The 121,896-nt window shown below is 43.6% G+C and overlaps 4 protein-coding genes across 11 annotated transcripts in view; 2 read left to right on the top strand and 2 right to left on the bottom strand.

Moving 5' to 3' along the window:
* Nucleotides 1-439: 439 nt before the first annotated feature.
* pcsk4 (proprotein convertase subtilisin/kexin type 4) lies at nt 440-26,505 on the bottom strand. 5 transcript variants are annotated; one of them, XM_033046482.1, is made up of 16 exons: nt 25,848-26,365; nt 23,283-23,387; nt 18,210-18,302; nt 15,392-15,520; nt 15,056-15,132; nt 13,225-13,310; nt 11,942-12,114; nt 11,099-11,311; nt 8,968-9,068; nt 7,373-7,476; nt 6,318-6,435; nt 4,631-4,810; nt 3,897-4,021; nt 2,447-2,566; nt 1,751-1,812; nt 884-1,011 (listed from the first exon to the last, which is right to left on the bottom strand). In XM_033046482.1, the coding sequence occupies exons 1-15, from the start codon at nt 26,055-26,057 to the stop codon at nt 1,793-1,795; spliced, it is 1,854 nt and encodes a 617-aa protein (XP_032902373.1). In that variant the 5' UTR covers nt 26,058-26,365; the 3' UTR covers nt 884-1,011; nt 1,751-1,792. The 5 variants fall into 5 exon arrangements, with proteins under 5 accessions (XP_032902369.1, XP_032902372.1, XP_032902370.1 ...); XM_033046478.1 differs by lacking the exon at nt 1,751-1,812 and having other exon boundaries at nt 440-1,011; nt 25,848-26,371; XM_033046481.1 differs by lacking the exons at nt 1,751-1,812; nt 11,099-11,311 and having other exon boundaries at nt 440-1,011; nt 25,848-26,505.
* A 3,468-nt stretch (nt 26,506-29,973) lies between these two features.
* reep6 (receptor accessory protein 6) lies at nt 29,974-64,801 on the top strand. 3 transcript variants are annotated; one of them, XM_033046483.1, is made up of 8 exons: nt 29,974-30,402; nt 30,438-30,619; nt 44,906-44,999; nt 48,484-48,622; nt 50,108-50,276; nt 55,561-55,634; nt 61,085-61,142; nt 62,719-64,801. In XM_033046483.1, the coding sequence occupies exons 2-7, from the start codon at nt 30,505-30,507 to the stop codon at nt 61,103-61,105; spliced, it is 612 nt and encodes a 203-aa protein (XP_032902374.1). In that variant the 5' UTR covers nt 29,974-30,402; nt 30,438-30,504; the 3' UTR covers nt 61,106-61,142; nt 62,719-64,801. The 3 variants fall into 3 exon arrangements, with proteins under 3 accessions (XP_032902374.1, XP_032902377.1, XP_032902376.1); XM_033046486.1 differs by lacking the exons at nt 55,561-55,634; nt 61,085-61,142 and having other exon boundaries at nt 29,980-30,619; nt 62,722-64,801; XM_033046485.1 differs by lacking the exons at nt 55,561-55,634; nt 61,085-61,142 and having other exon boundaries at nt 29,994-30,619.
* Nucleotides 64,802-86,367: 21,566 nt separating this feature from the next.
* c29h19orf25 (chromosome 29 C19orf25 homolog) lies at nt 86,368-93,849 on the top strand. The gene is given in 3 exon segments (XM_033046477.1): nt 86,368-86,490; nt 90,297-90,453; nt 93,122-93,849. Coding segments are annotated over 2 exon segments (330 nt in total). The 5' UTR covers nt 86,368-86,490; nt 90,297-90,317; the 3' UTR covers nt 93,316-93,849.
* Nucleotides 93,850-115,467: 21,618 nt separating this feature from the next.
* Nucleotides 115,468-121,896, bottom strand: part of apc2 (APC regulator of WNT signaling pathway 2) — a 199,270-nt gene continuing 192,841 nt past the window's right edge. For both annotated transcript variants that reach the window (XM_033046474.1, XM_033046475.1), the window contains one exon: nt 115,468-121,896. This exon is cut by the window's right edge and continues 265 nt beyond it. In XM_033046474.1, coding sequence (XP_032902365.1) covers nt 116,377-121,896 — 5,520 coding nt within the window. In that variant the 3' untranslated portion in view covers nt 115,468-116,376.

The raw sequence follows: 121,896 nt of genomic DNA, 5'->3' as shown, positions 1-121,896 counted from the left end.
CACTCCCCTCTTCCCTGTGCTTCACCACTTCCATTTATTCCTTTCCACCTATATTTTTGCTTCTGGCTTCACAATTTGCACATTTCCTATCCTTTTATCTTTTCATCTCTGGCCTTTGTCCAAACATCTGCTCATCAAAACCTCCCCTCACCTATATTCAACCTATTACTTGACAGGCTTTGACCTCCCATTCCTCTCTTGCAGCTTTTTCACACCCCCAACACAATCAGTATGAAGAAGAGTCCCGACCCGAAACGTCACGTATGTTCTCCAATAACACTGCCCGACCCGCTAAGTTACTCCAGCACTGTGCCTTCTTATAAGATGTTCTCATTTGCATTAGAAACTGTATTTGAACCAAAGTCATTTTTGAAAAGTATATATTCTTCTGGATGAATTGTCAGTCAACTCATTCTGCAATTCAATAAGGACTACTGAATCTGCATGTTAAATAGATTTATTTTTAATAAGTTTATTGTTGATCCAAATGTGTAAGAAAATAAGTAGATTCTGTCTCGCTGCTTCCAGTTCCCTCATCTGTAGTGTCACGATGTACCTGTAATTGCGTTGCTTCTGTGGCTCCAGTTGCCGAAGCGGTTACAATGAAAGCTTGCCCAATATTCAAACGGCATATAAGCCATGACAATGACATTACGCAACACATCACAGCAACTGGTGCTCCGATGAGGATTGCAAGTACCACAGCAATTTTATAAAGTCCATGTTTTTGGTCTTCCCGTTCATTCATATTGGAACGACTTGGGTAAATTGGAGGTGAACAAGAATGCTGATTTTCATCATAATTAGAAAATGACGGACATGTCACACAGTCATTTTGAGAACTGCCATTGCAAGAGTAGCAAGACGAATGGCAAGGGTCACAGGCCAATACTGCCAAAGTTTTGTGAACACCATTTACTGTTTTATTTAAGGTCCTTGCAACACTGTAATAGTGTGGAGGGCAGTAACTGAGGCAATGGCGTCCAAAAATAACAAAAGCACCACGACATTCTGAAAAAAAGAAAGCAAAGGGGAGGTTAAAAAATCGATTGTATTTTCAGATGTCTGCAAATATATTTTTTAATGATAGCAGAAATTTATGATTTACTTGAAGAAACGATGTCATATCCAGATATTAATCAGAAGCACCCACCACAATCTGCAAGCTAATAGTCAAATCCAATGATGTTTTAGGCTGGGAATATTTAAATAGTTCCATTTTCAATCTTGTAATGACAGCTCAATGCTGTCAATACAAATCTTTTTATTTACCTGCCATTCCCATACTTTGCACATGCCTTATCGCTATTAATGTGCTCATAATTCATGCCAGGACTATGGATTGAAAAGCAGAAGGGCATGTGTTATTTAATTAAACTGCCAGTTCTGCATGCAATTATCAGGCCTATTCAACAATGCAGAGTCCTCACTGCTCATACTGTATCTATAATCCAAAACATTCTACTTGATGTAAAATAAAAACGTCAGAAAGATATTTAACTATTCTCTATCGAATCACAAAAACATGTTTTAATGCATAATCATGAGAAGAATTTGGATATCAAGTATATAAAAAATATCCCATTATTTTAGTTCAACTTCAGATTGCATCAAGATGAAGCCACTGCTTCTTCCCATGTAACAGTTCAACTTAATGAAAATCAAATGTTTAATTTAATGTCATTATCCATTGGGTTGGGATAGTTCCATTTAATCCAGACAGCACAATACTTTTGCTGGGAACACTCACCCGGGAGGGATGCAGCTGGATGAAGTGGAAATAGTGTCATGATCAAGCTCTTGACTTCCTTTCTATCGAGGTAATCAAAGGACACAAGTGGTCTGAGACTATTGAAAGGCTGGTATATAAAAATGGTACTAATCTAGTTTAGTTCATGCTTCTAACCAGTTTCAGTGATGCGAGAAGGCCATTCAAACATACAAAAGCAGTGTGCCATTCATTTTACAAATTTTGCATGGAATTATGTGTTTGAGATTTATTATGTTTTACTGCTTCCTTATTGCTTACAAAAGCAAACACATTACACAGTTCGCTTTGGTCTTATTTTACCAAGGATTAATTTATCATTTGAAAGATGGGATAAATTTAATGTGCTGGGATGCAAAAGTTCCATGAATCAATTCTTGAGGGGATTAATTGTTGAAGCCACGTGTTATGTTATAACATGATTAGGGGCAGTAAAACTTAATTCCTGATTACAAAAATGGATAATTACAGAAAGTACATGTGCCAATCATCTAATTTACAAAATGGTCCTAGGAATGTGAATCGGCTGTACAACAAAGATTGAAAAGCATCTCTAATATGCTAGCTACTTATTATTATAACGATAATATAACTGTGCCAATAAATGTTCAGAAGAGCTAATATCAACTGTTACATTTCTAGAACATTATCGGGTTCCTCAAACATTATTGTGCATACCTTGACAGAGTCCATCTTCATTCCATTTCCCACAGTCATTGATTACTGTGTCTTTCATACGTCTTGCCATCATGTCTTCCTCAGTACCATACAATTGCATCTTAAAGTAGGACAAAACTCCTGCAGAAGATACATTTTGAAATAATTGCATTACAATTATTTTGCACTTACGTGTGAGAAATAATCTGACAATGGCTTAGCCTGCCTTGGGACAATTGCAACAGGTACTGCCAAAACTATGCTATGTATTTTAATGGCACGCAAATAGATACAAGGTCTGTCATTTTTGGCATAAAATTAATATATCTAATAGTATCAACTTTAAATAATGGGTCCAGATCCCCTTTAATTTGGAAATATTTTAGAATCATAAAAATGTACTGAAATGGGAACCTCAGCCCACCGATTCCACACCAACCAAACACCTATTTACACTAATCAGACATTAATCCCTCTTTTATAATTTTCCGCTGATCTCAATTCCTCCTGATACTACCACTCACCTGCACACCAGTAGCAATTTGCAGATGCCAATTAAGCTGCTCATCTACATGTCTTTGGGATGTGGTGGAGAGGGGAGGAGTGAGAACCGGAGCACCCAGGAGAAACCTACATGGTCACAGGGATAATGTGCAAACTCTGGACACCAGTGGTCGGCTTCAGACCTGGGCCCATGGCATTGCGAGTCGGCAGTTCCACTAGCTGATGCATTAAGCTAGTAAGTGGAAGTAGTACCTTTATAAACCCAGGGATTTAACAACATCTCATCTCCTCACTGGAATCATATAAAGTTCAATAGTAATTTTAAAAATCTTGAAATATGTGGTCATCTCACCTAATGTTGCACAGGATGGTATATACTAAAGATAGAAACTATGCGACATTTGCCTCCTGAGTTTCAGGGGACAGTAACAACGTGCTTCAGCCAGTCTGACAGGAGTTTTACATTTGTCTTCCATCCAAATTGGCAGGAAAATACAAACTCCACCTTGGAATCAAATATCTATGCCAATGTTCTACTGGGAACAGTGTTAATTGGAAACATTAAAAAGAGTTCCTAAGCACCAATGGCATCATTCATAAACTCCAGTAAATTGTGTCTGGGACAATCCTACCAGAAAAACTAAGATCCATTTCTTTCACTTCATTTGTGGGAACATGTTACCTATTGTATTCACCAGAAATAAGCAATTGCACTGCAAACGATAAGCTGAAACCTACCTCCACACAAAAAAATTCCATAATATGACTTTTCATTTTCGAAATGCAGGCAATGCCTTTGAGATTAGGTACTCAGACTTACCTCTACAAAATTCTGCAATTGTTTGGAATTCAGTGCAAAAATAAGTCAATGCACTTGGTAAACAAAACAGTTTCCAGCCGTGTTGCAATATTCATGGAGCACAAGATCACTAAAATAATTGCATTAAAATATTATGTCAATTCATACCTGTGTTTCTGGAACTTCCTTTGTTTTCAATCTTAAGAGTCCAAACTCCTTTAGGGTCTTCATCCCAGCAGTGTATAGTCATGAAGGTCCAGTCTCTGTAACCACGGGGTGATGCATCATGTGGTCTTAAGAGAAAAACAAATCAATCTGGGTAAACATATGCCCGTCTCACTTGTGCTCCAATTCAGTAGCTTTGAACATTAGTCTCAGCTTCTGCAGCAGGCCCAAGTTGGTAAAATATAGGCAACTATTCTTAAACTATGAATATTATTAAACAAAATACCACTGTAAAAGAGCTCCCTCACTTCTTGCTCTCTCTCCCCATGTTTACTGCTTAATAAGCACACTAATGGACATCAGAAAGTTAGACCCATGATCAACCAGGCATTTGAAGTTTTATTCCCAACGCCACATTGCATTCAAGGTTAGGAACTGAATAACCGTTTCATGCTTTGAATCCATCTATTCCCAACAGTAAAATAGAGGAAAAATTGAAGCATGGGGACTTTAAAATAATCTTCTTCGGCTACACACTGTATAATATCATACCTATAATATCATATCATACCTATAACTCTGAACAGTATTGTGGATAAGCTACGCCTCAAGAAAACTTGATGAAGAGGGCCAAGGTTAGTTAATAATTACAAGCAGCAAAATTAGTGATGAGAGATGAGGTAGTTTGTTCTGGTCAAATGTGGACTTTCAAATCATAACTACTTAGACCTACATACCTTACATCAACAAGGTTGGAACACGTTCCACTAGGACTAATAAGATAAATTCTCAGATCACCTCGTCGAGTGTAACTCAGTGACATTCGAGCTTCCACGTGTTCAAGAGATCGAATATAATTTTTTGTTCCAGAACATGCATTGATGTGCTTCTTGATAACAAGCTTGTCAGAAATCACTCTGAGTGGTGAAAGGAAAGAGGATTACTTTTTTTATTGAAGAAAAAAAAAATACGGGTGGTGTAAAGAATTAATCAAACCAATGACCAACAAAAGGAGAAAGCTGGTTATGCTTATTTTCAGGAATATTCCGGAATATTGCTGTTTTGTCACATTGTTCAGAAGCAGCATAGTGATCAAAGTAGTTACCTAGATCAGAAATGGGAAAACTATATTAAAGTAGTATGTGTGCTACATACAAGAAAAATACAAAAATGCAGAATATATGCATACTCGCACTACATTAACTATCCATTCACCATTAAGAGATGGAGGCAAATTCTTAACACAAAAAAAATATTTTGGAATAAGGAGAACCTTGCCATTCCTGGAAATCACAGATGTACTGATTATGTACTCGTAGATCCAAAGCGACTTTCATTAGATACAAATGGAACTGGTAAAATCTTATGGTTATTGGAAGAAAATACACTGATTAGAATATTTGCTAAATAGAACACATTTTTTTTTCATTGATTTGAGTTGTGTATACATTATATAAAATAACAGATGGCTGAGAATGTGTTACAGACAGCAATAACAAGATTACAGACAGTACAAGACTGAAGCATTATTAAAGACACTAAGCTAAAGCTAATTTAGTGGTTCATAAGGCCAAGTAAATACCACAGCAGCAGTGTACCAGCCTGTACCTAAAATAATAAGCCTTTGTTCTTTGCTGTTTAAATCAATTTCTTATAATTAAATATTACTCAGAGTTCAAGATGAAAGCTTCAGATGGTTCAAAAAAATTCAGAGACAAAATATCCAAATAATGAAGCAAACATTTTTTCAAACATATTACTAACAATTCAATATCTTGCACATGATCCATGGATTCCGAGACGGTGTTAGTTTTAAAACACACTCCCAGCCAGCTGCAGTTTCATTTGATGTATACAAAATTATTCTCTTCCCCCCCCCCCACCACCATAAAGCAGTTTTTAACTGATCATTCAATTGTTGTTTGCAAGGTGACCTGGAATGATTGGAGTATCTACACAATATGAATCGCAGTTCAAGAGTGTCATTGCGTAGAATGCTTCAAAAGGTATAAAGCACAAAAGTGCCATATGAACACACGTTTTTTTTCCCCCCCCTTTCATAATATTATTCAGATTTTATTTATACTAATTTAACAATATTGTATGGCCACCAATATTTCTGTTGCATGTCTATTATCAGTATAGATTTAAACTTCTGGATTTAATCGCTCTCAAGAATAGCCTCTACTACTTATTTGATGTGCTATATGGTTTGTTCCATTGTGTGAGGTAGATGCATGCCTAGCATAGGACAAATGTTGTTAGTCATTTGTCATTTTATTCTTCCAAATGGCAGTTTAGTTTCCAAATTCTGGGCAGTAATATAAAGAACTAAATAATGGAGTAAAATGTTGCAAGACATTCAGAGCCATCTGTAATTCTATACTATACAACAACAATTCCAATCTCATTTAGCATGCTTACTGGGGGGATTTAATAATCTCTATGGAGCATTCCCTCTGTGGATGAACAGTCAACCATTTTGTTGCTAAATCCACCAGACGTCCAGCATCTAGTAGTCCATATCCATAATGGTGGCTCACTGAAAACAATTAATCATAATTCAAATTATCAGGCATTGTTTCATGGTCCAAGATCAAGTCATGTGATTGTATTCACAGATTTTAAAAATCATAAATGTTTTCCAATACTCAAAAGGTCCAATGTATTGTATTATAATAATCTTTTTCAATAGATCACATTTACATATTGAAAAGAAAATCAAGGATCATAATTTCTTGGATAAATATCTATTAGTTGCAGTAATTTTAAATCACAAAAACTAAGGCAAATCCAATCTCCAATTATCTTGAAATTGAACATTTTGGTCATTCTTAACAACCACAAACCACCTTGCTCTTAATCCTGATGATATATTGTTTCATGCCCAAACATAACGCAGAGTTACTTCCATAGATAACCTGCAGCCACAGATGTGGAAACATATGCTGATAATCCTAATAGTTACCAATTAGAAGGATCATTTTTATTACATTCTTTATGGGGTTTTTGCTTTGAATAGATCATATCCATAGCACAGCAGCCCAAACAACCACCTCCCTACCAATGTCAATTTCTATCATTACTAACTCCAGCTAATACCAAAAATACACACTTCTTTATGATGGTTGCCATGCTTGGTATTTTACCAGATAGACATTTAGGTGTTCTAAATTGTATGCTCGATCACAACACTCAAAAGAAACTTAATTGCTTTTGGATATCCAAATTCAAAAATGAAAATCACTTTAATCCAGCAATTTTAACATCGAAGCAATTAGTTTTAAAATATTGTAGGAAGCTTCCCAGTTAGTATGAAACAAAACAGAGCATGTTTTGCAAAAATGTTATTTGGATAAATAAAATGTGAACATTCATTAATGTTAATTAATTTTTTTAATCTATTTTTTTTTAAATGTTCTTCGGTTTGTTTCATACACTTAACAAGGATATACACAACTTAAACTACTCTTTCTTACCTTTACGCCCCACTCCATTTTTGGCCCAGTCGTCCGCTTTCAAATTAAGAGGTTTAGATGCTCTCACTACAAGGTGCTGCATATCACGCCAAGTCAGTGCAGGACTACAAATAAAAACAGAATCTTTAAGCTATTGAATTCTAATATTTTAGTATAAATTTTCATTTATTTAGCTCATTTGAGGACTTGGACAAGCAATACAAGTACATAATCTAAATTTCTAATCTAAAGTGATCCCAGATTTGCAACATTAACGATTTATTTTTCCACTGAATCTGCATGACTCGCCAAGCTGGAAATGCCCAGCTTTTTCCATTTAAGATTTCTATCATCTGCAGTTTTTTTTTAAATCTTCATCTTGAGGATGGACCTCCAGATTCAACACCATCTGCAAGACCTAGTCTTATTTGAATGGACAAACGATGGAAATATAATCAATCTTTGTGCAATGCCAGCACAGGCGTCATAAAGGTGGGCAGTGCCAAAGAAATCTTGCAGGACAATTTCAGTAGAGAGACCAGGACAGACACTGGAAATGGAAGCATGCTATCAACACCATTGAAACATCATACCTAGAAGTTCAACTTGGTTTCAAGTAATGAAGTCAACTGGAGATTGTGACTGGAAATGGAGAGGATATGAAAAATGATAATGGGGACTAGAAACTGAAAATGCTGGTTTACAAAAAGTAACACAAATGGCTAGAGTGACTCAGGAGGTCAGGCAGCATCTCTGGAGGACAAGGATAAGTGACGTTTCAGGTTTGAAGAAGGGACCCGACTTAAAACATTGCCTATCCATGACCTCCAGAGATGCTGCCCGAAAATGAAAAATAATTTGTGGCATGAATTAAAGATGATTTCTGTCCTCAAAGATCAATTGTAGGATATACAGCTCATTTAAATTGAGTGCCAAATAAAATATCAACATCATACATAACTTTACAGACCAGGTGGATCCTGTTCTTGTAATCAAAGATTTCAAGAAAGCTATGCTTGTATAAGAGAACAAAAAAAAAAATCATACAAAATAGTATCACAAGAGACGCAATTTAGAGAAGGAATTTATAAGCAATTTCAGAAAGCAGAGAGGTCCGAAAGATAAAATGGATGATCAGTGTAAATGGAATCAAGAAAACAGAAGTGAATAAAATGAGGCCAGATAATGATTGGTGACAACTTCTACAAAAGCAAAAGGTACAGATTCAGAAATCTGAAAGTCAGTTGAACTTTAATTGTGACAAAAGTTGTTTACAGCTTGAATGCGAGGAAACAGAGAATAAGAAATACAAATAGAATAGCTGGTAATGAAAAAGTGATTGTGGATTATCTTTCCTGTCCAAGGTAGTGGGATGGTTTTGGCACAGGAGTTAAAAGCCCTGATACGACACTGCTAATGGACAACCAACCCATTTGTCTGGCTGAATTTTTATTTAGAAGCCTCATCTCAATGAGTTGCTAATGCTGCGTATGTATTAAATAATAATTCCAATGAATCAAGTACTATCTCTTGTTCAATTAAGTGCTTATATCTATTTAAACAAGATAGTCAGCCTCATAAATATGCAAATTTATTTATAGAGTAAAATAAATTACTTTGCCTCCATAGCAAGAGCTATGATCCCAGCAGCAAGTGGTGCAGATGCTGACGTCCCAGTGTGCTTTTCAGTGCATCGTAACCGCAGATCTGTTGTAACCTGGGGCCAGAGAAATTTGGGGTGGGGGGGGGGGGGAGAGATATTTTTTTAAAGAGTGGAAGTGGGGACACGAGATTATAAACGACAAATCTAAACAAACAACAAATCTAAACATACTTGCCTTTTTCTGACATGTTCAGAGAAAACCATTGTTGAGGTTTCAGCACAAAATTTGGAGGTCAACTAAGAGGTTGGATATCAATGGATTCCACTGCCTGGCCCATGTGGTACTTCTTTTTTCCATTGAATGGTTGTGCAATTTAACTTTTTCTTAAAAGTTAGTGTTTTTAACAAAATCATTGATTTAAAAATCTGAACATAGGTCTTTTATACTGGTGAAGTAGCAGAAGATAATTGAGGTCCAGCTCAAGTCAGTTTGCATATCGGTCGTCCTTGCTGAAAGACCATGTCAGTATGGCATGCAGGACAACTGGGCTGGTACAATTTGGCCAAAATAGGCTAATTAGTTCAAAAATCTTCTTGCCGTTTACACTTCACCTAACTGAGGTCTCTACATCCAATCTACCAGGTACCTGGTTATAAAATTTTGACAAATAGAAAATGTTGTGGATATTCAGATCGGGGAGAGCTAACAGAGAGATGGATACATCTGATGTTTATTACCAATATCTGCAATATTCTGTTTTTAATTATAAATGCTATTGTATCATTTTTACATTGTATTTCCGCAGGTAAACAATAAGCATATTAGAGCAAGGTGCATTGTATTCTATGATTAATCTATGTACACCTGTCTTGAAAGAAAGATTTGTTTAAGAAGGAACTGAAGATGCTGGAAAATCAAAGGTAGACAAAAGTGCTGGAGAAACTCAGCACTCGCTGAGTTTCTCCAACACTTTTGTCTACCTTTGAAAGGAAGATTTTTCACTTTGAGTTAATCAATAGAAAGGGTAGGGATGGAGAGGGAAGAAAGCATAATCAAATAACTTACACTTATCCAAATATGTAGAAAGTATTTTATTGGAATGAATCACAGCATGTTTTGGGAACAGCTCCAACCAAGATGGCGAGAAATTAAAGAAAATTGTGGACGCAGCCCAGACCATCACAGACGCAACCCAGACCATCACAGACGCAACCCAGACGCAGCCCAGCCCAAACCAACCTCCCTTCCGTTGACTCCATTTACACCTCGCGCTGCCTCAGGAAGGCCAGCAACATAATCAAAGATGAGTCGCACCCTGGCCATTTCCTCTTCTCCCCTCTGGCAAGAGGTATGGAAGTATGAAAACAGATACCTCCAGATTCAAGGACAGTTTCTTCCCAACTGTTATCAGACAACTGAACCATCCTATCACCAACCAGAGAATGGTCCTGAGCTACCATCTACCACATTGAAGACCCTCGACTATGTTTAACCTGACTTTTCTGGAATTTATCTTCCACTACACGTTACTCCCTTTATCCTGTATTTGTACATGGTGGGTAGATTGATTGTTATCATATATAGTCTTTCTGCTAACAGGATAGCATGCAACACAAAAAGCTTTTCATGGTATACGTGACAATAAACTAAACTAAGTAAATTAGCTCCATTCTTAATAAAGAATGCACAGAAACACTGTATCTCAACTTCAGACCCAAGGTGAAAACGAAATGGCTACATTCTGCAAAAAATGCCAGATGTAAAGAATAAAAGTCTTCACACATCACCATGCTCTTGAACTAAGTGTAAAGTAGTTCATTTTAATCTATGGCAAAGGAAAAGTATAGAACTACAAAAACAAGTCAAAGAGCTGAACTTTTTTGGTGCATCTTCAACCTACTGAACCACCATCGTTCCCACCTTTCAGTAGTCACCGTCCATCTCAAAACATAAACTGCCTTCCTCAACCCTCGAATCCATTTTCCAGTTACAGTCTAATATTCCAAGACAGCTGGCTGCTGGCGTGGAATACTAGTACATATTCAAAGTGCTCATGATGTTAAGCTAATTTCCAGCCACTGTGACCACCTATGCCCCGAAACAACAAAAAAGCATTGGAGGAAAATGATTTTATCTTTCTTACGATCTGCTTTTCCATTCTGGTCCCGCTGCTGTAAGTGGTAGTTAGTGTTGAAGAACAGGCTTCGCTGTACCAAGGTATGTTCCCTTGTTCAGTTGTGCTGCCCACGGACAGTGTGTAGATACTGTTTGTATAGCCATCACAATTACAGTTATCATACTGGAAACCTCCATTTCCAGATGCCCAGACAAAGATGGAACCAAGACCACCTCGTCCCTAAGATTAAATAAATATACAAGTACAAATCGCCAGCTAATCAGTTTCAATTTGTATATGTTCAAATCATTTGTGCAAGCTCAAACATAACCTTATTGATACAGATTGCAAACATTGACAAAGATTAAATAAGGAAACTTGCATAGCTAGATGACTAAATCATTAAGGTAATTGTTAGGCCATTTTCCAAGGCACCTTTACAGTGCAGTTTAGAAACTAATTGCCAAATTAAATTTTCCTCTTCTCACCATCAATCATAAGACTATGCTTTAGTATTAAAAAAGAGAAAATTGCATTTGAAAAAACAATACCTAGCCAAGAGATACACAAAGGGATAGAAGTGGCAAAATTAACTTTTATCTTGTGCAACTGTTGTGTACAGAGTTCCATTTCACTCCATGATAAATGGGAGTGTGGATTATTGCAGCATGTGGGCAATCATACCATGTTCCTTCAATAATTAGATCAATTTGCACCGTTTCAAATGCTGAATCATCTGAGTTAGTCACCGTGACTAAACTGCTGCAGTACATGCACATTATTTGTCATTCATTGATTAACACATTTTCACGATGTATCCAACACGAATGATAATAAAATAATCAATTTTAGAAAATCTATTTAACTTACATTTGTAATGCCCTTAAGGAATGCCCGACTTGCTAACATTGCTGGACCTTCCACAGTCTGCCCATTGTCCTCTGGGCCCCAGCTAGCACTATAGATGTGAATATGTTGAGGGTTGAGGCTCAGAGAGCGAGCCTCCACTACATCTGTAATCTCTCCATCAAGCATCCTTACTCCTGCAGACACAAAACAAAGATAATGAGGTTTTGAGAAAGATATGGTAGAGTGATCATAAAATACGGAAATCTACACCGTGTAAAAGCTGTTCTGTCATTCCTAAATAACAAGAGCAATCTAAGTGTTAAGATAGCTATCGTTGTAATTGTAATACGAGAATAAAACAAAAAGACAAAGTTCAAGAAATATACTAAGTACACAGCATCTGCATGATACCAATAAAAAGATGGGGGATGGGTCAAGGTGGTTGGCAATAAGAAGGGACATAATCAAAATATTTCAGTAAGTAAATTTTCATAAAATGCAACCACACACAAAAGGTCTACATTTTATAAATTTGATTACCCCTCGACAAATCTTTCCCCTTTTTCAAGGTCAAGGTTTCAAGGTCAGTTTATTGTCACATGTACCAATTAAGGTACAGTGAAATTTGAGTTACCATGCAGCCATACTAAGTGAAAAGCAACAAGACACACAGCCAAATAAAATAAAAATTAACATAAACATTCACCGCAGCAGCTCCCCACATTCCTCACTGTGATGGAAGGTAATAAAGTCCAATCTTCTCCCTATTTATATGTTGGATGAAGATGTTGTTGGTAATTACCCAAATGTCACCAAACTGAGAACCAAGTCACATATGTACTAGAGTACAAAGAACTGCAAATGCTGGCTTACAAATAAAGACAAAGCGCTGGAGTAACTCAGCAGGTCAGGCAGCTCTCTGGAGAACATGGATGGTGACATTTCAGGTCCCAGCCTGAAACATTGCCTATCTGTCTTCTCCAGAGAAGACTGCCTGAACACCAAGTTACTCCAGCACTTTCGGTCTTTTTTTGTACTAGAGTGGGCAAGGGTGGGAGACTTCCAATCACAGATCAGACAGGTCTTAAAAAAAAAAATCATGACTGTCATTCACAAGACCAAAGCCAGATTTGTTTAATCACCAGAATTTAAAATCCCCCTCCGTCAAAAAATAGGATTCAAATTCTTGACTGTGGAATAATAATCCATCAACTTTATCATTATGTTATCATATAACCAGTTTTTCAGCATGAACACCAAAGCCAGTTTAAGTTACCATATTGTAACAAAAAATGAAATTTTACCACCAATTTTGGCATTGAATGCTACTCCAACTCCACAGATGTTATTTGCCACTGCAGCCACTTCCCCAGCACATCGTGTCCCGTGTCTGTAAACAGCATAGGATAATTACATGTTAGGACTTGAAATTATACCACCAACCTCATGAATATAAATTTGCAATCATCCTCCATCTGTAGCCGGACTGCTGTGACTCGTGTGACATGCTGGTCAAAACATTAAGTGGAAGGTGTGAGTGGGGTGGAGTTAATAACTAAAAAAAGTGACCCGCCAAATAACTTGAGAATCACTGCTGTGGAGTTGAGAGGTTATTCATTTACTCATGACAGCAAAAAGGATATTCCTTGAGCTAACATTTGGTAGAAATGCTTACCACCTCTTTAAAAAGCCTCACGTTTTGAACATTTTGAAATTGCATCTGGTTTGAATGAAGAATGCTATCTGAAGTAGGCAGATTATAACAGTATTTACCCACAAATTGATAACATAGAAACAGATAATAGGTGCAGGAGTAGGCCATTCGGCCCTTCAAGCCAGCACCGCCATTCAATATGATCATGGCTGATCATCCAAAATCAGTACTCCGTTCCGGCTTTCTCCCCTTATCCCTTGACTCCCTTTGCCCCAAGAACTAAATCTAACTCTCTCATGAACACATCCAGTGAATTGGCTTTCACTGCCTTCCGTGGCAGAGAATTCCACAGATTCGCAACTCTCTGGGTGTGGGATAACAAAAAAGAGATTGCGCGCGCCCCCCCCCCCGCCCCAAGAGTTGTTACAGCAGTAGGAACCCTCCCGTAATACTAAGCCCCACTTTAGAATTGTACGTGTGTATCCATTATGAATAATTCGGTCCTACTCATATGAAATCAATAAAACTTTTGAATATGTTTACACACCAAAAGGACATTGGACATTTTTGTACAAAATAATTTGTCTACTAATGCCATCTGCTGGCTGTTGCCTGCAAAGTCGTTTATGACAATAAACTGCAAAATTACAAATCAAGGCAGTGCTCAAGTGAGCATGCCCAAAGCAGTCAATGTTTCTCAATACAACACTAAAATAAACACTGTGAGCTATCTTCTACCATAAGCAGTAAAAATTAACTGCCACTTAAGTTTCCTCGTTGGATGTCAACTTAAAGATATGTCAAAAGTGACAGGTATAGATTATAAATATTGCCAAGGCCAATACAGCTACTAGGATCATATCGCAATACTAGAAATGGTGACATAGAGTGGTTCCTCTTTCCATGCTGACCTGTCTGTCCTCTACCGACTCATCAACAAATGTCTTTCATCACCACCCTTCTGTTGGTTCTACATTTCTCTCCCATCATCCTTTCTTATCAGACTTCATCAATTGCACCCTTTTGGCTTCTCCATTAACACCTCCAGCTTTGGTCATCATCTCCCCCGTTGTCCCCCCCCCCCCAATATCACTCAACCCCACTATCTGGATCCACCCATCACTTGCCAGCTCTTGCCCCATCCTTTTCCCTCACCTTTTTCTACCAGGTAGAAAGAGTGATGGAAGCGGAGTCATTAGAGGTATTTAAGAGGTCTCGATACAAGCACTTGAAATTGATTACGCATAGGCTACAGGCCAAGCACTGGATGATAGAATTAGTATAGATGAGTCCCAACCCTTCAGCTGTTTCCATGTTGCATTACTTTGCATCTAAATTGAGATATAATTGAATCTCTTTGCATTTATTAAATTTGAACAACCAAGCAACCATCATTACAAATATACCTAACTGAGCAGCTACTGGATAACGTGCATTTATTGCTTGTTCAGTTAAAAAGCAATCAAAGCAAAGAATCTCACCGATTTTCATCATTATAGTTGTATCTTGGTTGAGGATCTGGGTCATTATCATTTATATCAAAGCTTGCATCAGGATCCTGCAATCAAATAAAATTTGATTGAACAGAAGATAACAATTTTGCTATTACTAATGCTAAATGCTAAATGGGAAAACCATGTTGCCTTCATAGCCATCATAAATAAGCTTGATATGAACCACAAACAAAGTAAACATACCACCAGCAAAAGATTATGTCACACACAGTGAAAATTTTGATCACTGCTTTTACTCTGCTATTTAACTGAGGTTCCATTAACCACAGGTGAATATTCAGACGATTTCACAATTGATCTTACATAATTTGCAGCCAAATCTGGGTGGTTCTTCTCTATTCCATCATCCAGTATCGTGATGACAATCCCCTTGCCTGTATAACCACGCTTCCAGGCCGACAGAACATTCAGATCATTAGGTATTTCATTGTTCTAAATAAGACAGAACACAATTATTAACAATTTTGCAAAATCTACAAATAATACAAATCGAAGACCAATCAATTCACTGCTGTATATGTATAAGGTAATGTTGAACTATTCATCAGTTCAGTGTCACATGTGTTTAAAACCAACATCAATATGGTTCAAGAATTATTACCATCCAAATAAAAAATGGTGCTTTCATTTCAAGCAGGGCCATTATGTAGACATTTTTGGCAAAATCTAAAATATGGTGCTTTATTCTTATATTACAAGTTCAGTAGACTGCAGGACCACAAACAAGATTATATATTTTCCAACAGTCGTTGAATGAGAATGTAGTCACGGAGGATTATAGCCATTCTATACTGCCTTTTCTTAAAATCAGGAAGAGCTATCCAATGCAATCTTATTGAATTTACATATTCCTTATTTGCACTTTATTTCATAAAACAAATGTTCTAAGGGAGACCAAACATTGTAAAACTATCTATTTCGCTGCACACAAAAGGTTGGGGTAAAAAATCAATATACTGTATGCTTGCACACAATCCATGTGCCTATTCAAAAGTTTTGGCATAAAAAAAACTTGCCCTGTACATCTCAACTTAAAGCTATGCTCTCCAGAGTTGAATTTTTTATAATGGAAGGACCACATTCTCTTCCAAATGGGAGTTAACCCTATTCTGTTGAACTTTGATTTACTCTAATTAGCCAAAGCAATTTCATGGCCCCTTTTGATCACCCACGAGTTCTTTACTCCTTTCAGGCCCTGTCAGATTCCATCCTCTTAAACCTTGCATGTGCTTCTTTTTTCTTGACCAAATTTGCAATCTCTCTGGTCATCCAGATTTCCCTTACTTCGCCATCCTTGTCCCTCCTCCTTACTGGAACATGTCGGTTTTTGAACTTTGATCAACTGGCTTTTAAACGACTCAAACGTCATATGTGGACTTACACAATAACAACTGCTCTCATGTGTCTTCCCCAGTTCCTGCCTAATAATGTTGTAATTACGTTGGTAGAGTTACATTATGCATCAACAATGTACACAAGCACATAGCTCATACAAATTGTTTTGTAGTGAAAGAAATGGCTCCTCATTTGATTTTCCTAGCACATCGATCAACTGAGTACTCTGCCAAATAGTAGCACTTCCCATCTGGACAAAATGTTCTTGCAGCTTGATGTATGTTAGTGTTAAACTATGGAGTTCACCTCACTCAATTATCTGCTTGAAGGTAACAAACTAATAACAAACAAAAAGTTATAATGTGAACAAAGTTTGCAGTTACACCACAGGGAAAGAGTCCAATGGTATTTTAATACTTAGTGTCATTGTTGTAGGGGGAAAAAAAGACAAAGGGTTGATGGCAGGGTGGAACGGAAAAAAGGGTCTGAAGAATGCGAAATGTTCAGCATTTCTGTTCTGTTCATCTCTTATCGATCATGTAGAACTCAGAGTGTACCAAATCCAGACACTCGTACTTAAGTGCATGCTAACAAGAATTCAAGTACATCCAAAACAAAGTTTTCTGCTTCTGTTACATTGAATGACATTGTAGATATGTTACTGTAGCTTAGACATCCAGCCCATCAAGTTTTATACACATACATTTGGACTGTAATTGGGCCAGCAGTCTATCCCAGTCTTTTGATTAGTTTCTCAGTTTCCAAGATCCTAAAGAAAATTAGACACCAGAATGGATATACTGGCAGAGATTAAATGACATGTAGAAATTAGCCTTCGTATCAAGTGGTAATGTGCAGATTGAACTCTTGAAATAGGTTTCTATTGACAATAGTGAATAGAATTGCAGAACCTAGGTTCAATATGTATTAGTGTCCGTGTTTAGTACCTAAAATTATTTTCTACATATTAGGTATTTCAGTCTTTCCTTAGGAGTAAAAATAAAACACGATCCAGAGACTAAATTACTGTCAAATTGATTGGAATCGTTCCTTAAAATCTTTTCAATGCCAAATTTAATTTAGCCAAAATTGTATCATAAACTGCCGTTGCATATATTTGCTACTTAGAAACCATTCCGATGATAGCTGTTGCAAATTGAAAAAGCATCCCCATGCCAAAATTACCTTCATAAGTATTGCAATAATGTATTTGAATTTTTGAAACTATTTCTCACTCTTAGTCATGCATCTTCCAGCCTCGCATCCTTGCTGTCAGATGCAAAGCTAAAATAGAAAGAACTATATATATTAGTCTCATTATCCAAGAAGCTGAGCTGGGGAGGACGTTGCCTATGTTTATTGATGAAAATTTACGGTGCAAAAAATGTGTAAAAATTGGTGGAAAATACACATTTGGAGCTGGTGACCCAACACTACAGAAGGAAAATCACAACGAAACAAAAGAGCTCAATTCTGCGAACCACTGCCATCGTAGACATGTCATTCACCCAGGCACCAAAGATGAATTTGTGCAACCTTCTCTAGCCCCAATGTTCAACATCCCAGTGACAACTTTGTTTGGCTCCATTAATGCACTTACAACTCAAAATGTATTATAATTATTGGTGCCACAAAAATTAAATCACTTATATCAGGAAATTTCAAAAATTAAAAATAGATCATTTTATCTAAGTACGACTAATCTCAATGCACCAGTGACTGGGCCAAAAAAACCCAGAACATTTAAAACTGTGAATTACCTTTTTCCAAGAGTACCTAAACTTACCAAGTACCACTGCTTATGATATAACGGATCTGATGGAACGAAAAATGAGCGTTTCTGGCGTCTTTTCACAACTTGCTGTTGCAGCCACGTCACCTAAACGTACATTTAGGAAATGTTTTCCTGTCAGAGGCCGAGATACCCAAAACAGTTGAAAAGCAGAGCCATAACAATTTATGCTTAATTAATAGGTTGCTTTTCAATTTTTTTAAAAAAGTACATTTAATGAGTAGGAAGAAACTGCAGATGCTGGTTTGCACCGAAGATAGACAGAAAAACAGAGTAATTCAGCGGGTCAGGCAGCTCTCCAGAGATGCTCTCTGATCCGCTGAGTTACTCCAGTTTTTTGTGTTTACATTTAATGGGTGATGGCCAGAATTCATATTTACATTGTCTAACACAAAAACATGTCTATTGTCACTAGACACAAGTACGACAAGGTGGTACAATTAATATCTTTCTTGCAGCAACTTCACAAGCACAGAGAGTTAGACAACATTAAAAAAAAATTATATATAAGTTCACACAAATTTTGATAGATGGTAGAAAATTGCAAAATATACAAAACACAACAAATAGAAAAAAAATCTAGACCATGGTTCCAGTGCAAGGGATTAAATTATGCAAGTTTTATCGAAGTGCACATTTACAAAACATTTTTTTTTTAAACTGTATTTCATTTAAGAAGCAAACCAAACATTACAAAGGTTTCATAATATTTTATTCCCAGCCACCCTTTATCCTCCAGACACCACTTGCGTTGAACACGAGGACCTGATTGAGCCAAGGTTTCCTCCGATTAAACATTGCAAATATCAAAATCTTTTTTTTGTGTCTTTTTCCTTATAAATCAAGTGCAGCCACTAACCTAGGTTAAAATAGAACTGCCCACCATGCCATTGGAGCCACCTCCATCCACTGCTGCTAAAGCAGGGCTGCCAACTCTCACACTTTGAGCGTGAGACTCACGCCCTCACGCTCATCAGAAATTTCTCATGCTCAGAGGTGAGAAATTTTGTGATCAACTAAAATTTCAAAACTCGGATAAACTGCATGGTCCGCAGGTGTTGGAGAGCAGAGGCTGCGGGAGGGATGGGAGCAGAACCAGCGGCCGGAACAGATGCGGGGAGCCGGGACGGACGAGTGTTTGCCGGGGCCGGCGTGTCGCTCGCTGCAGCTCTGGCCAAGGGGCACTCCAGACAGTGCATGTCCGGGCGTCGGAGGCGCCGCTGCCGCGAGAGTCTCTGTGCCGAAGGGACAGACTCTCAAAGGGAGGTGGAGAGAGTGAGAGAGGGGAAGTAGACAGGGAGACAGGGGGGGAGAGGGGGGGGTGAGAGGAGAGAGAGGGGAGAGACAGGGGGGGATGGAATGGAGAGAGAGAAGAGGGAGGGAGGGGAGAGAGAGGGGAGAGTGAGGTGGGAGAGGGGGGGGGAAGTAAGAGAGGGGTGAGAGGGAAGAAAGATGGAAGAGAGAGGGGTGGAGAGGGTAGGAGAGAAGGGGAAAGAGAGAAGGGGAAAGAGAGAAGGGGAAAGAGAGAAGGGGAAAGAGAGAAGGGGAAAGAGAGAAGGGGAAAGAGAGAGGAAGGAAGGAAGAGAGAAGGGGGAAAGAGAGAGAAGGGGAAGAGAGAAGGGAAGAGAGAGAAGGGGAGAAGAAGAGAGAGAAGGGGAAAGAGGGAAGGGGAAAGAGAGAAGGGGAAGAGAGAAGGGGAAGAGAGAAGGGGAAAGAGAGAAGAGAGAAGGGGAAGAGAGAAGGGGAAAGAGAGAAGGGGAAAGAGAGAAGGGGAAAGAGAGAAGGGGAAAGAGAGAAGGGGAAAGAGAGAAGGGGAAAGAGAGAAGGGGAAAGAGAGAAGGGGAAAGAGAGAAGGGGAAAGAGAGAAGGGGAAAGAGAGAAGGGGAAAGAGAGAAGGGGAAAGAGAGAAATGGGGGGGCAAAGAAAAAGATAGACAGAGGAGAAAGAGAGGGGAGAGAGTGAAGTAAGAGGGAGAAATGGGGAAGAGAGGAGAGAGGGGGGAAGGTGGGGAAGAGAGGTGAGAGGAGAGACAGAGAGAGAGGGGAAAGAGAGAGGAGAGAGTGTGTGGAGAGGGAGAGATAGAGAGGGAGGGAGAAAGAAGTTGGGGGAAGCGAGGGGGAGAGAGAGGGGGGAGAGAGAAGAAAGAGGGGGAGAGAGAGAAGAAAGAGGGGGAGAGAGAGAAGAAAGAGGGGGAGAGAGAGAAGAAAGAGGGGGAGAGAGAGAAGAAAGAGGGGGAGAGAGAGAAGAAAGAGGGGGAGAGAGAGAAGAAAGAGGGGGAGAGAGAAGAAAGAGGGGGAGAGAGAGAAGAAAGAGGGGGAGAGAGAGAAGAAAGAGGGGGAGAGAGAGAAGAAAGAGTTAGGGGAAAGAGAGGGGAGAGAGAGGGAGAGGGGGGAGAGAGAAGAGAGGGAAGGGGAGAGAGTGAGAGGGGGAGACAGGGGAGAGAGAGAGGGGTGAGAGGAGAGACAGAGAGGGAGAGAGGAGATAGAGAGAGGGGAAAGAGAGGGGGAGAGAGAGAGAGGGGGGTTGAGAGGAGAGAGAGTGGAAGAGAGGGGGGGTGAGAGAGAGAGAGAGAGTCTCTGTGTCGAATTTGCCCAGGTGACTGGCATGGATCAGGCTGCGGCTCGGTGCATCCTGGAGGACAACCAGTGGCTGCTTGAAGTAAGTACCAAGCACTGGGTAGAAACGGTGGAAGGTAGTGGACTTCAAATGGGTGTGGTTGGAGAAAGCATCCTGCTTGCCTGCTAGATTTTCACTTACTGTAACTGCAGGAAAAATGTTCCCGATGTTGGGGGCGTTCAGAACCATGGGTCACAGTTTAAGAATAAAGGGGGGGGGGCAGTTAGGACTGAGATGAGGACAAACTTTCTTCACGTAGAGAGTTGTGAATCTGTGGAATTCTCTGCCACAGAAGGCAGTGCAGGCCAATTCACTAGATGTTTTCAAGAGAGAGTTACAGTTAGTTCTTGGGGCTAACGACATCAAGGGATATGGGGAAAAAACAGGAAAGAGGTACTGATTTTCGATGAATAGCCATGATCATATTGAATGGCAGTGCTGGCTCGAAGGGCCGAATGGCCTATTCCTGCACCTATTTTCTATGTTTCTATGCTTGAGTATATGGCAATAAAACTCAATCACTTGATTTTGAAGCATTCATGCATGGTGGAGGTATAATGTAGTCATAGAGTGATACAGTGTGAAAACAGGCCTTCGACACAACCTGCCCACATCCGCCACCTGCTTTTGGTCCATACCTCCAAACCTGTCCTATCCATGTATCAGTCTAACTTTTTCTTAAATGTTGGGATGGTCCCTGCCTCAACTACCTCCTCTGGCAGCTTGTTCCATACACCCATCACCCTTTGTGTGGATAAAGTTACCCCTTAAAAAGTTACCTCTTAAAAATACTTCATACAAAAAACATTGAAATCATACTTCTACAGTGCACTAAAACATGATTTTAATACATCAAATTTCAAAAAGTTCCTACCCTTCTTCCACACCCTCTCCCCACTCGGTTGCTCCACTCCCTCATCGGGTACCCCCAAGGCCAGTGGTCAGTGACCGCACAGCCTCCCGCCTTTCAAAAACGCTCCAATCCAATTTAAACCATATATATTGCATTCAAGTGTAAGTTATAAGACTCGCTACAGTATGCACCATATTGCACAATTTCAAGCTGAAAAATGCAAATGTTCCTTACCAATGGGAGGGGGCATGCCATGCCCTAGTTTAACTTCCCAAAATGCAACACCTCGCACTTATCAGTATTAAACTCCATTAGTTATCTCTCAGCCCACCTGCCTAGCTGATCAAGAGCCTGTTGTAATTTTTGATAACCATTTTCACTATATATAATACCACCCACTTTAGCATCATCTGCAAACTTACTAATTATGTCTTATATATTCTCACCCAAATTGTTGATATATACACAAACAATGGGCCCAGCACCAATCTTTGAGGCACACTATTCATCACAGGCCTCAAGTCCGTGAAACGCCCTTCCATCACTATCTTTGTTTCCTTCCATGAAGCTAATTCTGCATCCCGTTTGCTAGCTTTCCCTAGATCCCAATGCAATCTAACCTTCCAGAGCAGCCTACCATGCCGAACCGCATATCAAAGACTCTGCTAAGTCCACATAGACAACGTCTATAGTCTTGCCCACATCAACCTTTTTGGTTACCTCTTCAAAAAACTCGTATGATACGAACACCCATGTACAAAACCATGCTTACTTTCACTATTCAGCACATCTATCCAAATGCATTTACATCTTATCCCACAGAATATTTTCCACTAACTCACCTACCGCAAATGTTAGGTTCACTGGTCTATAGTTCCCAGGATTTTCCTTGCAGACCTTCTTAAATAGAGGCATAACATTAGCCACCGTTCAGTCATCCAGCACCTCACCTGCATCTAACAATGATTCATACATCTCAGCCAGGGCTCTCGCAATTACTTCCCTAAATGGTCTTATTATCTCAAAATTAAGCTCATGCAAAAGTCCCTTTCATTATTTTAAAGTGACTTTGCGAATGTTTGCCACATCTAAGCTACTCTGATGCAAAATAAAAATGTCATCCTCAGAACAAGATTAACAACTTTTCCCTCTGCTTTTCTGATACCTTGTCAATGTACTGCATTGCTAAGATTATGCTCTTTCATGTCTAGCCTCACGATCACCCCCCCACCGGCCAATGTTATCAGACTTTAGGCCTTAAGCATTGGAATCTCGCCAAACTTCTGTGATTAATATTAAAACTCAAAATCAGAATTTCTAATTATCCCTCAAAAGCATCTAGTTTTGATTGGTGCCAATTTATACTTTAATAAGCTATGAAACAGAGACTGGACATCATATGAATGCAAGCTGGACATTTACATGTGTTACTGCACTAAGTCCTGAATTCAGAAGCACCAGTATAAACATTTGATATACTTAAAGAAAGCTAAAACAAATTGTTGCAATTCAATTAATTATCTGTAATGTGGCAAGCCTAAAATTAAGGGCATTTTACATATCTACACACACACACACATACATCTCAGCCATTTTACCTTGGGCTCCATTTCCAGCCGCCTATGTCGCATTTGGTGTGGATTGATAGACCGCTTCCACACAGCTTTGTGCTTAAAATAGTAATAATCTTCATCTTCAAAAATCTTTTTAGAATACGGAGAAAAATAGAACAATTTTGAAATGGGTACTTCTGACATTTACTACCTGATCAAATTTTATCTTCCCATCACTGAACACGGTGAATGTTACAGAATTCCTCAAATTCCTGCAAAATTATCCTGGTCACTAGGGAAACAAAGCTAAATAATTTTGATGTAGTGATTTTTAATTTTTAAATGTAATATTGCCACATATCCATATGAAGGGTTAAAGGTTGCCAATGATAACGTATATATTTTGATATCAGAGTAAATCAAATAATCATAAATCCTAGTTTCACTAGGCACAATGCTTGGATGCATGAATAATTACAAAATTTGCTAAAACAGCACGTAGGCCACTTAGCACTGGAATTTCATCCAAAATAAATCACTTATTTGGAGACTGGCATCTAGTTCTAAATTCCTCATCCACAGAAATCATTCTTGTACCTCACCTGTTGAACCCTCTAAAATTGTTCTAAATCAATGATATAATACAATGAAGTTATTTTGCATGTTTCTAATCCATGTTCCCTTCCCCTTTGGTCTTGTCCAGCCTGCCTTAATGGCACTATACTACTTGTCTCAACTGGACCTTATGGTTGGAAGTTCTTCATTCTTATCACTATCTGGATAAATAACTTTCTCCCCTGGTGGCATTATTAGTGACTATCATGATGACCTGCAAAAAGATAGTGTAAATTTGAACATAGAACAGTGCAGTAAGTAGAGGGACCATTCTATCTACTTGTGATGCCATTTTCAGGAGCTATGGATTTGAACACCATGATCCCTCTGTAAATCAATGCTCCTAAGGGCCCTGCCATTTACTATATGCTTTCACCTTATATTTCACATCCCAAGTTCAACACCTTATTTGCATAGAATAAGAATCCACAAACAGCAATTTCAAGCCATTAATACTTTCTGATGCTTATAGTGAAGAAATGTGCACTGGATGCATCCTTAAACTCTCTCAGTGCACATCTAAATCTTTAGAACAGCACATGATTAATCTAACACTCCCAAATAACTGCTGAGCTATCAGCCAAGATAAGAATGCAAAAAAAAATAGGAATAGCCCATGCAGTCCATCATGCCTACTGCACCATTCAACCAGAACTCTTTTGAGCTTCTGTTCAACAGATTTTCCTGCCTTTTCTCGTCCCTTAATTCCTACGATCCAGAGATCTGCAACAATGACTGAATCCCCAAAGACCTCCAGAACAGAGAATTCCAAAGATTCACCACCTCACGAGTGAAGACATTTCTCACCAGTCCTGCTGCATGCAAATGGTTCACTTCCTACAATAATCACATTGGACACTATCCAGCTTTTAAATAACCACACTGCAAGATAGTTGGAGTGGACTGACAGGGAGCCCACGGATTGTCTTTCAAATGAGACACCACAGGGTCAGTATGCTCATCTATATTTTTGTAGATGATGGGGCATGGTGTCAGATGGTCGGCATCATTCCCGAGCCGGGCGGATAATTTTTGGAGTCCTGATCAACATGTGTCCCTGAATTAAAACAGATTATCAACCTAGTAGAAGCAAAGAACTGCAGATGCTGGTTTATACCAAAGATAGACACAAGTAACTCAGTAAGTCTGGAGTAACTCAGACTTCATCTGAAGAAGGGCCCCTACCCAAAACACCACCTATCCTTTTTCTCCAGAGACCCTGCCTGACCCTCTTGGTTACTCCAGCAGTTTGTGTCCATCTTCAGATTATCAGCCTGTCGGCAGGAGCTTGCTGCATGTAAATGGCTCACTTCCTACAATAATCACTCACGTTTTGAACATTTTCTTATTTAAAGCACATTGGAGATATTTTGAAAAACGGAATTTTCTTGAGAATCGCATCACCAGAAAATTTTGGAAACCAAGTTGCAGAGCTGTGGAGTATGGAAACTGGCCCTTCAGCACACGTTGTCCATGTCGACTGAGTTGGCAGACTGGGCTAATACTAATTGCCTGCATTTGGACCATCGTCCACTAAACCCTTCCTATCTATCTATATATATATATATATATATATATATCTACTATCCAAATATCAGTTGAAAATCCTAATTGCATTCACTTCTACAGCTTTCTCATTTCTATTTTATTCAATCTCTCCTCACATAACAGACCTGCCAAACCAAGAACCCTGCAAATTTATGCTGCACTCCACTGTAGAAAGGAGTTCAGATTGTACACCGTATAGTCTCATCAAAGACCAGATAAGGACTACTCTCCGAGTACAAGAGATGACCCTCAGGTCTCTCTTAAGTCTCCCCTTCTCACCTTAAGCTTATGCCCTCTAGTTTTAGAATCCTCTACCCTGGGGGAAATGTCTGCTCAACACTCAAATCTGAATGCAAGCATCAACATTAAAACTGAAGGATACTATTCGTTGTTAGAAGGAGTAGCCCGACTCGGGGCACAGCCAACTGGGCTGAAGGGGACCATTACCCGTCCGAGGTTGATGAAGCCGTGCCTGCGGGCGATGCTGCGCGCGTGCTCGGCGCCGCCAGGGACGCGCACGGCCCAGGTGTTGGTGTAGAGCGGGCGGGCGTCGGGGGCGCGCACGGCCCGGGTGCCGGCGAAGGTTTGGCGGGCGCCGGGGACGAGCAGCAGCAGCAGCAGTAGTAGTAGTAGGTGGAGGAGGCGGCGGCAGCACATGGCGGTGAGGGAGTTAGGAAGCCGGGCAGTGAGTTCCCTGCCGCTCGCTTCCCTCCCACATCATGTCACCTTCCGCCATGTGAGGTGAGGGGGGGGAGGGGAGGTGGCAGTCAATTGCCCGCCACACGTCAACACCCCCCGCACATTCCTCCAACCACCCAGGCACCGGGAACTCGGCCCGACGGTGCGCGCCTTGCCCTCTCCCTCTCTCGTTGATGTCAAGTGGATTGTTATCGTTTAATGGTGCAAAAGGAGGCGCTCAGGCCGCCCCCGCCCCGTCGGCCGCCGCCGAAGCAACGGTCGTCTCTCGAGCCCGCCGGTTGCCGGCCACTGACGTCACCGGCCGGCCTCGTCGGTGGTTGGCCGGGTTGACGTCATGCCCAGGTCGGGAACCCGGCGCTCACGTGACCTCGTCCAGGATGGTTCTCCCGAGTATCTTTGGTTCGCAGTTCTTCCCGAGTTACGTCATTACCAGGTGCGGTCCTAATAGACGCTTGGCAACAAGTGACGTCACATGGCCAGGTGCGTTCCTGATAGGCGGTTGGCAACGAATGACGTCACAACCAGGTGAGTTCTAGGGAGGCTTGGCAACAAGTGATGTCACAACCAGGTGAGTTCGAGGGAGGCTTGGCTACCAAGTGAAGGGTTTCGGCCCGAAATGTTGCCTTTTTCCTTCGCTCCATAGATGCTGCTGCACCCGCTGAGTTTCTCCAGCTTTTTTGTGTACCTTCGATGTAATTACTAAGTTCATTCCTAATAGACACTTGGCAACAAGTGATGTCACAGCCAGCTGCGTTCCTAATAGGTGCTTGGCAACATGCGATGTCACATGGAAGGTACGTTCCTGATAGGTGCTTGGCAACAAGTGATGTCACAACCAGGTGCTTTCTTGATAGGCACTTGACAACGTGATGTCACAACCAGGAGTGTTCCGGAGAGGCACTTGGCAACAAGTTATATCACACGGCAAGGTGCGTTAATGTTAGGCGCTTGGCAACAAGTGACGTCACAGCCAGGTGCATTCTTTATAGGAATTGGGCAACAAGAGATGTCAAGGCCAGCGATGCCCTTGCCATGGGTTGACATGGACAACGAGTGATGCAGTGAGAAACGGATCCTTCAGTCCATCCTCCGCCATTAAAGCACCCATCTGCTCTAATCCTATTTACGAGCACTTGGTCCATAGCCTTCTGTATCTATATGTGCACATATAACCACCCTGGACCTGAATGCAGATGGGTCGGTTAGTATGTGGAAGCAGAAACAATAGTGATTTTACAATGCTTTTCGATGGATGCAGGGAATGGAGATATTTTTTAGTTTTTAGAGATACAGTGCGGAAACAGGCCCTTCGGCCCACCGTGTCCACACCGACCAGCGATCCCCACACATTAACACTATACTACACATACACCAAGCCAATTAATCTACATACCTGTACGTTTTTGGAGTGTGGGAGGAAACCGAAGATCTTGGAGAAAACCCACACGGTCACGGGGAAAACATACAAACTTTGTACAGACAGCACCCATAGATGGAATCGAACCCGGGTCCCCGGCTCTGCAAGCGCTGTAAGGCAGCAACTGTATCGCTGCGCCACCCTGGCCACCCCTGCATGATATGGAGTACCTGCAGCAGAGATTACTTTAATTTGGCATCATATTCGGCACAGACATTGTTCTTTGTACACAGAGTATAGTTGGGGGCTGAGAGGGTTGAGAATTATTGTGGGGTATGTATTGTCATCTATCCTCACTGATTGTGCTCCTAAACCATAATTTCTTTCTCTGGAGGTGTTGCCACATACCCTTAAAGGGCCTGTCCCACTTGGTGATTTTTTTGGCGACTGCCGGCGTCATTGACTGAGGTATCAGGGTTGCTGAAAGATTTCGAACATTTCAAAATCCAGCGGCGACAAAAAAAATATTGCGACACTTGAGGAAACATCACGTGTCAATACGTCATCAAGCCGCGTCACGCCGCAACTTTTTCGGTGACCTGATAAGTCAATCAATGATGCCGGCAGTCGCTGAAAAAATCGCCAAGTGGTACAGGCCCATAACTCTATCTTATTTAGTCATTCCAGTTTTACATTTGAGTCTTTTTTGCACCATGCTACCAGTTTCTCATTCGCAGTTGCATTTATTGTTGTACTTAATATATTTACTCTGTGAACTTCACAAAAACAAGGACTTTCATTGTACCCTGTGAATATGTTAATAAACTAATCTGAATCTGAATCCTGGCTTGCTGAGTGTTTAGAGCTTCTTCTGTAAGTTTTTCTTACAGATTTCCAGGTTTTTTTAAATTTCCGTAGGAGTGGATGGTTTCTACTTCCAAATTTAAGCCACAGTGGTAAAGCTGCTGCCACACAGGGCCAGAGACCCTGGTTCGATCCCTAATACGGGTGCTGCCTGTGTGAGTTTTCTCCTGGTGCTCTGTTTTTCCTCCCACGATCCAAAGACGTGCAGGTTTGTAGGTTAATCTAAACTTCTAAACTGCGCCTAGTGCATAGGATGGGACAGCATATAACTAGTTTATGGGTGATCGTTAACTGGCGTGGACTCTGGACAACTCTATCTCTGAATTCTAAATACTGCCTGGACTTCATCCATCTCTGGTGTTATATTCCCCTTGTCATTAGGACTAGCCTTTGCTTTTATCCATCCTCAAAGAACTCCAGTGCTTTTGCCTGTACTGAAACTGTGAAAAGTTGAAATGGCTTGTCAGAGTAGATGCTGAGAAAATATTTCTTGCAATGAGGAACACCAGAATTAGGGGACGAATTTGAGACTTAATATGAGAAAGCTTCACTCCTTCAACATCTACAGTAAGATGCTGCAGATGTTGGACCACTGGTGGTAGCCAGTGCCATCTTATACGCTGCCATGTGCTGGAGCAGCAGGGCGAAGGCCGCGGACGCCAATAGGATTAACAAACTCGTCAAGAAGGCTGGCTCCGTCCTGGGGGCGGAGTTGGATTCATGGTAGGTGGTCTTGGAGAGGAGAATGCTCCTCAAACTGCTGAGCATCCTGGACAATACAGCTCACCCCCTCCACGACACACTGGTCAACCTCAGGTGTACCTTCAGCTACAGACTGGTTCTACCAAAATGCAGTGCAGAACGCCCCAGGAGATCCTTATTCCCTGCGGCTATCAAACTGTACAACACCCCCCCCCCCCCCCCCCCCCCCCCGTCGTGGAGTAGACTGACTCCCATCCCCCAATCTTTGCATATCCCCAATCCTTTCCACAGGACAGCAAAGAAAGTGGCACTAGCTACCACCGATTGGTAGAACAATTGCAGCATCTTACTGCAGACTTTGAAGGACCGAAGCCTTCTCCAAAGGTACAGACTCTGTCCCTTCATGTACAGGGCCTCAGCCTCCCTTGACCAGTCCAGTTTCCTGTCCAGGTATACTCCAAGGTATTTATACTCCCTGGTAAACTGCACATCCACACCGTTGATGGAAACCGGACAGGGGTGGTCGGACCGGGTTCCACTCCTCCTAAAGTCCACCACTAACTCCTTAGTCTTGTCGGTGTTGAGCTGCAGGTGATTCAGCCCACACCCCTCAACAAAGTTGTTGACTACACCTCTGTAATCAGCTTCCCTCCCACCCTCCCCTCACTGATGCAGCCCACAATTGCAGCACAATTTTGAATACTGTAATAGTATCTCCAGTTCAGTTTAATTTATTGTCACGTGTACTGAGGCACAGTGAAAAGCTTTTGTTGCGTGCTATCCAGTCAGCAGAAAGACAATACATGATTACAATCGAGCCATTTACAGCCATTTATAAATTCATGATAAGGGAATAGTGCAAGGTTTATAAGGAAACGTGAACAAGGAAAAATGAATTTTTAATTTAATTTTAATTTCAAGTTTTCGTGTACCTTGTGTGTTGGCTGACTAACTTCCCTCCGGGGACGAATAAAGCTCTATCGTATCGTGTAGCGTTTCTCTGCCTCAACTACCTGTTCTAGCAGCTCATTCCATACATCCAGTGCCCAGATAGAGTAAACAAAAATGAAATGACAGCATATAGTTCACAAAGCGTGAAATGATCCATCTCTCCGCGTCTGCACTATTCGGTCGCGACAAGGATAAATTCGCAAATAGAGGGGGGGGGGGAGGTGAGATAAGAGTAGTCGGAGCAATTGGGCAAATACCACGTCAATCAGAGAATGGGGGCGGAAGTAGCAAACGGATTGAACAGCGGTTTAAGTAGGATTGGAAGTAGAACTGGAGTCAGCAACTAGAGGATTAGGAGGCGCTTTGTCAACAGCGGCGCGGGCTGGGATTCTGCACTGTACGCTGCTTTCTTCCAGCGTAGAGCACAGGGTGCATTGAAATAAACTAGACCCTTAGAGCACAGGGTGCATTGAAATAAACTGGACCCTTAGAGCACAGGGTGCATTGAAATCAACGGGACCCATTGCAAAAATGCCATCCTTGCGACAGCGCTTTGAGAAGTTCCTGGACGAGAAGAACTTCTTAACCAACATGCTCGACAAGATTGAGAAGAAGACGGGCATGCGTAAATACCATCTGGCCGCAGGTGGGTAACAGATGCTCGCTCAGCCTCTTTTATTTTTGTTTATTGAAAGCAAACGCGTTTGCAATCCTGCAATTTGAGAACGTGTAGGAAGGAACAGCAGATGCGGGTTTGTGCCAAAGATACACGCAAAAAGTGCTGGAGTAACAGGCAGCATCTCTTGATAAAAAGGATAGGTGCGGTTTCGGATCGGAACCCTTCTTCAGACTTGAACATGTATTGTTTCAATTAAAACATGTCCTGGTGCAATGTTAGGGCATGTCTGTGTTCAGTAATAAATACTTCACGTCGGTCAGTTTCATGGTAATTCGCCTGTCGGGTCCACGTGAAAGTTTGATTTCAGTTTTAGACTTTTTTTAACTTGTAGTTTGCGTGTTTGATTAGTGAATCTACATGTTAATTTTAACTCAACTCGCCTACCACATTCACCAAGCACCCGGTGTTGGTGGTTTAAACCTCGGTTACAGCACACTGTCACTGAACAAATTTTGATCAGAATAAGGCATAAGTATTTTCAAGGGCGACAACATGTGAAATAATTATTACTTTTTTTTGAGGGGGGGGGGGGGGGGTATTGTTAACCAGCTTAAAGCAATTGGTTAAAGCGTAGACTGTTATTTATTAATAAAATGAAGGTGAAAGAACACGTTGACTGGTTTAGTTTTTCCAACTTAAACATACCCATTCGGTTAAAATTAAAAATGGCCTTTCCATTGGTCATGAAAATGACTTGATTAATTCTCGTCTGAAGATATACATGAAGTGCACTTTTGTGCGTGACCAAGAAAGGGATTGATGGAAAATGGAATTGGAAAAAGATAGTTCTATTAATGTCTAGACCAAACCCATATTTTATAAATAAATTCAATTTGGAGATTTCAGTGGAATGTGTGAACCAAAGTGTAATTGGATTACAAGTGAAACACAATGTGCTGGAGGAATTCAGCAGGTTATAGAGTGGTACAGACAGTGTTGGCTCTTCAGCCCAACTTGCCCACGCTGGCCAACATGTCCCAGCTACACTAGTCCCACCTGCCAGCATGTGGCCTATATCTCTCCAATCCTGTCCTATCCACGTACCTGTCTAACTGTTTTTTAAATGTTGGGATTGTACCTGCCTCGACTACCTCCTCTGGCAGCTTGTTCCATACACCCACCACCCTTTGTTTGAAAAAGATTACTCTTCAGATTGCTATTAAATGTTTTCTCCTTCACCTTTAACCTATGGTCCACGATTCATCTGTGCATCTACCCAATGTATTCCTCTCATGATCTTAAACATCTTTATAAGACCTCCCCCTCATCCTCCTGCACTCCAAGGAGTCCTAGCCTGCCCAACCTCTGCCTTTAGCTCCAACCCTCCAGTCCAGGCAACACCTTCATTAAAATGTTGGGCGTCATCTAAGGAGGGAATGGACAGATTACATTGGGGGTTGGTGGCCTTCTTCAAGAAGCTGCCTGACCTTTGCCCCCCTTAATTCCATGTGTGTGTATCTCTTTTTGTTTTTGAATAAGTCTCAATGCATCCCAGTCTGAAACATGGAGCATGGGAGGTGACATGGATCAGAGACTAATTGGCCTACTTTGTACAATGCTGTGACTTTTGAGACCATTATCAGGTTTGATTTAACACCTCGTGAATGCAATGGGATTTCTTTAAGAATAACATTATTATAAAAGTGTCTGCTTTGGCATTCAACTCAAATTCCTTCACTGTTTCACAAACTTGCTCAATCTAACTGGACCATTATATCTTCCATTTTCAACACTGACTGAAATGCCCAAGGTACAAACAAGGATCTACAGATGTTAGCTTATATATATTTTTCGAAAGACCTTGCTGGAGTAACCTGGCAGGTCAGGTGATATCTCTGGAGAAAATGGATAGGTGGCATTTTAGATTGGGAACCTTCCTTAGACTGTGCCAAATTTAAAAATCTTTCCTTTTCAAATCCAGAATCATCTTTGACTCCTAAGTAGCAAAATATTTATGCTGGTGCTCGAGTGTGTGACTTTTCAGTTTGAATGCAAAACAAGTATTTACCTTTTTGTATACTTTAACAAATGCATCAGTTCAACTCTCAGAAATTTGCAGGCCTTCTAGCATTATTTTCACATGTAATTTTGGGGAAGGCTCATTAGTTGATGTTGTCCAGCAAGTGGATCATTAAATTATTTTTTTTGTTGATCCATACTTGAAAGAGCATTTAATTTTGGAGCTGTATCTTACAAAGACGTGCGGGTTCGTAGGTTAATTGGCTTCTAAACATTGCCACTAGTGTGTAGGATGCAAAAGAGGATTAACATGGAATTAGTATGAATGGGAGATCGATGGTTGGTATAGACTCAGTGGGCTGAAGGGCCCGTTTCAACACTGCATCTCTAAACAAAATAACCAAATCAGAAATGAATAACAGTTTAGATATTCTGGGGGAAATTGCTTACCTTGATTCGCAAGAATCATCTACTGTGTTTCTTTTTGTATGAATTAAGAGACATGTATTTCAATGAAATCCATTAATATATGGGTTGCAGATCTATCTTGTGAGAAGAACCCAAATTTTCTTGATGTCTAAAAACTTTGATATATTTTTAACAATAGTTTTCACTAATTTGAATCTAAAGTTCCAATATATAATTCATAACGGGAAATTAAAACTTTAGCTTTCATGGTTGCTTGGCATATTTCTGGACACTGAATTGGCAGAATACTTGGTATATAACTTTTTATACTTGGTGTTTAACTTTTGTCCCTTGTGCATATATATCATTACAAAAAGTTGTATATCATGGTGTCATTGAATCAATCCTAAATTGTAACATTTTAATGTTGCCAGTCAACCTTCCAGAAATAGATGATTTAAGTCCTTTGAATACATGTTTCACTTCTCGTACAAATGAACTGTTTGCATTGTTACACAAGGCTAGGGGCGTTGTGTTCTAAGAGTTGGTAGTCTACCTAGCTTTTATTTCATAAGAATATTTTGTTCTTGGCAGTATTTGTGCCAGTGACGCAATTGGAGAACTGTCGCCTTAAGCCCCTGTCCCATGATGCGAGTTTACCCAAGAGCTTTCCCGAGGTTAAAAAAAATCAAACTCGTGGTACTTCACCACGACTATTTTTTTTTTATTCTTGGAAATTTTTCACACTGTTGAAAAAACTTCACGAGTTTCCGCGTTTCCCGAGTACCTGCCGTTAGCATTACGAGCCGCTACGAGACATCCACGAGCTCCGACGTACCCGCTACGTACATTCTACGTACTTACCACGAGTTTGATTTTTTTTAAACTCTGGAGAGCTCTTGGGTAAACTCGCATCGTGGGACAGGGCCTTAACTATTCCAGCAACCTGGGTTCAATCCCAATCTCCCAATGTTTGTGTGGATTTGCCATGTTCTCTCTGCGATATGTTTTCTGCTCATAGCCTAAAGGTGTCCAGGTGAAAGGTTAATTGGCCACTGTAAATTGCTTCAAGTATGAGGTCAAGTGGTTTTAAAACTTGGGGAAGTCCATAGGAATCTGTGGGGAATACAAAATGGTGATTGTGTGAATGGGTGCTCAATTGTCAGTGTGGATGTGGTGGGTGGCAGGGCCTGTTACTGTTGTATGACTTTATATTCAACAGTGCCTGTGGTAATTGTATTAATGTGGTACAACAAGGGACCAAGTACATATACCAACTCTGTAAAATCATCAAAAGGATGGGTTAACCATTGTTGGTGTCCTCTATCAAGCCAATGTCGAGGCACTGGTTACACTTGGTTGGCTTTGTTATACAGGCCATCTCGCTTGCATGACCATCACCTTTCACGGTGAATGGCAGGCCTCTGGAGGATATTGTAGAGCAGAGGGATCTAGGAGTGGAGATATAGAAAATTACGTCACTAAATGGTCACGAGGGCTTTCGACGCATTGATCATCAGTGAGAGTATTGAGTGTAGATGTTGGATGGTTATGTTACAGTTGTACAAGACATTGGTAAGGCCACATTTGGAGTATGGTGTTCAGTATTATAAGAAAGATGTTGTTAAGCTGGAAAGGATGCAGAGAAGAATTACAAGGATGTTGCCAGGACTTGAGAGCCTGAACTATAGTGAAAGGTTGAGCGGGCTAGCACTTTATTCCTTGGAGTGCAAGAGGTTGAGGGGTGATCTTGTGAAGATCACAAGGGGAATAGCTAGGGTTAATGCATAGTCTTTTACCCAGAGTATTGAAATCAAGAACTGGAGGACATAGGTTTAAGGTGAGGAGGAAAAGATGACACAAAGCTGACTGTCTGATCTGGGTGTTAATGCAATAACATGCGGATGGATTAAGGACTTTCTAACAGATCGCCCACAGACTGTCAGGATGGGGTCCAATTACTCCCCAGTCCTGACGCTCAGCACAGGAGCGCCACAAGGTTGTGTGCTGAGTCCCATTTTGTACACAATATACACTTATGATTGTATACCAACACACAGTACAAATAGGATCATTAAGTTTGCGGACGACACGACTGTGGTGGGACTGATAAACAACAACGACCAGTCTGCCTACAGGGATGAAGTCCAAAAACTGACTGTCTGGTGTACCTAGAACAACCTGGTACTCAATCCATCGAAGACAAAAGAGCTGGTCGTTGACTTCTGGAGGAAGAGGAGAGAGGAACCTGCTCCTTTATACATCAAAGGAGACATGGTGGAGAGAGTCACTGGCTTTAAGTTCCTGGGAATAAACATCTCCCAGGACCTTAAATGGCAAATGAACACCGTCACTCTCGTGAAGAAGTCACATCAGCGGCTGTATTTCCTGAGGCCTCTGCGGAGAGCAAACGTCTCACAGCCGCTGCTGTTGTCCTTCTACCGATGCGCCGTGGAGAGTATCCTCTCCTATGGAATCCTGGTGTGGTTTGCTAGCTGTACTGTGGCTGAGAGGAGGGCTTTGCAGGGAATTATAAAAACTGCGCAGAACATTACAAACGCCCAACTGCCCTCCTTGGATGACATATATAGGGCCCGATGCTTGCGCCGGGCCACAAATATCAAGCAGGACACATCCCACCCTGCCAACCACCTTTTTACTCTGCTACCCTCTGGGAGGCGATTCAGGACTCTGAAGGCTCGCACCGGTAGACTAAAGAATAGTTTCTACCCATGTGCGATAAAAGAGCTAAATTCCAACAGAGAATGCTGGGGAAGCAAAATGTAATTCTAAGAAATGCCGCCAAATTCTTTTAAATTCTTTTAAAATACCTATTTATTTTTTACTAATAAGTGTACATATGTGTCAATGGTTGTCGTGTTTGTATTTTTTTAACCGGAGGAGATGTAATGGAATTTCGTTGCACAGTATTGAGCAATGACAATAAACGTATTCATTCAGCGTGAACTGTGAGGAGGATGCTATGAGAATGCAGGGTGACTTGGACAGGCTGGGGGAGTGGGCAGATGAAGTTTAATGTGGATAAATGTGAGGTTATCCACTTTGGTATCAAAAACAGGATGGCAGATTACTATCTAAAAGGGGAAGTACAACGGGATCTGGGGGTCCTTGTTCATCAGTCTATGAAAGTAAGCATGCAGGTGCAGCAGGCAGTGAAGAAAGCAAATGGCATGTTGGCCTTTATAACAAGAGGAATTGAATATAGGAACAAAGAGGTCCTTCTGCAGTTGTACAGAGCCCTGGTGAGACCACACCTGGAGTATTGTGTGCAGTTTTAGTCTCCTAATTTGAGAAAGGACATTCTTGCTATTGAGGGAATGCAGCGTAGGTTTACAAGATTAATTCCCAGGATGGCGGGACTGTCATATGCTGAATGAATGGAGCTGCTGGGCTTGTACACTCTGGAGTTTGGAAGGATGAGAGGGAATCTTATTGAAACTTGCAAGATTGTTAAGGGTTTGGACACGCTAGAGGCAGGAAGCATGTTCCCGATGTTGGGGGAGTCCAGAACCAGGGGCCACAGTTTATGAATAAGGGGTAAGCCATTTAGAACGGAGATGAGGAAACACTTTTTCTCACAGAGAGTGGTGAGTCTGTGGAATTCTCTGCATCAGAGGGCGGTGGTGGCTGGTTGTCTGGATACTTTCAAGAGAGAGCTAGATAGGGCTCTTAAAGATAGCGGAGTCAGGGGATATGGGGTGAAGGAAGGAACGGGGTACTGATTGGGGATGATCAGCCATGATCACATTGAATGGCGGTGCTGACTCGAAGGGCCGAATGGCCTACTCCTGCACCTATTGTCTATTTATTTAATTTTAATTTTATTAGAAGTAATTGTACAAGGATAAAACGTTCGGCATCTACAATTATTGTACAGCTTCATTTTTAACCTTAATCACCTAAATTAAAAAGAAAAGAAACAAAGGGAGAACAAGAAAAGAAGAAAGGAAAAAAATGAAGGGATAAAATAGAAAAGAATGCGAAAAAGACCCCATACGCTACCAAAGCAGTGCAGCAGAAGGAAAGAGGAATAAGAAAAGATGGAGATATACCTTGCCCCCCCCCCCTCACCCATCGTAGCATCGGATTTAGATTTAAATTTGTGTTCCACCATACTATTGTTGTAAAAATTCAGTAAAGGGTATCCATGTCTCAAGAAATTGATCTGTTTTTTCTGCCAAGACGACCCTAATGTTTTCCAAATGTAGTGTCTCAGACATATCTGTAATCCACATCTTCACTGTGGGGACTGTTGTCTGTTTCCAAAATGTAAGTACCTGTATTAATTTTTTTGCCATTATTAGGCCATAGTTGAGGAAACGTCTTTGAAATATCGTTAGCTTAGAACAGGCCTCTGACATACCTATTATGATCAGTTTGCACTTGGTCTAGTAACATTTAAAATACATTTGGAGAGGTATGTGGGTGGGGAAAGTTTCGAAGGATATGGGCCAAATGCAGAAGAGTGAGGATTAGTGGAGAGGGGGCATCTTTGGTCAGCATGGGGAAATTGGAAATGACCTATTTTCATGCTGTTTGACTCCATGACCAGGCTCCTAAAACTGTCCTCTGTCATAGAAGAGAACCCAGACCAATAGTATCAGGAGTAAGCCACCACACTTGAGCTTCCTCTTCAAAAAAAAAAAGGAGCCAATTCTCCATAACCTTCTATTCTTCAATCTTTCAAATAATCTATCTCCACCTTGTATATCCTATAATCTAGCTTCTAACATCTTCTGAGCCATATATCTATAAATTTGCTACCTTCTCTTAAAGCCATTTCTATGCACCTCTATTTTAAAATACTAGTTTTTTACTATGCTTCCTTGTTCAAGACCATCACATAGGAAAGGGTTTGAATGTGCTTGAAGCTTCCTTGAAGAAATGTAACCACCCCACAACCTCCTGGAGATCTCTGGCCCATGTGGTGGTGAATCTGTTCAATTCATTGCCACAGTCTGCCGTGGAGGACAAGTTAATGGATATTTTTATGGCGGAGGTTGACAGATTTTTGATTAGTATAGGCGTCGGGGGTTATGGGGAGAGGGCAGGAGAATGGGTTTGAGGGGGAAAGATAGATCAGCCATGATTGAATGGCAGAGTAGACTTGATGGGCCGAATGGCCTAATTCTGCTCCTACAACTCATGACCAAATGGCCCAATGCCATTGGACATCTCTTCCCCTAAGTGGGAGGCCTCCAGGTCCCATGTTAGCCTGGCAGCCATTTGAGAACTCATTAAACCAGAGTGGAAGCAAGATGTCTTCCATCCCAAGAATACATTTGCTTCTGTGAATTCTCAACTTGAAGTGTGCCCATCACATGTCGAACTAACTGGACCATTTTCAGGTTTATTGAACAAAAGCAAAGTGCTGGCAGAACTCAACGGGTCAGGTAGTATCTGTGGAGAGAATGGACAGGATGTATGACATTTTGGGCCAGGACCCTTCATCGTACTCCGGCTGGGTCCTGACCTGAAACGTAGTCTATCCATTTCCTTTGCGGAGGCTGCCTGACCTGTTCAGTTCTTCCAGTCTTTTGTGTCAGAGTCTTGCAGAGTGGAAAAACTTTGGCCCAACTTGCCCAGACCAGCCAACGTGTCTCATCTACACTAGTCTCACCTGCCTGCGTTTGCCCCTTACCCCTCTAAACCTGTCCTATCCATGTACCTGTCTAAATGTTTCTTAAAGATTGCGATAGTACCTGCTTCAACTACCACCTCCGCAGCTCGTTCCACACACCAACCCCACTTTGTGTGTGTGTGTGTTTTTTATTTTCCCCCAAGATTCCAGCATCTGAAGTATATTGATTCTGTTTTATTTAAATGGTTTTCAACTGGTTTTCAACTGCGAGTAAGTCATTAAGTCATCCAGTAAAGTTGCTTAATTTTAATTGCATGAGTAACCTATGTAAATGTGTTCAAATTTGTACTTTGGTGCTTTGCAACATTTGTATGTGTTGCCCAAGGTGATCTTCATTCTAGATCCAGAGTGCAGTACACCAAGCTAATATTCACACTGAACTTGAAGCACAAATGCAGAAAGGTTAGTGCTTTTCAAAAAGCAGTTGCCCTCTTGTTTGGCTGAATTGTGCAGTTGGTAACCTCCATGTCAGGAACGATCACAGCTTTTGCACTTTGACCCAAATGTCTCCGAGCAGATCCCGTAAAGGTATTAAAGTTTAATATAATTTACGATCTTTGCCAATAATTTCCAACATTTACAACCCCTGCCTTTGTTTTTGAACAAATGGCCTCCACTGCTAGAGAGAAGGAAGCGTTTGTGGTGGGACAAACTTATTTCACTTCTTGGTTTCAAATTGCAAAAGAAGAAAGAAAGGAGTCACGAGGGCAATCCTGTGATCCTGTGATCGGCACTGTTTGCTTTGGCAGCAACAGTGATCTCTTTACTATGACTGTTTGCTTTTTCAGCCATCTGCCCTCCAATGTTTAATTATGGCATGCATTTTATTTGGATACTTAATTTTGTGCTGGAACAGAGCGTCGCAGTAACAAAAGGGCGCACATTGCTGGAGTAACTCAGCGGGTCAGGCAACATCTCTGGAGAATGTGGGTGGGTGATGTTTTGGTTCAGTACCCTTCATCAGACTTTCTCTACAGATGCTATCTGACTGTTGAGTTACTTCAGCACTGTGTCCCGTTTTCTGTGTGCTTTTAAAAAAAAAAACCCATCTATGGTTCATTGTTTCTATATCTCAGTAACAAGACTGAACAAAGGCTCTCCCTGTGTTACACATGCCCAAGTTGTAGGCTTGTAGAAGTTATAGGAGCAGAATTAGGCCATTCGGCCCATCACATCTATTGCTGATCTATCTTCCTCTGTCAACCCCATTCTCCTGCCTGCTCCCCATAATCCCTGACACCCATACTAATCAAGAACCTGTCAATCTCCACTGTAAAAAATATCCATTGATTTGGCCTAAACAGCTGTCTGTGGCAATGAATTCCACAGATGTGCTACCCTCTGACTAAAGAAATTCCTCTGCATCTCCTTTCTAGAGGTATGTCCTTTTACTCTGAGGCTATTGCCTCTGCTCCTAGATTCTCCTACTAGTGGAATCATCCTCTCCATATCCACTCTATCCAGGTCTTTGACTATTCGATGTGTTTCAATTAGGTCCCCAGCGAGTACTTGCCCAGTGCAGTCAAACGCTCATCATATGTAAACCCAATCACTCTTGGGATCATTCTTGTAAGCCTCCTCTGGACCCTTTCCAAAGCCAGCACATCCTCTGATATGGGGGTCTAAAACTGCTCATAATAGCAGTTCCAACTGCTCCAAGTTTGATCTGACCAGTGCCTTACAAAGCCTCAGCATTACATGTGCGGGAAGAAACTGCAGATGCTGATTTAAACTGAAGATAGACGCAAAAGTCTGGAGTAGACTGCTGTTTTTATATTCTAGTCCTCTCAAAATAAATGCTGCTATTTCATTTGTCTTCCTTACTACTGATAATATATGTGACTCCAATCAATGTGAAATTCAAGTGGGAGCCAGTCTTGGGGGTGGTTGTAAACTTGTTTACATGTAACCTCCTCGTAGTAATCAGACATCATCTCCAAGAACTCGGGCTGCCAGTTTCACCGTGGGAGGCCACAAAGTTGCTTTGGAAATTAACAAGCAGTTGCTTCCTTTGATACTTGTGTAACAATAATCTGTTCAAAGGTATCAAAGGTCAAAGGTATTTTATTGGTCACATTCACATACACCTAGGTGTAGTGAAGTGAAATGCTTCTTGCCATTTTGCAGCACATAAAAAAGGAATACAGACGTAACATTAATAAGAGTTTTAAACATAAAGAACATCCCCCCACAATGGTTGGACCAGGTAACAAGAGAGAATGTTTAATTCTCACACGTATTGAAAGGGAACAATGAAATTCTTCCTTGCAGCAGCGTGACAGGCCTGTAAACATAGTTTTGAATAGATAACATACATAATAAAGCAAACACAGTTCAATCATTAAAAAAACCTAATTAGTGCAAAACAAATGCTTGAAGCCCCTAAAATGGTTCATAGTTTAGTTGGTGTTCAAATGCAGGATTGTTTAGATTAGAGATACAGCGCAGCAACAGGCCCTTCGGCCTACTGAGTCCATACCAACCAGCCATCACCCATACAGGGGTTTTACAGTACACTCTCTGGCTGAAGACATTCCTCCTCGTCTCCATTCTAAAGGTAGATCCTTTTAGTCTAAAGTTGTGCCCTCTGGTCCTAGACTCTTAAAGGCCTGTCCATTTGGGCATCATCTGCGCGTCACGCAGGTGGTGTGCAAACATTTTGTGAATCCCAAAATCCTGGGGCGCCGCGCGCGACCACGCGTCACTGCTTACGCCACAAGGCCTCACCACGCGCCATGCCCGCGTAATGCACGCCATGTGCACGTCACGGCACTCTTGTCGTGCATCGTGACGCATAAATTATGTCACGCAAATGACGCCCAAGTGGGACAGGCACTTTACTACTAAAAACGTCCTCTCCTTATCCACTCTATCTAGGCCTTTCTTACTAAAATAATTAGTTTAGGATGCCTTTGATGCCACGTTGTCGGTCATATGTTATTCTGCATTTTGTGCATCTTATACCAGAGTTGTACTGGTACAAGAGTTCCACATTTGAGACTTTAGGAAATATTAGGGCAAATTTTTAACTGTTCACAACTACTTGTGCTTCAATCAAATCATATCCACCAAAGAGCTGTTACTATCAGAGGTTCTGCACCTGGCCTGGCCTGAATAGATAGATAGATAGATATAATTTATTGCCACACAACCAGGGTTGGTGGAAAGTTGGGTTGTCAGCAGCAGTACAATAATAAAGAACACACAATAAAACTGTAACACAAACATCCACCACAGCATTCATCACTGGTGGAAGGCACAAAAATTTGGCCAGTCCTCCTCCATTTCCCCCCCGTGTACAGGACCATAGTCCAGTCAGTCCAGGATCGGCTCTTCCTCACCGGAGACCGCGGCTTTAGATTGTTGTAGGCCGCAGGCCGGCGGTCGAGATTTAAAATCCCCGCCGCAGCCAGAAGCACCGTAGACTGCAGGGCCGGCGGTCGAAGCTCCCCTCCAGGGGTGATGGTAAGTCCTTGCCGCACCCGCGGTAGAAGTTGGCCGCGGGCCGGCAGTGATGGCTTCTTCTTCCCCCGGGTCCCCCACGAGGGATCCCGGGCTGTAGACGCCGCACCAGCTGGAGCTCTGCAGACCGCGACTTCAGGCTGCCAGCTGCCCCGGGCCAGCGAAACGGAGCGCTCCCCTCCAGCGAGGGCTCACCCGCTCCACGCCGAGAGTCCACGCTGCGCCCGCCGCTGAAGCCCCGGGCGTGTCTCCGGGAAAGGCCGCGTCGATCCTTGATGTTAGGCCACGGGGGAGGCGACCTGGAAAAAGTCGCCTCTCCATGGAGGAGGCGACCGAAGCGGTTTCCCCCTCACCCCCCACACCACCCCCCACACAAAACACACGAAGAAACACAAAATACACACTTTAAAACATACTAAAAAAATTTAAAAAGCTGGAAAAACTGACGCGCTGCTGACATGGCTGCACACAGAGGAGCGCCCCCTACAGCTAGATGACTGATTCTGTCGGCTAAGTTACTCCAGCACTTTGTGTCGTTTCACTTTAATACTAGGCGCCGTTGCCACTGGTCTGCACCAGCGAGCTCTTCTTCACCGATTCACACGACTGTTGTTGCGGCTCATATTGTCGCCCCTGGGGACTGATGAGCATGTATCTATGTGTGGGTGTATAGCTCTAGTACATAATAATCAAGGATTTTGAGACTACAGAATTGGAGGTGCACAAAGCTTTCAAGTTTGGAAGAAGAGATGGGGGATGTCAAGGCTATAAATTTAATTTGGTTTGATGCTAGGCGGGTGAAAGCCAATGCATGTTAGTATAGTTTATTGTAAAGTGTACCGAGGTACAGTGAAAAGCTTTTGTTGCATGTTAACCAGTCAGCAAAAAGATACATGTGAAGAGATACATGATAAGGGAATAACGTTTAGTGCAAAGTAAAGCCAGCAAAGTCCGAGGGTCACCATAGAGTCTAAAGATAGTCAGTGCAAACCTGATGGGTCAAGAGACCCGTTTCCATGCTGGATCTCCCAGACTTTTACGTTCTCCTGGAGTCAGTATGGATGGAGAGCATGTCCCAGTTTATTTTGGTCTTGCAGTAGATGTCAATAATTAACGTGACCCACTGGTTTTAATTGCACCACCTCAGTGTCTTTGTTCACATGAATATTGTATGCTGTTCCCATGTAGAGTTGAAATGGCTCAGTTGCTCCTGCACCAACTTCTTGGTTTGAATGCATCCAATGGATGTGTGTTCCATTGAATTGAACTTGTTTGATGTGAAGTGCATCGTTACCAGCTGCCACTTAGAATGTGACCTTGTCTGTGTTTGCACAACTTGTTTATTCACTCTGTGAACTTGGGACATCCTCTTCATTATACACAGTTTGTAGAAAACGTTCTCCAATCCACATTGCCCTTGTTTATATCCATAGATGGAGTATTTTTCAACAACTTTTCTGTTGCAATCTACAACAATTGCAACCTTTGAAAGCAATCGTGACTCTATTCTCAGCACTTTCCCGCATATACTGACTAGCAGATGTGCAGTTGTTAACAACAGACTGAACACCAACAGTTTAAAGTGGAAGTTTAAACAAAAATAAGAGAATGAGAAAAGACTGCAGCGTTTGTAAAAAAAAATAAAATAAAGCCCCTGTCCCACGTAGGAGACCTAAACAGCAACCTCTGGTGACCTTGCCCGCCGCCCAAGGTTTCCATGAGATCACCGGAGGTTTTGGCCACTCTCCCTAATGGTCGAAAGTGGTTTCCGCGTTGTCGAGGCTTCATCTAGGTTGCTGCTATTTTTTCATCATGATTAAAACCGGCCTCGACTAAAAATAGGTTGCCATTTTAAAAATCGATAATTTTTTAGTCGCAGGTCTAGTTGAAGCCGGTTTTCTTCATAATCGAGGCCAGTTTTAATCATGATGAAAAAATAGCAGCGACCTAGATGAAGCCTTGACCACGCGGTTTTCAACATATGCGTGGTAGGAGGTTGCAAGTCATCTCGACCTTGATTATTTTATTTTTTTGGGTGGCGGCAAGGCCACCAGAGGTTGCAGTTTAGGTCTCCTATGTGGGGCCGGGGCTTTAATCCAATGGGTATACATATGGCAAACGGATTGTAAGAGGAAAGGAGGGGCTAATAAGAAACCAGAAAGAGATTTGCCACTGACGGTAGAATGAGTGGCTGAGCTATTACTAAATTAATACTTTGGTCATCATCACCAAGGGAGAAGGCTCATTGGAGTCCCGTCAAAGGAAGCAATAATTGATTCTGGTTAGATAGGATTTCATAAACGTCTTAAAAATTACAACTGATGGGATAAATCATTTGAACCAGATCAAATGCATCCTGGGTTATTGAGAGGACAAAGGGAAGAACTTGTTTTAAAGAGATACAGCACGGCAACAGGCCATTCGGCCCACTGAGTCCGTGCCGACCAGCGATCACCATACGTAATGCTATCCTACCCACTTGGGGAAATTTACAATATTACAATATAACCTGTTCCTTTTCTCCAGAGATGCTGCCTGACCTGCTGAATTACTCCAGCATTTTTGTCTACCCATCTCTATCATTGAAATATTAAATATGCAAGGAGACTGACGATTACTTTTAACCCTGTGGCTGATCTTTACAATTGGGCAAGAGCGCTACTTAAGATGTTCTCTAAATGTGTTACTGTATGTGTCGATCTCTGTTTGAGAGATCCTTTTATTGTTCTGATCTCACTGATCTTTATGCTTTTTCTCTCTAGGTTCAATTACTACCCTTGGCCTATATCTTGTGTTTGGATATGGAGCATCTCTGTTATGCAATTTGATTGGTTTTGTATATCCAGCTTATTTTTCGTGAGTATAAACTTTGTGGAGAATGTTTCCCTCAAATAACATTGTGCATGATCTGATTTCCTTGACCCAACTATTTTCAATTGTGAGTCCATTCTTTGCTTCAGTCCAAGAGTTTAGTTTTCCAGCCTCCATTGATAGAATTGCATTATTAAAATCTGCACAGTACTTTATTAGACTTTAGAGATACAGTGTAGAAACAGGGCCCTTCGGCCCACCGAGTCCATGCCGACCAGCATCCCGTACACTAGCACTGTCCTACACACAATGTACAGAAGTCAACAAGCCGACAAACCTGTTCACCTGTGGAGTGGGGGAGGAAACCAGAGCACCCTGAGAACGTCCATGTAGTCCCGGGGAGAATGTACAATCTCTGTACCTATAGCACCAATTGTCAGGAGAGAACCCGGAACTCTGGTGCTCTAATGCCCCTGTCCCACTTGGGAAACCTGAACGGAAACCTCTGGAGACCTTGCGCCCCACCCAAGGTTTCTGTGCGGTTCTCGGAGGTTTTTGTCCATCTCCCTACCTGCTTCCACTACCTGCAACCTCCGGGAACCGCACGGAAACCTTTGGGTGGGGTGCAAAGTCTCCAGAGGTTTCCGTTCAGGTTTCCTAAGTGGGACAGGGGCAGAGGCAGCAAATCTTTGTTGTGCCACTGTGTCTCCGTAGTTGTCAAACATATGCATTGCAAACAGGATTGTTGGCTCTGACTATCCATGCCTACAACTTGTGTAGGGAGGAACTGCAGATGTTGGATTAAATCGAAGATAGACACAAAATGCTGGAGTAACTGTTTTGGGGAAGGGTCTTCGACCCAAAACATTACCCATTCCTTCTCTCCGGAGACGCTGCCTGTCCCGCTGAGTTACTCCAGCATTTTGTGTCCATCTTTCATACACGTTTGTTATCCATCAACAAAGTTAGCAAAATTATTCAGGCTACTAATGCACAACAATATCCGAGTCAGCCCTTGGTCACAATTGAAACCTCAAAAACAAACATCTGAAACTGGGATGCGTTTGACTATTTTTAAGGCCACTTGCAAGTGAGCAACATGCTTAAACTAGTCTTTAGATTTTGAAGCATGCTTTAATTATCACAGAGATTAACATTTTTTAAATGTACGGGAATGTATTGTAGATGACTGGTTTTCTTTTTTTTTCTTTTCAATGACAGCAATGTCTTCTCAGTTCCGAGTCCTTCAGCATGGAAACAAGCCCTATGTTCCACGCCGACAATTGACCCGTTCACACTAGTTCTATGTTATCCCACTTTATCATCCACTCCCAACACACTGGGGGCTATTTAAAGGCCATTTAACCTACAAACCTGCAAGTCTTTGGGACGTGGGAGGAAACCCACACAGTCGGAGGGAGAATGTGCAAACTCCAGACAGTCAGCACCTGAGGTCAGGGTTGAGTCGAGGTTTCTGGCATTGAGATGGCAGTGGTTCCCACTATTCTGTTGATTGCCTTAAGAGACATTTGGCTGTTAGTTCTAACCTGTTTTACTTGTCTACTCTGCAAGGCTAGAAGCTACTGCTGCCACAGTACTGTTGCATTACTGAGGTAGTGTGTGGATCAGCATTAATTTGACTACTTTGGCACTGTGTAAACCAGTGTTGTATCAAACCTAGCCAGAATGCGTATGAATTCTAAAGCTTGAAATTTGTTTTAACTCCAGCCCTTTTGCCTGCTTATAATTTAATAGGCGTAAATAAAGACAGTGTTGAAGTAACTCCGTGAGTCGGGCAGCATCTGTGGAGAACATTTATAGGTGACGTTTCAGGTTGGGACCTTTCTTCAGATCCTTTAGAAGGGACCCGACCCCAAACATCATTGATCCATCTTCTCCAGAGAAGCTGCCTGCCCCACTGAGTTACTCTTACACTGTCTTTCTTTGCAAACCTGCATCTGTGGTTCCTTGTGTCCACACTTGGTATGCGTACTGCTTTCAGTGACTACAAGTTCTTTATCAATGCTCCTGGGGTGTTGGGTCAATCCTGCTCATTCTATACTTGCTACAGTTTACCTTGAGGTCCATAATTTAACACTAATGGGGAGCAGTATGATTTATCGTTGCCTCTCTACGGTATTAATAGCTGCCAGTGTTAACTCGTCACAGAAGTTAAGTCACTGTCCTAGCCATTACAGCTCAGGAACAGGCTATTTGGTTCAGTGAACTTCATGCTGGCCAGTCCCACTTATCAGTTCATTTTCCTATGAGTATTTCAATTGACTGGCTGCTAATTATGACCAAATGGGACATGGATAAACTTGGCAAATATGCAATTAAACCCATTTGAATATTGTCTTTCCACACAATTGCTTTGGATGCAGTTGATGTGCACTGCCTCCATTTTGATGCAAGTGAGTTCGGTTGCTAAAGTTTAACCATCTGGCCCAATACACTCGCATGAAAAATTGAATGGAAAGGCAAACTCGTATGCCCTCTTGTCTGTGTGGCAATGTTACAGCAATGAGCCCATCCTGCAATTGGATTAATAAACCTAATCAAATTTTTAGATTGTTTGGTAGATACAATTGGACTTTTTTACCAAATTGTGTTCCTTTTTACAAACCCCATGCTAGTTTAGTTGTAGTTTAGTTACACAGTGCGCAAACAGCCCCTTTGGCCCACCTAGTCCACACCAACTAGCGATCCACACACATTGACACTATTTTACACACACTAGGGACAATTTACATTTTTACCAAGCCAATTAATCTACAAACCTGTACGTCTTTGGGGTGTCGGATAAAACCCACGCAGGTCACAGGGAGAATGTGCAAAAGGCGTACAGACAGCACCCATAGTCAGGATCAAACCCGGGTCTCTGCCGCTGTAAGGCTACAACTCTACAGCTGTGCTGCTGTGCCGCACACTGTAAGGGATGGGTAAATAAAAATTCAACTAAAGTTTTACACCTTGATGCTTTGCAGCCCTGGCCCCCATTTCACTTGTCAGTCGCCGTCCATGTCCTTTGGCAGTGACGGGTTGTGGATGCAGAGGGGGCTGGTTAAATGCAGAGCGGATGAGTCGACATTACATTAAGCATTGTAAAAATCCCCTTAAATTACATCCCTTGGCTCTTGCTTCTGGGAAGTTAATAAGATGTAGTTGATGGGTATCACACATGGACCAGGTTAAATTATTTACTTCCATCTTTGATAACAATGTGTCGTGGATCATCTAGGAAGTGGTAGCAGGTTATGTGGTGAAATATAATCGAAAATTGAATGTTTTAAATGATTCATTTGAGCACTCTAGCACTTTAAATATTAGCTGTTCTACAGTGAATCACAAAATAATGCAAATCAACCAATTTGCGTGCATGAACTTTGTGCTTTATTGTTATTTCCAGCTAGCAGGTGCATTGGCAGTTGATATAATACCCCTTCCATGGAAAAGCCAAGTGCCCTTATGATTTTGTTGGTATGTTTCCTTACATGCTTTAATATTAATATAATGTCACTTTTTTCAGAATCAAAGCTATTGAAAGCACAGATAAAGAGGATGATACAAAATGGTTGACGTACTGGGTGGTATATGGAATATTCAGTGTCGCTGAATTCTTCTCGGATATCTTCCTATATTGGTTCCCTTTTTACTACGTAGGCAAGGTCAGTATAGTTCCGATTTTTTTTTTTTTTTTTAAATGTACTCGTATTTACTATTCAAATACACTATTTGTTAACCCAAGCACCAGGAACAGCAGAAATTCCAGTTTAAATATGCACACATTCAGCATGCAAAATTTGTATTTTTCAACCAAAAATAATAGTATAGCCTCAAAGTTAAAAAGGACGTACCTTCAAAATAGAGGTGATGATGAATTTCTTTAGCCTGAGGGTGGTGAATCTGTGGAATTTATAGCAACAGGCGGCTGTGGAGGCCAAGACGTGGAGAATTTTTAAGGCAGAGATTGATAGGTTCTTGATTGGGTAGAACAGGGGTCTCCAAACTACGGCCCGCAGCAAACGGGATTCCGTTCCGTGCGGCGGGCTATTTCGCAGGTTCTGCGGTAGCGCAGCTTTAGAGATATAGCGCGGAAACAGGCCCGTCGGCACATCAAACCGATGCCAATATGCACTAGCACTATCCTACACACACTCGGGACAAATTCATTTAACCTGCAAACGTGGAGTGTGGGAGGAAACCAGAGCACCCGGAGAAAACCCACGCAGGGACAAACTCCGTACAGACAGCACTCCGATGGAACCCAGGCCTGTGGCACCGCTCCTGTGTTGCAAAGGCAAGTTGTGCGGGGGGGTGGAGCAAGGTGGAGGGGGTGAAGCTAGGTGGAGGCGGTGGGAGGAGGCAGCTAGTTGGCGGCAGGGTCGGTGTGTCACGGTCTCTCCACCCCCCATTCCGTGAGTGTGATCCGCTCCGGGCGCCACACTGATCTGGACCCTTTGACCAGGTCTCTGCCCTCGCTCTGTCTCTCTCTTGCTCGCTTGCTCTCCCCCCTCTCCCCAGCCTCGCGAAGATCGGAGGATCGGTAGCCGTGTGCGTGTGCGCGTCTGTGTGTGTTCGCAGTGCGTGTGTGAGAGCCTGTATATGTGTGCGTCTGTCTGTGTGTCGGTGAGCGGGTCTATGTATATGTTTCGGTATGTCGGAGTCCACGTGTGCATATGCATTTCTCTGTGTGTGTCTATTAGTCTGTGTGTGTGTGTAACATTTCTTTATTTTTTCCTACGCCCGCCAAAATGTGCCAAATATAGAAAGTGGCCCTCATACTGAAAAGTTTGGAGGCCTCTGGGGTAGGACATCAAAGGTTACGGGGGAAGGGGGGGGGGAGGGAAAGGCAGGAGAATGGGGTTGAGAGGGATAAATAAATTGGCCAGGATTAAATGATGGATTAGACTGGGTTGAATGGCCTAATTCTGCTCATTGAATTTATGAAGTCAGGAGAATGGAGTTGAGAGGGGAAAAATAGATTGGCCATAATTGAATGACTGATTAGACTTGATGGGCAAAATGGCACAATTCTGCTCCTTTGACTTGTAGTCTACGAAAAATTCTGATTTGACTTTCAGGCTGTATTGTTTAAATTAGCTTAAGCTAGTGACTAATGTTGGAGACTTTTTTTTCTTCTCTGCCTGTAGTGTCTTTTCCTCCTGTGGTGCATGGCACCTGTGGTATGGAATGGTTCCCAGCTCATCTACAATCGAATAGTCCGCCCTCTGTTCCTCAAACATCAGTCCCGGGTGGATAGTGTTGTTAACGACCTCAGCAGCCAGGCTCTGAATGCAGCTGAATGCGTGACGAGGGAAGGTCAGTGAAACTCTACCTGAAAATGGAGACCTTGTGGAATATTATTAATAATGGTGCTTGTGTATAGTCCAGAACATAAAGATGTCTTATTTTTAGGGTGAGGCAGAGAACTTGTCTTCATCTCTACTGCACTTGTTACAAAATCTATTTTTAAATAATTGAGATAAGACTAAAGTCGCACTTTGCCGTCCTCTCTCACAATCACAATAATACTTTATTAGCCAAGTATGTTTTGCAACATACGAGGAATTTAATTTGCTTAGTCATACAAATAAAAAGCACCAAAACACACAAAACACATTTTAACATAAATATCCACCACAGTGACCCCTCCACCTTCCTCACTGTGATGGAAGGTGAAAAAAAGCTCAATCTCTTGCCTATGCTCTCCTGCGGTAAAGAGCCTCGAGCTCTCCGTTGACTGGATGATCTTGACTAGGGCCTCGGGGTGGGGGGGGGAAGATGTCGGCTCCCACGTGCCGGACGATCGAACTCCACGTCGGAGCTGGTCGAACCTTCGGCAACGTTACAGCTCCTGACATCCACTGCCTCTCCCGAGACTGCGAGCTCTCAATGTAAAAGCCGCAGTTGGAGCGATCCCAGGCAGGAGATCGACTCCGATGTAAGTCCAAACCCCAAAGTGGGGCCCAAGGTCAGTCCAACCAGCGCTCCAGCTCCATCGATGGAAGGCTGCAGAGCGACCGGAGAATGAGATCTGAAAATTAAACGCATATCCGGCAAGGTAATAAACTGAAAGAAAAAAAATTCCCCTCCTCCTCCCCCTCCCCCTCCCCCTCCCCCTCCCCTCCCACATAAAACAACCCAGAGAACATTTACACAGACTTTTAACAAACACTAAAAAAAAATATTGAGACAAAAAAACAAACTGACTATTGGCGGGGCTGCCAATCGGGCAGCGCCCCTGATAAGACTAAAGTCACACTTTACCGTCTCCTCTCGGCTTCAGAGCCTGTCTCCATGGTGACTGTGGGTGCTGTCTGTGTGGAGTTTGCATGTTCTCCCAGTGGTTCTGTCTGGGTGCTCCGATTTCTGCCCACATCCCGAAGACCTCCAGGTTTGCAGGTTAATTGACCTCTAGTTTGCCGAGTGCGTAGAGAGTGGATCAGAGTGTGATAAGTTTGTAAATTACCATTAATGTGTAGCCACTAGTTTGTAGTGGATGATCCTCTCCCTGCATACAACGGGGCAAATTAGAGGTCAATAAACCTACACGTCTTCGGGATGTGGGAGGAAGCTCCCGAGGAAAACCATACGGTTGCAAACTAACGCAAATAGGTGATCGATGGACATCGTGGACTCGGCGGGTCAAAGGGCCTGTTTCCGTGCTGTAATTCAAAATTAAACAAAATGGCTTGTTATCTGCAGACTTCTGGAAAGCTGCGCCCTGAACTTAAAGGGTTTATTCGCAGATTATCCCTGACTGTATTTCCAATCGAAATTGCCACAGATAAGATCTACTGATACACTAATCGCTAACTTGGCTGTTTGACTCCTGAAGGGTAATAAAAGTATTATTTTAGCAATAAGGTTACAATTTTGTGCAATTCATATTTCGAGTGACATTGCAAATTTTTTTGTAATTGGTAATTAAATGATGTTGATCTTTCCACTGCTATGTATCTGGTTCCAGCGAAGTATTGCTCCTTCAAAGGTGTGCCAGGTGCCTATATTTTATGCATCTATCTCTTATTTGTAGCTGCTCAACGTCAGCAAGCTGTTGAACTGTTTGGAACATTTGAATCCGATCTTGATCCTACCCTTCCAAAGTCATGAAGAAGTTCACTTTTTTTATTTTGTATTCCTCTTCCTAACTTGTTTTTTCCCCTAAAGGGCCTGTCCCACTGCGGGGACCTAATTTGCGAGTTTAGAAGAGTTTGAGCTCGACTCGTACTCGCAGCATAGTCGACAGGTGGTCCTAGGAGGTCACTGGAACTCTCCTTCATGCTCGAGGGAAGTTCCCGCATACTCACGGCCTCAGTTTGGTCGAGAACATTTTTTCAGCATGCTAAAAAAATTTCCGCAAGTAAAAATTGGTCAGCATGGTTCTTTTGAACTCGTAGTGCAGTGGTAGTGGGGTCACTGTGTAGTTATAGGCAGTCGAGGTAGCCGTAGGCAATCTCCTTTGCTGACTGAGCATTTTATTTGGCTCATTGGAGTTTTCAGAACCAAGGAAAACCGATCGGTAATGTTAAATGCCCGCTAAACTTTATTAAGTTATCTGGCTTCTTAAAAGTGTCTCCACTCCTTCTCTCTCCTTTCCCTCTCCCCTCCATCTAAAGGACTTACCGTACACTGTGCTAGTCGTCTTTTACCTTCCTGTTCATTGCGGGTGTAAATTTCAGACAGCGCTCTCCATGCCCCCTGCCTTTGCTGTGTGTGTGTGTGTGTGTGTGTGTGTGTGTGTGTGTGTGTGTGTGTGCTGACGGTCGATCCAGCTCGCGGTTTCATCACTGACGGCCGATCCAGCTCGAGGTTTTTCAGGCGAGTGCCCTCGAGCTTGAGGGTCGAAGACAGTTGCAGAAAAGTCGCGTTAGTGGGACAGGCCCTTTAAGATTTAGGAAAGGTACAAATACCAACATTATCCAGGCCAGAGTTGGCCAATATTGTGAATTTTAACCTTTGTCCTTGGCTGTTTTTGTGTCGAGCAAGATGGGAATCATTTTTGAATGGTTTTTAGCTCGTGGATTTAATTTTTTTAGGCACTGAATTTCCAGTACAGCGAGTCTGTCGGATTGGATTCAGTAACGTGTTTCTCTTGGAGTCTCTGCTTTTCACATTGTGCAAAAGGTTATGTTTTCTCTGGAAGAAAATCAATGATGTGACTGTTAGAATCAAATCCGTGCATGCGTGAGTGACTGTGCTTGTGCTATGACTGGATCCTTTAAGAATTGGTTGACACTGATAATTGGGCTTTTCTAAATGCAGCATGAGCTCTTGCAATATAGCTCAAAGATTTTGTTCTGGTGAGGCATGTTGTGTCCTAATATGCATCGCCGCACAAATGTCCCGATTTTCAATATGAAAATATGTATTTCCTGGGATTGCACATTATATTAAAAAATGACTGGATAATCCGTGACTACATTTCCAGTTGAAATTGCCACAGATGGCTGACTGGTGACTAAAGTCACTAAAAGTCTGGTATTTAGCAATAACGTTACTCAAATGTTGTGCAATTCATATTTTAAATATTCAATAAAAAAAATTAATGTCATTTGTTATGCAGGTTGGTAATTAAAGGACATTAATCTTTCCACTGTTCCCAGTATCCAGTAACAGCAAATGCTCTGCTCTTTCAACACATTAATATGGACCAGAACACAACAGGGCAAATTGGATTAAGAGCTAATGGGGTCAAAGAGGAATAAACCCATTGTATTAAAGGATAATGAATTAAAATTGATTAATCAGCTATGAAAGCATAACAGGTGTGGTCTTGAGCTAGTGGGTAGAAGGCTTGTTTACCAGGTTGATTTTAAGATTGGGTTGAGGAGGGCTCCATCCATGTACAGGTCCACCACTTTTTTCTTTCCTTCCGGCACCACCTTTAATCTGGACAAAATTATGAGAGCGCACTTGAAATCCACCCCTTAAATGTGACGCCTCGGCCTGGTGAGGCGGCCGATCTCTTCCTCACCGGGCCTTCCCTGCTGATCGACGGGTTGAATTTGTCCCCTGGTACCGGTGCTCTGGAACTCCGGCCCGGCCGGAGCCAACAGATCCGTTCCCATACCCAACTTCCAAGGCCGACTTTGCGGGCCGATATCTCAGCTACCTAGGCAGACCTTTCCGGTACCATTGGACTCCTCTCGGTGGCCCTGACATCAGTTGGTCCGGCAAAAAGGTTATAATCCAGAAAGGCTCTGGAACCAAGGATGTCGGAAAATTGGTAGTGGACCCGTACAAGGATTCCTCTTAGTTTGGTATTTCTCCGCATGCCTCCATCACTACAATAGCACAACTTTGAGCGAGTATTGGGGAAAGATCTTGCATAACATTCATTTTATAATGTACTTTCAAAGACATGCCAAAGCACATAATACCATTATGCAGTCAAAGACAGTCACCAATTCAAAATGGATATTGGTGCAGCTGAAAACTTGGAGGTCTTTAATGAGAAATGGGATGTAAAAATGTTTAGAAGAGGAATTCCATACCTTGGGACATGGGTGGATTGAGGCATGTCTGCCGTGTTAAGTTGGAGTACCTGCAATGTTCTAACATTAGAACTGAAGTTGTTATTAAATTGTATCCTGTATGTAATAGCTGGAAACAGTGGGTCTGACAGATAAGACCCAGCAATGCATTCTGAGGAGTGAGATTGGAGAATGGGACTTTGCAAAAGTTAAAAGTGGGGTGTGGAGGGGGTGTGAGTTCCATGACATTTGACACTATGGAAGTGGTTCATCTGTGCTACTTTGCCAAAGTTTACAAGGTGTTTATCGTCTGTTACAGAGCTGGTCAATCTATCTCTACCACATGGTGTTGCTAGTTGGGGGAGTTAACAACATATCAGGAATGTTACATGCTCGATAGAATTATCAGTTATCATATGTGCCCTTGTACAGGGGCAGGCTGCTTAATCGTGTCGGCTGGAGGGATATTTTTAATGGGCATTAAAGAGTAAGTTGATAACCAGTTTAAGGAAATGACTATTAAAAGGAAGGTAGACAAAAATGCTGGAGAAACTCAGTGGGTGAGGCAGCATCTATGGAGCGAAGGAAATAGGCAACTTTTCGGGCTGAACCCCTTCAGACTGATGTGAGGGTGGGGTGGGGGGGGGGGACAAAGAAAGGAAGAGGAGGAGACAGTGGGCTGAGGGAGAGCTGAGAAGGGGAGGAGAAAGTATGGACTACCTGAAATTAGAAAAGTCAATGTTCATACCGCTGGGGTGCAAGCTGCCCAAGCGAAATATAAGGTGCTGCTCCTCCAATTTACGGTGGTCGGGACGTTTTTCTAACCTGATGAAAAATGTCCACGAGTAAAAAAAGTCGGGCCCATTAAAAGGATGTCGTTATGGGTTATTCATAAAAATGCATAAATTTAACAAATCTCTGCTTCAGCAAAAAAGATCAGAAACCCATTTTGTGTGTGTGCAGTTTATCCTATTGTGTGCACTGACTAGTCTATCGTAAATATGCATTTTGAACGGGTTGCAGTGATCTGGATAAAGCTCTTGTATCTCAGATGCAGAATTGTAGATGGTTATATTTAAGTAGTTTTTAATTCGCATTAATGTTTCTATCAATTTTTCTTGCTTTAGTTTTGCAGACATTGTGCAACAGCAAGAACCTCGTCAGGGCAGATGCAAGACCTAAACAGTTAGCTGGAGCGTCTGTATGTAACTAAACAGGCCTACCTTTAATTAGATCCAAACACAAGCCTAATAGCCCTGTCCCACGGTACGAGTTCATTCCAAGAGCTCTCCCGAGTTTAAAAAAAAAAAATCGAACTCGTGGTAAGCACAGAGAATGAACGTAGCGGGTACGTTGGAGCTCGGGGACGTCTCTTAACGCTAACGGCAGGTACTCGGGAAGACTCGTGAAGATTTTTCAACATGATGAAAAATGTCCACGAGAGCCCCGAGTACCGACAAGTGGCCATTATCGTAAATCTACAAGTTCAAATCGGGGCAAGCTCGGGAGAATTCTTGGAATGAACTCGTACCGTGGGACAGGGGTTTTATGGTTTATCATGACCAGTGTTTCAGTGGAGCTATTGTTCCAGGATTGGATTTTAATAGATTTTGTGATAAACTGAGATAAATATTGATATGCATTGCTTTCCCCATGGATCATTTAGTTTGGAGATGGTGAGATTTGGTGATTTAGAAGGTTTAGAGAATGATTTAAGGGGGGTTTTGAAAGAGCAATAGAACTTCGTTTTTAAAAAAAAAGTGATTTCAGAACGTAATATCAATCGATATTTTGTAGACCTATAGTGAGAACACAAGGTTAGTGTGTTTCAAAATGTATTTTCGTTGGCTGTTTTTTCATTTATGTAAATATATGTAACAATATTTAATATAATGGGGAAGAGATAGCACATCCTACATCATGGATGCAGTGTTACATCGTAGAAACCGGCCCTTCGGCCCAACTATTTTATTGCTGTAAAGTGTTTTCCACTAATAAACAGTGTCATGATAAACCAATCTATCCCTGTAGCTACAGGCATGGGTGTTTTAATAGCAATTTCAGTAGAGCTTTTGCCCTTTACTGTAATCCCGGTTGTAAATTGATATTTTGTAAGTATGCTAATTCATCGAGTGTCCTATGCCGTTAGTCTAGACTAGAGCTTTCTACGTAATTTAGATTCTAGTTTTGTCTTCACTTTGGTTAGGTAAGAAGTAATTGTGCTGTTTTAGAACTGTACCCTGTTCTCTGCCATTAACACACTCGTTGATCAACTATTACAAAATTAGATCTGGGCAGATGAAGGGATCCAACACTACTTCTGTAGAGTCTTCTCTACATAATACCTAGTGTTCATAAGGCCATGAGTGATGGGAGCAGAATTAGGCCATTCGGCCCATCGTCCACTCTGTCATTCAAACATGGCTGATCTATGTCTCCCTCCTAACCTCATTCTCCCTGCCTTCTCCCAATAACCCCTGACACTGTAATGTGTGTGTATGCCAGGACTTTCCCCATGGAAAGATCATCTCTCCAGTTTAAAGAGGAACTGCAGATGTTGGTTTATACCAATGATAGAGACACACTGCTGGAGCAATGGGTCAGGCAGCATCTCTGGAGAAAAAGAATGGATGATATTTTGGGTCAGGACCCTTCAGTCTGAGGAAGGGTTCCGACCTGAAATCTCGCCCATCTTGTTTCTCCAGAGGTGGTCTCTGGACATCTCAGAATCATCTCTGGAGAAAAAGGATGAGTTGTGGCGACATCTGGTGGTCAACCCACTTATTGCTAGAACCTTCGTCTGGAGAGCTGGGACTGTCACGTGACATGGTTTTGGCGGGAGTTGGTTGAGAAAGTCGTCAGTCATAGGCGTGCCCGACAGCAACAGCAGGAACTTTGCTCTAGTCTTAACTAAACGCGCGTGTGAGCTAAATCTGCATTTTTTAATAAAACATTGTTCTGTTCACAACGTTTGGATCTCTGCAGCCGACAACCCAGCTCAGCAAAATGAAGCAGTGGACAACCTAGCCCAGCAGAATGCTGTCTCCATTAAACTGTCCGTTTTCTGGACCTCACAGCCCTATGTGTGGTTCGAACAGGCTGAGGCTCAGTTCCACATTTGGCACATTACGGCCGACGTGATCAGATATTACTTTGTGGTCGGTGCGCTGGTTCAGGACACCACCAATTGTCTCATCCATTACCTTCGCCAGCCGCCAGCTGCCGGCAAGTACGATGGCCTCAAAGCGCTCCCCTTGCGCACTTTCGGGCTCAGCCGCTCCTACACATGGACGGCCTCGACGATTGCAAGCCGTCCGTGCTGATGAGCGAGATGCTTGCCTTGATGGACGGCCATCAGCCTTGCCTTCTGTTCGAGCAGGCTTTCCTGGAGCAGATGCCCAATGACATCCGCCTGCTCCTCGAGGGTGATGATTTTGCTGACCTCCAGCAGCTGACTGACCATGCGGATGAGCTGTGGATGGCCAAGCAGCAGGGTGGAGCCTCTATTGGTCGGGTGTGTCGGCAATGCCTGGCGGGCCCAGCGGCTGGTTCCGGCCTCCGAAGCACAGCACCGCAGCTGGCTACGAATGGCGCCGCTAAAGGTACGTGGTGCTACTACCACCAGCGTGAGGTTCCAAGACCCGCCGATGCCGACCACCCTGCACTCATCCGGGAAAAGCCTCGGCCGGCCGTCAGTAGTGACGTACGGTGTCCGCACGGTTCCTCTCATTTTTGGCTCCTGTCGTTTCACCTGGACTTTCACTATTGCCGATTTCTCCCAGCCGCTGCTGGCTGCCGATTTCCTCTGGGCACACTCCCTGCTGGTCACTGTGAAAGGGTCAGCGTCTCGTCCATTCAGCGACTTGGGCCCCGCTGCCCTAGATGCGCCACGTCAGGACTCGGTGTCTCCCGCTGACTATGTGTAAGCCCAGATTGTGGCCTAGTTGTTTTGTGTCGTGGCCCTCCTTCAGACTGTAGCAGGGTCCCGAACCGAAACCTCACCCATCCTTTTTCTCCAAAGATGTTGCCTGACCCGCTGAGTTCCTCCAGCACTTTGTCTACAGTTTAAATGTCTGTTACATCTGGCTTGGAGATCACACTTCCTGGCTTGAGTTAGATGTGCCCACTTCCTACTTGTGGTGATGGTGTGGGAAGAGGGATTTTTCAGTTCCTAATTGGGAAGCGGCTTTAAACAAGTCATATGTTAAATTTATGCCTGCAAAATATTACTCGATTACCATTTTACAACGTGGTGTAATTCTTTTTATTTAAAAGTTAGCAAGTTTCACAATGTCATCTTGCAGGCAATGGCTAGTGCCGTATATGAATCCGCATTCCGTTTTGAACATTTTTAAAATTTACTTCAAAAGAAAAATTGGCCAGCATGTAAAAGGGATTGCGTATGGCTCTTTTTCATTGAAGTGTATAAGATAATGAGAGGAACAGATTGGGCAAAAAGAGACTCTGAGTAGCTGAATCAAGGACCAGAGGACATGGGTTTAAGGTGAAGGGGAAAAGATTTAATAGTAATCTGAGGGGTAACTTTTTCACACAAACGGTGGTGGGTGTTTGGAACGAGCTGCCAGAGGAGGTGGTTGTGGCAGGGACTATCCCAACATTTAAGAAACAGTTGGATAGGTACATGGATGGGACAGGTTTGAAGGGATATGGACCACACGTGGGCAGGTGGGACTAGTGTAGCTGGGACATGTTGGCCAGTGTGGGCAAGCTGGGCCGAAGGGCCTGTTTCCACACTATCTCTATATTACTGCTTTTGATTTAATCTGCATAGATTTACCTGATGTTGAGGTGCAGTATGATAAAGGGCACAGTGTTGAATGGGTTTGATCCTGCCCTCGGGTGATGGGGTTGGCATGTTGTCCATGTGAGTGCAAGGTGCCCCTGAGGCTGTCTTTGTCCACCCTTAGCCCAATGATGTTATTGATAGGTTAATTGATTACTTTAAATTACCTCTAATGCAAGTGGGTTGCTTGAGGCTATGGATAACTTGGGCACATTTGAATGATCTTCAATGAAAGAATACCTCTTATTAAATAAATAATAACAGTGCTCTTGGTGTGTTCTCGCTAACTGTAATAATAATGAATTGTAATGGAACATTCATATCAATAACACTGTAGGGTTAAAGCAGTTAGATTATGGCCATCTCCATCCCTTCTCCTTTTGAACACACAGTAGCTGGAGTTGGTTACTAGCCCCTCCATGTCTGCCTGGCAGATCAATGCTGGCCTCAATTCTTCTGTACCAGTTCTTCATAAGCCTCAAATCCTTTTTTTTCTCTCTTCCCCCTTCCCCCCCTCCTAATATTTACCTTCACCTATGAATATATCTAATGATCCAGCCCCCACCACCCCAGGACAGAATTGCAGAGATCCATTACCCTCCTGGGACAAAATGTCTTCGCATCTCAGTCTGCAATAATTCAGCTGTTGTGTCCCATTGCTTGTAATCTTTTGAGGTGAAATCTAGTGGAAAAGCAACTTGTAAATGTAGGGAAATTGCAAAATGACTGAACAGTGGACATATGAGTAGCAATGTTACAAAATTTTGAGATTTTAAAAATCAAGTCTGCAATTTATCCCATCAGATAAAGCATAAAAATAAGTTTAATTTGACACCTAATTCACTTTTATATCTCAAGTATTTAAAAAGTTATGGCCATTTTCATACTGGGAAATGAGCATCTTGTTCCCTATTGATTTTCTATGGACATAACAAAAAAGCTGTGATCGTGAACAGTCAAAAGCCCATAACTTTCTTAAAAATTAAGAGAACTGAATGAAATTTTCAGTTATCATAGATTGAAGCATTCTGAAACAAATATAAAATAATCTTACTTGGATGACCTGAAATTAAAGCATATAATTAGTTAGTTACCTAATTGTAGCTAATTTCAGACTTCAATTACTAGATCTAAACATCTATCCATTTCTTAATAAATGATTAACATTTTTAAATAGCCTAAATGTCCAAATAATATTCACAAATAATTCACAATAAAACATGATTTTTAAATCTCATTTACATTAATTTATAGACCAAATGGAAGGAATTTAGTGTTTAATTGCTGTAAATAAATGCCCATTTAAATCAGCTTTCCAGTGGGATCCTGTGGAACGCACTGGTTTAGAACGTTCACATTGCGGTAGATTTGTGCCCTCAAATGCCCAGAAAAATACTGCGGGATATAATGGGGCCAAAATGAGCTACTCGCAATATTAAACTTTGTATAAAGGGATCTTTAGAAGCCCTTTTTAATGTAAAAATATACAACTTACCTTCTGTGGTTTGCTTTATGAGACCCTGCGGTTGCTGGCGGTCGCGGGTTTAGAGATTGATTTTTAAACTACTATAACTATTTTACGAGGCCTTTAAAACTAATAATAGCTTTTGCGACGGGGTCTTCCAGCGATTTTTCGTTAATAATTAACTAGGCTGAACATCTTCGTTTTGAACAGCCTAGAGAAAATCGCGTTTTAAACCCGCCCCCTCTAAACGGCGCCAAAATCGCGCACACCCTCAGCGGCAGATTTTCAAATACGCTTCAGGTAGGCTTTGCAACATACCTAATATGAGTGTATTCTGTCCAGTAATGTTCTTTTTTTCCTTCCTGCTGCCAAATACATTCAGAGTCCGCTGTCAGTAGACTGATGGCAGGAAGGTATACAAGATGGTAATGGGGCCCCTGGTAAGTTGCACTTGGATAATGTAGTTTGTTGCTGTTATTCAGTCACAGCCAAGCATTTGATTCAATTTATTACTTTGAATTATAGCTTTGAGATTGCTTTTCCCAGTGTACGGTGTTTGCTGGTTATATGTTAATAACACCTTTGAATTTCAAGGTTCTACAACAAATGATCATCTTCTTTGTTTGTGGTCAATCTTGCCATCACAGGTCACAGCCATAAGCAATTTTTTTGTTTTTTGTAGACAATGGTACTGGTACACATACCAATTAAAAGGAAACTTAAGGACCTGTCCCACTTGGGCATCATTTATGCACGTGATGCGCGCATGGTGCGTGGTGACATAGGCAGTGATGCGCGGTCGCGCGCGGCGCCCCAGGATTTTGGGATGCACAAAATCTTTGCGCGCCATCTCCGTAACGCGCAAATTACGCCCAAGTGGGACAGGCCCTTTAGATCCTTATTGTTCATTGTGCCCAGCCTCCTTCCATGGTCAAAAGAAGAAAACAAGACTGAAACAAAATCTGTTGGTGTGGGGTTTGTTTAGTGGCTGCAGTGTAAATGCTAATTTATGCCCATTATGAGTTAGAAATGCATGGAAGCATCTAAATTAGGTGCAATAGTAGAGAAGGAACTGCAGATGCTGGTTTATATTTAAAAGACACAACGTGCTGGAGTAACCTGGTGGGGGTCAGCCAATATCTCTGGATGGAAGGAATGGATGACGTTTCGGGTAGAGACCCTTATTCCAGAGATGCTGCCTGTCCTGCTGAGTTACTCCAGCATTTTGTGTATCTTCGGGATAAACCAGCAGCTGCTGTTCCTTCCTACACACGCTGCTGTGGGCCTCCAGCCGTCTCCTTCCTTGGTAGGCCAGCAACCGACTTCCCCTCCATGCCTGTCTACTTTATTTCCCGGTGGACAGCTGACCTTCAGGGTGCGGTCAGCCTGACACCAGTTTCCTCTCCCCTCCTGTCGTGTCCGCTGTTGCAGGCTCCACCCTCTGGCTATTGGGGAGCGAGCAGCGGCGGCTCGGTGGTCTACCCCTTACAAGTCGTGGTCGGCAGGTCCTTCGAGCACGAGCCAGCTCGGCGTTAACCCCCTGCAGGCCATGGACCACGCCGGCTTCCACCAATTTGCTGCTTGGGAGGATGATGTCAAGAGAGCTTGGCACATTTACAAGTTAGTCTGCTCTTTGTACAGGGCATGGAAATCAAGCCTCCTAATGCAGAATCCATTGTATAAAGTATGTGAACCGTTAGGCTTTGAGTAGTACCTTGAGTTCCACAGCCGAGCGAGTTTACGGGGGGGATGGGGGAAGCTATACTACTGTTTCAGAACCTTACTTGGGTTGGACTGAGAACAGAATTGTACAAACCTTTTAAATCTGTTTTTAAATTAGACCAAGTTAACCATGAGGTCGGAATCGCACGCTTGAAGACATTCCTAGTGATTTGCATTATGAACACAGCTAGTAACACTGCAGTACTTCCCCTGTGTCCTTGCTTCACTCTTGCCAATACAATAGGCATCCTACATGACAAGATGTTGTTTTTCATTCATTTTCTTCTATTTCAGCAATGAAGCTACACTTGGACAAAAACAAGGATAAGTGAGAACCTCGTGCTGAACAGACCACCTGCAAGATGAAGCTACTCCCACCAGAAAAAGACCTATAATTCAGGCATGACAGCAACAGTCTGTAAAGGAATGCATGTGGTTTAATTTTCCAAGCGCGATTTGTCATTGGAATCTAAAATAACCTGCCTTTTCTTTCAGAAGCCAACCCTCTTTTTTTGAGTATTTTACTCTTCAGATCCAATGCTTCTCATGCCTGAGTTATATAATTGACCTGCAGCAGAAGATGTAATCCATAAAATCTCCTTTGGAAGTAACTGATAGCAGAACCGTTCTTCCTCTACCTCACTTGGGGTCTGAACTGGGACTGTCGATGAATATACTTCATAAAGTACACCAACCCTAGACATGCAGTCAATTATTTCCCAACGTTAACAACCTCCATCTCAATACCCGTTGTTAGCAGGAGAAAACGTTTCTGTTTACTGTTGGTTTTGTTATAATTCCGCTTCATAAATGTAGGATTGTACCTCAACACACCCTGTTTTACTGGCTGTTCATAATGGAGAATATTTTTAAGATTGGAAATATATGGCAAAGAATGAAATGATTTTATATCAATTTTGCTTACTTGTGCGTAGATTAGTCCAAAATGATTTGATTATCCTGTTGATTGTAATAAATTATAGAGCCAGAATATTGAATATTAAATTATTGAGTCGGAATATTTTGCATGTACTTGCCAATGGTTCAGATGGTTAGCATTGAATCTGTTTGTGTGGAATAACTATGAAGGAATTCTGAGATACTGCGGCAACTTGTGCACGTGATCACATTTCCTTGCGCTGCTAAATTAATATTCTCATCTTGTACTTTGATACCAACTCCACTGAACAATTCCTAATTTAACTTGCCAGTAGAGCAGAATTTTTCCAAAAACATCTGTTTCAGGGATTTTATACAGTTGTTTGTTATTGTCTGTGCATTGATCATGGCCTTTGACTGGCCTTGAGGTTTGTGTGGGATCGTTTGTTTCCCTTCATGCTGAACACTGAAATTGCATTGAACCTACTTTTCTATCTCCCACTCAAAACAATGTAAGCTTGTCTCCAATATCACAACCTTGCATACCTCCCTACAAGGAAAGATTTTGTTCAATACCTGTACTATTGTGGGCACAGGTGGCTAGGGCTGGTGAGGGACCATATTTTAGACTGGCTCAAACTTCAATTAACCAAATATCCTAGATGAAAGTCGAAAAGTGATCGTGACAGAATGATTCCTAAATGGTTTTGACATGGACTACAATTGTGTGGTGGAAGGAATTACACTTCTAATTTAGCAATAAGATGGTATAAAATATAAACTACCACTTCTCATTTAATTCAGAGAGATGTAGGTTAAATTGTCGCAAAAAACATTTGAGTGTGACTCTCTGGACCCTTGCTTAACTTGCAAGTCATCTGAGACTTTTGAGCCTTTTTGATTATTGTTATTAGGAGATGTGTTCTCTCTAGTTTGTATTCCATCAGGATGAAAAATGGGTTGCAATAGATGCTGTGACTGAGAGGAATGTGTAGGGAAAAGTAACTTTTCACTGCACCAGATTATCACTGGAAACTGCTGTAGCATTCCTGTAACTTGTTTAAGGAGGATTTGTGACCAGGTTTTCTCCTATCCATATACTTTGCATAATGTCTTTGGAAGAGATGACGCATTTTTGATGTACAGGGGTGGGAGGGGAAGGGGAGAGTTGGTTAACAACTTTGTATTTTAGGGCAAGCGATCTTTTTAAGCTCCATGTAATGAATCGATAGAGAAAACATGTGGGTCTCTGGTAGAAAAATGTACAAAATATTAAAAGTGCAATTTTGTGCTTTCTACCTGTTATTAACTATTGTGGAATCCAATGTCTGCAGCCCCTGCTTTCTGATGGAGCTTGAAAACAATGTTTTGCTGTTGTGGGGACTTTTCTATCGATTTCACAGGGTTGAGAAGTTTTAATAACATGTTTACTGGAATAATGACTCTATATGTTAGATGCACTCTTTGTTAAAGTAAGCTCAATAAAAACAAAAATCTACCTCTTGGCATCTTGTGATTTATTTATACCCTGGGATACATTCACTAACTTTGAGCCCCGAGGGGGGTAAACATTTTTTAATGAAAACATTGAACATTGGAAGCGAGTCTGAAGAAGGGTTCTGAGCCAAAATGTCACCTATCCAAAGATGCTGTTTGACCCGCCGAGTACCTCCAGCACTTTGTTCTATGCAGCTTTCCAGTATTTGCAGTTCCTTGTGTCCACATATTTATGTCTATATTCTATTAGGCAATAGGTGCAGGAGCAGGCCATTCGGCCCTTCGAGCCAGCACCACCATTCAATGTGATCATGGCTGATCATCCCCAATCAGTACCACGTTCCTGCCTTCTCCCCATATCCCCTGACTCCGCTATTTTTAAGAGCCTTATCTAACTCTCTTGAAAGCATCCAGAGAATCCACTCCACCGCCCTCTGAGGCAGAGAATTCCACCGACTCACCACTCTCTGTGAGAAAAAGTGTTTCCCTGTCTCCGTTCTAAATGGCTTACTCCTTATTCTTAAACTGTGGCCCCTGATTTTGGACTCCCCCAACATCGGGAACATATTTCCTGCCTCTAGCGTGTCCAAACCCTTAACAATCTTATATGTTTCAATGAGTTTCCCTCTCGTCCTTCTAAACTCCAGAGTGTACAAGCCCAGCTGCTCCATTCTCTCAGCATATGACAGTCCCGCCATCCCGGGAATTAACCTTGTAAACCTACGCTGCACTCCCTCAATAGCAAGAATGTCCTTCCTCAAATTAGGGGACCAAAACTGCACACAATACTCCAGGTGTGTCTCATTAGGGCTCTGTACAACTGCAGAAGGACCTCTTTGCTCCTATATTCAATTCCTCTTGTTATAAAGGCCAACATGCCATTCGCTTTCTTCACTGCCTGCTGTACCAGCATGCTTACTTTCATAGACTGATGTACAAGGACCCCCAGATCCCGTTGTACTTCCCCTTTTCCCAACTTGACGCCATTTAGATAGTAATCTGCCTTCCTGTTTTTGCTACCAAGTGGATAACCTCACATTTATCCGTATTAAACTTCATCTGCCATGCATCTGCCCATTCCCCCAACCTGTCCAAGTCACCCTGCATTCTCATAGCTATTGTGCAGGGGAAAAGGTACTGTACCATAAAGATTGTTTTTAATTTTGTGTAGCTGAAACCCTGATCCATTGATCCAGATTAGCAGGGGAAAAGGTAGGGTACAGCGGTCGAGTTGCTGCCTTACTGCTCCAGCGGCCCAGGTTTGATCATGACTACGGGTGCTGTCTAATTGGAGTTTGTACATTCTCCTGGTGACCTGCGTGGATTTTCTGTGGGTGCTTCGGTTTCCTCCCACACTCCAAAGACAAACAGTTTGTCGGTTTGCCGCTCTTCGCAACAGTTCTCATTCCGTGCTCTGCGTTCTACACTGGCTGCGATACGCCGGCACCAGCAGGCCCTTGCTCTGACTCTTCCACAGCTCTGGGCCTCACCCAGGCCCGGGCCACTGATGCTGCCGATTCACCTCCTCCCCTCGCGCTCCTCTCTGAACACCCACCATCTCCCCCCCCCCCCCCCCCCCCCCCGACCTCCCCCTTTCTGATACGGAATGGTCTGTCCTCAACAAAGGCCTCACCTTCGTTCCCCTCCGCCCTCACCTCAACGAATTCCAGCTCCGACACGATGTAGAGCTTTTCTTCCGTCGCCTCTGCCTCTGTGCCTTTTTCTATGCGAAAACACCCAGTGATGACCCCTTCTCCCATCTCCACCGGTTCCCCTCCCCTTGGACTCCCCAGAACGGCTTTCTACCCTCTCTAGACTTCTTTATTTCTAACTGCCGGAGTGACAGCAATCGTAAACCTTTCCTGTCCCCTCACCTACTCTAACCTCACCCCCTGTGAACGTACAGCCCTCCACTCACTCTGCAGCAACCAACCCTGACATTATAATCAAACCCGCCAACAAGGGATGTGCCGTGGTAGTCTGGCACGCTGACCTCTGCTGGGCTGAGGCCAGGCGACAACTCTCGGACACCTCCTCCTACTTATTATTGGACCATGATCCCACAGATGACCACCAAGCCTTAATCTCAAACACCATTACTGATTTCATCACTTCTGGCTGTCTGCCTTCCACAGCCTCCAACCTTATCGTTTCCCAGCTACGCACACCCCGGTTTTACCTTTCTCCCCAAAATCCACAAACACAATTGCCCTGGCAGACCCATTGTTTCTGCCTGCTCCCGACCCATGGAAATGGTTTACACGTAGCTCAACTCCATCCTAACCCCCCTGGTCCAACCTCTCCCGACCTATGTCCAAGATACCTCACATGCCCTTCGTCTCTTTAATGACCTCCTCGTTCCGAGCCCCCACTCCCTCATCTTAATTATGGGCGTTCAGTCACTCAAAGGTTCAAAGGTTCTTTATTAGTCACATACACCAATTGGTGTAGTGAAATGTGTATTGCTATTGCAGTACATAAAAAAACTCTATACCTCCATCCTCCACCAGGAAGGCCTGAAAGCCCTCTGTTTCTTCCTCGATCGCTGAACCATCCAATTAACACACTACTCCGCCTAGCTGGTCCAGCCTCAACAACGTCTCCTTTCACTCCTCCCACTTTCTCCAAGTCCAAACGTAGCTATGGGCACCCGCATGGGCCCCAACTATGCCTTCCCCTTTGTAGGGTACGTTGAACAATCACTGTTCCAGGTGTACACCGGCCCTATACCCAAACTCTATCTCCATTACATTGATGACTGCACTGGTGCTGCCTCCTGCACCCATGCGGAACTCATGGACTTCATCAACTTCACCACCAATTTTCATCCTGCACTCAAATTTACTTGGACCATCACCGACTCCTCCCTCCCCTTGATCTCAGTCTCCATCACAAGAAATCGACTATTGACTGACATCTATTACAAACCCACTGACTCCCACAACTATCTCGACTACACTTCATCCCACCCTGCTTCCTGCAAAGACTATTCCCTACTCCCAATTCTTCCGTCTATGCCGCATCTGCGCCCAAGATGAGGTGCTCCATACTAAAACATCCGAGATGTCCTCATTCTTTAGGGAACGGGGGTTCCCCTCTCCCATTATAGATGCGGCCCTCACTTGTGTCTCCTCTGTAACCCCACAGCTCCGCCCTTGCTCCCCCTCCCCCTGGTCACAACAGAGACAGTCCCCCTAATCCTTACCTTCCACCCCATCAGCCATCGCATACAACACATAATCCTCCGAAATTTCCGCCACTTCCAATGGGATCCCACCACTAGCCACATTTTTCCATCTCCTCCCCTTTCTGCAGAGACCGTTCTCTCCGCAACTCCCTGGTTAACTCATCCCTTCCCACCCAAACCATCTCCTCCCCAGGTACCTTCCCCTGCAACCGCAGAAGATGCAACACCCGTCACTATATTCCTCCCTCAACTCTGTCCAGGGACCCCGACAGTCCTTTCAGGTGAGGCAGACATTCACTTGCACCTCATCTACCATATCTGTTGTTCAAGATGTGGACTCTAATACATCGGCGAGACCAAATGCAGACTGGGCGATCGTTTCGCGGAACACCTTCGCTCAGCCCGCCTGAACCAACCTGATCTCCCGGTTGCTGGACACTTTAATTCTCCTTCCCATTCCTACACAGACCTTTCTGTCCTAGGTCTCCTCCATTGTTAGAGTGAGGCATCTCATATTTCGCTAGGTATGAATATTGATTTATCTCACTTCAGGTAGCCCCGGCATTCTCTCTCTCTCTATCCCTCCCCCACCCAAGTCACACTAGCTTCTCATCTTCACCCTACACACAGCTTGCAATGGCCTGTTTCCTTTATCATTGTTACTTTTTTGCATATCTTTCATTCATTGTTCTTTATCTTTCCACATCACCGACTAAATCTCTCATTTCTCTTATCCCTAACCAGTCTGAAGAAGCGTCTCTACCCGAACCATCAACACATTCTTTCTCTCCAGAGATGATGATGCCTGTCCCGCTGTGTTACTCCAGCTTTTGTTGTCTATCTTCAGTTGGTATGTTAATTGGCTTCTGTAAATTATCCCTAGTGTGTAGAATAGTGCTAATGTACAGGGTGGTTGTTGCAGACTTGGTGGATCCAATGGCTTGTTTCCACTCTGTATCTCAAGTCTTAAAAGTAATGCCAAGATCAAACTTTTAATTCCCTTGATTGTGCGAGGATGGGGAAACTGGAAGATAATTGACTTCATCACTTTAATGTCACACTTGAGAATTAAATTCCTTGAACAAATTAGGTTTGACACAGTGGTAGAATTACTGCCCTACAGTTCCAGAGACCCGGGTTCGATGCTGACTACGACTGCTTTCTGTACGGAGTTTGTACGTTCTTCCTCTGACCATGTCTGGTTTCTCCGGGAGTTCCGGTTTCTTCCCAAACTCCAAAGACGTACAGGTTTGTAGGATAATTGGCTTTGGTAAAAATGTGTTCTTAGTGTGTTGGATAGTGCTAGCATACAGTGATCGCTGGTCGGCACGGACTCAGTGGGCCGAAGGGCCTGTTTCCGCGCTGTACTTCTAAACTAAACGGGTCTTTACATAATGTAAACAGACACACAATGTTGGAGTAACTCAGTGGATCAGGCAGCATCGCTGGAGAACATAGATGGGTGACGTTTTGGGTTGTGGCCCCAAGCACAAACCAGGCCCTTTGACTACACAAATCCTTCTGTGATGTCACTTGGTTTGTGGCGCAGCCTAGTAACACATCCTTTGGCCACCAATCACGCAGTAACTGTCAGAGCTGAGCAGAGGATTCCAAAAATACAATGTCAGTGAGTGTGTCCAGATTTGTCTACACCTTGTTCGCTTTGATTGCCTTGTCCTCACTGCTTGGATATGGAGCATTCTTATTCCCTTTGGTCAATGTAGTGGTTTTCCTCTATCCGGCCTACTTTTCGTAAGTGCAGTACTTGATTTAATTTTGGAGCGTTTTTCAAGCACCACGCTACATCAAGATCCTAATGTTCCCCTCCTGCCTCTCCACACCTCACCTCGTCCCTCTACATTGAACCACACCACCGCACGGTGGAGGAGTAAACAGCCAAAGGTCATTCAGACTAAAGTTGTGAAACCATGCTGTTAATTAATTTACTAATTGTAAACCTTTGCACTGTTTTGGTAGTTGGGTTACTTATTAAGCTATCTGAAGCTTACCCATTAAACTGATCTCTGCTATTCCATTGTTCAATTTGATAGTATTCATCTGTAAATTCATTCATTCATTCATTATCTAAAATGGTGGTCCATGTAAATCATGGTCCATGTAAATAGCAAATAAAATAAAACTCTTGCCAGGCCGTCTTGCCCCCAGCTCTTTTCCAGCTTTCTTGCCCCCACTACAATTGGCCTAAAGAAATATCCATTCCCTCCACAGATGTTGCTTGATCTGAGTTACACCAGCATTTTGCTTTACTCAAGACTCCAGAATCTAGAATTCCTTGTTTCCATTAATAACAAATCTGATGTCTTAGGGAGAGGAGATAAGAAGAGAGAAGAGAGAGAGACTTCATTGATTCCTAATGGGTTTAGCTTTTGTTCTTCCTGTTGAGTGAACAAGCGTGGATTTTATTTGTAGGAAGGAACTGCAGATTCTGGTTTACAATGAAGTGAGACACACAAACTGGAGCAACTCAGCGGGTCAGGCAGCATCTCTGGAGAAACGGAATAGGTGACGTTTCGGGTCGAGACCCTTCTTATTACGTGAGATGGGGAAAGAAGGAAGCCATGCATCAAAATAAATAATTTAAACAAAGTGTTATATTGAAGTATTAGAAGCAAAACTTCTTTCAATTGAAGGAATAAATATGAGTAACCACTGTTGGGAAGAAGCAGTCAAAGATTGTGGTTTAAACACAGTCTATCAAAGACTGCTGCTTAAGAGAGCTGTTATGTCTGTAGCATGCAAGGTCTAGTAATTTGGAAGCAAAATTGAATGTTGGTCTTTGCGAGGGAGATGGAACACAAAATAAGGGAAGAATTACTATAATTGCATTGAGTTTAGAGATACAGCGTGGAAACAGGCTCTTGGTCCACTGAGTCCACATGACCAGCGATAAACCTGTACACTAACATTATCCTACACATCATGGGGCAATTTACCATTAACAATCCAATCAACCTACAAACCTGTACATCTATGGAGCATGGGAAGAACCCGGGGCACCTGGAGAAAACCCACGCAATCATAGGGAGAACGAACAAACTGTACAGACACCACCCAATGTCAGGATCGAACCTGGGTCTCTGGCGCAGTAAGGCAGCAACTCCACCACTGTGCCGCCACATTGAATTTGAGGATGGACTTGGAGAGCAGCAGGCCTTAGTCATCTTGTCATGTTTTGGTCTCCACATCATGGAGGTTCACTTAATGTATTCCTAGTTACAAGGAAAGTTTTTGCAAATTTATGGATGAATGAATGAGAAGTGATCTTATTGAAATGTGCAAAGTGGTAGATGCTAAACAAAAATGTTTCCTCTGGGGCAATCTGGAACTAGAAGGCATCCAGTTGCCCATTTCAAAATAAGACGTCATCATTTTTTTTCTCTCTCATGAAGCCTTGTGAAACTTTGTAAATCTCTCCACCCCAAGAGCTGTGGAGGCTGTCTTTAAGTATATTCAGTGCTGAGATTAACATTTACATTGCAGACTGTTCACAAAATCACAATATCACAAAGGAGTCATTCAGCGTGGAAACAGGCCCTTCAGCCCAATTTGCCCCATTTTATACTAGTCCCACCTGCCTGCATTTGGCCCATATCCCTCCAAACCTATCCTATCCACGTATCTATCAAAATGTTCCTTAAATGTTGTGAAAGCACTTGCCTCTGCTACCTGCTCTGGCAGCCCGTTCCATATACCACCCCCTTTGTGAATTCTGTTTTAAACGTTGCCCCTCAGGTTCCTATTAAATCTCCCAAGTCACATATTTTGAAAGATTCATTGAACAAGTTGTCCCACAAAGAAAGCATGTTCAAGAAGGAACTGCAGATACTAGAAAATCGAAGGTAGACAAAAATGCTGGAGAAACTCAGTGGGTGAGGCAGCATCTATGGAGCGATGGAAATGGGCAACGTTTCGGGTGGAAACCCTTCCTTTTCCTGGATGTCATCATAGGGTACTGTAAAATGCAAATATCCTGGTTGTTGATGCAGCTCTAAACTCCAGCTTCAAAGCAGATGGTATAATGGTTGCTCCGATAATACTTGTTACTGGCTCTGAGCAGATAAGAGTCATAGTTATACAGCATGGAAGCAGGCCCTTTGTTCCAGCTTCCCCACACTGACCAACATGTCCTATTTGCACTAGTCACACTTGCCTGCATTTGGCTCATACCCCTCTAAACCTGCCTATCCATGTACCTGTCCAAACGTTTTTTAAATGTTGCGATTCCACCTGCCTCAACTACCTCCTCCAGCAACTTGGTCCATACACTCACTGTGTGAAAAAGGTTCCTATTAAATCTTTCCCCCCCCCCCTTCCTCCCCGTAAACCTATCTCCTCTGGTTCTTGATTCCCCTACTCTGGGCAAGAGACTTTGTGGGTCTACCCGATCTATTATTCTCATGATTTTGTACACCTCTATAAGATCACCCCTCATCCTCCTGCACTCCAAGGAATAGCGTCCTATCCTGCTCAACCTCTCCCTGTAGCACAGGCCCTCGAGTCCTGGCCACATCCTCATAAATCTTCTCTGCAGCCTTTCCTATCGCATGGTGCCTAGAACTGAACACAATACTCTAAATGTGTCCTCACTAACGTCTTATATAGCTGCAACATGACCTCCCAACTTCTATATTCAATCCTCTGTCTGATGAAGGCCAATGTGCCAAAAGCCTTTTTGACCTCTGTATCTGCCTGTGGTTCCCTCCCTTCTCTTTCACAGTCACTAAAACAAGTGGTATTGTAGCTATGTACTTTTCAGAGGTGATCTACAATTTTGTTTGTTACTTGGAGGCTAACATGTATGCAATTTGATATTAAAATGTAGCTTAGATCTGTTTGGTCCATTAACTCACATTTTGATTACTTTCCATTCTACCATAGAGATATAAAGTCTATAATAGACTTTATTTATATTTCTATGATTCTACTGGCCTTGGCTGGGAACCTGAGGCTCACCAAAATTGTTCCCAATTGGGCCCCGCACCTCCTAAGGCCGGCCCTGCTTATACCCAATAAGCTGTGCATCGAAACAACAAGAGAGGCCACATCAGTGCAGCTGGTAAAGCTGCTGCCTCACAGCCTTATCTCTAAACAAAACTATTGAGGGCAAATAGGGATGGATAATACTGGCATTGTTCCTGGTCCATTAATGACACGTATAAAAAATAATAATTTTACTACTTGGAGATTTAAACTGCTGTGGGAAAATGAAATGCCTATGGTGTCGGCATAGTTCCTGATCTCATTCAATGCTGCATGGCATTAACTCTTGTTCATGTGCTTCTAAATTAGTACCCTCAGGAGAAAGCCAAGGATGAAGAGACATGGCAAAACTTTTTTTAAATCATGAACAGATTAGCGTTTATATTAATAATAACCTATTGTAATCCAGTAAAATTAATGTAAGTGCTTCTATTTTTTTTTTTGCATTTTCAAGAGTTCTTGCAATAGAAAGTGCCAATAAACAGGAGAAGTTGAAGTGGCTTATGTATTGGGTGATCTATGGTGCATTTGCTATCGTTGAATGTACGGCAGGCATCCTCCTCTATGTAATTCCATCCTTTCATAAGTTAAAGGTAAGTAAGAGGTTTAATTTCTGTTGCATTTAATTGCAGCCCGTCTTGCATATAAAATAGCACACACGAAAGGGTGGTAGAGCTGCTGCCTCACAGCGCCAGAGACCCCGGTTTGATCCTGATCTCGGGTGCTGTCTTTGTAGAGTCTGCACGTTCTCCCTGTGACCGCATGGGTTTCCTCCGGGTGCTTGGGTTTCCTTCCACATCCCAAAGTCATGTAGGTCTGTAGGTTAATTGGCCTCTGTAAATTGCCTCCTAGAGTGTATGGTGGATGTGAAAGTGGGATCATGTAGAAGGAGTTTGAACGGGTGATCGATGGTCAGTGTGGGCCAAAAGGCCTGTTTCCATGCTGTATCAATCTATGTTACCGCACATGATCTGGTATGTGGCGGTACAAGTGTGGCGGCACAGTGGCACAACGGTAGAGTTGCTGCCTCACAGCGCCAGGGACCCAGGTTCGATCCTGACCTCAGGTGCAGTCCGTGTGGAGTGTGCATGTTCTCCCTGTGACTGCGTGGTTTTGCTCCGGGTGCTCCGGTTTCCTCGAACATCCCAATGGCACCCACATTTGTGTTAATTGAACTCTGTGAAATAGCCCTTGGAGCGTAGGGAGTGGATGTGAAAGTGGAACTAGTGTGAGCAGGTGATCGATGGTTGGCATGGACTCAGTGGACCAGTTTTTCTGGTGTTGTGGCGTTGTGAATTAGCGGCTCTACCAGCTGAACCACTGTGATGCCCACAGTGTAATCTATTTGAATTTCCAAGAAGCAGAGGATAGAGTTATTGTGCAAGTTACGTGCCCGGTTTAATTAGGGATAAGATATACTTACAAAGATAAGTTATCTGGCCTTCTGAAAAGTGAGTCATTGTTAGGTGAGGAAGCTGTAAAAAGATGCAAGGAATCAGTGCCTTGCAATCTAAATTAATATACGCTCAAAACTGAGACAGGCAATGCTTGGACTATAGTGGATTTGAAAGTCATAAAGAACAAGCAGGAAGAGGTTGTGGCCGAGCTCTCGTTTTAAGATGGCACGGTGGTGCAGCGGTAGAGTTGCTGCCTTACAGTGCCAGAGAATCCAGGCTATGGGTGCTGTTGTATGGAGTTTGTACGTTCTCCCTGTGACCACGTGGGTTTTCTCCAGGTGCTCCGGTTTCCTCACACACTCTAAAGACGTGCAGGTTTGTAGGTTGACTGGTTTTGGAAAAATTGTAAATTATCCCTAGCGTGCTAGTATACGGGATGATCGGTGTTCGGCACGGACTTGGTGGGCCGAAGGGCCTGCACCCACGCTGTATCTCCAAAATCTCAAATGTCTCTCTAAAGACTGGCGGAGCAGGTCAAGGCCCGTGTTGTATTATTCTGCACGTGCACATGTTCTTTGTACACAAATTATTGTAATTTATGTAATTCCCCTTGAAGCAATGGTGAAGGTTCCAAACAGTGAAGCCTGCAAAAGAGTACTGAACCAAGAGACAGACAAGTGCCCCGACCCAAACGTCACCCATCCACGTTCTCCAGAGATGCCGCCTGACCCGTCGAGTTACTCCAGCACTGTGTGTCCTTTCTAGTACTGATCCACTAATTGGCATTAAACTCCAGATATATGGACTTCCCCCATTGCTGTCAATTTCACAAAATAACAATGTTGAAATCCATTTGTTTAGCATCGGTCCTTCACCAAATCCAGGCCACAGTACACAATTTCGATTAGTTTAGAGATACAGTATGGAAACATTCCCTTCGACCCACCGAGTCAGCGCCGACCAGCGATCACCCATATGCTAGTTCTATCCTACACATTAGGAACAATTTACAGAAGCTAATTAACCTACACACCATGTCTTTGGAGTGTGTGGAGAAACTGAATCACCTGGAGAAAACCCACGCAAATACAGGGAGACCCGTAGAAAGGACCGAACTCGGATCTCGGGCACTGCGACTCTACCACTGCAGAACTGTGCCGCCAGCACCACTCTACCACTGCACCACTGTGCCGCCCTACACTGTTAACGTTCTCCTTAATACTCTTACCCTGATGGTGATGGGGACAGGTATGACCAAAGATTATAGAAGATCTTTGGGTATGACTGGCATTTAAGAGGCTTTTTAGGTAGGCAAATGGAAATGCAGAGAATGGATGCATATGGATCATGTGCAGGCAGATGAGATTAATTTAGCTTGGCTTCATGTACGATATGGACATTGTGGGTCGAAGGGCCTGTTCCTGTGCTGTACTGTTCCGTGTCATATGTTCTGTTACATTTATATGAGAAAATAAGAGCTGAATAAAAGAGACCTGTTTTTAACCTTTTGACATATTAAATTGGATCAAAGCCAACAAGAATACTTCTTGTTAAAGGGTATGAGAAGGGTCTCGACCCGAAACGGTACCCGTTCCTTCTCTCCAGAGATACTGCCTGTCCCGCCGAATTACTCCAGCATTTTGTGTTTATCTTTGGTGTAAACTAGCATCTGCTGTTCCTTCCTGCACAAGACACCTTCTTGATGGGTTTTCAAACAGCAGGTTTTTGATATTGATAAACTGAAGTGATGGAAAGTCCATCCACTATTCCTCATGTCGGTGAACCCATAATATGATCCCATCACATGGTCTCCCTATCAGTACAGTACAGTCCTCTGTTAATTTTGTCTAATGATAATAGACATGGCAGCATTTTGTATTATGTTAGTTAGACTGGAACTCGTCCAAAAGGAATGCTGTGCATCCAATTATACCGTTTGTGCCTAAAGGCTTATTGCATCCATAACGGTCTTGTTATTTTGTTCTGCAGACCATCTTTCTGCTGTGGTGCATGGCACCCGTGGACTGGAATGGTTCCTATGTCATTTATATGAACATCATCCGTCCTTTCTTCTACAAGGCAAAACCCAAGGTGGAGGAACTCAGCACGAAAGTTTCAGAAGCTGTGGATAATATCAAACCCCAGGGTAAAATATATCAGGTACTCATAAGGTCGTAAGTGATAGGAGCAGAATTAGGCCATTCGGTCCATCAAGTCTACTCCACCCTTCAAGCATGGCTGATCTATCTCTTCCCCCCTAACCCACAGTTTAAGAAAGGGGCCACAGTTTAAGAATAAGGAGTAAGAGGGGCCACAGTTTAAGAATAAGGAGTAAGCCACTTAGAACGGAGACGAGGAAACACTTTTTCTCACAGAGAGTTATGAGTCTGTGGAATTCTCTGCCTCAGAGGGCGGTGGATGCAGGTTCCCTGGATGCTTTCAAGAGAGCTAGATAGGGCTCTTAAAAATAGCGGAGTCAGGGGATATGGGGAGAAAGCAGGAGCGGGGTACTGATTGGGGATGATCAGCCATGATCACATTGAATGGCGGTGCTGGTTCGAAGGGCCGAATGGCCTACTCTTGCACCTATTGTCTATTATCTATAACCCCGTTCTCCTGCCTCCTGACACCCGTACTAATCAAGGATCTATCTATCTCTGCCTTAAATATATCCATTGACATGGCCTCCACAGTTTCTGTGGCAAAGAATTCTACGGATTCACCCCCCTAGTACTGAGCTAAGTAGCAGAGAATGTAAAGTTAAGGATCACTTCAATAAGCACTCGAAACACCCAGTCAGTAAAGGCTGGAAAACAGGATGAACGTGGATTAGTATTTAAAGATCGGCATGGACATGGTGGACGTTTTGCCATTTGGTGACCGTTTCATTGAACATGCATTCGGTCCGCCAAGGCTTACTGAATCTCCCAGTTGCTATCCATTTTAACTAACCTTCTACTGATCTGGGCCTCCTCCATTGCCAGAGTGAGGACACATGCAATTTGGAGGAACATTACCTCATATTCTGCTTGGGTAGCTTATAACCAAATGTTATGGACATTGAATTCCTCCAAATGTAGGTTCTCTCACAAAGCCCCCTCCCTCCTCCTTCCCCTACATTCCTTCCTCCAGCTTCACAATTCGCAACTCTTCAATGTTGTCTCACACCTGTTTTGCACCTCTACCCTTTGTCCAAACATCTGCCTATCAACCCCCTCCCCCCACTTCTACCTTTGTTCATATCCCATGCTCTGCCCTGCCCCTCCTCTCCTCTCTTCCAGGTCCCCCCTCACCCCCCCCCCCCCCACCCCCGCACAATCAGTCTGAAGAAGGGTCCCGACCTGAAACGTCACCTATTCAAATTCTCCAGTAATACTGTCTGACCCGCTGACTTACTCCAGCACTTTGTGTCTTTTTTGTAAAGCACCATCAGCAGCTCCTTGTTTCTCCATTTCAGGCCTGTTTCTACGTTGCAAGCCTATGCAAGCCTCTTGGTTTGGTTAAAGTTTGGTTGGAAGGTTTAGGTTAAAGTTAATCCCTGACCTTTAACGCAACACTCTGGGAGTTTTGGAAATGCCAAGGACAGTACGATGGTGCAGTGGCAGAGTTGCTGCCGTACAGCGCCTGAGACCCGGGTTTGATCCTGACCGCGGATGCTGTCTGTACAGAGTTTGTACATTCTCCCTGTGGGTTATCTCCAGGTGCTCAGTTTGCTCCCACACTCCAAGGACCTACAGGTTGCGGGTTAATTAGCTTCGGTAAAATTGCAAATTGTCCCCAGTGTGTAGGATAGTGCTGGTGTACGCGGTGAGCGCTGGTCGGCGTGGATTCAGTGGGCTGAAGGGACTGTTTCTACGCTGCATCTCTAAAGTATAAAACTTTAGAGCAGATTAAAAAGCAGAAAGTCCATTTATATAATGTCTTGCTAAACAAATATAGAGAGGCACAATGGCACAGCTGGTAGAGCTACTGCCTCACAGCGCCAGTGATCCAGGTTCAATCCTGACCTCCAGTGCTGTCTGAGTGAGTTATCTTCAGGAGCTCTCGTTTTCTTCCACAGTCCAACGATATGCAGGTTGGAAGATTAATTGGTCGTCCTAGATTTCTCCCAGTGTATTTGTGAGTGATAGAAGCTCGGGAGAGGTGATGGGAATGATTACTTGCACAAGGCAAATTTAATGGTTCATGATGGTGAATCAACTATCAGAGTCTTGAACACCATGAGACCAGACCATAATAGTGTTTAAGAAGGAACTGCAGAAGCGGGAAAATCGAAGGTAGACAAAAGTGCTGGAGAAACTCAGCGGGTGCGGCAGCATCTATGGAGCGAAGGAAATAGGCAACGTTTCGGGTCGAAACCGAATGGTTTTGGGCCGACACGTTGCCTATTTCCTTCGCTCCATAGATGCTGCCGCACCCACTGAGTTTCTCCAGCACTTTTGTCTACAGACCATAATAGTGCTGTCTGTACAGAGTTAGTGCATTCTCCTTGTGACCACGTGGATTTTCTCCGGGTGCTCCAGTTTCCTCCCACACTCCAAAGATATACAGGTTTGTAGGTTAATTGGCATAAGGAAATTGTAAATAGTCCCTGGTGTGTATGACAGTGCAGTGTATGGGGCGATCGCTGGTCGGTACGGATTTGGTGGGCCGAAGGGCCTGTATCTCTTAAGTAAAACTAAAGTCAATTAAATTACACGATTCTATACACGAGTAAGAGGCATTGTAGATGGCTAACTTTGCTTCACTGTCAGCTTTGGTTTGGTCCACACTCGAGTTGTGAGGCGAGCGAGAGTTGTAGCTGCCTTCCCGAACCTCTTGCCAATCTCTGTGTCCAAGGAGAGGTTGGCGGTGATGGTGGAAGCTGGTACAAGAGTACAAGCTATTCATGTACAAGTGCAACGGGTAGTGCAAAGAGAAAAGTACCAGGATCTGGTTTTACAGCTTTGTCGTGTAATGGTTATAGAATGCAGCATCCAAAATGTATGTAGGTTGGAAGATCAGGACCAGACCCTAGTTTATGAGAGGTCCATTCAATAGTCTGATATTAGAAAGGAAGAAGCTGTTCCTGAGTTTGGTGTTGCGTCCTTTCAAGCTTTTGTGTCTTCTGCTCTATGGGAGAGGGATGAAGAGGGAATAACTGGGGTGAAAAAACGTCCTTGATTATTCTAGCAACTTTCCCGAGGCAGTGTCGTGAAGATGGAGTCAATGGTGGGAGATCTGGTCTCCATGATGGACTGGGCTACATCCACAAATCTGCAATTTTGTGCGGTCTTGTGCACAGCGGTTCCCAAACCTGATAGAATGCTTTCTACGGCGGATCTGTGGAAGTTGGTAAGAATTGTTGTCATCATGCCAAATTTCCTTAGTTTCCAAAGGAAGAAATGTAAGGGAGAAGATTGTAGCATAATAGATCAGTAGAATGAACTCTGATTTGTGTTGAGAAAGATAACAATGTTACTGTGAATATATACTAACCCTCTTCTTTCTTACAGATTTATCAACAGTGGCTAAGAACGTCACCGCCTCAACCCCAAAAGGTAAAACTCAAATTAAGGATCCATTAGAATGGAGTTTGTAATGTTGAATCTTCCTCATCACCAATTGGTAATAATAGACAATAGACAATAGGTGCAGGAGTAGGCACCACCATTCAATGTGATCATGGCAGATCATCCACAATCAGTACCCCGTTCCTGCCCCATATCCCTTGACTCCGTTATTTTTAAGAGCTCTATCTAACTCTCTCTTGAAACATCCAGAGAACTGGCTTCCATCGCCCTCTGAGGCAGAGAATTCCAACATAATGAGGTGGGGTCAGTATGTGGAGGTTGGCTCTCATAGTAAAGGGAATGCAAACCAAACTAGTGAGGTCTGGCAGAAGAAACAAGGAACTACAGAGGCTGGATTACCAAGCAAAGGCACACAATGCTGGAGTAACTCAGCAGGTCAGGTAACATCTTTGGAGAACATGGATAGGCGACGTTTCGGGTCAGCACTCTTCTTCTGACTGATTGCAGGGGTGGGGGGAAAGAAAGCTAGAAGAGTGGAGGGGCAGAATGAAGCCCGGCAGATCATGGTGCAGGTGAGGGTCGAATGGGGGGTTTGATAGGCAGCTGGTTGAACAAAGGCCACTGATGAACACACACAAGGTTGTGAGATAAAAGGATGTGAAGCTAATGGATTAACGAGGTGTTCATTGTTTCGGAATGTTGGTGGAGGAGGAGGGACGAGGAGTTAAAGGGCTGTCCCACTGCGGCAATCTAATTTGCGAGTTTAGACGAGTTTGCACTCGACTCAAACTCGCAGCATGGTCGACACGTGGTCCTAGGAGGTCCTATGAGGTCACTGGAATTCTCCATCATGCTCGAGGGAAGTTCCCGAATACTCGCTGCCTCAGCTAGGTAGCGGGAAATGTTTCAGCATGTTGAAAAATTTACCGCAATTAAAATATGATCGGCATGGTTCTTTTTAACTGGTAGTGCAGTGGAGTGGGGTCGCTATTTAGTTACAGGCAGTCGAGGGCAGCCATAGGCAATCTCCTTCGCTGACCTGGCATTTTGATTGGCTCACTGGAGTTTTCAGGACCAAAGAAAACCGACTGGTAGGTAAAATGCCCGCTAAACTTTATTATACTTCTTAAAAGTGTCTCCGCTCCTTCTCACCCCCTTCTCTGTGCTCTCCAAAGGACTTACCGTACACTGTGCAGCCGTCTTTTACCTTCCTCTTCATCGCGGGTGTGAATTTCAGACAGCGCTCCCCCGCTTTCCCTGGCCCCCGCTGTTGCGATGTGTGTGTGTGGGCGGCCGGTCGATCCAGCTCGCGGTTTCAACGCTGACGGTCGATCCAGCTCGAGGTTTTCCAGGCGAGTGCCCTCGAGCTTGAAGGTCGAAGCCACTCTTCGTAACTCGCGGATTAGGTCGCCGCAGTGGGACAGTCCTTTAAGGTGCATGGTTACCTAGGGCTCAGCGGAGTAGGGAGGGATGAAAGGGGAAGGAAGGAGAGGGGGAGGGTTGTTTTGTAGACATTAACTAAAATTCATTGTTCGCACCGTTGGGCTGTAATCTGCACAAGCGGAATAGGAGGTGCTGCTCGTCCAGTTTGCTTTTGGCCTCGCCTTGACATTGGAGGAGACCCAGGAGAGAAAGGTCACCATGGGAATGGGAAGGGGGAGTTAAAATGGGTAATAACTGGGAGTTCTTGCAGACAGAGTGCAAGTGTTGGAGGGGCTTGGTTTTGCTTCTTCTTTTCTGCAAATTTTGGTGCTTTAAGTTCCTTGGAACCATCATCTCCAAGGGCCTTAAATGGGGGGCAACCATCGACTGCACAGTCAGAGGATGTACTTCTTGTGGCAGCTGAGGAAGCACAATCTGCCACAGGCAATGATGGTCCAATTCTATACGGCCATCATAGAGTCCGTCCTCACCTTCTCCATCATGGTCTGGTTTGGCTCAGACACCAAGCACGACATCCAGAGGCTGCAGCGAATCGTTTAATCAGCTGAGAAGTTTGTTGGCTGTAACCTTCCCCCCCATTGACGAACTGTACACTGCAAGGGCCAGGAAGCGAGCGGGTAAGATCATCTCTGACCCCTCTCACCCTGGCCACAAACTCCTTGAATCACTTCCCTGCGAGGAAGTGATTCAATATTTCCGCCGACTTAATAGCAGGCAATAAAAAAGCTTTTTGCTGTACCTCGGTACACTTGAAAATAAACTAAACTGAAGATACCCAATGGTGGGGATCTGGTCTCCGTGATGGACTGGGTTACATCCACAACTCTGCAATTTTGTGCGGTCTTGTGCACAGCAGTTCCCAAACCTGATAGAATGCTTTCTACGGTGGATCTGTGGAAGTTGGTAAGAATTGTTGTCATCATGCCAAATTTCCTTAGTCTCCAAAGGAAGAAATGTAAGGGAGAAGACTGAAGCATAATAGATCAGTAGAATGAACTCTGATTTGTATTGATAACAATGTTACTGTGAATATATACTAACTCTCTTCTTTCTTACAGATTTATCAACAGTGGCTAAGAAAGTCACCACCTCAACCCCAAAAGGTAAAACTCAAATTAAGGATCCATTAGAATGGAGTTTGTAATGTTGAATCTTCCTCATCACCAGTTGCAAATAATAGACAATAGATAATAGACAATAGGTGCAGGAGTAGGCACCACCATTCAATGTGATCATGGCTGATCATCCACAATCAGTACCCCGTTCCTGTCTCCGCTCCATATCCCTTGACTCTGTTATCTTTAAGAGCTCTGTCTAACTCTCTCTTGAAACATCCAGAGAACCGGCTTCCACCGTGCTGCTCCTCCAATTTACGATGGTCCTCACTCTGGCCATGGAGGAGGCCCAGGACAGAAAAGTTGGATTCGGCAACGACACAACGCGGAAACAGGCCCTTCGGCCCACTGAATCCTCGCCGATTAGCGATCACCCCTTACTATAGCTCTATCCGACACACTAGGGTCTATTTACAATTTACAGAAGCCAATTAACCTACAAACCTGCACGTCTTTGGAGCGCGGGAGGAACCAGAGCACCCGGAGAAAACCCATGTGGTCACAGGGAGAATGTACCAACGTACAGACAGCACCCGGAGTCAGGATCAAACCTGGGTCTCTGGTGTCATAAGACTGTGGAGGCCAAGTCAATTGAAAGTGTTAAGGCAGAGGTAGATAGATTCTTGATTAGTACAGGTTTCAGGGGTTATGGGGAGAAAGCAGGAAAATGGGATTATGAGGGGGAGATGGATCAGCCATGATTGAATGGCAGAGTAGACTTGATGTGCCAAATGGCCAAATTCTGCTCCTATCACTTATTAACTTATAAGGCAGCAACTCTACCACTGCGCCACCGTGCTGCCTCATGTAGATACTTTTGATGGTGGGGGAGGGCTGTGTCTGTGATGTACCAAGCATAGTCCACTACACTCTCTCAGGCTGCATCAGAGTGTCAAGTCACCATCAGAGTGTTTTTTAAGAAATTAAGGCTATCTCCAATTTTGAACTCGGCACCCAAGTGATGACAATAGACGCAGGAGTAGGCCATTCAGCCCTTCGAGCCAGCACCGTCATTCAATGTGATCATGACTGATCATCCCCAATCAGTACCCCATTCCTGCGTTTTCCCATATCCCCTGGACTCTGCTATCTTTAAGAGCCCTATCTAGCTCTCTCTTAAAATTATCCAGTGAACCGGCCTCCACCGCCCTCTGAGGCAGAGAATTCCACAGACTCACAACTCTCTGTGAGAAAAAGTGTTTCCATTCTAAACGGCTTACCTCTTATTCTTGAACATGTTTCCTGTCTCTAGCATGTCCAAACCCTTAATAATCTTATATGTTTCAATGGTGGTGCAGGGGTTAGTAATAGGGCAAGTGAAAAAAACAAAACTGGTTTAACGGGTGGAAATAGTTGGAAGTTGTTGATGTCTATGAAGTCTATGACCTTTATGATTACCCACTTTGTATTTCAGTGACCAAAAAGAGCAGAAGTTCAATTTTTCGGAAATCGTTTAACATCTGAGAAGCCCAGCATGAATGGGACGAAGGTGAGACCAAGTGTGTCTCAAATGTCCCATGGGTCAGGGACAAGGCTGAGATTCATCAGTGAAACTCCTGAGCAGCCCCAAACACACCCTCTCTGGAGCAACGCTCTTTGAACAAGCTGCGCATTGCTGGAAATTTTATGCACAATCTAAAATAAAGATGATATACTTGGATTCTGATCATTGTTGCTGCATATAGTCATGAATTTATATATTTGTTATTATTGCTTCAATGATTAATGGGGCAGAAATTTTAGTGATAAACCTGGACCTAGAGCTTAACTTTAATATCACATTAAAGACTGTAAAGAATTGCAGTGAGGTTAAGTATCAGGAGGTATCCAGTTCCAATGACCTCCTCCTGTCCTGTATCATCCTATCATTCTATTCAGTGATGGTTTAAGCGTTGGTTTTAGTTTTAGAGATACAGCATTGTATCGCCTCCTTTGGCCCACTGAGTCCACGATGACCTGTTCATAAGTGTTTTATGTTATCCAACTTTCCTATCCACTCCCTACACATTCGGGGCAATTTATAGAGGCCAATCGTGTATATCGAGAAACCGTATTTAACATAACATGGGTCCATGCTGAAAAAAGGAGGATCCCATTTTCTAAAAATTGGGTTCAATTAGTTATTGATTGGTGATTAAGAAGGAACTGCAGATGCTGGAAAATCGAAAGTAGACAAAAGTGCTGGCAGCAGCATCTATGGAGCGAAGGAAATAGGCAACGTTTTGGGCCAAAACCCTTCTTCAGACTTATGTAGGGTGGGGGGGGGGGGGGCGGGAAGAAGAAAGGAAGAGGAGGAGCCCGTGGGCTGAGGGAGAGCTGAGAAGGGGAGGAAACAGCAAGGGCTACCGGAAATTGGAGAAGTCAATGTTTATGCCGCTAGGGTGCAAACTGCCCAAGTGGAATATGAGGTGCTGCTCCTCCAATTTCCGGTGGTGCTCACTCTGGTCATGCAAGAGGCCCAGGACAGAAAGGTCGGATTTGGAATGGGAGGTGGAGTTGAAGTGCTGATCAGGTTGGTTAAAGCGGACCGAGCGGAGATGTTCGGCAAAACGATCGCCAAGCCTACGTTTGGTGATGTTAGAAAAGGGCAGTCTCTGGGTTGATTGGCAGGGGATGTAAAACTGTTTAATTTAGTTTAGAGATACAGCACGGAAACAGGCCTTCAGGCCCACTGAGTCTACGCCGACCAGCTATTCCCACACTCCCCTACACACACTAGGAACAATTTTACCTCTATACCAAGCCAATTAACCTACAAACCTGCACATCTTTGGTGTATGGGAGGAAACCCACGCGGTCACCGGACGAGCGTACAAACTCCATACAGACAGCATCCGTGGTCAGGATGGAACCAGGGTCTCTGGCGCTGTGAGGCAGCAACTCTACCACTGGGCCGCCCCTTGTTGGTTGATTGTCTGGGGTTGTGAGAATGAGGCAGGTTCTGGATTGTCAGGGGAGATCAGAAAGGGTTGTGGACGCAAAATGCTGGAGTAACTCAGCGAGACAGGCAGCATCTCTGGAGTGAAGGAATGGGTGACGTTTCGGGTTGGGACCCTTCTTCAGACTCAAGTCAGGGGAGTGGGCGGTAAAGAGATAAAATGTAGTCGGAGACAGTAAGCATAGTGGAAAAACTGGGAAGAGGGAGTGGATAGACAGAGGGAAAGCAAGCGCTATTTGAAGTTATGCCCCTGTCCAACTTAGGCGATTTATTAGGCGATTACAGGCGACTAGGCTGTCACCACAGGGTCGCCGGGGTGTCGCCTGTATGGTCATGAATAGTCTCCTCAGTCGCCCAAAGAATCGTAGCGTTTTTCTGATCGCCACTGTATTTTGAAATATTCAAAACTTTTCGCCGACAGTCGGCAACTGTAGCTTGACTTCTCCTGACGTAGGTGCTGTCGTAGGTTGTTGCCAGGATAACGTAGGTTGTCGCTGGTGCTGACCGGTGAATTCCATTGGCGACTACCTACGTCAACCGTCAACAGGTACCGGCGACTGAATTGTCTTACCTTGTCGTAGCGTGTCGCGGTGTGGTCGTAGGTGGACGTCGATAGCTTGACGCCGACTAGGTGCCAGGTTGTTGCAGATATTGACCTGGGGGAGTCCAGTCGCCGGTTTTTCGGCGACCTGCTACAATTATGACAGTCGCCGAAAAAATCGCCTAACTGGGACAGGCCCATTATTAGAGAAGTCAACGTTAATGCTGTCAATCTGCAGTTCTCTCCTCCTCAGAAAGGGGCGTGTCGTTCTTTGGGTTAATTGACTGGTGACGTCAGGGAGAGAATGGCCGATGGTCGGCAAGGGGAGGTGACGTCAGAGAGGGCGGGGTCAATGATGTAATAATGGGCGGTGATTACGTCGATTGACGGGCGATGGAAGGAAGAAAGGCAGCCCCTCGGCGGATCGGTGACGTCACATGAGGGCGGGCACTATGCTGATTCGTCGGTGACGTCAATGAGGGGGCGGGGCGGGGCGGTGTCCCGGGTGATTGACGGGTGTGCCGGCGCCGTGACGGGAGCGGGCGACGGGCTGAGGTAACGAGCCGCCGGCGGGGGGCGGTGGGCGAGGGGGAGGGGGAGGTCTGCAGGGATCCCCGCGCACACCCGGGGGGAGTGTGAGGGCGGACCGCCGGCCAAACGGCCAACAGCACCGGCCATCGGCTTCTCCGGGCTGTGGCCTTCCCCGGCCATCGGCTTCGGCCGGGCCCGGCCTGGCCTGCGGGCTGCCCAGGGCTCCTGTCGCGGCGAAATAGGATCACAGAGAGTTACTCCAGCAATTTGTGTCTATCTCCTGTCGTGGAGAATGAGGTGGACGGGACCCGGAGGACAACCGGGACCGGGTGCTATCCTTCCCCTCTCCTCTCCCCACCCTCCTTCACCTCTCCCCGCTCCCCTTCGCTCAACCCTCCTTCTAGCAATGTTATAAAATTTTGAGATTTAAAAAATCAGGTGTGTAATTTATCCCATCAGATAAAGCATAAAAAGAAGTTTAATTTGACACCTAATTCACTTTCATATCTCAAGTATTTAAAAAGTTATGGCAATTTCCATACTGGGAAATTAGCATCTTGTTCCCTATTGATTTTCTATGGACATAACAAAAAAGCTGTGATCGTGGACAGTCAAAAGCCCATAACCTTCTTAAAAATTAAGAGAACTGAATGAAAATTTCAGCTATCGTAGATTGAACCATTCTGAAACAAATATAAAATAATCTTACTTGGATGACCTGAAATTAAAGCATTTAATTAGTTAGTTACCCAAGTGTAGCTAATTTCAAACTTCAATTACTAGATCTAAACATCTATCCATTTCTTAATAAATGATTAACATTTTTAAATAGCCTAAGTGTCCAAATAATATTCATAAATAATTCACAATAAAACATGATTTTTAAATCTCATTTACATTAATTTATAGGCCAAATGGAAGGAATTTAGTGTTTAATTGCTGTAAATTAAAGTCCATTTTAAATCAGCTTTCTAGTGTGTTCCTGTGAACGCGCTGGTTTAGAACGTTCACATTGCGGTAGATTTGTGCCCTCAAATGCCCAGAAAAATACTGCGGGATATAATGCGCCCAAAATGAGCTACTCGCAATATTAAACTTTGTATAAAGGGATCTTAAGAAGCCCTTTTTAATGTAAAAATAAGCAGCATACCTTCAGTTGTTTGCTCTATGAGACCCTGACAGCTGCCGGTGGTCGCGGGTTTAGAGATTGATTTTTAAACTACTATAACTATTATACGAGGCCTTTAAAACTAATAATAGCTTTTGCGACGGGGTCTTCCAGCGATTTTTCGTTAATAATTAACTAGGCTGAACATCTTCGATTTGAACAGCCTAGAGAAAATCGCGTTTTAAACCCGCCCCCCTCTAAACGGCGCCAAAATCGCGCACACCCGCAGCGGCAGATTTTCAGCGACGCTTCAGGTAGGCTTTGCAACATACCTACTCCTTCCCCACACTCCTGTCTACCCCCTCAGTCTGAAGAAGGGTCCCGACTCAAAACGTCACCTCTCCATGTCCATCTAGGGCAAAGATTATAGGGGCTTTTCGGGGCTTCCGCAACGGCGACTTCTCCCGCCCGAGTTGCGGGGTTGAAGAGCACCTGAGCGGGGCCTTACACCATCGCCCCGCGCGGCTTGGAATGGCTGCGGGACTCTGCGAGCGCACGCCGGGGGCTCTAACACCAAGACCTGATGCGCGACCTTGCATCACCCGGCGTGGCTTTAATGGCCGCGGGACAATCGCCATCGCCAGCCGGGGGCTTTGATTTTGACTCTGACATGGGGGGGGAGAGTGCAGTGGAGAGATATGTTTTTTGTTGCCTTCCATCACAACGATGTGATGGATGTTTGTGTAAACTGTGTTGTGTCTCGGGTCTTTTTGTTTTGTAATGTATGGCTGCAGAAACGACATTTCGTTTGGACCTCAAGGGGTCCAAATGACAATAAATTGAATTGTATTGTATTGTAGGGTGATTGCACGAAAGGTCATTGGGTCATAGGTCTTCACGCACGGAGCCGCAAAATCCAACTGGATTAATTGTCAGCTGTTAATTGGACATAATCAACTTCAGCAAATTTACAATATCTTTGAAAGGGAGTGGGTGTTTAAGCTGTCAGGACATTTTATTATTTGCCAAAATATATTTCTCAATGTTTCTTGTTTAAAGCCTGCACAATCACCCAAACTACTTATTTATTTATCATCTAATAACAGACAAGCCTGCAGCATGGAATGATTGTAAATTTGCTGAAGTTGATTATGTCCAATTAACAGCTGACAATTATCCCATTCCTTACCTTGCATCTGAGTAAAATTTATTTCAAAACGCATTTATGGTTTACGATTATTTAAATGGTAAATTTAGCTTCAGAAGCGTTTTCTTTTTGCATGTTAAAACCCACCTGAGAACCATGGGCGATTTTGCAATTTTACTGATGGATTTTTCACTTTTAAAACTTTTTATATAACAAATGAATAAAGAAAAAACATCAATAATGCCTTACTTTTGATGAAATGCAGTGAGCAAACGCGATAATTCCCGATATTTTCTATCTTTATATCTGCACGGCGAATGTCCGCTAACCACTGTTGTTGCCCCTTCAGCTCTCTCTTCTCTTTACCTTCGTTTTTCTTAATCTTTGGAACTCTAAAGTAGGATAGCTGTGTCTCACGGTCACCCCGACTTGCACAGTTATTTACAGCGCAAAAATTAACCGTTTTAGCGTTTTTTAACAGGTTTGAAAGTACGCGTTTCTAGCATTAATAACATGTACCGGAAGTGACGTATGTACCCCAGTTGGATTTTGCGGCTCCGTGCGTGAAGACCTATGACCCAGTGACCTTTCGTGCAATCACCCTATAGACTAGATGGACTGAATGGCCTAATTCTGGTCCTATCCTTTATGACCTTGTAACCTCCTGACCCGCTGAGTTCCTCATCATTAGCTCCCAATCACATTGGCAGTTTCCAAGACTACTTTTTGAAATGCAACCTGCAGATAGTTGTGTCCCTGCACCCGCTGCTGTGGCCCTGCTTGGTGGTAGAGGTCTCCTTTATGAGCGGTGCTGTCAGAGTGGCCTGGGATAATGTGGATGCAAGGAATTGCAGTTGCTGGTTTACAAAAAAGACACGGTGCTGGAGTAACTCAGCGGGTCAGGTAGCATCTCTGGAGAACATGGATAGGTGATGTTTCAGGTTCTTCAGACTGCCTTTTATTTAAAAAATGGCCCGGAATAATGCCCAGCTTAGAACCTTGAGGTATGAACATTGATTTCTCTAACTTCAAGTAACCCCTGCGTTCCTTCTCTCTCACTGTCGCTCCCCCATCGTAGTTCTTTGACTAGTTTCACTGTCCTCCTGATTAAACTTTGCTGATTGTATGCCTCGTCACCTTCCCCTCAAACATCAATGTACCATTCTACATTTCCTTTAAGCATCGTCCTCTTTGATCTGTTTTCACTGTCCTTTCATTATGTCTCCCTCCCCCCTGACTATCAGTCTGAAGGAGGGTCTCGACCCAAAACATCACCCATTTCTTCAGAGGTGCTGCATGCCCCGCTGAGTTACTCCAGCATTTTTTGTCCATCATCGGTGTAAACCAGCGTCTACAGTTCCTTCCTACACTTCTGCAATCACATGCCCTGTGAGTTGTCAGTGGAGTTTACTGCATCCACCATGCACTGGGAAGGATGAGAGTAAGTATATGGACTGGTTGATGAGATACCAATCAAGTGGGTTCTTCCATCCAGGCCTGTTGTAATAAAATGGCACTGTGTATTTGTACATGTACCTTCCTTTAACAACACTGTGTGCTATCCATTTGTTGAAGACTCGTGCATGAGGGTGTGGCATGACATCAAAAAACAAGAAGCGAGTCATTCTACCAACTCGACCCGAGCCTCCGACTATTGAACAGATTCTGGAGGATGTCAGAAGTGCCTGTCTCTCAGATCCAGTATTCACCTCATTCGTTGAAGGCAGTGAAGGTATTTTAATTTTCCTTGCAAACTACGAATTGTTACAAGTTACTAGATTGCTTAATTGGGAATTTCCACGTTGGTTACTGGTTTGCCTCTTTTGGTTTCACAATGTGTGATAGTCAAAGAGCTCTTCTGCCCAACTTGCCCACACCAACGGACATGTCCCATCTGCACTAGTTCTGCCTACCTGCGTTTGGTCCATATCCCCCTAAACCTGTCCTATCCATGATGTGCGTTCACAATCTTTATCGGAGACCTGAATATAAAAATCTAGACTAATAATCTATGTTACAGCAAAACACAAAGTGCTAGAGTAACTCAGTGGGTCAAGCAACATCTGTGGATAGAATGGATGTAATATTCAGGATTGGGACCATTTTTCACGCAGTCTGAAGATGAGACCCAATCCAAAACATCTCTTAACCATTCCCTCCACAGATGCTGCCTGACTTGTCGTTTAAATCGTTAAATCCTCTCGATCCTAAACTTCGCCCTCTTCTCCCCACGGGTGCTGCCTGACCCACTGAGTTACTCCAGCACTTTGTATTAAGTCCAAGATTCAACATCTGCACTTCCTTGTGTCCCCATTCTACGTCACATTGTTGTCGGGGCAGGTTCTCGGATAAGATTTTAAACAAAGCGGTTGGAAAAGATTACGTGGAAGACTTTTGGAGAAGTTACCCATGTTGTCTTGTGGCCAGTAGTCATTGCTGAGTCAGCAACTGAAACATGCAATTGACCCAACATTACCATATAGGACACTTCCAATTTGAGAATCTATGTTACCCTACATTTACAATGATGACTCCACAAAGGTGTTTTATTGTTTGCAGAGCACTTTTGTCGGAACGTGAGAGTCTTTTCTCTTTCTATAATCTAGACAAGATTGCCCTGTAAAGTTGCAACCTACAACACAACTTCATTTAACCGTTCTGAATTCCAGACTTATGTTGCTAAATGTTATCTCACTGTTTCTAATCATATTAACCTCTTCCCACTCCCAAAATGATCTTTCTGTCCTGGGCCTCCTCCAGTGCCATGGCGGAGACCACACGCAAACTGGAGGAACTGTCCAGTTTTAAGTAATACCCTCCTACCCCTCTCCTCCCTATGACCTCCCCTCCCCCACCATGCACACCGTTTCTCGCACTATCCCACCTCAGTCACTCTGCTCCATTACCTTTCTTCATACGTTCATCTCCTATCCTGAGTTCCATTTCCCCTTATCCTTTCACTTTCTACTCCCCACTGTTCCCTTCCACCAGGCACGTGCCATCAGGGTAGGCAAGGTAGGCAGTGCCTACCCTGAATAAAATTATAATATTGTCAATATTTTATAAATATAATATATATAAAATATATATAAAACATATATAAAATGGTCATAAATAGTAAAGGCACGGGAGAATTATGCCTCCCTAAGAGATCGATCTCTTAGGGAAGCATAATTCTCCCGTGCCTTTCATCCGCATTACATTTAAAACGCGGAAGTATGTGCTACTCATGTGCCGTCGACGATGCTTCAAGCCATCAGTGGCAACGGTCCGTAAAGGCAGCTGAAATCCTGCCTTTACATCATGGACTGCGTGCATGTGCTGCACTGTGCAACAGCCTACTGCGCATGCACACGCGCAAGTTTCTTGCCGGGTTTTTCAAAGATGGGTAGTGATTACCTGAAGAGTTTCTCGAAGCAAACTTACGAGGAAAAGACCAAAGTAATTTAAAATGGCAGACCAATGCTGGAACTTAAAGAACTTCAACAGGGCAAAGGAACAAAAATAATTCGAACATTTAAAACAGCTTGGTACAACAGGAAACAGAGAGAAGAATGGATTTTGTGTACAAATAATATGGTAAATAAATTTCTTTGAGCTATATGTTTTTAAATACTTTATTAAGAGATAGGACCTATTGAAGACAAATTGCTTGATAAATTGTTTCCACGATTTAAAAAAAAAGCTGACTGACAGCTCGCCGGGGAGAGAATAATCTGCGCATGCGCGGTTTTCAAGATTTTTTAAACCCACTGCCTACCCTGACTAATTACTTACGGCATGTGCCTGCCGTCCACCTATATCTCTCCCTCTGGCTTTACATTTCACTCCTCTTTTCTCCTTATCTGACACACTCCTTTTCATCTCTAGCCTTTATTACTTTCTCCACCCATTTGCTTATCACCCCCCCCCCCCCTCCCCTTGCCTGTATCCTATTACCTATCACTTGCCAGGCTTTGCCCTGCCCCACTTATCTTTTCCAGCTTTCTTCCCTTCCTCCAATCAGTCTGAAGAAGGGTCCCAACCTGAAACATTGTCCATTCCTTCCACAGATGATACTTGACCCATTGTGTACCTCCAGCACTTTGTGTTTGTCACCTGATGTTGATGTTTTATAAAATGAAATAGAAATAGCATCAGAAATATGTAGAAAAGAACTGTAGATACTGGTCTATTCCAAAGAAAGACAAAGTGCCGGAGTGACTCAGCAGGTCGGACAACATCTCTGGCAAAAAAGGATGGGTGGCATTTTGGGACCCGAAACGTCACCTATCCTTTTTTTTCTGGGGATGCTGTCTGACCTGAGTTACTCCAGCACTTTGCGTCTAACATCAGATATATATTAGCAAAGGATGCATTAATTTAAAAAAAAAAATGTCTCCTCCCACAGAGTTTGTGAGCCCATTGCGAGGAGAAGTGTCAATGCCGGACGTAGGATTCTCAGTACCAGCAAAGCAGAGAGTATGTTGATCTGAACAGACGTTTACAGAAGGAGCGTGGTGAGTTGTCGACACAGTGTGAGCAGCTGAAAAAAGCAGGCAAACAACTTGACCTAAGTATTTCTGAAATTAAAGATACAAATTTTCAAAACTAAACTATTCACAAGGAATTGTTATTAAAATTATGATAATATTCTAACTCATGGCAGTTAAGAAAGGGGCAACTTCCAGTGGACATCTTGAGTATGATTTCTCCCTCTGGTTTTGCGAATCGGATGAGGAAGTGGCGTTACATATCTCTCAGTTACTCCGTGAACATGGCCATAAAGGATTTGTAGAACTTCAGGACCAAGTGGGTGGAAGATTAATGGTAACGGAGATCACCAATGTTATCCAGCAAAGCAAAGTTGCCATCATCGTCTTGTCCCAAAGCTCCCTGAAAAGTGGTTGGTGTCGGAGAGTCTCTGAGTGGAACTTGCAGCAGTACATCGAGAAGGGAAGCAAGGTCCTCCCTGTGTATGTCGATTTGGAGACCGTGCAAATTCCACCAAGTTTAAGGTTCATTAACGGGCTTGGTTACAACTCTAGGTTCTTTAATAAAAGATTGTTGGATAGCCTGAAGCGAAGGACGTAATTGTTCTGTAAACCTGCATTACACAAATAAAAAATCATGTGGAATGGGACAAGTATCACTGGAGTATGTCTTGTTGTTATCTATGTTTTTCATCGAGGATTAATAAATGGCAATGTTTCAAATTTGTGATTTACTAACTTAAACACATCGTAGTGATCACCTGAAATGAAACTAGATCAATATTACAATAACAGATGTTTAACCAACTGTGTAGGGATTCTCACAGGTTTGGTAACATTGAAGATGGACACAAAATGCTGGAGTAACTCAGCGGGCCAGGCAACATCTTCTTCTCAACGCTCCTGCTCTCCCCGCAACTTTACCCCTGGCCAGTCTCCCCACATGCTGTGAAATAAATTCTCCCCCCAATTGGTCCCTTGAACTAGTATAGTCATTCAATAAGATCACAACTGATTCAACTTGTCCCGGTGTGCTCCGTTTTTCCCACCATCTCTCCACCTGCCGTCACCCTCCACCCCCGCACCCATTCAGTAATTTAGAATGAAGGAGATTTGGAAGCCTTGGACTAACTGAATTGTTACTTTCTTTATTTTATTTTTTTATTTTTACGGAGAGAACAATCTGCGCCTGCGCGGTTTAAGATTTAAAAAAAAGCTGACTGACTACCTACCCTGAGTAATTACTCACGGCACGTGCCTGGTTTAAATCAAAGGTGGACACAAGATGCTGGAGTAACTCAGTGGGACAGGCAGCATCTCTGGAGAGAAGAAGTGGGTGACGTTCTTTCCTTCACTGTTTGGTAACATTGGCCTTTCCTTGAACTTGATCACCAGATGTTTATCCCAAACTTTGTAGTATTATATCATCGACTGCAGAAGGCCTTGTTTAGTAAATTTGGAGATGAACCTCAAGTGGGTGGTATCCTAGATAGTGAAGATGGTTATCAAAACTTACAGCAGGATCTTGCTCAGTTGGGCACATGGGCTGAGGAGTGGTTAATGTAGTTTCATGTAGATAGTCTGAGGTATTGCATTTCAGGAAGTCAAATCAAGGTAGGACCATCACAGTGAATTGCACGGCCCTAAGTGCTGTAGAGCAGAGGGATCTAGAAGTGCATGTACATAGTTCCTTGAAAGTGGCATCACAGGCAGATGGGGTGGTCAAAGAAGCTTTTGTTACATTTGCCATCATTAGTCAGGATATTGAGTACAGAATCTGGGACGTTATGTTACAAGATGTTGGTGAGGCCACATTTGGAGTGTTTTGGTCACCCTGCTATAGGAAGGATGTTGTTAAACTGGATGGAGTGCAGAGCAGATTTACAGGGATGATGCCAGGACGGGACCTAAACTACAGGGAAAGGTTGCACAGGCTGGGACCTTATTCCTTGGAACACAGGAGGGTGAGGGGTGATCTTACAGAGGTGTACAGGGTCAAGCGGGGAATGGATAGGGTAAATGTGCACTGAGTTCTCAATAATAATATAAATTCCATGTTTTACTAAAGCCACAAGGTATAAACTCCAAGCTTGTTATTAACCAATATTTTTCCTGGCCATCTTCTCAAAACGAAGCTGTACAAAAGAATAAGAATTCTTGTATCACTGGTTTATACAATATGCAGCCACCCAGACAAGAAAGGGCTAAAGGAGAAATTGTCCATGATTCGTTCAGTGACTGTTGGAAAGTGTGTATGCATGGCTTTTGGGTGAGATCCTGAATTGAAGTTTAGTTTCGAGATACAGCATGGAAAAGGCACTTTGGCCTACCAGGTCTACGATGATCATATGGGATACGTCATCTCACTTTCTCATCCACTGCTTTCTCATCCACTGCAATTTTACAGGGGCCAATTCTGTATGTCTTTAGGATGAGGGAGGAAGCCCATGTGGTCACAGGTGATTCGTGAAAACTCCACACAGACAGTAAACATAGAAACATAGAAATTAGGTGCAGGAGTAGGCCATTCGGCCCTTCGAGCCTGCACCGCCATTCAATATGATCATGGCTGATCATCCAACTCAGTATCCCGTACCTGCCTTCTCTCCATACCCTCTGATCCCCTTAGCCACAAGGGCCACATCTAACTCCCTCTTAAATATAGCCAATGAACTGGCCTCGACTACCCTCTGTGGCAGGGAGTTCCAGTGATTCACCACTCTCTGTGTGAAAAAAGTCTTCTCATCTCGGTTTTAAAGGATTTCCCCCTTATCCTTAAGCTGTGACCCCTTGTCCTGGACTTCCCCAACATCGGGAGCAATCTTCCTGCATCTAGCCTGTCCAACCCCTTAAGAATTTTGTAAGTTTCTATAAGATCCCCTCTCAATCTCCTAAATTCTAGAGAGTATAAACCAAGTCTATCCAGTCTTTCTTCATAAGACAGTCCTGACATCCCAGGAATCAGTCTGGTGAACCTTCTCTGCACTCCCTCTATGGCAATAATGTCCTTCCTCAGATTTGGAGACCAAAACTGTACGCAATACTCCAGGTGTGGTCTCACCAAGACCCTGTACAACTGCAGTAGAACCTCCCTGCTCCTATACTCAAATCCTTTTGCTATGAAAGCTAACATACCATTCGCTTTCTTCACTGCCTGCTGCACCTGCATGCCCACTTTCAATGACTGGTGTACCATGACACCCAGGTCTCGCTGCATCTCCCCTTTTCCTAGTCGGCCACCATTTAGATAATAGTCTGCTTTCCTGTTTTTGCCACCAAAATGGATAACCTCACATTTATCCACATTATACTGCATCTGCCAAACATTTGCCCACTCACCCAGCCTATCCAAGTCACCTTGCAGTCTCCTAGCATCCTCCTCACAGCTAACACTGCACCCCAGCTTAGTGTCATCCGCAAACTTGGAGATATTGCCTTCAATTCCCTCATCCAGATCATTAATATATATTGTAAATAGCTGGGGTCCCAGCACTGAGCCTTGCGGTACCCCACTAGTCACTGCCTGCCATTGTGAAAAGGACCCGTTTACTCCTACTCTTTGCTTCCTGTTTGCCAGCCAGTTCTCTATCCACATCAATACTGAACCCCCAATGCCATGTGCTTTAAGTTTGTAAACTAATCTCTTATGTGGGACCTTGCCGAAAGCCTTCTGGAAGTCCAGATACACCACATCCACTGGTTCTCCTCTATCCACGCTACTAGTTACATCCTCGAAGAATTCTATAAGATTCGTCAGACATGATTTACCTTTTGTAAATCCATGCTGACTTTGTCCAATGATTTCACCACTTTCCAAATGTGCTGCTATCCCATCTTTAATAACTGACTCTAGCAGTTTCCCCACTACCGATGTTAGACTAACTGGTCTGTAATTCCCTGTTTTCTCTCTCCCTCCCTTCTTAAAAAGTGTGGTTACGTTTACTACCCGCCAATCCTCAGGAACTACTCCAGAATCTAAAGAGTTTTGAAAGATTATTACTAATGCATCCACTATTTCTGGAGCTACTTCCTTAAGTACTCTGGGATGCAGCCTATCTGGCCCTGGGGATTTATCGGCCTTTAATCCATTTAATTTACCCAACACCACCTGAGGTCAGGATCGAACCTGGCTCTCTGACACTGCGAGGCTGCACCTCTCCAATTGTGATGCTCTCAGTAAAGCGGTCTTTCTGAATTACCACTTTAGGCTTGGGTTTATTGTGTGTATGTACTGAGATACAATGAAAAGAAGATGGACACAAAAAGCTGGAGTAACTCAGCTGGACAGGCAGCATCTCTGGAGAGAAGGAATGGGTGTTGGTCGAGACCCTTCAGACTGGTTAGGAATAAGGGAAACGAGAGATATAGACAATGATGTAGAGAGATAAAGAATAATGAATAAAAGATATGCAAAAAAGTAACGATGATGAAGGTCATTGCTAACTGTTTGCTGGTTGAAAACGAGAAGCTAGTACGACTTGGGTGGACGTGGGATAGAGAGAGGAAATGCCGGGCCTATCTGAAGTGAGAGAAATCAATGTTCATACCACTGGGCTGTAAGCTGCCCAAGCAGAATATGAGATACTGTTCCTCCAATTTGCGTTTAACTGCACTCTGTCAATGGAGGACAGAAAGGTCTGTGTGGGAATGGGAAGGAGAATGAAAGTGTTTAGCAATCGGGAGATCAGGTAGGTTCAGGCAGACTGAGCGAAGGTGTTCAGCAAAACGATTGCACAGTCTACGTTTGGTCTCGCCGATGTACGAGTCCACATCTTGAACAACGGATACGGCAGATGAGGTTGGAGGAGGTGCAAGTGAACGTCTGCCGAACCTGAAAGGACTGTCGGGGTCCCTGGACAATGAAAAGGTTTTGTTCACTTGCTGTATAAATAAATGAGATAATACTATACATGAATACAATCATGCAAACACAAATACAACAGGTAGAGTGTAGAGTCTAGAGGGTAGAATATTGATGCTCACCACTTGAGTGAACTGTATAAAAGCTACTTGCATCCCGCAGAATGGTGCTCTAACACAATTCATTTTTAAACAACAAAGTGTAATTTAGTTAAGACTGAACATCTGAGCAACAGCCACCCTGGGAGCATATTATCTTACAGAGTAGCTAAAGTCACAGTTCTGAAGAGATTCAAATCAATAGCAAATGATCAATTTCTCTGGTACACATGAAGTGGACAATTGGTGCATTCGTATTTGCTTAAGACGAAAGAGGGAAATTATGTTCAACTCAATGAAAACACAGGAGTAAAGCTTCAAAGTGCCTTTACAGCTCGGTGTGAGCAGACCACATACGTAATCAAATGCAAAAGGAGTCAATTTTTGAAAGAAATGGCAAAGAACACCCTACAAGATGGCAGCGGACGGTAGGAAAGATAATGAGTAGATTGGGGGCTCAGCTGTAATGACATTGGAGGTGCTATGGTTAAGCTACGGGAGGGACCCCTGGGCACAGGCCTAGCGGGGGCAGTCGGAGGCATGAGACGTGCCGATGTCAAGGAGGCGTTCAGTTGGTGTAGTGGGCCGCTGGGGGCCCGGCAGCAGCCTGGGGCTCCATTTCTCTGGGCGCTGCTCCAAGTCTATACGACGTGTACGTGGCACTGAGCAGGATTAATGCACGAAAGGCTGCTGGGCCTGATGGCATCCCCGGGCGTGTCCTCAGGGCCTGTGCTGCGCAGCTGACAGACGTCTGGACTGACATCTTCAACCTGTCACTTGCCCAAGCAGTTGTCCCCACGTGCCTTAAAACCACCTCCATCGTGCCGGTGCCAAAACACTCGACTGCGGCGAGCCTCAACGACTTCAGCCCAGTTGCACTTACTCCCATCATCATTAAGTGCTTTGAGAGGCTGGTCCTGGCACACCTCAAAGGTTGCCTACCCCCCACATTGGACCCCTATCAGTTCGCCTACCGCAAGAACAGGAGTACGGAGGATGCCATCTCAATCCCTCTCCCACCTCAACAACAGAGACACTTACGTGAGAATGCTGTTCATCGACTTTAGCTCAGCATTTAACACCATTACGTTGTACATGGTTCATGTTACAATGACAATAAAGAAACTATTCTATTCATTATCCCCTCAAAACTGATCACCAAACTCGGTGACCGGGGCATCGACCCCTCCCTCTGCAACTGGAAACTGGACTTTCTAACTAACAGACCCCAGTCTGTTAGGTCAGACAACCACACCTCTTCAACCCTCACCCTGAACACCGGCGTTCCACAGGGCTGTGTGGTGAGCCCGCTCCTCTACTCCCTCTTCACCTACGACTGCACACCTGTACATGGTACTAACACCATCATCAAGTATGCAGATGATACAACGGTGATTGGCCTCATCAGCAACAACAATGAGTCGGCCTATAGGGAGGAGGTCCAGCTCCTAGCAGCATGGTGCGCTGACAACAACCTGGCCTTTAACTCCAAGAAGACCAAGGAGCTCATTGTAGACTACAGAAGGTCTAGGGGCAGCACGCACACCCCCATCTATATTAACGGGACGGAGGTGGAACGTGTTTCCAGCTTCAGGTTTCTGGGGGTCAACATCTCTGATGACCTCTCTTGGACCCACAATACCTCAACACTGGTCAAGAAGGCTCACCAGCGTCTCTTCTTCCTGAGGAGACTAAAGAAGGTCCATCTGTCTCCTCAGATTCTGGTGAACATCTACCGCTGCACCACCGAGAGCATCCTTACCAACTGTATCACAGTATGATGGCAACTGCTCCGTCTCCGACCGGAAAGCACTGCAGAGGGTGGTGAAAACTGCCCAATGCATCACCGGCTCCTCACTCCCCTCCATTGAGTCTGTCCAGAGCAAGTGATGTCTGCGAAGGGTGCGCAGCATCGTCAAGGACTGCTCTCACCCCAACCACAGACTGTTTACCCTCCTCCCATCCGGGAGGCGCTACAGGTCTCTCCGTTACCGGACCAGCAGGTTCAGGAACGGCTTCTTCCCTGCGGCTGTTACACAACTTAACTCTGCACCTTGGTGATTGCCAGTCACCCCCCCCCCCCCCCCCCCACCCCGGACACTCCTTCCCCCAGAAAAATTGCACTATTGCTACTGTATGTACATATATATATTTTACTGTTCCATTATTCTATGTTCGCTCTTCTGGGTGAGATGCTAACTGCATTTCGTTGTCTCTGTACTGTACACTGCACAATGACAATAAAGATTGAATCTGAATCTGAATCTGAAGTGGCTGAGCACACGGAACGCATGCGGCACGTAGGGGTGGAGCAGCGGTAGAGGATATCGACACATCGCCAGGGCAGGACGACCCCAGCAACTCCGACCCTGTGCCTCTGCCAGGACAATGGGCCTTTCTGGCCAAGTTAAGTCTCTAACATTGTTTTTTGGACTTAAAGGGTACAAGATGGTGACTAAAATGTGGCAACTCTCACATACTGACAGTGTGCTCCACTGCCTTGCACTCTTGTACTAAGTACGATTGTGCGGAATGTCTAGTATGATTGTCACCAAATTGTAGGCAAAAAAGAATTTCACTGGACTTGGGTACACGTGACAATAAAGTACCATTGAACCATTAAAGGAAGGATGAGCAGCACATGATGTTGGCATGATTGTAATGTGGGAGGGAAGATGAAGGATATAAGTGAACATGTAGCTTAACGTCTTTCAGTGTTTGAAGGTTTAGTAACGTGCAGTATTATAAGAATAAGAGCCCAGGACAGATATTGAATCTTAATGGAGAAACAAGGAACTGCAGATGCTGGTTTACAAAAAAAAAGAGAAAGTGCTGAAGTAACTCAGCAGATCAGGCAGCATCTCGAGATCATGGATGGGCAATGTTTTGGCTCAGGACCCTTCTTCAGACTGCTTGGTTCCCTCCTTAATAGGACATTTATCCCAGATATATAGCAAGTATCAGAATATTAATGCATCAGCAATAGAAATAAGATGTTGGTTTTAAACTGAATAAGGGGGGTGGGGTGTCGAATGGGCTAGTGGAGGATGGAGTTAAAGGGAAAGGGTTTCTTAAATGTGTGAGCGTAGAGACAGAGGGGTGTAAAATGAGGGTAGAAGCAATAGGTAGCAAGGTGAAAAGTAAAAGTGGCATGCCGGAAAATCCAGGGCAAAAATCAAAAAGGGCCACTTTTCAACAAAATTGTATAAGGGGTAAGAGTGTTGTAAAAACAAGCCTGAAGGCTTTGTGTCTCAATGCAAGGAGCATTCGTAATAAGGTGGATGAGTTGAATGTGCAGATAGCTATTAATGACTATGATATAGTTGGGATCACGGAGACATGGCTCCAGGGTGACCAAGGCTGGGAGCTGAACATCCAGGGATATTCAATATTCAGGAGGGATAGAGAGAAAGGAAAAGGAGGTGGGGTAGCGTTGCTGATTAGAGAGGAGATTAATGCAATGGAAAGGAAGGACATTAGTTTGCAGGATGTGGAATCGGTATGGGTAGAGCTGCGAAACACTAAGGGGCAGAAAACGCTGGTGGGTGTTGTGTACAGGCCACCTAACAGTAGTAGTGAAGTTGGAGATGGTATCAAACAGGAAATTAGAAATGCGTGCGACAAAGGCAAAACCGTTATAATGGGTGACTTCAATCTACATATAGATTGGGTGAATCAAATTGGCAGGGGTGCTGAGGAAGAGGATTTTTTGGAATGTATGCGGGATAGTTATCTAAATCAACATGTAGAGGAACCAACGAGAGAGCAGGCTATTTTAGACTGGGTATTGAGTAATGAGGAAGGGTTAGTTAGCAGTCTTGTTGTACGTGCCCCCTTGGGCAAGAGTGACCATAATATGGTTGAGTTCTTCATTAGGATGGAGAGTGACATTGTTAATTCAGAAACAATGGTTCTGAACTTAAAGAAAGGTAACTTTGAGGGTATGAGACGTGAATTGGCCAAGATTGACTGGCAATTAATTCTAAAAGGGTTGACGGTGGATATGCAATGGAAGACATTTAAAGACTGCATGGATGAACTACAAAAATTGTTCATCCCAGTTTGGCAAAAGAATAAATCAGGGAAGGTAGTGCATCCGTGGATAACAAGGGAAATCAGGGATAGTATCAAAGCGAAGGATGATGCGTACAAATTAGCCAGAAAAAGCAGCATACCGGAGGACTGGGAGAAATTCAGAGACCAGCAGAGGAGGACAAAGGGCTTAATTAGGAAAGGTAAAATAGATTATGAAAGAAAACTGGCAGGGAACATAAAAACTGACTGCAAAAGTTTTTATAGATATGTGAAAAGAAAGAGATTAGTTAAAACAAATGTAGGTCCCTTGCAGTCAGAAACGGGTGAGTTGATCATGGGGAACAAGGATATGGCGGACCAATTGAATAACTACTTTGGTTCCGTCTTCGCTAAGGAAGACATAAATAATCTGCCGGAAATAGCAGGGGACCGCGGGTCAAAGGAGTTGGAGGAATTGAGTGAAATCCAGGTTAGCCGGGAAGTGGTGTTGGGTAAATTAAATGGATTAAAGGCCGATAAATCCCCAGGGCCAGATAGGCTGCATCCCAGAGTACTTAAGGAAGTAGCTCCAGAAATAGTGGATGCAATAGTAATAATCTTTCAAAACTCTTTAGATTCTGGAGTAGTTCCTGAGGATTGGCGGGTAGCAAACGTAACCCCACTTTTTAAGAAGGGAGGGAGAGAGAAAACGGAGAATTACAGACCAGTTAGTCTAACTTCGGTAGTGGGGAAACTGCTAGAGTCAGTTATTAAAGATGGGATAGCAGCACATTTGGAAAGTGGTGAAATCATTGGACAAAGTCAGCATGGATTTACAAAAGGTAAATCATGTCTGACGAATCTTATAGAATTTTTCGAGGATGTAACTAGTAGCGTGGATAGGGGAGAACCAGTGGATGTGGTGTATCTGGACTTCCAGAAGGCTTTCGACAAGGTCCCACATAAGAGATTAGTTTACAAACTTAAAGCACACGGTATTGGGGGTTCAGTATTGATGTGGATAGAGAACTGGCTGGCAAACAGGAAGCAAAGAGTAGGAGTAAACGGGTCCTTTTCACAATGGCAGGCAGTGACTAGTGGGGTACCGCAAGGCTCAGTGCTGGGACCCCAGCTATTTACAATATATATTAATGATCTGGATGAGGGAATTGAAGGCAATATCTCCAAGTTTGCGGATGACACGAAGCTGGGGGGCAGTGTTAGCTGTGAGGAGGATGCTAGGAGACTGCAAGGTGACTTGGATAGGCTGGGTGAGTGGGCAAATGTTTGGCAGATGCAGTATAATGTGGATAAATGTGAGGTTATCCATTTTGGTGGCAAAAACAGGAAAGCAGACTATTATCTAAATGGTGGCCGACTAGGAAAAGGGGAGATGCAGCGAGACCTGGGTGTCATGGTACACCAGTCATTGAAAGTGGGCATGCAGGTGCAGCAGGCAGTGAAGAAAGCGAATGGTATGTTAGCTTTCATAGCAAAAGGATTTGAGTATAGGAGCAGGGAGGTTCTACTGCAGTTGTACAGGGTCTTGGTGAGACCACACCTGGAGTATTGCGTACAGTTTTGGTCTCCAAATCTGAGGAAGGACATTATTGCCATAGAGGGAGTGCAGAGAAGGTTCACCAGACTGATTCCTGGGATGTCATGACTGTCTTATGAAGAAAGACTGGATAGACTTGGTTTATACTCTCTAGAATTTAGGAGATTGAGAGGGGATCTTATAGAAACTTACAAAATTCTTAAGGGGTTGGACAGGCTAGATGCAGGAAGATTGCTCCCGATGTTGGGGAAGTCCAGGACAAGGGGTCACAGCTTAAGGATAAGGGGGAAATCCTTTAAAACCGAGATGAGAAGAACTTTTTTCACACAGAGAGTGGTGAATCTCTGGAACTCCCTGCCACAGAGGGTAGTCGAGGCCAGTTCATTGGCTATATTTAAGAGGGAGTTAGATGTGGCCCTTGTGGCTAAGGGGATCAGAGGGTATGGAGAGAAGGCAGGTACGGGATACTGAGTTGGATGATCAGCCATGATCATATTGAATGGCGGTGCAGGCTCGAAGGGCCGAATGGCCTACTCCTGCACCTAATTTCTATGTTTCTATGTTTCTATGTTCAAGTTACTTTTGCTCCACTTTGAAAACATCTAGGTTTGTTGCTAGACTTCACATCGATGCATTGTAATCAATAACAGGCTAATTTAATTGGGGTTAGTCTGGTCCAATGGAGAAAGTTAGTATTACCTGCGTTTTCTATGGATGATAATTAACGGTGGCACGGTGGCGCAGCAGTAGAGTTGCTGCCTTATGCCCCTGCTCCACTTAGGAAACCTGAACGGAAACCTCTGGAGACTTTGCGCCCCACCCAAGGTTTCCGTGCGGTTCCCGGAGGTTTTTGTCAGTCTCCCTAATGGTCGAAAGTGGTTTCTGCTTCTTCTATGTTCCGGCAATTACTTCAAAAAATTCAAAACCGGCTGCGACTAAAAATAGGTTGCCGTTTTAAAAATCCGTACTTTTTTAGTCGAAGCCGGTTGCAATGCTAGTTGAAGGTGGTTGCCGGAGGTTGCAGGTCGTGGAAGGTCTTACCTTCCACGACCTGCAACCTCTGGCAACCACCTGCAACCTCCGGCAACCACCTGCAACCTCCGGCAACCACCTTCAACTAGACTGAAAAAAACCTCCGGGAACCGCACGGATACTTGGGTGGGGCGCAAAGTCTCCAGAGGTTTCCGTTCAGGTTTCCTAAGTGGGGCAGGGGCATTACAACAAATGCAGCGCCGGAGACCCGGGTTCGATCCTGACTACGGGTGCTGACTGTACAGAGTTTGCACGTTCTCCCCGTGACTTGCGTGGGTTTTCTCCGAGATCTTTGGTTTTCTCCCAAAGACGTACAGTTTGGAGGTTAATTGGCTTGGTAAATGTGAAAAAGACAAAAAGAATTGTTCCTAGTGGGTATAGGATAGTGTTAATGTGTGAGGATCGCTGGTCGGCGCGGACCCGGTGGGCCGAAAGGGCCTGTTTCTGCGCTGTATCTCTAAACTAAACTAAACTAATTGAAAGCTGACTAGTCTGTATTTTGCTTCGTGCATTAGGTTAATGACCAAAGGTAGACAAAAATGTCTGAAGAAGGGTTTCGACCCGAAACGTTGCCTATTTCCTTCGCTTCATAGATGCTGCCTCATCCGCTGAGTTTCTCCAGCATTTTTGTCTACCTTCGATTTTCCAGCATCTGCAGGTCCTTCTTAAACAGGTTGATGACCAAGCCTGGTTATAGTCAATATAACCAGTTTTATAACTATTATTACTGTACAATGAGACATAACAGTAGGGGTGACACAGTGGTGCAGCAGTAGATGCCTTACACCACCAGAGAACCGGGTTCAATCCTGACGACAGGTGCTGTCTCTGTGGAGTTTGTATGTACTCCCTGTGACTGTGTGGGTTGCCTCCGACTGCTCCAGTTTCCTCCCACATCCTGAAGCCATGCAGTTTTGTAGGTTAACTGGCTTCTAGTGTATAGGATGCGAAACTGGGATAACATAGAACTCGTGTGAAAGGGTAATCGTTGGTCGGTGCAGACTCAGTGGGCCGAAGGGCCTGTTTCCACGTTGTATCTCTAAACTAAACTAAAGGATCTGAATTTAATGTAATAAGGAATGGGAGCCAGTTGAAGTTGTCAAGGATGGGTGGCTTGCTAATTGTTTAGCAGCAGTGTTGAAAGGGAACAGGAAAATTAGTGAATACTTCTTCCTGAAATTATATCAGGGGTGGGTGAGTTGAAGAATCTATGTATATCTGTGCAGGCAGATAAGAGCTGGCACAAACATCATGGGCCGAAGGGCCTGTTCCCGTGTTGTACTGTTCAATTTGATATCACAAAAGCACAGCAGCAAGATCAAAATGGAGCTGTTATTCAGGAAAATAGGTTGTGAGAATGAATTATTTTCTTCCTAGCAGTTGCTCTATCGCTGGCAAAGTATCAGTGAGGAAAAATGAACATTAGTAATTGTACATCGTGGCTGATTTCTCCATGGCAACCATTCATTTAGCATACATAATATTGAAGTCCTGTTGAGCGAAAGGGCACACAGAATCCTCATTTATTGTCAGTAGAGGAAGAAGGCACTGCTTGTGGGGGAAATAGACTCCTTAAAGCATCTGAAAATGGATTTCACAATTTCTAGCTACCATTGAAATAGTAGGCAATGTTACAGGCAGTTCTCTCGTCAGCTCACAATCCCTGTAATTATGGGCAATATTTACAAGAAAAACAATCTTACAGACACATATAACAAACAATCTTTATGGCATCTCACACTGAAATATGTTTCCTTTGTAGAAATCTACATATTGCTCTGTGAATACAAAAAATAGGAACAGTTTTGCTCTGACCTAGATTATTTATTTTAATTAAAACACATTAACCTACTGAATTTTTATTCCTGCTGAGATTTTAAACCATTATATTCTTAACCCAGATGAGCTTAGTGTGTTTTGGACGAAGCAGTTTAATTTCATTACGACTGACAATAATTTTTGATGTATGTTTTTCATAAAAATGTAAACTCATTATCTTTTATCTTTCAATTATATTTCTCTCTTGACCAAACCATGCCTTTCAGTGCTCTTGTATGACAACTCTAAAGGGCCTGTCCCACAGTACGAGGTAATTCAAGAGCTCTCCAGTTAAAAAAAAAATCAAACTCATGGTAAGCACGTAGAATGCAAGTAGCGGCTACGTCGGAGCTCGGGGCGTCTCTTAGCAGCTTGTAACGCTAACGGCAGGTACTCGGGACACGCGGTAAGCTCGTGAAGATTCGTGAAGATTTTTCAACCTGTTGAAAAATGTCCACGAGAGCCCCGAGTACCTACGAGCGGCTATTACCGTAATTCTCCTAGTTCGAATCAGGGGAAACTTGGGAGAACTCTTGAATTAGCTCGTGCAGTGGGACAGCCCTTTAAGGCGGATCATATAGTCATAGAGACATGCAGCACGGAAATAGGCCCTTTGGCCCAACTTTGCCCATGCTGACCAAGATGCTCCATCTTAGCTAGTCCTACCTGTCTGCATTTGGCACATATTCTACTAAACCTTTCCTATCCATGGAATCGTCCAAATGTCTTTTAAATGTTGTTATACATGTGAAGGAACAGCACGGAAGCAACAGCAGAAGATAGCCTGAATCCTTGGATCTCTGCCCAATGAGAAGCAATGTGTCCAAATATAAAATCCCACCTTCTGCAGATAGAGTAACCAGGCGTTCATGAAATTGGTATTAAAATAAAAATAGCCTGTCAAAACTTTGATGTACTGTATTCACACCCAAAGCTAATTTAAGCTAAGAAAAATCTACACCTCGAATTTTCTGTGCAATGTTCAATAATTGTAATGTGAAAAGGGCAAATTTTAAAAGCAACGTATTTTGGGGCAAGCATTTTGACAGAGGGTGGTGGGTGCCTGGAATGCGCAGTCAGGGGTGGTGATGGAGGCAGATATAACTGTGGCATTTCAGAGGCTTTGGATATACACGGAATGGATAGATGTGCAGGCAGATGAGATGACTTTATTTTGTCCTCATGTTCAGCACAGATATTGTGAGCTCTGTTCCAGTGCTGTACTGTTCCATGTTCTAATGTAGTTTTTCTTGTCCCTAAGTAGTAAATACAGGTGTATTCATTGGTCTTCAAGCATTGTAGAGCACCTTCATAATATAAGAATGTGGAAACCTGAAGTTAGCTGACAGAACATATGTACTTAAACATACTCCCCACTGAGGAAATAAGAGATCACAAATTTCAGATGAAAATTAACTGAAACCTCATTATTCACTCATTTCAGTTTTCATTGAGTAAGTCCCTCTGTTATGATGAAGGTGATTTTGAAAGCCATAGAAAGTTATGATGAAGGTAATTTGGAAAGCCATTGAAAGTGCTGGGGAATAAGTCTGTCTGAGATCAATGCAGCATTTAGAAAGGAGATGAGGAGGGATTTCTTTAGTCCGAGAATGGTGAATCTGTGGAATACATTGCCACGGACGGCTGTGGAGCCCAAGTCAATGGATACTGTACGATGTTTACATATTCTGTTGTGCTGCAGCAAGCAAGAATTTCATTGTCCTATCTGGGATAAATGACAATAAAACACTCTTGACTCTTGACAGTCTTGTTTAGTAAGGATGTCTGGGGTTATGGGGAGAAGGCAGGAGGGTGGGGTTGAGAGGGAAAGATAGATCATTTTTTACCCAGAGAGTGGTGAATCTCTGGAATTCTCTGCCACAGAATGTAGTTGAGGCCAGTTCATTGGCTATATGTAAGAGGGAGTTAGATGTGGCCCTTGTGGCTAAATGGATCAGGGGGTATGGAGAGAAAGCAGGTACAGGATACTGAGTTGATCAGCCATGATCATATTGAATGGCAGTGCAGGCTCAAAGGGCCAAATGGCCTACTCCTGCACCTATTTTCTATGTTTCTATGATTGAATGACTGGGTACACTTGATGGGCCAAATAGCCCTATACTGCTCCTAGAATTTCTGAAGATCACTTTTGTCATTTCTGTAAATCAGCATATGCAGTTCCTTGTTTCTACATTTCTCCAGATCATTCAGCAAGATTGCTTTCTTTGAACAGAGGTTTAAAGTTCCCAGCATGTATACCTTAATGTTGTTTATTTTCTTCAACTGCTGGTGAGAACAGTAACATGCCTTTATTAATAATTTTCATAACACAAATATTCAACCCATTTCCATTATGTAGTTTAAAATGTTGGTGCAAAAGACAAAAGTGATCTTCAGAAATTCTAGGAGAATATTTCCATTCAATGGAAATGGGTTGAATATTTTGCGTTATGAAAATTATTATTAAAGGCATATTACTGTTCTCACCATCAGATTAAAAGTTATATAACTTGATTAAAAGTGCCTGTTCCTGATGAATTAGTATGCAGTGCCATGTTAATGAGTCCTTAATTACTGTGGTTGGTTGACCAGAATTATAAGAGTGGATATGTCAAGAAAAGTCCCTGAATTTATACCCACAACCAAAGATCCTATAGCAAGCAAAATAGATCACTCGATGAAAAAGATGTAGTACGGTCATGGGCAGATTCATGGGTAATTTTCGGCTCCATTTCCGTAACCGGCTTCAGTCTCCGCATCAAAGATCCCATAGCGGAGCAAAGATACTAGTGCGGAGATGGAAGCCGGTTACGGAAACATCCTCGTAAAAATAAAAGTTCTTTGGTAAAAATCTTCTCATTTTCAGAATTATAATTTATTCACAAACTGTTCCCTCGCAACGTTGATTACACTGCGAGTCGGGTCGGGTCCGGTTACTGAAATGGATGAAAAAAGGCCCACGTTCCGTTCCGTTGCAGTGGAGCTCTGGAAAATTATTTTTTTTTTCCTCCGGCTTCGTTGAAAGCTTTAATCTGTTGTAAAAAAAATTTGAGTTGCGGAGAGCAGGGTAGCGAGGGGTGTGGGGTTTGGAGAAATGGAAATTGCCAGAGGTGTAAAGACAGGAGGTCACATAACAAAGTCTCCAATGTTGCATTAAGACAGTGTTGATAGTTAAATGATGGCAATAGTTGCATCTTTTTTACTTTGATTAGAGAGATATAAAAATGTATTGTTTTTGGCCATGAATATCCATTAAAAACTAAACAATGGTGTCAGGATAATAATCGAGCTCTTAACATCAGCAAGATGACTGCGTTGGATGATGACCTCAGGAACCTGTGGTGTGAACAAAATCCTGACCTCTTCTGCAGAGCTGGTGCAGAGATGGTAGGCAGCTTCAAGTTCCTAGGCATCCATAACACCAGCAACCTAACCTTGTTCCTTCCCACTAACGCGGTGATCAAGAAAGTGTAACGGCGTATTTACTTTCTTATGTATCTGAGAAGGTTTGGCATGCCCACGAGGATTCTCTCAAACCTCTTCAGATGTGCTGTGGAAAGTATTCTGACAGGATGCGTCTTAGCCTGGTGTGGCAACTGCTCTGCTCTTGACCACCTGAACCTGCAGAGAGTGGTGAACACAGCCCAGCCATCACAGGCTCTGCACTTCTTTCCATCTAGTCCATGTTCACAGTGTGCTGCATCAGGAAGGCTGAAAATATTATCAAGGATGCTTGTCACCCTGCTTTTCCCCTCAGGAGCATGAAAGCTTAGATGTCCAGACAAGAACAGTTTCTTCCCCACTCCTATCTAACTCCTGAACCACGTACCTCTCACACCCCATTCCCAGAGGTGCTGCCGCACTTCCTTTCTCTTAACTCTACCTCATTCGGTCATTCCATCATTCCACTTGAAAATATTATTTAGCGCCAGTTTAGTTTAGTTTATTATTATTGTTGTCACGTGTACCAAGGTACAGTGAAAAGTTTTTAGTTGCTTGCTATCCAGTCAATGAAAAGATTATATATGATTACAATCAAGCCATCCACAGTGTACAGATACAGGATAATGGGTATACTGTTTTGTGCAATATAAAGTCCAAAAAAGTGTGGTTAAAGATAGTTGGAAGGCCTCCAATGAGGTAGATAGGAGGTCAGGACCATTCACTGGTTGACAAGAGGGAGTGACTGGGGTCAGACTGGTCCTTCAATATGCTGGTGGTTTTGCCGAAGGCAGCATGATGTGCAGATGGAGTCGATGCAAGGGATGGTTGAGGCTACTCAGATGTTGCACAGCAATCTTGCACCATTTTGCTGTCTTGCACTCGCCATTGTATTGTTGTATTTATCATAAATATCTATGCACTATTTATTTTGTGGGCTTCATGTGAATAAGGAATGACATTGCATCTTGGTGCGTATAACAATAAACCGGCTAATGTAATCTGATCTAAGACAAGATTCTTCATTACACCTGGGCTCTTGTATGAGAACAACCACAAATAACATCATTAAAGGAAGGGTTTCGGCCCAAAAAACTAACGTTCGTGTTGTTCTTATTCATCAGAGATACGTTGGCAACTCCATTGAACAGTTTATAATCTACTTTATCAACATGGCTGTGATGGCGACCTATCTACATCAGGAGCACATGAAGATTATTCCCATCTTATCGGGGCTCTTTGCAGTGGCAAGGTGATGATTACTATGGAGTGGGCACTTTATGAGTTATAGAGAGATGGCTTTATGAGTTTTTAAGAAGGAACTGCAGATGCTGGTATATCGAAGGTAGACAAAAATGCTGGTGAAACTCAGCGGGTGCAGCAGCATCTATGGAGCGAAGGATCGGCCCGAAACGTCGCCTATTTCCTTCGCTCCATAGATGCTGCTGCACCTGCTGAGTTTCTCCAGCATTTTTGTCTACCTTCGATTTTTCAGCATCTGCAGTTCCTTCTTGAACATTAAAAACAATAACTTGGATTACTGTTATACCTTTAATGTAGTTGAACATCCCAATGCGTCAAAATGGAGAGGTGTAAGAAAATATTTGGAACTGTGCCAATGAGATATGAAAGACACTTGACTAAAAGCATAGTTAAAGAGGAAGGCTGACAGGAGGAGGTAGAAAACCAGAGGTGTGGGGAGAGGATTGAGTGTTGGGCTTTGGGAGCTTCCCAGTCATGAGTAGTTTTTATTATCATATGTACCAAAACAGAACAAAGAAATTCTTACTTGCAGCAGCACAACAGGTTTCTAAACACAATACTCAAGACACAACTGAAAAGTCTGTACATTAAATGCAGGGATGAGGAAGAAGCCAGAATAAGAAAAGAGTAAAGATCAAAGAAAAGAAACCCCTCATGAGAATCAATTGGAACCAGACAGAGAATTGTCACCATTGAATAAATAGTGATGCATTATGTTAGTTTGCAAATAATATAGGCCAAAACTAAATTGACGCCGCTTGGCAAAAAATAAATGCCTAAAACCCCAAACAATCCGAATTATATTATTTTTTAATGAGACAAACAATTGGAATACATGACTGTTATAAATATATACACCACAATTTTCTGATATGCAAAAGTCCCTATCTGCATATTTAGTTCAGTGAAGTCCTTTGCAATGGCAGTGATAAATTAGCATTGGGCAGTGATAAATTAGCATTGAGGATTGACTCGGGGTTTCAATAGCCTCATTGCTTCTTCAGTCGCTGAACGCTGCCATCTTCATTCTGTTTTCACTATAGTTAAATACACTCTGCCAGAATCAGGTATTTGTTATACCGAAGGGGGGAAAAACACATATATTACTTGTACTGTACATAATTGGCAAAGTGTCAGTCATGCCTAGGTTGTGTATGGAACATTGTCCTTCAAAATCAGACGTTCCCAGTTGAAAGTTAATGATAATCACCAACCATACATTTAAGGACCTTCCTATGCCATTGACACCAGGAAACATGGTGCTCACCGTGCCTACGTGTCCCGTGACGTATTACAGAAGACGTGTTTTAAGTGAGCTAAATTCAAACAAAGATCAAGCATATGCAGGTGCTGATTTTGACTTTGAAAAATGCAGTCTTTGATAAAAGTAAGCCATCCAGCCATTTGGGACCCACACACGGAGAAATATAAATTTACAACAGTTTTTTTTTTCAACAACTTAATCTCCTCTGGAGTTAAGTAATAATATTCCAGTCAAGTGGGGTTACAGAGTGAGAGTTAGACCTTGGCCTCACTGATATAATGTGTACATGTTTTAAACTCATTCCATTCTTGTCTTCATGTGACAATTGGATCAGATTACTTACAGTTCAACAGAAAACTCAGAAGAAGAGAAATGGACTGTGTTGCATTCAAAGGAGTTAATTGGCAACTCTGGAGGCAAGAGATACCACAACAAAGATGCCTTAGCACAACCACTGGTGGGAGGATTTAATTACAATGTGACACATTTAGACAGGTCATTTACAATATAAACTGGAAATTAATGTGAAATAGAATTGACATAAGTGTGACAAAAATATAATAAATATTGTTTTAAGACAATGATTGCATGCAGATGTGAGTTTTAATATATTATTAATAGATGGGAAGGACATGATTGCCAACCTCCTTGGTGGTATAAGTATATTGGAATCTGCTGCGATGCCATTAAAACCCTCACTGTATTCTTACACGGGAAGGGAGGTCACTTATACAAGAACACAGCGGACATCAGTGAACTATACCAACTAAAATCAATGGGGAATATCAGGAGAAATATTAACACCACAGATCAAACTACCTTCATACTTCATGTGTTCTCCGGCATTAACGGATGTATAATTAACCTGGGAAAACAAGTTAAACTACTGGCTTCTTGCAATAAGTCTGCCCACTGTCTCATCTACTTCTACCTTCTCATCGTGGTCCTCAAGATGACAAAAGCACTAAGATAAACTTGACCCTTTGGTTCATTTGGCTTCTCAATCCATTATGTCAGTTAAACTCTTGTCTTTTCAATATAAGCATCTAAGTAAGTATCTGTTTCCAACACAGTTTGGCTACACAGATATACTTCCTCTGAATTTAGTCCAACCTTGACATTTTTCTCTTATCACTTAAAAACAAAGTTAAAATATAGTTTTTGAGCTCCTCTCAAAATAAAGCAGCAACTTTGTTCAGTTCTTCAATATTGCCTTCAATACTCAAAGTAGTGCTAATGAAATATTATTTTTTATAATATGCACACATACTTTAGCATGGAAACAGGCCCTTTGGCCCACCATATTGACCACCGATCGCCCGTTCACACTACTTCTGTGATATCCCACCTTCTCATACATTCCCTACGCAGAAGGGGCAAGTTACAGAGGGGCAATTTTAACCGACAAACCCGCACTTCTGGGAGGAAACCAGAGCACCCGGAGGGAACCCACGTGGTCGCAGGGAGAACGTGCAAACCACACACAGACAGCACCCGAGGTAAGGATTGAACCGGGGTCTCTGGCGCTGTGAGGTAGCGGCTCTACCAGCTGCAGCTATACCAGCTGTGCCACTGTGGTGCCCTTATTCCTCTTATGACAATGTCATGAACAAGCAGCTAAGCCAAACAGATTGACATCTGGGTTAGATGAAGGAATCAATGGCAGCACATAAAACCTTCATGCTCTTATCTGCTCACAGTTCCATTTGCAAGCTTATGTTTCTTGGAATATAAATATCACTGCAGAGATATTGATTTTAATTATTTGCGAGCTTTCCTTCTACAATTACGGTGCAAGTATTTTATTTATTTTTTACACAGAGGGTAGTGAGTGCCTGGAACGTTTTGCCAGGAGTGTTGGCTGAGACAGAGACGATAGCGGCGTTTAAGAGGTACGTGGATATGCAGAGAATGGAGGGATATGGATCATGGGGGTATGGAGAGAAGGCAGGTACAGGATACCGAGTTGGATGATCAGCCATGATCATATTGAATGGGCCGAATGGCCTACTCCTCGGCTCGAAGGGCCGAATGGCCTACTCCTGCACCTATTTTCTTTGTGCAGGCAGAAGAGATTAGTTTGTTTCATCATGTAGATGAAAGTAGTGAATTCCCTCTCTGCTATTCTTCTTCTCTGCTCTATCATGACCTCCCTCCCCTATCATGACCATGAATAGCCTGCAATTGGTGCATCAGACACTGTGGACCAAAGTTCACCAAAGACACTGTGGCAGTTCCTATACTGTACTTTTCTATGTTGTATAACATTATATGTTTGATGCTCCTTGGTCACAGAATGGGTTGTAGTTACATTTCCCACCAAGTCTCAAGGTTTAACTTTGAAGCATTTGAAATGTTTTGGTGAATTTTCCTGCACATCAAGATGAGGAAGAGCGAGGATGGATCTGATAATGATGGGGGATGTATTGGGGTGAGTGTCGCAGGAGAGAGTTTGCAATAAGCAAGAGCATCAAGAATTGGGGGAGTTTGGCCTCTGGAATCCTACATGATACTCAACCGATCCAAAAACAGTGGATTCCAGGAACATAGTGGGTTAACATATGATGAGCATTTGACGGCACTGGGCCTGTACTCGCTGGAGTTTAGGAGGATGAGGGGGGGGGGGGGGGGGGGGGGGGGACCGCATTGATACAAAACAGTGAAAGGCCTGAATAGCCGTTGACGTGGAGAGGATGTTTCCACTAGTGGGGGAGTCTAGGACCAGAGGCCACAGCCTCGGAATAAAAGAACGTACTTTCGGAAGAAGATGAGGAGGAATTTCTTTAGTCAGAGGATGGTGAATCTATGGAATTCATTGCCACAGACGACTATGGAGGTCAAGTCAATGGATATTTTAAGGCAGAGATTGATAGATTCTTGATTAGTACAGGTGTCAGGGGTTATGGGGAGAAGGCAAGAAAATGGGGTTGAGAAGGAAAGATAAATAAGTCATGATTGGATGGCGGAAAAACCTTTTTGGGCCAGATGGCCAAATTCTGCTCATTTATGAACTTATGAACAGTGTGTTCAAAGTACAATTGTCTCTCTAGGAAACTGGCCCATCAAATAGCACTGCTTTGTGATAAGAGACACAGAGATCAACAAAGTGCCATTGATTCCTCATTCCCCTCCTTCCTTTTAAACAGTCAAGCTGGAAACACCAGGTCTTTAACCCACAGTCCTGATACAGATGTATTTGGCAATATGGAGGTTTTTTTTTAAATGGACTAACTTTGATCTTAACTAACAAACAAATTCATGATCGATACATTGTTCCTCCAAATATTGTCAATGCAAGTTGAAATGTCTGCAACATTTAGAAATATGATTAGCTTTACATATTTATATATATAATTTAATTATCATTGTTTCTGAAGGAATTCAATCATGAACTCAGCAGCTCCGATTAATCAAGTGTAATAGCCGCTTAATATCCATGAACGAATATTTTCAGAGGCCAACCTGCGCTGATATCGATCAAGGTTTGCATGGTACCTTGTCATTGGAACTTTGCTTTTCATGATGTCCACAGGTGTAAATAAATTCCTTGCTGCCGCGTCTCACCATTTGTTTGCAGTCAACTAATATTAACGTGTGAGCACTAACATCGCAGATAATGTCACAGGGTGGAGACGCTACACCTTGTGGTCGACTGATAGTTCCTTAATAAGATGGAACCTGGTAGAACTAAAGTATATTACGCATGCACTTGTACCTCAATTAAAGCTGTGCTTGGTGTGCATTTATGAATGAATGCACCATTCATGGGCTTTTATCACTTGAAGTGAAAACTGCAGGGTAATCAAGTACTTAAGCCAGCGTTCAATCTGGCTTTCAGCTCTGCACCTTAGCCACTGTTTTTTCATTAATAATGGGTGCCCGAATCTGAGATGGCTGGAAAGATCCATTGTCTGACCTTATTGCCTTGGGGCTGGGTATATAGTTGAAAGGAGTCACTCTGGCAGCTCTGCTGGGAGAGCTGTGTCTACTGGGATTGAAGTGCATGTGAGCTGGGGCAATGGAGTGGCTCTCGGTCTCCGACGAGGAGGCCATATTGCTCCTCATAAGTAACACTGCGTCGGGCTCCTGTTCAGTTGAATGGATGCCATAAATAGTCTCTAAGCTCTTCCCGATGAATGGCCTGCTCCTGACATTCCTGTGAAGAGCTTGCTGAAGGTGTGGGATTAGGTCCAACGTGGGTGAGGTGCTGGAATTAGTTTTCGTAATGGGAAAGTCTTCAGTCTGCACAAAGGCATCGCTCGTTTTGGTTCCCACCGCCACTCCCGCTTTGCCGGGCGGCCGCGCGGACTCCGGTTTATTGACCAGCGTCATCGCTGAAGGTGGGAGAGAGTTGCTGAGGAAGTACGGAATGTCTTCGTCTTTAATTCTTCTCCACGTTCCCTTCAAACTTGGCTGGTTCTTTCTCACCTGCTGTTCACTGCGTCTGGTGGGTCTGTCCGTTCCCCGAAGCTCCTCCTCGCTCTTGGTCTTGTCGCTAGACTCCGAGGATGCGGAGCGGGTGGAGGACGGGCTCGCCGCCCTCTGCAGCACGTTGATGTGGGGGGACGAGGAATAGCGCTTGAAGTGCTCCTGCTTCCAGGCGGCGCTGTTCTTCACGGGGAGCCTGGAGGGGCTCTCCGAACTTGGCCTCCTCGACCACTTCTCGTTCCGCACCGCCGTCTCCTTGCAGGCAGCCTTGCGCTGACTCGCGTTGACGGTGAGAGCTGGCCTGGCGACCTTCAGCGCCGGGCACTGCGACGAGCGCAGGAGGGCAGCCTGAAAGTCCGACTTGCTTCTCCTCGGCGATACAGACTGCGAGAGCGACGAGATCGACTCCGATGAAGACGCTTCGGACTTCTGCCTCTTCAGAAGGCCCTGGGACTCCTTGATGAACGTTAGCTGCCGCACAAAGTTGGACTTATCTGACTCGCTGCCGCTTGACTTTGCAGACGACATTCTCACCAGGTCCAACCTGTTTGGTGGCATCATCTTCTTCGAACCTTGGCTCTTGTTCGATGCAGTGGTATTCTTCTTCTGAAAAGTGGACAGCTTCTTTACTGGTGTCTCCGGCTTCGCTGGTGCTTGGCTGTTTGATACTTGGACCGGTGACTTACGAGTGAGTTTACCCGACGCGGGCGATCTGATGTTCGGAGTGGAAGGCAAGGAAGTGACTTGAGTTCTCTGTTTCTGGTCAATTTTACTGACGATGGTCTTCGTTACATGTGGCGTCACTTGTTTGTTGGGCTGCGTAGATGAAGTTAAATTCCGCTGAGGCTGTCTGGATGGTGTTGAATTCCTCGATGACCCCCTTGATGGACCTCTTGTTATTCTTGCAGGCGGAGTCATACTTCTCTTTGGGAGAGAAGTGTCAACTTTCTCCGTCATTTGTCCAGGTCTGTGCAAGCTTCGAGATCTAAAGGTCTGATTAAGATTTTTGCTGGAAGCATTATTCTTGGGTATCGCTTTCTTGGAAGGAGTGTTGTTGGCATTGTTGTTGGGCTTCTTCCACATGTCGGGCATGTAGATGACGGTCCTTCCCCTGAAGATCACCGGTAGACTCACGGCCCGGGATGGTTGCTTCGGTATGTTCGAACCTCTGTTGGCATTGGAAGGTTTACCCGCAGTCGCCTTGTGCTCAGTCAGTTTCTTGCCTTCCTTCGCAACGTGCTCGGCAGCCTCCAAATCACGGGGTTGCTCTTTCTGAGTCCTTTTCTTGTCCTTGCGCTCGATCGTGAAGTGGAGTGTCGATCCGACGGACAACCCCGACACAAATGACAAAATAGAGTCGGATTCAGAAGAGGGTTCCCTCGAAAGGCAGGCGGCTGCCTGGTGCAAACTGGTGACTATGGAATTGGCACCTTCCTGAATGGCTTTCCACTCGAAGCTTTCCACGTCAGGAGATGACAGGTCAGACAATGAGCTACAAACGTCTCCGCTTCCGTCGTTCCTCTGCGGCAAATCCCAACTGACGTTCGCCCCGGCGTGGGGTTGCGAGTTGCCGTTCTGGCAACTCTGCTTTGCCGATTTCTCCGACTTTTGCTTTGAAGAATGCTTCCTTTTCTTTGGCATTGCCGAGCTGATGCACTTCTGCAGGAGATCATCTTCCGAGTCGTAACTCGGGGAGCTGGGCGAGCTGTCTCTCGTGGTTGGCGTGGACGAGTACCCCTGGGTGAAAGATTTGGAAGCCGCGCTGGAATTTGCAGACTTTTTCCTAGATTTTACAAATGCTTTCCGTGTCTTTGTTTGAAACTCTTCCAACTCCACGTCACTCAGAGAGCTTAGCGAGGAACTGAGGGAGCAGAGCGGACTCTCGTCTGTGATCAGCGACCGTTCCATTTTAGCCGTTTTGAACTTCATGGTGGTCTTATAATTCTCGTTTGGTTCATTCATAGCTTCTCCATGTTGGGTGATGACCAAATTTTCCTCATAGTCGCTTTTAACTCCGTTTTTCTGTTTGACTGAGTCTTTTGAGACACTCAGCCTGTCTAAAGTGTCATTTTCATAAAAGCAGTAAACAGCTTCCTCAGTGGGCGTGGTGTGGCGCATGGACTGGAAGGCATAGCTTCCATGAATGTATTCTCCACCAGAAACCTCCATTCTCTGCTCTCCTTCCTCCGCCCGCTTGCACCCCATTTTATCCGGTTTCACCAGCTGCCTTGGCGCCGCATGTTCCTTCCGCAAGATATTTGCCGTCAGTCCTGACTGGAACACAGGATCGTTGTGGTTCTGACATTGCTGCGGAGGTAGAGGGTTCTGATTTAGTTTTTGAACCTCCCTTTGGTTGACGTTGATAAGCAAGTGCGATTGTCCTCTTGGGATTGAGCTGGAGTGGGGACACACCTCGTTTATATTAAAATGGTACTTGTTCCCATGCTCGAGGCTTTTCTCGTGCATTCTGATAGATATCGGTACCTCGAGGTCGTCAGTGTTTTGTCCTTCTGCGGGAATGAGTTCCCTTCTCTCAGTGATCTCAGGCCTGACTTTAGCCACACTGGGTGAATCCCTTTGCGGATACTCCAAGGTCTCATCACTGAGGGAGGCTGAGCTGGAAAAGTTGACCGGAGTCCCTTCAACAGAGTCCGAGTAGGAGGAGTCTTCTCTAAAGTTGTCGTTTTTAGCGACGGTGTGCCCGCCTGACTCCAACTGAGAATGAGCTGGCAGTAACATGTAAACGGGCAGCTGGAGAGACTTCTTGGACTGCAGCACTTGACCGGACAAGCCAGAAATGACTTTCCTGAATTTAGTCGGCATCGCGGAATTAATGCATTCTTTCAAGATTTCAATGTCGTCGTCAGAGTTCTCCAGGATGCAATCCAACTTATCAGCCTTCTCCATGCCGTCCGCCGTCCGTTCCTCTCTCATGTCTTCCCTCTTCTCTTGTGCCAGGCAGTTGAAGCAGCTCTTCTCCTGCAGAAGAGGCATCAACTTCAGCTCAATGTCCTTCTGAATGTACGGCTCGTGAAGGGTGAGGGCGCTCAGACTTGATGCACACGAGAAGTTCTCGTTTGGCTTCTCCAGAGTGAAGTACAGCATGGTGTCAATGTCTGCCGGAAGCTGGAAGCGTTCCTTGAACTCGTTGATGTCCATGTGCTTCTTCATCTCACTGTCCCACTGGTTATTGGCTTGGTTGGCATCTTTGTCCAGATGGTCCAGCAATGGGGTCTTACTTCTGCTAGGAGGCATGGTTTGCCCAGGGCTGTCCGGTAGATCACTGGGGCTGATGGTACCACTCACCATCTCGCTGCAAGGGTCACTCTGAATGGAACTGACTATTGAAGGACTTTCGAAGCTTCTGAGAGAGCTGACTGAACTGCACCTGCTCAAGACCAGTGGCGTTTCCTGCAAGTAATTATCGGACAGACTCGATGGGCTGGAATCCATGTTTCTGGAAGCTGCCCTTTTCCTCATCAAAAACTTTTCTTGCTTCGGGCAAGGTATTTCAATGGGCTGTGACGTGCTGCTAAATGAATGGTCGCTAGATTTGAGCAGCATTTCTTCCGAGCCAAGAGACTCATCGCTTATAGTCTTTTCAGCAGTCAGTGGGGACTCTTTCTCGACACCAATAATCTCCAGCGAAGAATCGCTGTCAACGTCATTTTCACTCCCAATTTGCACATCCAGGGCATTCTCAGCAGATGAGAGGGACGACAATGAACTGCAACGTGAAAAGCAAATTGGGGTGTCTTCCACGCAGTAGGTTTGCAACGTTTCCTGGCCGTTGGAGCCTGGCGTACAAGCAGATGTGCTGGAGAGGCCTTGACTCAAATCTCTGTTGCTCTGAGAAAGCCCAGAATGGACCCACGCCTGTTTTCTACTTGTCAAGCTCTGAGGAGTCAAGGAATTTCCTGGGCTTGGACTAGGACTACTTCTGGTAGTGATTGAAGCCACTTGGCTCCTTTCATAAAAGGGTGAAAATTGGCTCTTACTTATCTCGTCAACTTTTCTTACCCCCCAGGCATCATTCCATGAGGTTCTGGGTTCTCGGGACCTTGGTTGTCCATCAGATTCTTTTCTATCCATCTGATGGTTTTCTCCGTTCTTCAGGACCAAATTATTTGGTCTTTTCTGATACAGAGGAAGCTCTTCCTTTTGTCCTGAACTTGAGGATTCCTTGGATGAACTCATTTGGCTTTTAGTGTCCTGTTCAGTGCTATTGCCACACTCCAGACTGTCACTTGATAAGTTGGCATCGTCTGTCCTTGCACCCAAGAGGCCTTGTGCCTTCACGCGTATGCCTGAACTGACGGCATCGGCAAGGTGACGGGGCGATGAGGACTTTGTCCTGGGTTCATTCAGATCATCTAACGCAGACTGCCAGTCGATGCACTGGTCTTCAGAGCTGAGGCTAAAACTGTCCTCTGAGGATGTGTGCATGTGCGACATATCTTCCACTATTTTGTCGATCCTGGCCACCGTTGTGGAGATCTGGTTCACCAGCCTCTCCGCAGCGATCGACACGTTGTCCGTGGAGGGGTTGAACTTCTGGAGATCCACCTGCATCCCGTCAAGATCTCTTTCTGACTTCGAGCTTCTTCCAGCACTACGGCACCGTGAAAAACCTTGCCCTTGAAGGAAGGAAGAGTTCAGATACATGGACAGCATAGACAACCCACCGGTTTCCAATCCAGTTGAAATATTGGGGCCCTCATCATCGTCAAAGCATCCAGAGTCTGAAGCATAATCCTTGGCCAGACTTTCAATGTGCCGAAGGGGCTTGTTGATGTTGGAATGCTTCGGACTGAGTTTCTCAATACTGTCAAAGGTCTCCGATAAATGTTTTGCATCCAGCTCGGCCTCGAGGGCCTTCTGCTTCCTCATGTACAAAGAAGGCATGCAAGAGCCCGGGGATATCAT

The sequence above is a fragment of the Amblyraja radiata genome, chromosome 29 (genome assembly GCF_010909765.2).
Source record: "Amblyraja radiata isolate CabotCenter1 chromosome 29, sAmbRad1.1.pri, whole genome shotgun sequence".
Taxonomy (NCBI): Eukaryota; Metazoa; Chordata; class Chondrichthyes; order Rajiformes; family Rajidae; genus Amblyraja; species Amblyraja radiata.
The sequence above is the reverse complement of the archived record's forward strand: the minus strand, read 5'-3'. Positions and strand labels throughout refer to the sequence as shown.

Bases quoted from the DNA above. Each gene is read 5' to 3' on its own strand.
- reep6 (XM_033046483.1), top strand. From the start codon at position 30,505: ATGCCATCCTTGCGACAGCGCTTTGAGAAGTTCCTGGACGAGAAGAAC. The intron at 48,623-50,107 runs GTCAGTATAGTT...CTCTGCCTGTAG, and splicing joins CTTTTTACTACGTAGGCAAG to TGTCTTTTCCTCCTGTGGTG. The intron at 55,635-61,084 runs GTATGTAACTAA...AAATACATTCAG, and splicing joins AACAGTTAGCTGGAGCGTCT to AGTCCGCTGTCAGTAGACTG.
- pcsk4 (XM_033046478.1), bottom strand. From the start codon at position 26,057: ATGTGCTGCCGCCGCCTCCTCCACCTACTACTACTACTGCTGCTGCTG. The intron at 15,521-18,209 runs GTAAGTTTAGGT...TGTCTTATTTAG, and splicing joins ATCATAAGCAGTGGTACTTG to AACAATGAAATACCTAATGA. The intron at 2,567-3,896 runs GTATGAATTGAC...TATCTTCTGCAG, and splicing joins AGGAAGTTCCAGAAACACAG to GAGTTTTGTCCTACTTTAAG.